The following is a 129320-nucleotide window of genomic DNA, read 5'->3' as shown; positions in this document are numbered from 1 at the left end:
CTTTTTAAGAGGGAGAGAGATGAGGTGTGTTGGTGCTATAAACCCAGCACTCAGGCCAGCCTGGGCTATCTCAAAAAAAAAGAGCAGGGGACACACACACAGGCATGTGAGCTCTCTGCCTGTAGCCACACAATGCCCTGCATCACCTCAAGACTCAGTCAGCAAGAAGGTCATCTGACATGTGGGCTGTGACCTTAGACCAGAACCGTGAAGAAAATAAACTTCTTTTCTTTTCTTTTTTGGCAGTACTGGGGTCTGAACTCTGGGCTTCACACTTGTTAGGCAGGCACTGTCACCTAAGCTACTCTGTGAGCCCTTTCTTATGTTGGATATTTTCGAGATACAGTCTCACAAAGTATTTACCCAGGCTAGCTATGAACTGTGATCCTCCTCATCTCTGCCTCCTGAGTAGCTAGGATTATAGGCAAAACCCTTTTTCCTTTATAATTTACTCAGTCTATGATACTGTATTGTTGGCAACAGAAAATAGATTAAGATATCACCAGGTTTTAAAATAAATGACAAACATTTAGTAGGTAAAACAGCTTATGAATAAACCTAAGAAATCAATCAACCAAAAAAGGAAAAGTGAAAAAAGAGTGGGTTGAATATAAGCAAAGTACATTGTATACAAGCATGAAAATGTCATAATGAAACCTATTATTCTGTAAAATGAAAAAAATCAGTCATAATTTTTAAAAAGCCCAGAAATGCCAGGCGCCGGTGGCTCACACCTGTAATCCTAGCTACTCAGGAGGCAGAGATCAGGAGGATCATGGTTCGAAGCCAGCCCCAGGCAATTAATTCCATGAGATCCTATCTCAAAAATACCTAACACAAATAAGGACTGGTGGAGTGGCTCAAGGGGTAGGCCCTGAGTTCAAACCCCAGTACTGCAAAACATTAAAAAAAAGCCCAGAAATAATGAAAAAATGGTGTAGGTGCTGTCATCTATGCTGAAAGCACTTTTCAAAGCAGTAGGAAAACGTCAAATTGATAACAATTGGTGTTGGGACAAGTAGGTAGCCAGCTTGGAAAAATTAATAGAGTCAGAGCTCTACCCTTTTCTTTACACTAAAATAAATTCCAGTCGGATCAAAGAGTTAAGAATAAAAAGTGAGAGGCCAGGTATGGTAGTACACATTGGTAATGCTAGCTACTTGAGAGGTAGAGACAGAAGCTAAAAAAGATAGTGAGACCCCATCTCATAGAACAAGCCAATGGAGCCAGGAATGTTAGTGCACATCTGCAATTTCAGCACTCAGGAAGCTGAGGCAGGAGAATCAGGAGTTCCAGGTCAGCCTGGGTTACAGAGTGAGACCCTGTCTCAAAATAAATAAATAAATAAATAATCAAGCCAAGTAGGATGATACCCATTTACAATCCCAGCTATGGCTGGGCACTGGTGGCTCATGCCTATAATCCTAGCTACTAAGGAGGCAAAGATCAATCAGGAAGATCACAGTTCAAAGCCAGCCCAGGCAAATAGTTCATGAGGCCCTATCTTGAAAATACCGAACACAAAAAAGGGCTGGCAGAGTGGCTCAAGTGGTAAAACGCCTGCCTAGCAAGCATGAGTTCAAAGACCAGGGCGTATAGATCAGTGTGTGGTAAAAAGCACTTGCCCAGCCTGTGTGAGGGTTGATCTTCAGTACTGGGCAAAAAAAGAATTAAAAATGAAACCATCAGAAGGAAACTAATTGTTTTGTTCAATTAATATATGTTAATAAGGGAAAAAGCAATATTTGATAAAAAGAAATGAAACCACATAAATATCACAAGAAGAACTTGAGAAAATGTTATTTATAATCTTAAAATAGGGACGGCTTTTTTTTTAGGGATGTCATGAAACCAAAAATCCATAAAAGAAAAAAAAGTGATCTGAATACAAATAAATGACAAATGTCTGAGGTAACAGATATACTAGTTACTCTCCTCTGCTCATCACACACTGTATACATGTACTGAAATGTTACACTGTACCCACAGATATGCACAATCAGGATGTCAATGAAAAGTAACAAATTAGACTAGGTGTGGAGGCACACATCTATAATCCCAGCTACTCAGGCAGCAGCAGAGGCAGGAAGGTCAAGAGTTTGAGGCCAGCCTGCGCAAAGCCAGGGAGACCCTATCTCAAAGCAAAAATAAAAGCAAAAGTGCTGGGAACATGGCTCAGGTGGTGGAGTGCTTGCCTCGCATGCACTGAGGCCCTGGGTTTACTCTCCAGTACTGTAAAAAGTAATAAATGAATAAAATGTGAGCCCAGAGTGATGGAGCATGGCTGTAATCCTAGTACTTGGGAGGCTGAAGCAGGAGGATCTCAAATTCGAGGCCAGCCTAAGGCTACCTAACAAGTTACAGGCCAATCTGAAGCTATTTATTTATTTATTTAGACTGGGTTGGAACTCAGGGCCTCATGCTTGCTAAGCAGGTGCTCTACCACTTGAGCCACTCCACCAGCCCTGGTTCCTTTCAGTAGTGCAAGAGAAGTCCTAAATTGTTGGTTAAACAAAACAAATAGTAGCCGGGCGTAGTGGTGCATGCCTGTAAGCCCAGCTGAGGAGGCTAAGAAGGGAGGATCATGAGTTCAAGGCCAGTCTGAGCTAGACAATATAATGAAAACTTGCCTTAATTTTAATAAATAAATAAGTAAATAAATAAAAAGTTAGCTGTTATAACTCTAATAAATGTGCATCTAAGAAAAAGAAAACTGATACATTTAAATATGTAACGGTGAAACACTTTTACTTCAATTTTTAAAAATTCGATGTGGAAAGTTGTCTTAAAAGACCAACAAAAATCTTAGGGGAAAATACTTCGAGGCATAGTGTGATGTAGGACCAGTTTCTTGGATATTTACACACATACGGGACTGGAGGTGAGGCTCAAGTGGTAGAGGGCTTGTTTAGCAAGACCCCGAGCTCAAACCTTGCGGGGGCATTAAATTTGAAATTTTACTGTCAAAGACCAAGATCTGTTAGAAATACTCGCAGGGACATTACTCATTTGTCTGCAGAAAGAGAACATCACATGTCTATGTAAAGTTACTCAACTCACTCATAAATAAGAAATGCTAATTAAAACAACAACGCGATCCCAGAAGGACAAAGTAAGTAACTCCAGGCCCAGAAGGCTTCCCTGTGAATTTCTGTAAGCACCGATGGAGGAAAATAATAGCAGTTTTACACAAAGTCACCCAGGGAACGGAAACACTGCCCAAGTTCTTTAATAAGGCATGCATAACCAGGAGAACAAACCCGACAAATTTCAGAAAGAAAAGTCGAAGGTGATTTCATTCATGAACAGAGTTGCAAGACTCCTAGACAAATCCAGAGATATGGAAAAAAGATCCTCCACCACCACCGCCCAAAAAGGAAGATCCTCACTACCAATTTGGGTTTGTTTCAAGAAAACAAGCTTGGTTGAATGTTAGAAAAATAAGCAATGCAATTCATTATCCTAACAGAGCAAGGACAAACGCCATCTACCATCTCAACAGACTCAGAAAAGCATTTGATGAAATTCACTGACATTCACTTATTTTTTTTAAATTTTTTTAATTTTATTATTCATATGTGCATACAAGGCTTGGGTCATTTCTCCCCCTGCCCCCACCCCCTCCCTTACCACCCACTCCTCCCCCTCCCTCTTTCCCCCACCCCCTCAATACCCAGCAGAAACTATTTTGCCCTTGACATTCACTTATGATAAAAATTGTTGGCAACTAGAAACGGAAGGAAACTTCCTTCATTTGATACATGTGGCTACAAAACCCACAGTATAGAAAAGTTATGTGACAAAGCAATGCTAATTAAACATTTTGTAATAAAAATTAGCTACTCAGGAGGCAGAGATCAGGATCGCAGTTCAAGTCAGCCCTGAGCAAACTTGGGCGGGTGGAGTGGCTCAAGGTGAAGACCCTGAGTTCAAGCCCCTGGTACTGAAAAACAACAAAACAATTATGCATCGATTCACACACACACAGAGTCCCAAACAACCTATGGTTAACTGAGATCATCACGTTGAGTGAGATAAGCTAGAATAATGAAACCCACCAAACACTGTTTGAAAAGAAAAGGGGGAGGGGCCCAAATCTTGAGCCATTTAAAAAAAAATTTAGAATAATTTCCTTTAGTTTCAAATCTAATGTTTCTTTTGAAAAATACATTCAATGGGAAGAAAAAGAAGTTAAACAAAAGCTAGATATAGTTGTATCCTTGCTTTAGAGGGAAAAGTAGAATTGATTAGGAATAAATTAATTTTTATTTATTATTATTTTTTTTTTACATTTACTTACATGTGTATACATTGTTTGTGCCACCTCCCCCCCCACACCCACTGCTTCCAGGCAGAATCTTGGGCCATTTATAAAAAAAAAAAAGAAACCAGACACTGGTGGTTCACACCTGTAATCCTAGCTACTTAAGAGGCAGAAATCAAGAGGATAGCGGTTCAAAGCCAGCCCTGGGCAAATAGTTCTCAAGAACCTATCTTGAAAATGACCAACCCCAAACCAGGCTGATGGAGTGGCTCAAGTGGTAAAGCAACTGCCTAGCAAGTATGAGGCCCTGAGTTCAAACCCTAGTACTGCAAAAAAAAGGAAAAAAAAGAGAGGGATGAGAATGTAATGGAGGAGATGAACTTGTTCAGAGTATACTGTATACATGTGTAGAATTATCACAGCAAGATCCTCTCATTGATGTATATGAATTCAAAAATATAATTCAACTTTTTAAAAATTGTATTTAATGGTAAAATGTAAAAAGCCTTCCTTTGGGATCAGGATGGAGATAAGAATCACTCAGTTTCATCACTTCCTTTTGATAATATAAGGGAAGTCCTAGCCTGTGCAATAAGGTGAGAAAACAAAGATTGGAAAGCAGGACCTATGGGCTGGAGGTGTAACTCAGTGGTAGAGTGCTTACCTGGCACACAAGAGGCCCTGGGTTCGATCCTAACACCACAGAAGAAGAGAAAAAAAAGAAGGAAAAACCATAGACCAGAGGGGATTGCTGTACTAACGTGCCATCATGGGTTTGGGCCTGATCCTGGACTGACTGTTTGACAAAACACAGTCCTTTACTATTTGGCAAAAGGCCAATATAATCCTGTGCTGTTTGGGTAGCCTGGGATATCTGTCCCCACACATGGGGTCAGCAGTGTAGTTCTGACACTGGGTGGCAGCTGTCATCGAGTCACTATATTTTAGGGGCAATTTACCCCTTTGCTATGTTCCATGCTACTTCAGTATTTCTGTGCCCACTCTTTGTGTTTATCCACAGGGCCAAGTCCACCGCCTGGGGCAGTCCCAGATTCTCCCTAACTGTGCCTGCCTCAAAAGGATTGAAACAAGCATTAGCTAAGTCCAGAGCAGCACGCTTGGTCCAAGGGAGGAGGTGATTTTTTTTTTTCCCGTAGCTGGGTGGTATTCAGCACTTGAGCATAGATAAGAGGTATCACCTCCTATAACTCTTTATAATCAACAGTCATTCTTCAAGTTCTAGCTGGCTTTTTTACTAGCCAGATGAGGCTATTGAAGGTGCCAAGAAGAGGATGCAAAATCCCAACCTTTCTGCTTTCCCCAAATTCAGCATGTCTTTGTGGTACTTGGTATTTACTTCTTGCCAAGAAGGCTATCAGGTTCCCATTTTGCTTTCCACCTCAAAATTGTCTTTACTACCCAAACTTTAAGTCCAAATACCCTTCCAGAGATTTGTAAAATGTCTTCAGGGACCAGGAACATTGCACCAAACATGGAGCAAGGGGTACTCTCTGTGTTCCCTCATGTAGCAGCACTTGTTTCACTCTGGTGAAACAAGTCTTACCCTACATCCATCAACAACCACCCAGGGCCCCAGAGAAGATTCTAGGCTGCCATGGATCCATCTTTTCCTTGTTCTTTTTCGTTTGTTTGTTTGTTTGTGGTGGAGTCTCACTTATGTAGCCCAGGCTGGCTTCAGTTTCCCAAGTGCTGGGATCCCAGGTTTGTGCCACCACAACTGTTATTTCTCTTGATCTTAGAACACCAGTAAATAGTGATTTCTACATGATGGGTTATTAACATGCCATTTTAATCTTGTTAGAAGTACTGGATTTCTCCCCTCTCCCCAGGGGTTTTTCTTAGGTGGTGATGGGTAATTGCACACACAGAGTGATTGTTGAGATATGTCATAATTCTGTCACAATTTTCATGTCAATTACTCCCCATAGGCTGGTCCTGGGGAAGAACTTGATGCTCCAAGCCCCTTACAATTCAAGAAAAGCCTGTGAGGGGATGGAAATGACTGTCATTCTTGATCTCTCTTTCTGAAGGACCCACTTTCACCTCTGAAAGTGTCTTTCTATTCTAACAAGCTTTACTTTTGACCACACTGCTTTGTATCTTGCCGGAAATCTCCCACCAGATGCAGGAATCTAGATAACTGTACTGACCTTCCAGTAACAGTTGTGTCAAGCTTTATCTATACAATTGTGGTATTATTTGAAGATGCTGCCATTTTGGTATTTATTTGTTCTATATAACCAGATGTTCTCTTCCTTCTCCTTGTTCTCTTCCTCATCCTTCTTCTTTTTTTTCTAATGGGGTTTTACTGTGTTGCCCAGGTTGTTCTTGAACTTTTAGGCCCAAGTGACCCTCCTGCCTAGCTGGGACTACAGTATGTGCCCCCACATTCTGCTGTTAATCCATTTTCTGTTGCCAGTAACACAATACCACAGACTGAATGAGTTGCAAAGAAAAGCTGTTAATTTGGGTTCATGGTTCTGGAAGTCCAAGGTAATAGCCTTCTTTTGTTGATGAAGTCTCAAAGTGGCACAGAGAACCATAGGTGAAAGGCAGGGACTACGCACATTTATGTGTATCTGTCTGGTCTCTCTCCCTTTTTTTTCAGTGCTGGAGATGTAACCCAGGGCCTCACACATACAAGACAAGAATTCTCCCAATCTCTTTTCTCTTATAAAGGAACCAAGATTCAATCATGAGGACTACCCTAATGGTCTTGTAACTAATTCTAATCACCTTCCAGAGGCCCCAGCTCTAAACACTATAGTGAGATTAAGTTTCTATCCTCCTAAGACCTCACATGGGGATTCATTGTCAGCACAGGAAGCCTTGGGAGGCACAAATCTTACCACTGTCTTGAGTGGGGAATGGACCAAGGTGATGCTGATGGCAAAAAGGTATGAGGAGAAGGAATCAAGTCACACAGATGGAAGGGCCAGGAAGATCTCAGTGACTAGTGTGGTGGGGGGATGACCACAGAACCTCTAGCTGCTCATGTATGACTTTGCATGGGGCCTCTGGGCCCCAGACACTGTGGAGGTGGATGGATGTCTGATTGAGCATATGAATCTGATGCCCCAGGAGCTAGGCCAGAGCTGCAATGAGGATCCATTAGCTCACGAGTGGTGACTGAGCTTCCTCTGCATGGTGACAGCCCCAGAAGTGCGCCCCCTACTCTCGGGTGAGTCAGAAAATGTACCAGCGCGCCAGGGTTGCATCCCTGACAGGAGCAAGAGACTTGGAACAGCAAAGTTATCCTGCTTTCTGGGTGCTATTGGGAAGCACAAAGGAGAGGGACCAGCCAGGCCTTCCCTGGCAGCCTTGGTTCCTGGAGCCAGGTACAGGTCTGGTTTGGGAGCACAGAGCCAGACTCCTACCACAAGACAGGCTGCTATGCCTAGCATCTTCTTTCTCCCTTGGTTTCTTTTGGCCTGCTGGGTTTGGGACAGATGGATGCTCAAGGGAACAACAGCTCTCAAGGGAAGCCTCACAAACCTAAGCCAATCAGCACTCTCCAACCCTCCCCCTCCCTAGCTATGAAGATTGCCCAGCCAGGGACTCTGCTAGGCTGACAAGCGTTGAGCCTGGGATTTTGTTAAACTATATGAAAGAGTTAGAATCAAAATGGAGTTGCTTGTTTCAAGCCATCACAACAAATAAGCAAATAAATAAGTGAAGCGAGAGCTGGGAGGTTATGAAGGAAAGGATCTCATGCGTGCATGCCCGGTAAGAGACACCAAGATAACAAGAGACTCTGCCAGAAACAAGACCTTGCACAATGGCTGCCACCACAACCCTACACAGAAAATACGTCTGCAAGGACATCTGTCCAACAACTGTCTGCCCAACCTTGGACTGATGCCACCTTGCAGCCAAGGATGACTATTGCAAAACAACTTATGCAATCCTCATCATTTTGCCTTTAAAACTCCCCCTCACCTCATCCTCCTTGAATATACCCACGGGTATTCCACTGCATTGCCTGTGGTCAGGCACCAGAGTCCACCACATCCAAAGCATTCCAAGGACCTCCCTCTTTTATCGGAACCCCAGGCTCTTAAGCCAGGCCCACCCTTTCCAAAGGTCAGTTTCCCACTTCCTCCCAAAGCCAACTCTCCCCCGCCCCCAAGAGAAGCTGGTGCCTGAAGTCTGAATACTGGCAGTAGATCCCCCAAGGGTCAGGAGTCATGGCAAGACCGCCCACGCAGTCATCTCAAAATGAACCACTCTTTGCTCCCAGGCCTTTCTCTTAAAGTCTACAACACTGTTCCCCCTCCAGCCAAACAGTCAAGTTAAAAATCATCTAGCCCCATCTCCCCACGTGTGCTCTCCAGATATGTGCACATCTTAATCCTTGGGACCCTTGAATGATACCTTGTAAGGCAAAAGCAACTTTGCAAGTGTGATTAAACTACGGATTTTAAGGTGGGGAGGTTATCCTGGATTATAAGGGTGGACTCTCCATGCCTACAAGAGTCCTTAAAAGCTTGCTGAGGGTGCCCATTCCACCTAGACTCTCAATCACAGGGAGATTTAACACACACACACACACACACACACACACACACACACACATAAAACATAAAAGAGACGTGTGACTACAAGGAATAATGTGACCACAAACCAAGGAATGTGACAATTAGCAAAGGATTTATTTTTCAGAGCCTTCGAAGAGAATGCAGCTCTGACCACACCTTGATTTCAGCTCAGTGATACTGATTTTGAGCTCCTGGGTTAGAAGAAAATAAATTTCTATTGTTTAAAGTCACAGATTTGTGCTATTTTTGTAACAGCAGCCATGGGAAACTACTATACTTGGCTGAAGTCTAGGACAAAGTAAAAAGCCAGAAGTGAGTCAGGCACCGGTGACTCACGCCTGTAATCCTAGCTACTCAGGGGGCAGAGATCAGGAGGATTGTGGTTCAAAGCCAGTCCAGGCAAATAATTCACAAGACCCTATCTTGAAAATACTCATCATAAAAAAGGGCTGGTGGAGTGGCTCAAGGTGTAGGCCCTGAGTTCAAACCCCAATACCATAAAAAGAAAAAAAAAGCATTAACTGTTGATGGAATATGTTCCCAGGTAAAGATATATTGCAATGTCCAAATGTTTGTGCAACCCACCCATTCATGTGTTGAAATCCAATCACCTGGGAATAGGGAGGATAGTTAAGAAAGAGTAATGCAGATGGGGTGAATTTGATCAAAGTACATTATATGCATGTTGTAAATATCACAATGAAACCCTTTGGTACAATTAATTTATGCTAATAAAAAATTAAAAGTAGTAAAAAAGAAACTCGATCACCTATGTGATAGTATTAGAAAGCAGAACCTGTTGGTTTTGCATCCATAAATCAACCAATTGTAGATTCACCCAACCATAAACCATATGCTAGAAGCATGGTTCAAGTGGTAGAGCAACTACCTATCGATCACAAGGCCCTGAGTTCAAATCGTAGTATTGCCTAAATAAATAAATATACAAATAAATAATGAAATGCCTCCTAATTAAAAAAATATTCAGAAAGGGGCAGGGTGGGGGTGTTGCTCAATGGTAGAGCACTTGCTTTATATGTGTGAAGACCTGAGTTCTACACTCAGCACAGCAAAAAGAAAAAAAAGATCAGAAAAAAATGCATATGTTCCAAACACATAGGGACTTTGTTCTTGTCATTATTCCCTTATTTACATAGCATTTGCATTGTACTGGGTATAAGTAATCTAGAGGTGATTTAAAGTATGCAGGAGAATGATATCATTTTATATATAAGTGACTTGAGCAACCATGGATTTTAGCATCCTTACTGGATATGGAATCAATCCTCCACAGATAATTGATAGATGACTTTAGTGTCTTAGCTGGGATTTTTTTTTTTTTTTCAGTGCGGGGGCCTTGCACATGCAAGCACTCTTATCACTGAGCTACAACTCCAGTACTGCCAGAAAAAGTGTAAAACCCCATCTGAAAAATAAATAATAAGCAAAAAGGATTGGGTGGCATAGCTCAAGTGGTAGAGCACTTGCCTAGCAAGCATAAAGCCCTCAGTTCAATCCCCAGTAAAACACACACACACACACACACACGAATAATTTCACACCTTATGTCAATATTGCCAAGGATGAGAAACCCTGCTCTCAAGAACATGGAGCACTGGGACTGGAGTAAGGGATCTCAGGTCTCACTTTGTCCAACCTTTTCTTGGCATGGAGGATAAGATCTAGAGAAGAGCCTCAGTCAAGATCCAACAGGAGTGGGGGCAGGTACTCTAGATCACACTCTTGCCTTCCTACCAATAGGAAGGACTTGCTCAGGCACACTGCTGAGCCCCAAAAAACATTGTGGCTGAAGCAAAGTAGGGGTAGGGGTAGAGGACTTGCCTCTGTCCAGGGGTGGCCTTGGTGATACCCATTCTGTCTCTGAGCCTCAGTTCCCCACCTTCATGGTGGTGTGTCATTGAGAATCATTGGAACGTGATGTGAGCATCCCACTAAGGACTAGTGAAGGGTCCCCTCCCCCACTCAGAACCATCAGCTCAGGCCATAGTCCAGCTCCTCTTTAATCTTGGACTAGTGGCTACACAGATTGACAGGGTAGGTAAGAGTCCAGAGGAAGACTAGAGGAGCAAGGACAGGGCCACATAGGGCTACACAGAGGGATGCTCAAGGATGAGGCTTGGTCCCTATAGTCCATCTGCCAGGCTGGTCCCCTCTTCTTTCAATCCCAGGTTGACTCCACAGCCAGGGGTCCAGATCCCACTGGAGCTCTTTGTTCCACGGTATTATCCAGCCAGGGCACAGGACTGACAGTGGGGCTGGAGTTGACTCTGAGCCATGCTGTCTTCTCAGTAGCCCGCAGCCTCTCCTTCCTTCCTCAGGTCAGATGCTGCATATACACAGGGCCCCTCCTGGGACACAGCCTGGACCACGTTCAGGAAAAAAAGCCGCTGGGTCTGGTTCTGGCCACGGTCTTGGAGCCCTTTCTGTACTTCCTGGAAAGAAAAGAAAGAGCATTCATGTAGGGAAAGTAGCTCAATCCCCCTCCAGAAGAGAGAGACCAGAATAGGAAATGAGAAGACGAACCTAGAAGATGGGACTAGGCAAGGGAAGACCAGGGGAGTACTGTGAATAGGGTGAGCACTGATTGCAGGGCATAGAGTCTATGGTCTCAGCTCAACAACCTAAAAAGATCAAGACTTAAAGAGGGCAACACATACTCCGGAGTCTAAAAAAAAGATCTTGATATGCTTTTTGGTCCTAGATCCAATTCACCAGGACCTCAGTTCAAATGTTAGGAGTTCTAGAGGGCTTTGATGGAGGAAACAGCTTCAGAGAACTTAGTCTGAAAAGTCCCAATTTTGAATCTCTTGAAAGCAAAGCCTTTTAGAAGGCTGATGTTGGACATTTGGAGCCCCACATCCTCCATACATGAGAAACTGCCCTATTCACAATCTCTGTACCTGCCTTGGGGTCTCTCTGCCCATGGAGCCATGGGATTTTGAGGAGGACAAAGTGCTAAGTGCCAGGTATCTAGGTTTGCCAACTGGAGCACTGTAGCATCATATAGGACCTATGATCTCAACAAACAGATGAGAAACTCGAGCTTTTGGACACTCAGGAGGGTAGCGGTCAAAGTCCTTGCGACCTGAAGTTTTATAAGTTTAGGGTCTATAGGTGGGAGATTCGTCTAGAAGGATGCAAAGATCCAGATCCCATTTTCTCAAAATACCCACATGTCCAAGGAAATCAGAACCCCAAGTTAAAGGTAAGTGGTCCCAGAGTGGGAGATGACTTTGAGGCAGTTAGAGGACCAAGGTAGGCTCTTAGATCTGAGGTGCTGGTTTCTAAAATGTTAAATACCTTTTTCCAGGGTATGGCCCACACATTTGTCAGTTTGTAAAGGAGCGAAAGTCCAAGTCCTGTGCTTCAGCTCCATGCTTCCAGGTACCATTTTGGATTAACAGGCCAAGATCTTTGCCCACCAGGGCTCAAAATTCCAAAGATGGCCATGAATGAAGACATCACTGCAGTCCTCAGGACCAGGGCCTCTAATCTGAGGTCATCAAGTGACACCATGTAACCTGAACTGGCAGGTGAGGTCTTTGGAGCCCTATACTCATGGTTCTAAGTTTCTTTGAGCCTAATACATGAATTACCCAATGTCCTTCGACCTGAAGGCTAGAGCCAAAGCTAAACTTTCAGTCCTCAGAGGCTCTGTTTCTTAGAATTTCGTGGCCAAACTCCAAGCTCTTCTTCGCCTCAGTCCACAGGCTTTGGCTATGATGGTCTTTAGAAACTCAAGATCTCCAAGGCAGGGTTTAGGATTTTCTACATGGAAATCCCTAGATCTAAATAGCTAAAACTCTGACTCTCCAAGGGAACTGAGGAGCTTGGCTTTGTAGTTCACTGGATTCCATTCATCACAGGCCCCAGACTTATTTCCTGAAACCAGTCATTTCAGTCAAAGATCCTCAGAGAACTGATGTTTGTAGAGTAAGGACCTTTAGCCAAGGGTCAAAGAAAAAGAGCTTAAGAAGGTATGCTCTGAATCCTGGATCCTTCAGATCTAACTTCCCTGGAACCTGGTAACCTGAGAGAACACTCAAGGTCACTGGGAAGGCTGTACACAGTGGGGGAATGCTCAGACTCCCAAAGTTTGCGTCCAACGGGCTAAGATTCTTAGTCTCTCAGGGTTTTAGTCTCAAGGTTCTTAGGCACTACAGATACTCCTGACTCATGACCGGGCTCTGTGCCAACAACCCCATGGCAAGCTGAAAATATTCTAAGTCAAAAATGCATCTACTACACCCAACCTACCAGGTATCACTGCTTAGCTTAGCTCTGAACACATTAGCATACAGTTGTACTGCATCACCTAACACAAAGTCCATTTGATCATAAAGTGTTGAATATGTCATGTAACGAATACTGTAAGAAAAGTAAAAAATAGAATGGTTGTATTCGTATGTACCATTAATGTATAGTTATTATATGTTAAAGTATGGTTTCTACTGAATACATGTGGCTTTCTTTTTTTCTTTGTCTTTTATGATGTTGAGGATTGAACCCATGGCCTCATGCATGCTGGGCGAGCCCTCTACCACTGAGTGATATCCAGCCTTGCATATGGCTTTTGTACAGTTAGAAAGTTATAACATTCTTAGGTCAAATCATCAGAAGTCCAGGACTATCTATACAATCATTGGATTAAAGACTCCCTAGTCTATGGTCCTCAGAATTCTAAGGGACCAAGAGAGTCAGCTTTGAGAACCTTGAATCCCAGTTGGTTAATGTCTCTGGTCATGAAACTTTCAGCCTCAGAAACTGCTAGTCTTTAAATGAATTCTAGTAAAAGGCATCACCAGTCCTAGGAGTTCTAAGAAGCTGACTAGAGGTCCCTGGACTTACACCATGAGTTTTGGTGAAGGAACAAAAAGTGTTTGTAAGAACTAACACAACCCCTATTGCCCCTGAACAAATAACCTCCTTTACAAATAAACTCCCAAAACAAGTAGAAGACCACACAAAGAAATAAATCACCATGAGAGAGAGTCTGAGAGACCACAGATAGGAAAACTAGCATTCAAAAAAATAGCATAAACAGACCAAGGTGCTGAAGTCCTCAGCTTGGGATCACACGCTACATCTTGCTCTCTGCCTTATAAGCCATGGGACAGGTCTATTGTCTCCCCCACTGAGGTTCTCATGGTCTCTAAAAGGGACACACAGAAACCGAGTTCCTCACACAGAAACTGAGTTCCTCCCGGGGGGCATTGAGCAGCATGGATTTGGATGGGGTGAGGTTCAGATCTTGACCTCACCTGGCTGAAGCTGGGCTCATATTCGACCTGGCCTTTGCTGTTGACATGCAGGATGGGGGCTGCAATGGCTTCTGGTAGGTTAAAGCCAAACCACAAATGGTTCATGATGGTCTGAGGGAGAGAAGAGGATGAAGGATCAAAAGGGATCCGTTACTCCACATCAATGCTCCCACCCCCACCCCAGGGAGAGTCAGATGACAGGGCCTCTCCCGCTCCCTCAAACTCACCTGGACCACAGCAGGGATGATGAGATCCCCCCCTGCCCCACCAATCACCAGCTTCGAACCCTCAGCTTTGTTGATCAAGATGGAGGGTACCATGGATGATGGCGGCCGCTCACCTGGAACTGGGGGTCCCGTAGTATCACCCACACCCTCCAGGAGCACCACTCACCCTGTCACCATTCACCACTGAGCCAACAGTGGTTCAGCATGGGGGCTGACCCACCCAGGGATCAGCACACAGCGCCCACCTTCCCTCCTCTCCCCAGGGTGCCTGTGGAAGCTGGACTGTATGCCTTGCTCTCACCAGGTGCAGGGGTAACACTGGAGCCTGGCAGGTATCTCCAGCATAAGTCCAGTAGTTCGTTGTTGAGAAGAATGCCCGTCTGTGGGGAGTACACCATTGCTCCAAAGCTGTAGACGGAGGAGATGGAGTCTGGGCTCAGGGGCCTTGGCTCCCATCAACACAAGGTGTCAACCTCTCAGGATTGCCTGTGTTACAGCTGCCCACCTGCATGCTGGAGTCTGACACCACCCAGAGCCCCCAAACATCCCCTTGTGCCCCTATCAGGACACCTTCTGAGTAAGGCCCATCTCAGGTAGGACCTGGCTCAGGCCTGTCTTTTCAGCCAGAGATGTCCCAGGTGTAAGACCCCTTTTGACAGACAGGGGAAAGGAAGAGCAAAAACAGGGCACTGCCTCCAAGGTGTAAAGGGGAGGTCAGGGGAGTAGACCAAGCTGGGGATGGAAGGGGCTTAGGTCCCAGGAGCAAAGGAAAGGGTCCTATCTGCTTGCCCCCAGGGCCCCACGCACGGTGTGTTGATAGTGCTGGTGGCGGCCACAGCACTGCCATCCTCTCCCAGCACAGACACATGAGAGGTGCCCATCCTGTGGCCCCACGCTCCAGCCAGGTTGTAGTAGCTGAGCTGGTGGTCACCCCGGCCATCGATCTGCTGACGGATGTGCTGGGCCAGAGCTTCTCCCAGCAGGTCCTGGGAGGCATTCTGGGGCGAGTGGGCAGGTGGCAGGGTCAGTGAGGGGCCACGTGGGAGTCCTCAGAGCAAAGGGTAGGAGGAGCTCATTCCCCTTTAGGAGACTCTCTCCAGTCTATCTCCCTTGAGCCCAAGCTATGTTCAGATCTTGCCCTCCATACCTACAACTTCAGAGTCCCTTCCAGTCCCCAGGGCCACTGCGAGGCTCTCCGCCTCATGCCACATGGAAACCCCTCCAGTCTCCCCTTCCTAAGCCTGACCCACTCCCCTCATGCCAAGTCCTAGGGCAGGAAAGAAGACTCCCCATCAGCCCTAGGGAGCCTCACCTGGACCACTAGGTTGCTGCGAGGGTCGCACAGCCGCCACCTCTGCCCCCCTGCAAACTTGAGTGTCTCTACAAGGTGATGGTACATGTTTACTTTTCCTTCAGGTTGGGCCACCGACTCTGCAGAGAAGTTGAACCCTAGGGGGGGCAGGGGGCAGAGTGGAGGGTCACCCTGTGTAGAGGGATGAATGTCGAAAAGATTCATCTTCCTCCTGATCCCCAGAACCTGTGAATATTATTTTGTACAGCACAATAGTAAATATTATCTTATATGGCAAAATATGTTAAATTAAGGATTTTTGAAAGGAGGCAATTACTCTGGATTATGCAGGTGGGCCCTAAATGTATCACATTTATTCTTATAAATGATCACATGTATTCTTATAAATGATCACATGGATTCTTATAAAGATCACATGTATTCTTATAAGGCAGACGTACAGAGAAGAGAAGCCAAAATAGTGGCCATTTCTTATCTGTGGGTTCACTTTCCAGTTTCAGTTACCTGGCGTTAATCACAGTCTGAAAACACCCAATGGAAAATATCGGAAATAAACAATTCATAAATTTTAAGTTGTGTGTCATTCTGAGTAGCGTGATGAGTTTTGTGCTGTCCTGCTCCATCTCACCAGGGACTTGAATCATCCTTTTTTTAAGTGTATCCACTCTATATAAGCTACCTGCCCGTTAGTCACCTATTAAACACCTTGATGATCAGATCAACTGTCACCATATCAGAGCACTTATGTTTAAGTAACACCTTTAATTAATAATGTCCCTCAAAGTGCAAGAATAGTGCTATGATTTGAATCTGAAATGTGCCCAAAAGTCCACGTGAAGCACTTTGGTATGTTCCTTAGCCTAGTGCCATTGTGAGGTGATGGAGTCTTTAAGAGGCGGGGCCTAGGCTAGGGCACCCCTGTAATCCTAGCTACTCAGGAGGCAGAGATCAGGAGGATCGCAGTTCAAAGCCAGCCCAGGAAAATAATTAGCAAGACCCTATCTAAAAAAAAAAAAAAAAAAAAAAATCACAAGAAAGGGCTGGTGGAATGCCTCAAGTGTAGGCCCTGAGTCCAAACTCCAGTACTATAAAAAAAAAAAAAAGGAGATGGGACCTAGTGGGTAGTTTTCCGTCACTGGGGGTATGCCCTTGAAAGGGATTGTGAGATAACGGGCTCTTTCTCTTTCTCTTTCACTTCTCAGCTTGCTCTACCATGGGCTGCTACCATTATGTACTGCATTACCACAGGCCCCAAAGCAATGGGACCAACCAATCATGAATTGAAGACTTCAAGGTTGTGAGTCAAAATAAAACTTTTCTCTTTATAAGCTTATTTATCTCAAGTATTTGTTATAGTAATTTAAAGCTAACATAAGTAGTGATGCTGGCAATTTGAATATGCCAAAAGTTCTTCCTTTAAGTAAAAAGGTACTTATTTTTCTTAATGCATTACTGTGTCTGATTTTTAAATTAAACTTTATCATAGGTATGTACATATGGGAAAGAATATCGTATACACAAGGCATCAGTACTATCTGCAGTTTCAGGCATCTACCAGAGGTCTTAGAACATGTTCCCTATAGATAAGAACTATTTTTATAACCATGGAGGCAGAAATTGAAGTGATGAAGCCAGAGGCAAGAAATACCAGTTTCTGGTGTCCAGCAGAAATTGGAAGTGGCAAAGAATAGGTTTCCCCACCCCGCGAACTCCCAGAGGAACTGTGACTCTGTGGATAACTTAATGTGAGATTTTGGGCCTCCCGAACTGTGAGGGAACACATTTCTGTTGTATGTTCGTAGTAATTTATTAGAGCATCTACAGGATTCTTAATACAGCCCCAGAAACCGCCTGGAAGGCTGTGCCATAGACTTGAGTGTAGATCTCTTGCAGGTAGCTCACTGCCTGAGAGCCTGCCTGCTCCTGTGACCTGGACCTGGATCACCTACTGGGAAGGGGGAAGTCAGTTCTTTCCGCAAAATCTCAAACATGGGCCAATCCCTTTAGAGAGGGGTCAGTCCTAACACAAACCATCCTGACTGGGGTCCACAGTCCTGTCTCGGATGTTATGCATCTGTTAGCTCAGTTTATGGAGGAGGGGGTCAGGCAGGAAGAAGTCCTTAGGTCACTGGGGGTGGGCTGTTGGAAGGTGTTCACATGTGAGCTCTTAGTGGTCCTCATAAGAGGGTTATTATGAAAGGAATGAGTCTTTCTGCTTCCTGGGTTGAGATGTGACCACTTACCCAGACATACGCTCCCACCATTGCTGTCTTCCACTACCCTTATCAGAACTGAGCCAATGCAAATGTCATGCCCTTGAATCACCAAAACTGTGAACCAACCTTATCTTTCTTTATTTTAATGATTTACTTACTTAACTTAACTAATTAATTAGGGATGTTAAGGATCAAACCCAAAGCCTCGTATAGGCCAGCCCGCACTCTACCCTTGAGCTGCCTTAAACCTCCCAGCCTTAAATCTCCTTTTCTTTATAAGTAGCTATGTCAGGCATTTTGCACTGGAATTTCTTTTTTTCACTGGGATTTGAACTCAAGGCCTCACACTTGCTAGGCAGGCACTTTACCACTTGAGCCACTCTACCAGCCCAGGTATTTTGTTATGAATTAGCTAATTCACCACCCATGGCTGTGGTTGGGCTGGTAGCCCAGGTACTCAGCTGGGGAGGCTTGGGAAGATCTTACCTCGCAGCACATTAAGGATAAAGCTGAGAACTGCGCCTCCTGCTGGTGGAGGTGGTGAGTACAGGGTGTAGTTTCCCAGAGGCATCTCCAGAGCATCCACCACCTCAGGCTGGAAGGCAGACAGGTCCTGCAGGGTCATCTGGCTCCCTGGGGTGAGAAAGACAGGGAAACACATACAGATGGGGAAACTGAGGCAAATAAGGATTTTTTTTTTTTTGCCACTGACCCAGGACACACAATGGGGGTCCACTTGGCCCCTAGCCACATAGACCTGGTGGGGTGATTGTGGTGTGTAGGCACTGCCATGGGGTGATGGTGGACAGAGACCAAGGAAAGCAAGTGGTGAGGAGAGGAAGAGGAAGGTGGTCAATTCAGCTGTCCAGGCCTGCCATAGTTGTCTATAACCCCTCCATTGGCCCTGATTTTCGAGGCCCTGAGGCCAGCAGTGGCTGGGCTGGGTGGGACTGGGCTGGGCTAATGTTCAGACTTTCTGAGCCCTGGGGCCAGCTGAAATGCCCACAGGACCTGGGAATGGGCTTGCCTTCAACTCCCAGCACCCAGAACTCTGGTGGGGATGGACCTTGCAATTTCAGTGCAGCTAACCTTGCTTGGCAATGTCCTCTACTAGCATCCGGCCCAGCCTCCCTGTGTAGAAGGCCTCTGCACCCTCCGTGGCCACAGTCTCCAGGGTGGTGGCCAGAGTAGGCCATGGGAATGGGTCTTGAGGCCTCAGGGTTTCTGTCCCGTTGAAGAAGAGCTGCCTGGAGGGGGTGGGGAGACAATCTCAGAGGACAGTCATACTACTGCCAGGGTTCCAGTGGGATCCTCAGGACTCTTCCTGGAGGAAAGTTCTGGCCCACAGTTCTAAGGCACTAGGGTGGGCAATGAGGTGACAGATTATCAAGGAGCTAGGGAATGGAGGAAAGCTGAGCTGATGCCACCTACCTCATTCATGCCCTGACCCAAAGAGGGCATTTTCCCAGTGGGTCTGTGTCCACCCAGGGCCTGTCCTTCCCACCCCTTGGGAGGACCTGTCATTGAGCTAGCAGGAAAGTCAAAGCCCTCCAATCACTTTAAAGAGAATAAAAAGCAAGCCGTGCAGAGCCCAAGTCCACAGCACTGGATTCTTCTCACCTTGGCATCCAAGTGGCCTAACCTTCTCCAAGCTAGGGTCTGATCTGAGACAGAAAAGCACTGATCATCCTGACCTTAAAGTCCCTGGCACCACATTGGGTTCAACCCTCCAGTTCAAGGCAGGACTGAGGCAGAGCCAGATATGACTGACTCAGATAAGAGGTGGCCTTGAGCACAGAGCCACCATGTGGTGCTCACCTCAGGGTCGATGCATACAAGGAAGGCCGCAGGAATTTGTTTTGCAGGAACCGGCTGAGAACTGAGGGCATGCGGTAGCCCTCTCGGAGAAGAGTGATGGTAGGCTGGAACAGCTGTGCCCAGGGCAAGCGGCCATGGCGGCGATGGGCCTCAGCATAGCCACGGAGCTCCCCAGGAACCCCGATCCACTGAGCCCCTGCTCGGAACACCCTTTCTCAGCCCTATAACCATAGGCTGCCCAGGGTTTCCTTCTTTCCCCATGCCAAGCACCCCCACCCCCAGCCATGACAACCAGAACAAGCTTCTGGAGGCCACACCTGACCATGTCTCCCCTCACACAGACTTCCTGTGGCTCCACTGCTTTCTATACAAAGTTCACATAAAAATTCCATGGCCAGGCACAGGCCTTATACAAATTAACCTCAGAAGCCTGGTTCTGCCAACCCATCTTCACCGAATCCCCCAGAACTTTGTCCATCCTGATCCTCTCCTTGGATCACCCCACCCTACTCAAAGAGATCCTTCATCAGAAAGACCCCATGCCACCCCGGCAGATCTAGGCTCCGCACAGCCTCCCCATGCCTCAGTTTCCATCCTCTGTGCCAGGGTGTCACAGCCTATTCATGAGGAACATTGCCCCTTCAGGGGGGGTCGTTCTTCATGGATTAGTGGGGTGGGGGAGTGGACCCCCTCCTAGGGCCTCACCTGTGCCCAGTGGCAGGGCCTGTTTGCACTGATCCAGCAGGCCCTGGACATGGTCAGCAGGCACTGTCTCCCGGGCATTGATGACCTCCACCTTCCCTGGAGTTGGGACAGGTAAGCAAGTAGTCTTGGCCTCCTCAGATGGCCCTAGCCTGTTCTAGGCCTCAGTTTCTCTCTCTGCTGACACTTGGGCGAGGACCTATCACCAAGGCTTTGCACAACGGAGGCAAAGAGAGCAGGGTGGGGGGGCCAAGAGCAGCCAGGAAGGGGCATGGGAAGGGACTTGGGAAGTGGTTACCCAGTGATTGTGCACAAGTCTTTCCTCCCCAAGGGGGCGTCACATGGGACCCACCTGTTGTTGCATTGTAGATGGTGAAGATGACCCCTCCACCCAGGCCCATGCTCTGAGGGTTGACAACACCGGTGCAGACCAGGGCTGCGATGGCAGCATCCATGGGTGAGCCCTGCTGCTGGAGGATGGCTCTAGGGGACATGGCACAGAATCAGTGGCCTGGTTCTCCTTCCCCAACCTCTCCACCTGGGCTCATTTTGGCTGCCATTCACTGGGATATAGTGACTGATGGCCCATCTGCTATCATTACACCTCAAGTTAGGTCAGAAAACACACTGGACTGCCCCTCCTTTTTTGTGGTACTGGGGTTTGAACTCAGAGTTTTCACCTTGAGCCACTCTCCCAGCCTTATTTTTGTGAAGGGTTTTTCAAGACAGGGTTCCAGGGAACTCTTTGCTTGGGCTGGCTTAAACTGCAATCCTCCTGAGTAGCTAGGATTACAGGCATGAGCCACCAGCACTGACCTTGGACTGCCCCCTTAGTCCACTTGCTCATTAGTCTGTCACACCCTGCAGATTGCAAAGTGTGATGCCATTTACACTGTCCGTGGCCAGATACAAGGCAATTCTCAGTTTGCAAAGTGCCTCTGCCACTATAGTTCCTTAGTTCTCCCAGGAGAACTGGCTCATTTGTTTTTTTTTTTTTTTTTTTTTGGCAGTACTGGAGTTTGAACTCAGGGCTTTGTGCTTACTAGGCAGGCACTCTACCACTTGAGCCACACCTCCAGCAGGACTGGCTCATTTGCAACAGGCCAAATCTGGCCTGAGTTACCCCTTAAAGCCCCCTAATGGGCCCCACAGCTTCTCCTAGGGCTCCAAGTCTATGACAATGCTCTCTGGCTTCAGCCTCCTCATCTGTCCAAGGGACAGGCCCCACAGCTTCAAAGTCCTGTTCATTGTGTTGCAATGACACCTGATCCTGGAGCACAGCCTGCTGAACTCATCACGGGCTGCCTCTTCCTTAACACCCAGAAACCTTTCCCTCAAGAAGCCAGTATTTAAGCCCCAGTTACCAGTGAGGAAATCAACATCCAAAAAGAGCACCTGGGTCACCTGTCCCCATTTTCCTTCAGCTTAGTTACTTGTGACCTAACCAGTTCATCCTAAACTCCAACCCTCTCCAATTCCTGGACCCTTTGTCCCTGCTCCAGGGACACACATGTGCCACATGAAGACATGTAATCTTGGAATGGGAAAGAGGGCAGAAAGCTGGAAGCATGAATAAAACAAAACCCAGGCACAATTACAAATTTTTATCAAGAATAAAACACCATCCACAAAGTCAAATGACAAACTGGGGGAAGGGTACACTAAATTCCCTTCAGAAACAAGGCCTCTTCTCTTTACCAAGTTGAGAGAGACTTTATTTCCCACCTGACCTGCTCGCTTCCTGCTCAGCAACATCCAGTCCTGTCAGTTGCCCCCTCCACCTGGAATCCCTTTCTGGATTCAGCTTCCAGGACCTTCTGTTCCCATTCCCAGCTCAGGTTTTTTCCTACCTCTCTGACCCCTTGATGTTGGAGTTCTAGGCTGAATCCCTGGTCCATGCAAGAGCACATCCAAGCTTTGGCATAAAATTCAAACTCTATACTGATGATTTCCAAATTTTATCTCCAGCCCAGTCTTCTCCCCTACACTCCAGATGCTTATGCTCAGCTATCTACAAGATACCTCCCTTGGTTGTCTAAGAAGCATTGCACACTTACCATGACCTAATTTGCACTTTTTCTTTCCCTCTTACCTCCACCTCCAACACAATTCCTGTCCTAACATTTTGCCCTTTTGCTCAGTCCATAAACCCTGAGTCATCCTCGATGGTCACTTTCTTCCATTCCCATATCCAAGCTATAGCGAATCCTATGGATTCGCCACCACCACCCTGCTCCAAGCCACCAACATGGCACCCCACTGCCTTCTGTTCAAAGTCCATCTAAGTCCGTGTCCAGGTTCCTGTGTGGATTACTGCAAAGGCCTCTTACCTAGGCCCCATGTCTGACTGCTTCTCTTACATTTTAACAAGTGATCTGTTAAATTAAAATCAGATATCCCAGTCCTGGGATACTAAATAATTCAGATCAAACTTCCCACAGAGAACCAAAAAAGCCAGGAAAATAATTTTTAAAAAATCTGCTAAAAAAGGCATCAGAGAGGGTTGGGGATGTACTTCAGTGTTTGAGCACTTGTCTAGCATGCACTTAAGGCCCTGGGTTCCATCCCCAGCCCTGCAAAAAATAATAAATAAAAAGGGATCAGATGCAGGGAAGAAGTGGCAGACAAGTCTGGCATTTGGAGCTACTTTCCCCTCAAGATAATTGCCAATTCTGGAAGAGATGACTGAGACGCAGAGCAGTGCTTTTGCCACCTTCACATGGCTGGGGGAAGGAAAGCTACAAACTCCCCACACACTGCACACTCGGGATGGGTCCTCATTCTAGGCATAACAGTCAAACAGGATTAGACTAGCCCTCCAAGCACTGTGGCCCAGCTTCAAATCATCTCAACCACTCAAGCCGAATGAAGGAGATCCCAGAATTTCAGAATCCTAGGCCTTGAATTATTTTCCAAAATTATTTTTAACAATTTTTGCACATGCCCTCCAGTGATCGATTAAAAATAACCAAGCAAACAAAGATATATGACAGAAGGAATAAACCTCAAAAGAGAGTACAGACAATATATTTTTTTAAAAAACCCATACGATCTTCAATTATGAAATTGTCAGATCATAGACTTCCAAATAACTATATTCCAAGTTGTAAAAGATAAGATTCAGAATTTTACCAGTGTACTGCCGACTACAAAAATGGAATTAGGAACTCTATGCTAGTAACAGAATAACAGCAGGTCAACACAAATGAGAAAAAAAGATTAGTAGCTAGGAGAGAATTCAATAAAAATATCTAAATTAAAATACAGAGAGTCAGGCAGCAGTGATAGACCTCTGCAGTCTCAGTTACTCAGGAAGCCAAGGCAAGAGGATCACTTGATCCTCTTTGAGATCAGTCTTGGCAACATAGTAAGAGCCTCACCTCAAAAGAAAATGCAGTCAGGTACTGGCGGCTCACGCCTGTAATCCTAGCTACTCAGGAGGCAGAGATCCAGAGGATCATGGTTCGAAGCCAGCCCTGGGCAAACAGTTTAAGAGACTATCTTGAAAAAAACCATCACAAAAAAAGGGCTGGCGAAGTGACATAAAGAGTTCATGAGGAAGGTATGAATTATGTGAAATTAGAATTCTATAAGGAGAAGAAAGGGAGAATGGGAACGAAGTAATACTTACAGAGACAAAGCTGAACCAGGCATTGGTAGCTCACACCTATAATCCTAGTTATTTGGGAGGCTGAGATCAGTAGGATTGTGGTTCGAGGACAGCCTAAGCACTGAGTTTGTGAAACGTCATCTCAACCCATAGTTGGACACGGTGATGAACACCTATCATCCCAAGTTACACAGGATGCTGAGATCGGAGGATCCCAGTTCTAGGTCAGCAGCAGGGCAGGGTGAGGGTGCAGTTTGTAAGATCTCATCTTAACAGGGGGAATAATTGGGCATGATAGCATCCTCCTGTCATCTCAACTACAGCAGGAAGCGTAAAATAGGATTGTGATCCAGGCAGGCTGGACAAAAATGAGTTCCTATTATTTGAAGCAAAAAGGGCTGGAGATGTGGTTCCAGAGGTTGAGCACCTGCTTAGCAAGCATGAAGTCCTGAGTTCAAACTCCAGCACTGAGACAGAGAGAGAGAGAGAGAGAGAGAGAGATAGACAGAGAGAGAGAGAAGCAAAGCTGAGAATTTTCTAGCATTAAAAAAAAAAGAAATTCCAGATTGAAGCGCCACCTAAACACAGTGTGACACTGCTCATAGGCAAAGACAAAAACTTTTAAAAGTGCCACAGGAAAAAAAAAAGACAGATTACCTTCAAAGGAACAAAATTAGATTTAAGAGTTGACTTGTCAATTTGTCAATAAAGTTGAGGGAAACCAGAAACAAGGGCATGATGTTTTCAAAGTGAGGAAAGAGACTACCTGCCAACCTAGGATTATCTGCCCATGAACAATAGCCTCCACAAATAAAAGTGGAATAAAGACATTTTTTTTTCAGACAAATGTAAACTGCAGGGGCTGGCAGAATGACTCAAGTGTTAAGAGTGCCTGCCTTGCAAGGGTAAGGCTCTGAGTTCAAACCCCAGTGCTGCAAAAAGAAAAAGAAAAAAAACATGGAGATTTGTCAGCAGCAGATCCACACTGAAGAGAACACTATAGAATGGTCTCCAATCAGAAGGAACGTGATTCCAAATGGAAGCTCAGAGCTGCAAGGAGGGAGAAAGGGCAACAAGAGAAGTGAAAAAATGTGTAAACCTGAAGGCATGTTATTTATATAAAATTATAATAATATAGAAAATGATCATGTCTTGTGAGCTTTAAAATACTGAAATACTTATGGGCAAAATTATATATCTGAGATTTCATTGAAATGATACAGGGTGAGAGTATTTATGAAATTAGCTCAGCCATAAATTGTAGAGTTGGATGAAGGATATATATGTCTTCGTTATCCAATTCTTTTTACTTTAATATAGCTCTCTTCCATCAACATAATGTCTAAAAACACACAGGCACATATATATGCATATATTTAAAGTATACAGAAATAATAGCACATAAGTCAAAAAAAGGGGCGTAAGTTTAGTGTTCCAGGGTTCTAGCACCGGCCAGGAAGAAATTAAAGGTACTAATTGATGTTAGATTTTAATAAGGGACTAAAGCATGTAGTAATCTCTAAAACAATTGCTACAGTTTGGATGGAAAGTGTCCCCAAAAGCCCATGTGCTGGAGGCTCAGTCTGTAGGTGGCACTATTGGAGGATGGGAGAAAGTAAGAGGTGGAGCCTCATAGGAGGCTTTAGGTGGTGGGGTGGGGAGGGTGTGGGGCTCTGCCTGATCTTTTCCCTTCTCTCATTCCCATCCTGCCCACGAGGTCAGCAGCTTTTATGTACTGCCTTGTCACAGGGCTTTAGCAGTGTCCAACCCGTCATGCCCTGAAACCACCAAACTGTGAACCAAAATAAATCTTTTCTCTCTCTTTTGTAAAATTTCCACTTAATGACCAATACTTTAAAAATGAAATTACCATCACCATTATCGTCTACACTTCTCAACTTGAAATAAGAGGCAATAATCCAACATTTATTAAAAGGACCTTCTATTTTCTGCTGACAATACATATTTGAATTTGCTGAATGATATAATAATCATAACGACTGCTATAGTTAATACACATTGAGCACTTAGTATATGACAATATATAAGATATGTATAACATTTTCATTAGCGTATCTTAATTGTACAGGAGAGTTTCTGCAAAGACTTTTTTTTTATTCATTTATTCACATATGCATACATTATTTGGGTCATTTCTCCCCCCAGGAGAGTTTCATTGTGACATTTACATATGTGCTTGCAATGTATCTTGATCAGTTCACTCCCTCCATCATTCTCCCTTATCTCCCTTCCCCCAAATCTTTTCTTTTTATAAGTTGATAATTTCAAGTATTTGTTATGTATTTGAAAGCTGACTGGGACTGGAGAAGTGGCTCAGGTAGTAGTACAGCACCTGCCTAGAAAGCTAACACAATAATTTACTGAAACTTAAAAAATAACTATAAAACTGCACAATTATCAAACTAAAGGATGACAAAAATTGAATAGTAAAAAAAATTTAAATGCAGGCTGGTGGAGTGGCTCAAAGTGGTAGAGCGCCTGCCTAGCAAGGGTAAACTCCTAAGTTCAAACCCTAGTACCACAAAAAAAAATTAAAATGCAATAAAATAATGCTAATGAATGCAAAGCTAGATGTGAAAGGAGATAAGAGGAAAGAGCACGATCATGCAAAATAGAAAACAAATGAAAAGACAGTGGGTAGAAACCCAAATGAATGATAAACTGCATCACATATAAAAGATAAAGGGTAAAAATTTAAATAATGGCTGAATATAGTGGCACACACCTTGAGAGGATGAGGCAGGAAAATCACAAGGCCAAACTAGACCACATATTTTCCTGCCTCAAAATAAAATTAAATAATAGACAAAAAGTAAAACCCTGGTGGCTGTGCACCTGTAATCCCAGCACTTGAGAGGCTGAGGCAGGAAGACCTTGAGTTTGAGGCCAGCCTGGGCTACATTGCAAGTTCCAAGCTAGTGTGGTTAAATTAGTGAGACCCTGTCTCAAAAAAAAAAAAAAAAAAAAAAGGTAAAACCCAATATATGCCTTTCATATATATAAAAAAAGGTATAAAGTAAAATATTGAAAAATATACAAACACTAATCAAAACAACTGTATTACAATGCTGGAAGTGTAGCTCAGTGGCAGAGCGTTTGCCTACCATGTGCAAGGGGCCTGGGTTTGATCCCTAGAACCACAAAAAAAAAAAAAAAAGAAAGAAAAAAATATATATTTCAAGTGGACTTTAAGAAGAATTATTAGAAAAAAATAAAATAAGCAAAATTATTAGAGACTATGAGAGACATATCACAGGAGGAAGAAGAGGTTACTTGCTAATTTTGGTATTACTCGAATAGGAAACTGGATCAGTCAGAATTCTTTAGAAAAACTAAAACAGCAGGACATATGTAGACAGAGAAAGGTTAATTTCAAGGAATTGGCTCATGCAGCTGTGGGGCCTCGCAGGCAGAGGGGGACAGGTCAGCAGACCAGCAGGCCAGAAACGCAGGGAGGATTTCTATGTTACAGTCTTGAGGCAGAATTCGTTCCTTCCCAAGAAATCTTGGATTTTGGTCTTTAAGGTCTTTAGCTAGATGAGGCCCACCTGCAATGTGGAGGGGAATCTGTTCTACTTAATGTCAACTGACTGTAAAAATGCCAACCACATCATAATAACAGCTATACTACTATAGACCACCGTCCCTGACTTAGGATGGCTCAACTTACCGGGGTTGTTTGTTTGTTTGTTTTTGACTTTACCATGCTGTGAGAGGGATGCACATTCAATAGAAACCGTACATAGAATTTTGAGTTTGCATCTCTTCCACGGCTAGTAATATTGGGTAGGATGCTCTCTCATGACACTGGGCAGTAACTGCAAACCACGGTTCCCAATGAGCTACACAATTATGATAGGAAAACAACCAATTCTCTATAGAATCTGTGCTGCTAAACCAGGATGTTTGGTAGGTAGAGTAAATATGTTTGGGGCATTAAATTTTCTACTAATGATAGGTTTATCGGGACAAACTTTCATCATGAGTCAAGGATCATTTCTGTTTTACCCAACAACTGGCATCACAGCCCAGCTAAATTGACACATAAAATTAACCATCAGAGGCTTGGGATGACAATGCACACCTGAAATTCCAGCTACTTGGTTGGCATAGGTGGGAGGATCGTGGTCTGAGGCTGGCCCTGGCAAAAAGACCAAGATCCTGTCTCAAAAATACTAAAAGCAAAAAGCAATAGGAAGGGCTGGCGGAGTGGCTCAGGTAGTAGAGTGCTTGCCTAGCAAGCATGAGGCCCTGAGTTCAAATCCCTGCACCACACACACACACAAAAAACAATAGGAATGCAACTCAAGAGGTACAGAGCTTGCCTAGAAAATGCAAGACCCGGAGTTCAAACTATAGTACTGCCAAAAACCAAAACAAGACTAAAAATAATTAACCATCAGAGGAGCCGACAGAGGATATCCAAAAAAGAAAGAACCTTAGGCACTCTACCTTACATATCTAATATTATAGTTACATATAATATATAATAAAGATATTAACATATAAATAACCTTTAGAACAGAATACAAACCTGTCTACATACTAAAAGCTAAAAGAAGAAGTATTATATTTACCAAAAGAAACATAGAAATAACAACCAAAAAAGAAAAAATAAATAAAAGAAATAGAATTTTTTTTTTTTTTTTTTTTGGCAGTATAGGGTTTGAACTCAGCCTGTTTTCAAGGCGGGCTCTCTACCAATTGAGACACACCTCAGCCTAGAAATAGAAAATTTAAAAAGAGCCAGACATGGTGGCATATGTCTGTAATACCAGTATTCGGGAGGCTGAGCTAACAGAGAGGTGAAGGCTAGTCTGGGATACATAGAGAGACCTTATCACCAAAAAAAAGAGAGGTGGAGTGGGACTGAGATTTGAACTCAAGGTCGAGCACTTGCAAAGTAGGCGTTTTACCATTTGAGTCACTCCTCTAGTCCACTTTGTTCTGGTTATTTTGGAGATGGGGTCGCTCTAACTATTTGCCTGGACTGGCCTTGAGATCCTCCTGATCTCAGTCTCCCAAGTAGCTAGTATTACAGGCACTGGTGCCTGGCCAAAAAAGCTTTTAATAACAAAAAGAAATGCATGAATTATTTCTTTTAAAATAGTGACTAGGGATAGGGTAAAGATCATATGAATAAGACTTTTATCTTTTATATATCTTTATATATCTTTTATATATCTTAACTTTTTATAAAACAAATTTAAAGGACAAAAAATAAGACCCTAAAAATGAAGGCATATTGAAAAAATTAAGTTTAATAGTATATTAAACTAATAACATTAATAATAGTATATTAAACTAATAATACATTAGTTTAATGTATTAGTTTATGTTAAACTAACACCAGAAAAAGTAGTTTAATTAATTAATCCTACATATTTGTCTTTATGCTAAAGACAAAATACCATGCCAGGCCTGGTCACCAATGTCTCACACCTGTAATTCTAGCTATTCAAGAAGCAGAGATCAGGAGAATGGAAGTTCAAAGCCAACCCAGGCAAATAGTTCACAAGACCCTATCTTGAAAGTACCCAACACAAAAAGAAGGCCTGGCAGAGTGGCTCAAGTAGTAGAATGCCTGTTTAGCCAGCATGAGGCCATGAGTTCAAATCCCAGTACTGCAAGAAAAAAAAATACCCTGCCAGGAATAGCAAGTCTTGTATGTTACTTCATAGATTTGTTTGCTTGCAATGATATTGTTGCTAAAGTAATTCCAAAACCATTTTATGAGTGTTTGGTGATAGAGTAAGAAAGTAAATGTATCGACATTGTTGACTTCTGACATCATGGCAAAATTATAAATATGGCTTGGAGAGGAGGCTGGCAGAGTGGCCCAAGTGGTAGAGCGCCTGCCTCCTAAGATGAGGCCTTGAATACTGTTTGGGGAAGAACCTGTTGTAGTGGATATGAACTGGAGCCATTTGTATGGAGCACAATATTTCCTACATGTTTTTTCTGCGTCTGTACATAGAATCAACCTGGCACCCATGGCATCCTAGTGTAACAAAATGCCTAGCTCCAGATCTTAGTTTCTAAAACACCACTCTCTGCCGGGCACCAATGGCTCATGCCTGTAATCCTAGTTACTCAGAAGGTAGAGTTCAGGAAGATTATGGTTCCAAGCCAGCCCAGGGAAGTAGGTCATGAGACTCTACCTTAAAAAACCCATCACAAAAAAAAGAGCTGGTGGAGTGGCTCAAGGTATAGGCCTGAGTTCAAACTCAAAAATATTTTTTAAAGTTAAAAAATATTTAGGGTTGGAGACAGAACTAAGTGGTAGAGCACTCGCCTGACATGAGGCCCTGGGTTTGATCCCCAGCATTGCAATAAGTAAATAAACAAATAAACATACATTTAGGGGGAAACAACAACAATAAAATCTTATGAAATACAGAAATATAGACCAGCATTAAGGAAGGTTATAGCTTTAAATGCATACACTGGAAAAGAGAGTTTAAAAATCAATAATCTGTGTATCCGCCTTATAATTTGTTTCCTAAGATATATTTCAACATGGATACCTTTTTACAAAGGAAGTTTAAATCAAAGGAAATAGAAAAAAACATCAAGATAGAAGCAGAAACTAAGGAAAGAAGAAATATATCTGCAATAAATAAAATCAACAGCTGGGGATACAGCTTAGTGATAGAAGTTGGCGGTATTGCCTAGCATGCACAAAGCCCTGGGTTCAATCTCCAGAAACATACAGACACACATACATGATGAAAACAACAACAAAGCCAAAAAATGATTCTTCAAAACAGATAATAAAATACCCAGTTGCCACTCTTGTAATCCTAGCTACGTGAGATGCTGAGATTGTAAAAAAAAAAAGTGTGCAAGTCTCCATCTCAATGAAGTGAAAAAAATCTTCATGTAGTGCCAGGCATGTGGTACACACCTGTAATCCAGCACTCAGGAGGCTGAGGATCACGACTTTGAGGCCAGTCTGGTTTACATATGGAGACCCTGTTTCAAAAAAGAAAAGAAAATTCACAGAAGAGGACCTCCAGATGACCAGCGATCACATCCAACCCTGTGACATTCATTATGGATTTGTTTATTTTCTGTGTCCCTCCCATGAAGGCAGGGCTTTGTCCATCTTGGTCGCCACTGTGTCCCTTGGCAGATGATAGGTGTTCCTCACATTTTTTTAGGCAGTACTGGAGTTTAAACTCAGGGCCTTGTGTGTTTGCTAGGCAGGAGTACTACAATTTGAGTCACATTCCCAGCCCTGTTCCTCACATTAAAAACCCCAAAATTATGCTGCTGGGGATGGGACCCATAACCTCCTGCATGCTAGGCAAGAGCTTTACCACTGAGCTGTGCCTCTAGCCCTTGCACGTTTGATATAAGACAGAAAAAGTTACTATGTGCTGAAAGCAGAGAAGAATCAAGTGCATCCACAACCCCACAAACACACTCCTGAGCTCAGGGCTGAGAGGCTGGCTCCCACTTCCCAGCTGCATGACACTGCACAGGCAACTCAGCTCCCCGAGCCCAGGGTTTCCTCAGCTGTGAAATGTGGGAGAACTACAGGTTTCCAATGTGCTCGTCACCAAGGAGCCAGAAGGCTGTTGTCACCACATACCTACTCAGACATGCGATCTCACACACACACACACACACACACACACACACACACATAATTTGCACACACAAGCACAGTCCTCAGGCACAAAAGGCATTTCTTCCTGATCCCCAGGAAGGAGGAAGTCCAGTCATTTCCTAGTTAGCTGGGCTAGAGTACAAAGAGCCACAAGGATCACACCCCAGGAGGGTCATAGGCTAGGAGGGGAAAAGGAGTGAGATGAAAAGCCATGGCCCTAAGAGGAGGGGCAAAGGGGAACACCCTAGTACACCCTTCAGGTTTTGAGATGCAGGCCTACGTCCAGACAAAGCCATGGAGAAGGTCATTAGACAGAGTGGTGGCCATTGAGAGAGCACTTCCAGTGAGTGGTTTGAGCCCCGTGCTTCATCACCTCATGAGGAAGGTGCTGACCTGAGCTGCACTTCACGGATGAGGAAACTGAGACTCGTGAGTGTTTCTGCTCTCCCCTGCACCACAGATACCAGATCAGTATGGAGCAGCCGGAAAAACCCAGCACCTGAGGACACAACCACCCCCACCCAATGCCCAATGCCAGCCCAGACTTGAATCCCTGGAATTTTGCTCATCAGAGCCCTGGTAGGATACCACCATTTGCCTATGGCTTATTTGCCTATGGTAAAGCTTTGGTCAAACCCAGGGACTGGGCCGGGGTTGAGATCCAAGAGGAGGGATGGGAGCTGTAGGAAGACCTGATCAGTCTCACAGACCTGGCGAGTTTTCACCCCTGCAGAAGGAGCAGAAGCAGTGACAGCAGAGGAGTGATGCTAGTCTCGGCTAAGCCTGCTCACAGGGACACCAGGCAGGCCTAATTTCCTCCTCAGCTGAAGAGGAAAGCAAGCCCTTCTACTAGGAGGGCAGGAATTTCTGAGAAGCCACAGCAGACAAACACCAAAAAAGCTAAAAGACATCTCTAACCATGAAGCTCAGGAAGTCTCCTTGGAAACTGAACACTTACTCAGAGCCTCAGGACACTCAGTTTGCACTCAGGTCTAACACACTGGGATTTCACACTTGGACATGACAATCTGGAGAAAGAGGTGTCTTACAGTTACCATGCTCCTTTTCTGTGGCTGCCAGGCACGGTGCTGGCTAAAGAATCCCGTGGACTGGGAGTGTGGCTCAAGTGGTAGATCACTTGCCTAGTAAGCATAGGCCCTGAGTTCAAACTCCAGTACCACAAAAAAAAAAAAAAGATAGAACGCTTGTCCAGGGGTTCAGGCTGTAGTAGATAGCCAAGAAGGTGAGCACGGTAGGGAGAGATGGAGGCAGGAAGGAGGAGGAGGGAGCATGGGCCAACCCTGTAGCATGGCCAAGGCCTCTGCAAGGAAAGATCTTGGCTAGGAGGCTACTGCTGCGAGCACTCTCCTGAGAGAGACCTCCAGCCTGGCCAGGGTCAACCAATCCCGTTTCACAGCTGCAACTGAGGCGGGCCCCAGGGTCCCTCCCACTTCTAGCTTCTTAAAACAAGAACAGGAAGCAGAGAGAGTTGTCTGACAAAACATTGGTGGAAAACCACATCCGCTCCTTTCACCAACAGAAAGCCTGCCCGAGAGTTGGAACAGCAAGGGAGCAGAGACCCCCCAACTCAACCCTTATACACAAAGCAGGGCACACTGCAGAGACCCCCCAAACAGAGGCTCAAGGAGATAAAATGTGCTTAGAATACTCAGAGACTATGCAGCAGTAGTTCCCCACTCCTAGGGACTGCTTGCCCATCTGGTCATCTCTGGGGCCTGGGGTCCTCCAGCATCATTTGCATCTTTGCAGTTTCGGGTTTCAGTGGGCATGGCATCTCTACACATGACCAGGGTAGCAGTTGACCTCACTCCTTTACATCCCCTCAGAGCACCTTTAAGAGACAAAGCAGCTATCTGCCCCTACTTGTCCCTGAACTGCCATTCTCAGCAACTGCTATCCCAAAAGTAGACATGAGGGGAAGGACAGAGAAAGCCTAACGAGCGCTCAGAGGATGAGGTCAGCAGGGGTAAGGGCTGTAACTAGAAAGTGGAGCCAGAAAAGATGGATTGACAGATGGGGAAAGGAAGAAATGAAAAGGTGGATGAATGAATGAACAGAAAATGAAAGCATGCCCAAGTGGTGAAACCAGGAAGGAAGCAGGAACCTCCTTTGCTGAGCCATGCCTTCGGCCAGGAACTGTCACACTCTCCCTTGCTGCAGGACCCACTCCTGGCTTTACAAAGCACTTCAAATCCTCTTAATAGCCTGCCAGGCAGATATTCCGAGAAGCAGACCCTGTTGGCTGGTGGAAAAGGGATGCTTGCCCAGCTTCTAGGGGCGCAGTGGGAAGCCAGGGACCAAGAAGGGCTTCCTGCCATGTCCCGCCCAGGTGGCAGAGCTTCCCATGGGCTGGGTTTCCTAGAAGAAGGTCAGGAAATGCCAGCTGAAGACCCTCTGCAAACCCTCCCCGCCTTATCTGGCCTGTCAAATATCAGTCACCAGGCCCCAACATGAGGAGGGAAGCCAGGAAGGATGTGGCACTGGCAGGAGGGTTCTTAGGTCTGAGACACTTGGCAATACAGCCTGGGCCAGAGAGAGACTAGACCTGGGCAGCACTGTGTGCACCCAGCAGACCAGTACCTATATAGATAGCTCCTGAACCCCCTTCCTGTGCCCCTGGGAAAAATCCCCAGCCTTGGACAACTGACCATCAGTGTCAGGCTGGGTTTGATCACAAACAAGGCGTCAGGATCCTATAGTCTCCCGAGCCCTCAAGCCAGGAATGAACTCACACATTACCTCTGCAGCACTGCCATTGCCCTGCCTTATAGGCACACCTGCCACCTGTCCTGTGCAAGAACCTTGGGGCTGCCTCTTTGTACCCAGGACTGACTGCTGCTATAGCCCAAACCCACACACGTCTTCTGCACGGCCTCATCATAGCCACAAAGTCTCCAGGAGGGGCCAGCTACCCAGGGCCACCAGCTCCCACCCGTCTGTTTACTCACCGTCCAATGTCCGAGCAGACCTTAGAGTCGGCAGCTACAGCAGCATGGGCAAAGGCCTGGGGGCCACAGGGGGCGTGGTGGCGAGAGAGGACCACAGCCAGCACAATGATGGCCAACCCCAGCCCCAGCCCCAGCAGGACCAGGCTGACTATGTGGCCCTGGGCCATGGTTTGGTGGTCCAGAGGGACAGGGGAGGCACTTGGGGAGACACGCCAGCAGATGGACAGAGAGACAAACAGACAAGCAGGTAAATAGACAAGATGCACACAGGTGGACTTGGATGATTGGACAGATAGAAAAAATCAGTGGGGCCAGAGACAGACAAATAGATGGACTGACATACAGGCTAGAGCAGCTAGACAGAGAAGATGGTCAGATATACATTTGGATAGCAAAGGGCTTTACAGACAGATGAGTAGACAGATTGGTTTACAGTCAGACAGACAGATGGGTTTAGAGACAGACGGACGAACAGCAGCAGCCACTGCCTTCCTCAAGTGCCGCTACACAGGCAGATCTGCTCACATGCTTGAACTTCTAGTTTCCAGTCCCTGCCTGTCCCGGGCAGCTGGCCAGGCATCTAGGGGGAGTTTTTCCTTGCAGAGAGCAACCAGCTGCTGCACTTAACTCTCTCATTGCTGACTGGTCCAATGGCCCCTTCTGTTCAACCAGTGGCAGCCAGGGTCACCTCATCCCAAATTGCTTGTGGACTTGGTGCCTTCTGCAAGTGGAGGGCGGGGCTGGGTGCAGGGCTCCCAGGAACCCTTATACCATATCCTTGGTTCCCAGCAATGCAGGGAAGGAAGATCTGGGGTGGCCTTGCTCTCGCCTGGCTCAGGCTCAGAGAGCTTCACTCCATCCCCCAGGGTGGAGCCCCACTATCCAATTCCACCCTCCTCAGTGGCCTTGCCTAGGCAAGAGCTCAGCCACATGGCACTGGAGTAAAGCTGAAGAAAGCGGATCCAAGGCAAAGTCACTCAGAAGAGTTCAGCCACAGCCTGGCCCAGGTGTCACCCATATGGCGGGGGACACAGTTTGCAAACAGGCCATGGGTACAATCCTTGGTACTCAGTGCCACTGGGTCACCTACCCAATCGCCACTATCCCAGTGCCACTGGGACCTACTGACTTGGAGATGCAACCCTGGGCCTCTTGGGGGGCAAGGCTGCCCTGCCAGGTCCCCCACTTCCTCCCCATGCTCAGCCCCTCCCTTGTTACATGTCTGCTTCCCTGTGACTATCAGTGCTTAGGGCTATTCCTGTACTGACTGTGCCTCCTGGCTCCTGTCCTTTTGTCCTTTGGGACACTGGCCTGAATTCATCCTGTCCTTCCCAAGTCTCAGGGTATCTAACTGGGAGGCAGCTGTGGAAGTGGGGACCCACCGAGTTTCTCTCTTGACCAGGATTAACAGTGGTGCAGTGCACAAGGGCCATGGACTGGACTCCCACCAACAGTCACTATAACCACACATCTTCCCCACTCCCTTTCCACTGGAATACCGCCCTCCCCAGGACTCCCCAGGGCATGAAGTCAGCCCACCTCCTGAAATAGCTGAGAAATGAGACCCAGAGAAGGAAGTGTCTGCACAGGCCATACAGTCTGCTCCCATGTCCAAAGCTCCTGGTCAGCCTGAGACAGAAAAGCTGCTTCCCGTAATCCTGTTCCCAGGGCTGCCTCGCAGGGGTGGGGGAGGCTGTGGGTCCCTCCTCCTGCCTCCAGCTGCCCCCCAGGCTTCAGTGACATTGCTCAACCAGGAACCAAAGTGCATTCCTGGATAAGGTCCAGCACACCCACCCACCACAGTCCTCAGAGGCCAAGACAGTAAGAACAAGGACAACAGGGTCAGGGGTGGGACATCTCCCCTTCTCTCCCCAGCATCCTGGTCAGGCAGAGGCCAGGGTTCAGAGAGAGCTTGATCAAAGACCCAGGGAAAGGATTCATGTCATGCTGGGCCCTGGCCAGAGGCTGGGCTGGGAGATCCAACTGGGAAGGCCCTGTCCTTACCTAGAGGTGACGGGAGAGGGGAAGATGGGAAGGAAAGAGAGGGGAATTCAGATCCCCAACCCCCCCCCCCCCCCTCCGCCCTGAGTTAGCCTGGGGCTAATCCTCATGAGGTCTGGAAAACTGTAATACACCCACCAGCTGGTTGGGGCCAGTGAGCCCCATAGCCAGCTCCCCCATCACTGCTATGCAACCTAGAGCACCCTCCTTCTGGCCTCACTCTTCTCCCTGCAAATGGGGCCATGCCCTTTCCTCTCAGGCTAAAGTAAAGATTGAAGAGTGACTGCCACTTCTTTCTGCCTAGCCTCTCTTTCCCAGGGAATCCCAGAGATAGAGCCTTCCAGGTGTTAGCCTCAGCCCTAAAGGGTGTACCCTGCAGGCACAAAGGCCCCATTTCCCTGTGGGTGCTTTGGAAGCACCAGTTTTCATAGCTAGGAGAGCTTCCTGGCCCCTTCTCCAGCATGTGTCCCAGCCATCAGGGACTCCCACAGTCAAAGGTGATATCTGTCAGGTTGTGATCCCACATATACCTCAAAGAGCTATCACCAGTTTCTCCTCTCAGGCCCAAAAGAAGGCTGGAGGGTTTGGCCCCTTATAAGGGATGCTGTGCTTAGCAGTGCTTTCCAGACCACCCACCCCACACCCTGCCTGCCTTATTTCCCTCAGGGATCTATGGACTTCCTCTGGCTTGCTAGCTTGCTGTTTTATGAGAACTGGACTTGTATAGCTTGGATTTCACTCTGGGTTTACCTTTAGAAAGTAACTCTGGGTGTAGATCTGAACAAGACACTTTGTGTCAGTCTCTTCCCCAATCTCTACTCCTCAGACCTCAAGTCTCCATATGTCTTGGCAAGGGGGATGGGGTGGAGCCCAGAAAACCCTTGAGTGTGAGGAAGTACCCCAGTTCCCAGTAGTGCTGGCTGCCCTCTGCTCAAGTCAACAGCAGGGCTGGGGCTCTCCCTGGTGGCCAATACTAGGAAGTGTTGCTGGCCAGCTCTGGGAAAAGACAACCAGCCAGGGCTCCTGGTCCCTAAGGGCTATTTCTACCACCTGTAGTGTGAAGACCTCTAGATGGCCTTTGCTCCACCTTGCCATTGCTACCCTAGCCAGATGGCTCCATTTCATACACAGGACACTGAGGTCCAGGGAGTGGGGAGACTGTCCAGAGCCTGGCACAGCGGCCCCCATTTATTATGCTGCTCTGCCACTCTCAGAGAGAGTGTGCTCCAAAGTCCCACTCCTGGTGCTGGTGAGAATCTTGTCCCTGGGTTGCTAGTCGATCTTGCTCATCCCGAGCACTCAGTAGCCGGCAGGCTCCCCGCCTTTCCTGGAATCTGAGGCAGCTGCCCAGCCACTGGCCGTTCGGACAATGGCCTGCACCACAGCAATGAAGGTAGAAGTCACTTCAGTATAGTGGTGCCGATTCTTCAAAGCTGCAGCCACTGCCTGGGGGTAAGAAGGCAGAGGAAGGTCTCAACAGAGCTATAGATGTGATCCTGGGTGGTCACGGGCCTCATAAAGCCATATGGTGCCGTTTCCAGCCCAGGTGACAAGGAAGAGCAAGCTGGGGGCAACTGGACCTAGGAGCTCTAACAGAGGTAGGTTTCTTGGCCTTCATTGCAAAGGGGTTCAGGATGACCAAAATGTAAGCCTCTAGTCCAGGGCACCCTACAACCCCTGTGACTCAGTTTCCCCAACCTCCAGCCTACCTGATCAATATGTTTCTCCACTGTTGTGGTGTTGGGCAGAAGCTGGTTGTGCAGCCGGGGTTCCTCCACCGTCCGCTTCACATCATAGCCAAACCACAGGTTGTGGATGATGGCCTGGGGGAGGAGAGATTGGTGAGGAGTCACCGTGGTCCAGAGACAGGGGCAGGGAGGACAGGTAGGTAGCACATACCAGTGCAGTGGCCGTGGTGATCTGTGTGCCCCCAGAGGCTCCCACCACCATCCGGACTTTGCCATCCTGATCCACAACGATGGATGGACACATGGACGAGAGTGGCTGCTTCCCTGTGGCCCATGAGGGGTGGGGATTACTTATCAGCTGCCTGTCCAGAACAGCAGCCTTTTCCCAAACCCAAGTCCCTTACCCCAGGACCCCAACCCTGCACCTGGCTTGATGAAATTGGCTGGTGAGGGGAGCACTCCGAACTGATTGATGAAGTTGGGAGAGCTGAAGTCATCCATCTCATCATTAAACAGGATGCCACTGACCTGGGAAAGGACCTTGGAGCCAAAGCTGCAGATGGGTGAGTTAAAGTACTATGAACAACACAGCCCAGCCCTGCCTGGTCCCTGCCCTACCCATCCAAGCTCACTCCTGTGAGGCCCATCCAAAGCATTGTTTTCCACCATGCAAGTGGAAGACCCCCTTATGGGATGAGGACAGCCCCTTGCCACCACCTCTGACCCTGCCCCATCCAGCAGCCCCACGGCCCCTACTAGAGGTTGATGGTGCTGGTGGCTGACACAGCGCTGCCATCCTCCGCAACCACTGACAAGTGACCGGTGCCCCCATCATCGGGAGTGTAGAATTCAGGCTCATAGTAGGAGGCCATGTGCGTGGTGTCGTCGGAGATCCGGGCTTGGAGCTGGGCAGCGAAGAACTCAGAGCTCATGTTGTAGATCACCTGCCGAGACCCCAGAGCTGGCCTGAGGAAGTGGGGAGGGAGGGCGGGGAAGGGGGCACAGGGTTGTCCTAAGCAGGTCTAGGGACCCTCCTCCCACCAGCCATGGGTCTGACCACAACCTGCCTGTACCCTAAACCTCTGGGGCACTCCAGGGCCCAGGGGAGAGATTCAGCCTCTCACATGGCCCGTCTGATCCGCTCTTTAGCCTCTATCATCGTTGCATTGCAGCAACTCTGAATATCTGTCCACCCCACCATGAATTTTCATTCATGAAATTATCTATGGAGTTTTTGCTTACATGCCCACAGCTGAGGAATCAGCAAGAAACGAACACATAGATGGGGAAGGTGCTAGAAATAAGAAACCAGAAAAAGGGAATGGAGAGGGGTAAGGTGTGGGCAGAGTGGTCAGGGAGGGATTCTTAGATGAGATCATGTCTGAAAGAGACTAGCAGGAGGCCTAAAAGATACAGGCCTTGGCAGAGGTTGGGCAGAGCTGTGGTTGACAGTCAACAATGAATGGAATGAGGGAAGAAGAGACTGAAGATGCTGGCTGGGACCCATTCTATAGGAAGTAGAGTAAGTATCAGGAAACATTTTCTCAGGGTCCCTCTGGTGGCTATGTGGGGGATACAGAGGAGGCTTTGGCTAAGCAGGCTATAGATGAAGGTGGCTCACCCCCGATGGGAGAAAGAGAATAAAAAATGACCTTGAAATCTTCAGTTCAAGCCAGGCGCTGGTGGCTCATGCCTGTATTCTGGATACTCAGGAGGCAGAGATCAAGACGATCACAGTTCGAAACTAGCCCAGGCAAATAGTTCATAAGACCCTATCTCAAAAATACTCAACACACACACAAAAAAGACTGGTGGAGTGGCTCAAGTGGTAAAGGGCCTGCCTAGCAACTGAGAGACCTTGAGTTCAAACCCCAGTACTGTCAAAAAAAAAAAGGAAAAAAAGAAAAGAAAATCTTCAGCTCAGAGTGGCTATTAACTGGAGACATAAACACTGCAGAAGGGAAGGTGTTGAGACAGTCAGAGGATTAATTTTAGACCCATACCCATCAGACACTGAAGAACATGACTCAGGTAGATGGACCCATGATGGCTGAGGTTCCCAAAGTGATGGCAAAGGAAGATAAGAAAAGAGGAGATGAAAGGGAGACAAACGAAGAAGGGACCCAAGGAGGCATAGCAAAGAAAATGACTCAAGAAGGTTTCAACAAAACCCCATGCAGGAACTGACCAACTGGAGAGAAAGCTCTTCAGCCTGAATCTGCTTATGAGAAAACAGAAAGAACCAAGATGTGAGAGATGCTGCAAGACAATTGCCTGGGGTTTAGAAATCAACAGACTAGCCCAGATTAAGAGACCAGAGAGGTGTAGTGGTTAATCTTGATTGTCAACTTGATTGGATTAAGAGATGCCTAGGAGATTAGCAAAGCCCACCTCTGGGTATCTCTGGAGGGCACTTCCAGAGACTATTGGATCACGAGGGCTCTGATCTAATCAATGTTTTAATCCATTGATAGATTCCAAATCTGAACGGACTATGGAGGATGAGGCATAGTTGGAGAAAGCAGGCTGCTGCAGCCTGCTTTTGAAGGGTATATCTTGGCTTTGGCCATTTCCTGTTCTCTTTTGGTTTTCTGGCAGCCATGAAGAGATCACCTCTACTCCACTACGTCCACCATGAAGGTACAGGCTCAGAAACAGTCAGCAGCCATGGACTGAAACTTCTGCAACAATGAGCCAAAATAAATCCTTCCTCCCTTTAAATTGCTTCTCTCAGGTATTTGTCATAGCAACAATAAAGCCTAACACAAGAGGCATCATGGCCAAATTGCAAGGTGTGACTGGACCTAAAGAGCACTAGGTCCCTCAGAAAATGTTCTGCTAAAGGATCATGAGGTCTTGCTGTCAGATTTCTGACTGAAACCATTGCTCCTAGGAGATACATCCTGAAGTGTGACATGAATGTGGAAGGTGGAGATAGAAGAAAGACTGGGGTTCCAGGGAAAGAAAACAGGTATCCACTGATGTTTTTGGGGGGGGATTTTTTTTTTTTCGGCTTTGGAGTTTACACTCAGGGCTTTGCACTTGCTGGGCAGGTGCTCTGCAATTGAGCCATGCCCCCACTTCTCCTCCCTTTGTTTTCAATTTTATAGGTGTGGTGATCAGTGTGAGATGCTGCAAGAGGGGTCCAAAGTGGGAAAATGAAGCTGTATGTAGAGATCTGGAGGCATGGGGGTCAAGCAAGGAAAAAGTTTGAAGTATGAAAGGATGAACTGGGGGTGTAGCTCAATGGTAGAGCACTTGCCTAGCATGGGCAAGGCCTTGGGTTCAATCCCTATCACTGGAAATAAAAATGAAGAGAGGGTGATTTCGGCTGAGGACAGAGGCAGCAGCAGGAAGGTCAGCCAAGGACTCTCTGGGAGGAAAAAGGGGAACATGGAAAGAGGCAGAGAGGATCATTGTAGGAATGGTGTGCACAACCAGAGAGTGGACAGAACGGGCAGCCTTAGGCAGGAGGGAAGGCAGAGGTAGGCAGAATGGAGTCGGTGGCTTCTGATCCCTCCAAGAAATAAGATGCCAGGAGGCTTGCTGCAGTGGTGGGTGGTGGGCTGCTGAATGCTCACTGGAAAAGAGAGCTGAGGCCCCTCTTGGCTGGTCACAGGTCAGTATAATGGGGTCTACAAGTCTACACCAAAAGGCTGTAGATTCAAGGAGATAAGGAGGGACATGAGGGACCCTGGCAGGAAGGGATGTGACAGAGATCCCAGGACAGTACTAGCATGGAGTTGAGGCACCTACCACGTGAGTAGGCAAGGTTATGCTGGGCCAGGGATGGGGATCCGGGAAGTATCAATTCCTCTGCTCACCCGGTCCTTAATCCCTCGCAGATCCTTCATATCATTCCTGAAGTCTACAACCCTCCATGCATCCTTCACTTCAGGACTGAGTACTCCAGAATCTTTTAGGCCAAGAGCACTGTATGTGCAAAGGCCTTGAGGTAGGAGTTTAGCCAGAAAGGGGGCACTAATTACCTGTTGTCAAGTCTATTTCCCCAGCTCTTCCCATACCATGAGCTCCGTGAATCAGAGGCAGGGTTTTGGGGTAGCCAGTCTATTCCAGCACACAGTAGATCCACAATCAAAGTTTGTGGCAGAGATGGATTCAGAAAGCAAACATGAGGCTGAGGTGGCCTCAGAACCTCACCCAGCACTTCTATGGCAAGTCCCTTATCCACTGTGGGCTGGCCCCTTACCTGAGACACATCAACAAACTTGGGGTCACCCAGCAAGGTCCTTTTGGCATAGGCAAACCGAAAAGCCTCCACAATGCGGTGGTATGTCAGGCCTTTCTGCTCAGGTGTTTCCACACTTGCCGGTGAAAAGTTGTACCCTGGTTGGTCAGAACCAAGTGTGAATTGATCGGCCCCAGAGGATGGGGGGCTCAAAGGGTTAATGCCTCCCCTGAATCATCCTCTCACCCCCACAAGAAGGTAAACACTTAATAACCAACAGCAGTGTCCACTTCAGAAAGCTGTCAGGACAGGGCCTCCAGACCTGGGCCTCACATACCCACGCAGAGGAATCCAAGTTGTACAAAGTCAAGGGTAAACCACTTAGACTTATCAGAAGCACCCTCTGGACCAAGCCCCTGCCCTAAAAATCCCACCTCTCTCTCCCTTCCACCACTCCTCCTCCAGCTTCACCACCATGGATAGCACCAGGCACTCCACACTGCGCCCTGCAGGAGTAGCGATGCATGACAGGGCTCCTTCCACTCTCAGTAATGAAAAGACACAGGGAGGGGAGGGCTAGGCCCCAGATGCAGGAAGATAGAGTGTGGGGAAGGAGAGGCAGTGTCACAGCCTTCTCAGCAGGGCCGTGATGGGACCACTCACCTTTGAGGATGTTCAGAATGAGAACCAAAACAGGTCCACTGAGCGGGGCATTGGGCACATATAGCACCAAGTCCCCAAGGCTGATATTCAGGGGGTGCTCGATCAGCTCAGCACGGTAGTCATTCAGGTCCTCAACAGTCATAATGCCCCCTGCAAGGGAATGGCAGGTTGGTGACACAGGGATAGGGCTGTTCCGTGGATATAGGGCTGCATTGTGGGATGACTGGTTACAGCACTGGGGTTGACCCATGAAGAAAGTCAAGGGTACACTGTTGGCGGGGGAGGCCAGAGAGAGTTTTTTCTAAGTAGAGAACATCTGCTCCTATCCTCTCCTCACAAACTCCGCCCTCTCTTCCCTTGAATGGATGGATGGAGAGCCTCTTAATTCAACAAGGACTCTCTACAAGCTAATTTCTGAAAGGTCGGTAATGTTTTAATCACCATCCTCCATAAAAAGCAGACAAAAGCAACAGGCAAAAGGTCACAGGCAAGCCTTCTGAGCCTGCCCCGTCCTGTTCCTCTCTCACAAGCCCATCCTCAGCCCTGTGACCCTCCCAGAGAACCAAACCCTCCCTGGCAACCTTAGCCCAAACTACTCCTCTGTTAGGAAGCTTGCTCCCTGCCTGACTAAGCTGCCATCTGTAGCTCAGTCACCTCTTATAGGATGTCCTCCCAGATCTGAGTTGGTACTCTAGCACTTCCCTAACCTGGGCTTTTACCTAACCTGCATTCACCTACGAGGGACTTTCTCTCCAGCTCTTCCCTGCCTCTCTGACTGAACAACGAGCTGTGGAAGTGGCCCATGACTGACTCTCCCCTGCCAAGAACTCCCTGAGGGTCCAGTGTCTAGCCCAGGCAAACCCTCAGGGTCTGAGCCCTGGCTCAGGGTTTCCACCGTGAGGTTCCTCACTCACCCCTGAGGTGGTCCACTCACCAGCTGCCTGAATGTCCTTCACAATCTGGGCTGTGAGGCTCCCATTGTAGAAGGCCTGAGCACCCTCTCGGGCCAGTGTCTGGAGGGTGTCAGCCAGCCGGGGCATGGTCAATGTCTCTCCCTCCTGGAGCACCTTCCCGTCCCGGCAGAAAACCTCGCTGGAGCAGAGAGGCTCACATGAGGCAGCAGGTTGGGCAGAGTTGACCAGCTCATTGCCCTCCATTCCCACCCATACCCACCCCTCCACCTGTTTGGTTCCCCTTGGTTCTTAGGAAGGAAGGCAAAGAATGGACAGAGCCTAACAGATAGTTGGTTCTGTCATTTGTGACTCCTGATGTCCCATGCCATTCTGGCCACTTGGCCAACCAATGCCTACTAGGGCCCCCAATGCAGGCTCAGAACATGCCTTCCCAGGCTGCAGGCCCCTGCCTGCAGACATACCACAGGGTGGGCGTCTGCTCAATGACCTCCCGTTTTCTTTCCAGGGCCCCTGCCAACCCCTTGCCCACAGGGAAGCCTTGGCGGGCCAGCTGGATGCTGGGCTCGAAGAGGCGATGCCAGGGCAGACGCCCATGCCGCTGGTGTGCCAGCTCATAGCCACTGATCTCCCCAGGAACTGCCACCGATAGTCCACCTGCGGGGGGGCGGGGGAGAAGGGGAACATTAGTGTCTCTTAAAGGCAGCATCCCAGACACCTTCCCTAACCCATTTTCCAGATAGGGCAAATAAGGCTTAGGAAGGAAAGGTGTGGCAGCTGCAGTTCAAGAACTGCCTATCCCACATCAAAGTCGGGCACGAGCTTCTGAGAGCCAGGTTCTTAGGATTCTTACAAGTATATATCTTGCAAAATCTGACACCCAGCATATAATTCCTCCTACCTTAAAAGAAATCCTCTCTTGACTTCAGGCCATATTCTCATGCTACCCTGCTTGCCAAACTCACAGGTGACACCCATGCTGCCAGATGCAGCATTCTGCTCAGTCTTTCTTGTTGTTTTGGTGGTACTGGGGTTTGAACTCAGGGCCTTGAGTTTGCTACCCCTTGAACCACACCCACAACTCTTTTTTTTATAACTTTAGTTATTTTTCCGATAGGATCTCATGCTTTTTTGGGCCTGGGCTGCATAACTGGGATTACAGATATGAACTACCACGCCCAGCTTGCTTGCTGAAACAGTACCTTGCTAACTTTTTTTTTATTTGTCCAATCCAATTTGCCTCAAACCATCATTCTTCCAATCTCTGTTTCTCCACTAGCTGGGATTATAGCCCTGCTCCATCAAGCCCAGATTTTTAAAATTTTTTTATGAGACAAGCTCAAGCTGACTTTGAACTCTCAATCCTCCTGGCCTAGCCTCCTGAGTGCTGGTATTATAGGCATATGCCACCACATTCACCCTGCTCAACCTTCTAGAGTTCATCACTGTTTCTTCCTGAGCCACCCCTGTGTCATGCCTGTCTAGCTCCTTCCCCTCATCTCCTCTGCCTTCTTCTGTGTCTCTTGCCATTTCCACTCTCTCTTGGTTATGACACCAGCTCTGGACTTCAGGTTCCACTTATGCACTGACAACTCTCAGATTTATCCTCTGGCCTATCCTGCTTCCCTATCTGCCAGACCCAAGTATCCACCTGCCCACTTAAAACAAGCATCTCAAACTTAACCCAGCCCCAACCACATTCCTGAGTCTCTGCTCAAACTCACTCCCTGCCAGCCATGTCTGTCAGGGTCATCCTGTCTATCCAGATGAAGACAAAAGACCCTAGGGTCACCCAGCACTCTCGGTACATGTATGCACCAAAACTGTCAGCAGATAGCAGGCTCTGTCACTCACATGTTTTCAGCACCAGCCACTTCCACTCTCCCTGAATTATTGGAGTGAACTCCTGCTGGGTCCCACTGGCTCTTTGACCCTTTACACAGCAGCATGAGCGATCCTATTAGCTACAAACCAGATCCATCCATCTCCACTCAGACACTCCAGGGGACCCTACCATATTCAGACAAGGGGTAGGGGCTTTACTGTGGCCCATAAGGTCAAGCAATGTAGACCATTCCATTGGACCCCTCCTCCTGGGTGGGTCACTTGTTGGCAGCTTCTCTGGCTCCCTGTAAGAAATTATCTCTACCCCTTCCACCTGACTATTCAGTCTTCCCTGAGATACCCACACGCTACTCTTACCCTATCCCTATCTCTGTTCCTTTGCTCAGCTGTCCCCTACCCTGACCACACCACCCTTTATAAAATCATGTCCCTTAGTCCTCAGGCTCTGCTCTCCCCACAGCCCATGACACTCTGGCATCTGCTCAGCCTTCTCCTCTCTACCACCTGGAGTGCCACTTCATCCAGGCTGCAAGTTGCATTCTTTGTCTTTGTTTTGTATCCAGCTTTGGGAACAGAGCATGACACTATAAGGGCTCAACAAGTCCTAGTTGAACAAGTAAATTCTAAGTGTCCACAAGCTGCTAAATTTGTAAGATTCCAACATTCCCATATTCTGAGCAATTTCATTTCTACACATTTTTTTTGAGGTACCAGGGGTTTGAACTCAGGGCCTATCTTGACCCACTCCACCAGCCCTTTTTGTGTTAGGTATTTTCGAGATAGGGTCTCGCGGATTATTTGCCTGGGCTGGCTTCAAACCACAATCCTCCTGATCTCCACCTCCTGAGTAGCTTGGATTACAGAGTGAGCCACTGACACCCACCCAGCCATTTCTACACATTCCGAGTTTCTCAAGGAATATGAAAAATCAAAGATTATGTATGTTGGGCAAGAATCCAGAGGCCGCTCAAAGGATACCACCCAGGACTCTGTCTCTGGATATCAGCCCCGCCCTTCCTCCTTCTTATCCTGAAATCCATTCCACCTCCTCTGCATATTGCTCCCGGGGTACTGGCTTCCCCTCATCTACCAGGGGAATTCAGGAATCTCCCCTCCACTTAAGGCCTTGTCAGAAAAGACAGATTCTGCCCCCTACTCTAGAGGTCTCTCTCCACAAATGAATGAATGAATGACTTCACAATCTCAGCTTTACCATCTCCTGGATGGGTGACCTCAATCAGTTTGCATAATCTCTCTGGGCCTCAGCAATTCTACCTGTAGAATGGGAATCAACATAGCATCCCCTTCCTACCTCCAAGGACATAGGAAGGATACAAGGGGCTAATCGGTGAAAAGCACTGAGTAAGGTGCCAGTCCCATTGACCCCTGGGATATGTGAGGTGTCCCTCGGGACCTGTGAAAGATTGGCTCCACTCCTCAGGAACATCAAAATCCATGAATGGTCAATCCCTTATATAAAATGGGATAGCAGTGTTATATAAACTGCACACACCCTCCCATATACTTTAAGTTATTCCTCGATGACTTACAGTACATAACCAATGCAAATGCTATATAAAATAGTTGTTATAACTGTGTTCTTTAGGAAGTGATGACAAGGTGAAAAGGTCTACACATTCAGTACAGACGCAATTCTTTTTCTCAAATATTTTCCATCCATGGTTGGTTGAATTCACAGATACAGAACTGGTGAATACAGAGGGCCAGGCATGATTATTCTCACCATGTTCAATCACAGGTGGTCCTGGAGGGCTCTGAGTAGAAATAACAGAACCTGTTCCTCCCCTCTACAATGACGGTTTTACCATTCATTACTGGAGGGTGTTATGGTGACAGGAAGGAATAGGAGCTGTCCTTGGGCCTTGGACAAGGCCATGCTTCTGCGGGTGAGGCAACTTCTCCATGATTTGCTCTGATCCTATACCCACACCTCGAGCCAATAAAACAGCTTACCTTCCTCAGACTGCTTAGAATTATTGAACATGCTGGCATGAGCTAGCCTAGGAGCCACCTCTCGGGCATTGATGATCTCAGCTTTTCCTAGAAGAAGAAGCAGGTAGGCAGGTTGGACCAACCCCAACCCTTCCTGCCAAGGGAGCCCAGGGGCCACCCAGCTATGCTATCTCCCAGCCCAAGTCCACTCCCTGGGTCACTCACCCGCCCAGACCCCAGGCACTCACGCGTGGTGCTGTTGTAGATGGTAAGAAACAGGCCGCCCCCGATGCCCATGCTGTGTGCGTTCATCAGCCCCATGCACAGCAAGCCAGCAATAGCTGCATCCACCGCTGAGCCACCCTCCAGCAGCATATCCCTGCCATTGGCATGTGGGAGAGGAAGATCCTGAGGTTCCCCAGGCCCCATACCTATCTTGCCACCTACCTGTCCACCTCCCCTACCCAAAGGAAAACAGAAGAGTCTGTGATTTTTTTTTTTCTTTTTGGAGACAGGGTCTTGCTATGTAGGCTAAGCCAGCCTCGATGGTCTTTTTTTTTTTTTTTCATTTTTCTTTTATTATTCATATGTGCATACAAGGCTTGGTTCATTTCTCCCCCCTGCCCCTACCCCCTCCCTTACCACCCACTCCGCCCCCTCCCTCTCCCCCACCTCAATACCCAGCAGAAACTATTTTGCCCTTATTTCTAATTTTGTTGTAGAGAGAGTATGAGCAATAATAGGAAGGAACAAGGGTTTTTGCTGGTTGAGATAAGGATAGCCTCGATGGTCTTGAACTCTCTCGATCCTCCTGCCTCAGCTTCCCAAGGGCTGGGATTAAAGATGTGTACCACCATATCCAGCAAGGTTTTTTCTTTCTTTTAAATATTTCTATATTCATTCCTGTCCAGTGAGCACATCAACCACATTTAAGTTTTTGGTTTCCTTCCCTTTCCCTATCCCTCCCATGCGTGGCCTCCCCTGAGTGTGACCTGTGTTCCAAAAGCTGCATTTGTTTTAGGTCTATAATCCGCATATGAGGGAGAACATAGGAATTTTGGCCTTCTGAGCCTGACTAACTTCACTTAAGAAGATGTTCTCCAGTTCCATCCATTTGCCTGTGCATGACAAAATTTCATTCTTCATGGCTGAGTAAAATTCCATTGTGTATAAATACCACATTTTCTTAATCCACTCATCAGTAGTGGGGCATCACGGCTGTTTCCATAGTTTAGCTATGATGAATGGCGCTGCAATAAACATGGGTGTGCAGATGTCTTTGTTGTAAACTGACCCGCATTCCTTTGGGTATACCCCTAGGAGTGGTATTGCTGGGTCATATGGCAGATCTATTTTTAGTTTTTTAAGAAGACACCATATTGTTTTTCCATAGTGATGGAACTAGTTTAAATTCCCACCAGCAGTGTATGAGGGTTCCTTTTTGCCCCCCACATCCTTGTCAACATTTGTTGGTTTTGTTGTTCTTGATGGTAGCTATTCCCACAGGAATCTTAGAGTGGTTTTTTCCATTATGGCCAGGGACGGTGAGCATTTTTTCATGTTTTTAGCCACTTGAACTTCTTTCTTTGAAAAAAGTCCTGTTCGGTTCAGTTAACCATTTCTTCACTGGGTCATTGATTTTGGGGGAGTTTAGTTTTTGAGCTCCCTGTATATTCTGGTTATCAGTTCCTGTCTGATGTATAGCTAGCAAAGATTTGTAGTCCCATTTGTCCATCCTTTCTCTTAAGTTGCTGAGTCACTTGAGTTCTACTGAGGAAGTCATTGCCTATACCTATTGGTGGGACTAAGGTTTGAACTCAGAGTCTCATGCTTGCTAGGCAAACATTCTTAACACTTGAGTCACTCTGCCAGCCAAGTTTTGGGTTTTTTATGTTTTTTTTTAATACTTATAGTTTTTTCTTTTCCAATCAAACAAATATATATGACTTATTTGCAAAATGGAAAATATTTTTTTAGTGACATTTTTCTCCTTAAGTTCCTAAGTGGGAACTGATCACTGAGAGAGGACTCTAAAGTAAAACAGCAGCATTTATCTAGAGAGATAAATAGATACTCTTAGAACTGAGAAAAGGGGCCCACACTGGCTACTGGAAGACCAACACTCTGTTCTCAGGGTCCCTGTCTCTTCTCCCCTGCCAGAAGCTACTGAAAATCCAAGAAAAGGACAGGCAGTTCCATGTACATTGGACTTTCTTTGTTCAGGAGGCCTATTTACAGGTGAGGAAATTGAGTCTTGAAGGGGCAAAAGCTTTGCCCAGGTCTACTTGCATAGCTGCCCCACACCACCCCACACTCTGCCCCAAATCAGGTGGTCCCACTCACCTCCCAATCTCTGAGCAGTGTTTGGCATCTGCAGCCACGGCTGCCCTGGGGTATACATGGTCAGGCTTCCTGGAGGTAGAGGGCAGCCAGAGGCAAAGGACGATGATGACCACCACCAGAACCACGGTCAGCAGGCCCAGCACCACAAACCGATTCTTCATGACTCTATACCCTGGCTGCACAGGATAGGGGGAAGAGAGGAGTCAGGTCCAACCTTGGGTACTCCTAGACCCCTCCCTCAGAGGGCACAGTCTAAAGTCAAGCCTCAGAAACACAGCCTTTGTCTCTTTCCAGCCTCCTCAAAGATGTGCGGGCTGTCCAGCCCCCAGACCTTTGGCCAGGCCACTCACTCTGCCAGTGACTCTAGACGCCATCTCTGCCCTCCCATATCCTCCTTGCTTATCCCAGTGAGGTCCTCAACTCCAACAGAGACTCTTCCTAGAAGCCCCTTCAAGACTCCACATGCCCTGTCTACCTTTTCATAGCAACCAAGCCTCCTCTGCCTAGTGTGGTACTCCAGAAGTACACAGCTAGCCTCATTCCTTATGTGCCTCCCACCCCAGCCCAGAGCCAGGCATGGTCTGTGGGTCCCACAGAGTGGTGGCACAGAGCATGGGGATTAGCATCCATCATGTTCTCCAGGGGAGCACACCCCAGTCTCCCAAAATCAGCAGACCAGTGCATGGAGCCAGCACTTACCGTCCAGCAACAGGTAGGAGCCCCAAGCTTGCCTAGGGAGGTAGCGCCAAAATAGGAGGGGGTTTGGCTGAAAGCAACTGTAGAAATAAACGGGGTCTCCCTCACACCTTTCAGGAGTTCGTGGCCACAGAATCTTCTCTAGAGACTCCCTGACTAGGCAGCCTCCTTTCCTCTGAAAAATCACAAGGGAGGACCTGCAGCAGGCCCAGCCCCTTCCAAGGGGCTCAGTGTGACCTCCCTCTGCCTCTGGCTTGTTCTCTACTTCCAGTTGAACTCTGGAGTCAAAGAGGCTGTCAGCCGTGCACATGTCTGCATGACTTCTCCCAGCATTTCTCCCAGGCACAGCCCAGGGAGAGTCTGCAAAACAGGGCATCCCTGTACAAGCCCAGGATTTGGTGGTAAGTGTGTCATGTGACAAAGGGGGCCAAGGGACCAGAGCCAGCCTGTCCCTGTCTGAGTCTGGACTTGCCACTTGCCTGCTGCAGGGCTTGGGCAAGTCACTTCTCTGTCCAAAGCTGGCCTCGCTTGCTGGGGGTGTTATCAATTGAGTAGGTTAGAATGTGTGCAGTGCTAAGTAATTGGTGGCTATAATTAATTATTTTCATGGACATACTGAGGGATGCTCCTTGGAGGTGTGTGTGGCACAGGGGGACACTGGTAGACCTTTTATGGTGTATTTCCCCTGTGTACTTCTTTCCAGGCTATGCAGGGAACGATTGATACAGCCTCAGGGTCCCTATGGCTGTGGCAGAAGGTGAGGGGTGTGACCCCAACAGAGAAGGAAGAATGTGGTGACAGAGTCAGCAGGGGATCCCTTCTCCCAGACTCCATTCCCTCCAAAGGGTTGCATCCACCAGTGAGTCACTCCAATGAGTCCCAGGCTTGCTTCCCCTCTGCTTTCTCTGTCCCTGTTCAGAAGGTCTGAACCTGGAAGCTAAACATGATATCCCAGAGATGGTCTAGGAATAGAGTCCTTATCTGCTTCTCACACCTGCAGGGGGCATTCCAGACACGAGCATGGAAGGGTGGCTTGATAGGCATGGAATGACAGATGACATAATAGGATTTGGATCTTCAACTAAAGTGGAAAAATATAGAGACTCATACCTCTTGGTGCAGAGGGGGAAACTGAGCCCTACAGCAGAGGGCCTGGTGGGTGGTCACACAGTTGACCATTATCCCCACATCTCCATCAAGCTCCAAAGCAGCCCTCCCTCACCTTGAGCACCACTGCCTAAATCCAGGCATGACTCTTTCTGACCCAAACACACAGCCTTCTTCTTATCCTTCCTCCCACCAGCTCAGTCCTGCAAAAAGCAGCCAGAGGGCTCTGTTGTTCCAAAGTGCCAACCAGGCCCTGCCTTCTTCACTGTCTGAGGGACAGTCCATACCCTTCACCAGGCCTGCTGGCCCTCTGAGCAGGCAATACTCTGGCCATAGTGGGAAGCCTGGGTCTGGGTCAAGGGTCCTGATAAGAAAGTCATACTGGGAGGTCTGACAGGCTTCAGGAGCCGGGCCAGCGACCGTAGCATCGTCCCTCTCATATGTAGTAGTGTTGGGTCTGATCATTCATTGAGTATTCCACACAGCCCTGGTCCACTTTGGGCACCCTGAGCCTTACTTCTCCCAGGCTTGGGGTTGTGAGCTGAGACTCATCTCATAACCCTAGGGTGAGCCAGCCATCACCCCCAAGACACACATTCCAGCTTCCCTTGCCCACCCATTTCTCCATCTGTACACTTAAAGGTCCAAGTAAGGTAACTCAGCAAGACCCGGCCTGCCAGAAAACATGGAGCAGGGAGTGGGCAGCACTAACTGACCCCTCAACCCCGCCCCCACCAACCCTGCAGGGACAGGGAGAGCTGGCCCAGCCTCCTGCAGGCAGATGTTCCCAGCCCAGCGGAAGATGCCCTGCTGGGGACTAACCTTCTTTCTCAAAGACTCACTAACAGAATATCCAAGTCCAAGTAGGTGTCAGAAGGAGAAACCAAGGACAAGGAGTGGGTCATTCATAGCTCCAAGCCTCACACCCAGACCCCTCCCTCTTTGTAACCCTGGTGTGGTTTACCTGAGGCCCAGGGCAGCAGCAGGGCCCAGGGGACAGTCCTCCTTCCTCAGTAGACAGTTCTGGACTGGGGCACCCGCCAGGGAGGAAGAGGCAGATTTGTCCCCTGGGAAAGTTCTAACCACAGAACTGGCTTAGTCTCCGCTCCCAGAAGTATCAAGAGCCATACCCACAGGCCCTGCAGAGCTCCTCAGGGGACTTCCAGATTGGGATCAGGATCTGGAGATGGACACCTCCAAGCTGCAAAAGCAGGAAAGGTGCAGAAGTGGCCAAAGACCCCTGTGCTTACCTACTCCCAGAGAGGACAAGAGGTCAGCCAGGGAGTGACCAGCATCCCCAGGGGGGGCAGTTGGAGGCAGCCGATTAGAGTGTAGAACCAGCAGTGATCTGCCAGAGGTCCAGCCAGGCTAGGAGGATGGTTGGAGCTGGGAGGATGGTTGGAGACTGATGTCACAGCAGCAAGGAGGCACGGTGACTAGGCTTGTCACCAGGTGACTAAAGTTCATGCAGCCCTGGGAGGGCCCTGGGCAGGGAGGTGGGAGGTACCATGAGCCTGCGAGAGGGTTTCCCCTTTCTCAGACTCAGTTCCCTCCAAAGGGCAGCATCCACTGGTGAGTACCTCTGGGGAGACCCAAGCTGGATTCCCTTCTGGCCCACCCTATAACTGTTCATAGCATTTCAATTCAGACCCTAGAAATGGCTCCTAAAACAGTGGAGTAGGGGTGCCCTGGGCACCAGACCACAACCTGAACCTTAGAGGCCTCACCGCACCCTGCTGCAGGGAGCCCCTGGAACATGGCCTGGGGCCCCAGCGTCCAGACCAGTTCAACCACTAATCCAGGAAGTTAAAGCACTGCAGGCCCAACAAACTCCCTAAGCAGCCTAGAAAGGCAGAGCTCAGAGAGCGCCATGGCTAGCCCAAGGCAACACAGCCCAGCAGTACAGTCAGTGCTACCCCATACCTTCACCAAGTTGCTGTGAGTCCCTGAGCAGCTCACCAAGGAAGTCCCAACTAGGAATAGCTGTGGGCCTGGCCCAAGGGGCCTCAGACACTTTTCCCCTTACCCTCTTGACACTCATCTGCCAGCTGTCAATGTGCAAGCCTCATTCACCCAGAATGACTTTGAGTACAGCCCCTCTCCAACACATACACATACACACACACACTGAGCTGACTCTACACTAAGCACTGCACACAACCAAGTAGGGAGCATGAGGAAGACGCAGACAGAGCCAGCCTGGAGTTTCCCTGCTAATCCTCCAATCCAGCCTTCGCAAAGCCACAGGAGTAAATCCAGAGCACAACCCAAACCTACTCACAAACAGGAAACCAAAGCTTAAGCAAAAGCAATTTACCCAAGGTCAGCTGATCCTGGGAGGCACGTGAACCCCCAGGTGGGCCCAGGACCCACCCCACCATCACCCCGGCCCCCAGGGAGGAGTCACCTCCTGTGGGCCCAGCCTGGCCTCCATGCCCTTCAGGATTCTCACTGCTGCCTAGATCTGAAGTTGAAATCTGCCTCCCTTGCTGCCCAACCTGGTAGCATAGGGTTGAGTATTAGGAGAAAAAAACACCCCTTCCCCAAGACTTGAAAATCACAACTTGTTGGAAATCTACTGAAAGAGGTGCCGAGAGTAACCTTGAGGTGCCGAGAAGACCCCTGGAGTTGGGTAATGAGCTATTCATTGCACAATGGGCCTGCCCCAGCTCCACCTCCCCCACAACCAGAGCCCAGAGAAGACCGGCATGGCTGGAGGACACAACGCCTCCCAGTCCCCGTCACAGCTGCAGCTCCTCTCCAGAACAGATCACTATCCCTGTCGGGGCTGTGAGATTCTCGTGGACCTCAGTTTCTCCATGCAGCACCCCTCCGTCTTCATTCCAAGTCTACTTTCTGAGAAGTGGGTTTCTTCTCAGGGGACAGTGACTGCACTCTTAACTCTACAACACCTGCCCCACAGCTGAGCAGAGCAAGTCAAAAAGCCTGGGGCCGGCCAGCTCAAACCCACTTACCAGATAAGAAACCAAAGCCCCCAGCCCAGACCCCATGACTGCCTACCTGAGAGATCCCAGAAGGATCTGTTCATAGCCAGCCTCCTGTCTTCTCCCAGAAATGCCGCTCACTTGCGCCACACAGATACACAAACCGAGGTTCAGAGACAATCTCAGCTACGGCATGGCCAACACATGGCAGAGCTTAGGGAGCTCCAAGGCTGAATTTCCCCACCTACGATGCCTAGCTGCTCAGAGAGGGTGAGCAGCACTTTGGGTCACACAGCTGCTGGAGCACAGCCAGACACCTGCTGGCTCACCTGATTCCCAGTCCTACACAAGCACAGAGCTAAGTCCCCATACCCAGCTCCTCCCCTCCCTCCCCCTGCCAGCCTAGTGTGGGAGGAGACTTTAAAGGTACAGGAACTATTCCAGGTGTGAAGAGGGTTGGCTCCTGGTCCTATCCCTCCAGTTGTATGACTGAAACAACTGTGGGTTTCTCAAGCCTTCAATGAGAACTCTGGGCCGAGAGGGACTCAGTAGAGCTAAATGAGCTAGGTTTCAGCCAGAAGCAGGCAGGCTGAAGTTTCCCTAGATGGAAGTGACCTACACTGCCACCTCCAATAAATAGCTGTCACACAGAGCTATAGTGCAGCCAGTGTCTATACCTGCAGGAGTTGGGGTGGAAGCATGAGGCCTCATGAGCTTTAAAGAGCCTAAGATTCCTTCCGCAGTTCTGGGGTAGGAGGCACCCCTCAAAACATGCCCTCCTCCAACCCTCCAAACTACATGTTGGAGAGTGTAGGGAAATGGTGGTCACCTAGATTGAAGGGAGTCACATAAACCAAGGGAGTCTTTCCTAATGCCCTAGCTTCCTGGGGCACTGGCAGTCAGGCTGATGGAGGACACTGGGCAGTGGAAGCTGGGGTATGGAGCCCATTTGCTCACACTCTGACCTACTGTGACCTACTGCATGGGACGGGGGATGGGTGCCACTGCAGGGCTGATAAATCCAAGCCTCTAGGCCACATAGGACCTGTTGCCTTCTAGAATTATGATCATTAATACATTATTCATTCCTTCCCCTAGATAATCCTGGTTCCTCTGAATTCTTCTCCCAAGTTTTTCTAGCCTAGTTGGAGATAAGATAGTGTTGTCGGCCCAGGGCAGGAGGAAGAGGCAGACATTAGAATGAGGCCTTGGGAATCCGGGTTAGAGCTGAGATTGGATTGGGGAGGATATGCCAGCAGAAGGAACCAGTTGTGCCTGGAGGCCAGGATTTGGAAGTTTCTGCAGGAGCAGTAAGTGCTCAGAAGGACCTCTTGTCTTCCCTGGGTCCTCCTCCCTGGGCCCTTCCTGAGCCCTGAGACATCAAGTCTGGAAAAAGGAGGCAGCCAAGCCTAGACCTTGAAGGCCAGGCTATTCTGGACTTTGAGAGACCTGGGAGGCTGGTGAATATGTCACCATGCTGGGTAACCCATTAACCCTGGCTCACTCATTAAGACTATGGTGGGTGCCCATTAGTTCCTTGACAGTTTCAGGAACCAGGCAAATGGCAGAGGAAATGGGAAGAAGGGAGTGTGGATAGGGACTGGCTGAGCTCTCTATGTCCTTGTTTCTGAAGGAAATTTCCCATGCTAGGCTGGATGGAGGATGCCCCTGCCATTGTCCCAGTGCCTTTCATCAACTAATTACCCCTTTTGTGCTGGCACCAACCAACCATGGTGCCTCAGGGGCCTTGGCTAGACAAGAGGCTCAAGGGACCAGTCCAAGGGGAGGCTCAGGACCCAATCTCCAGCTCCCTTACTGAGAAATGAGTTCAGAGTGACCGCTGAGGCACTTCCTGTTACCAAAGCCCCCAGGATGTGCCCCACCCCCAATCTGGGAAAACGAAGCCCTGGTAAGGCAAAGTGTGTGTTATCGGCAGAGTAAACCAAATTCTAAGAGGACAAGGGACCTGCCCAAAGTCCCTCAGCAGGACAGGGACTCACAATAAAGGGAAGGCTGTGCAAACCACTTCCTGAAAGTGGTATCTCATTGCAACCTGGACCACGCTCCACCTCACTGTCAGGCCCAGGAAACTGACAACACCTGAGTGCCAGGAAATGCAGAGCAAGACTTGAACCCCAAGTGAGCCACCACAAGGGCCATGGCTGATAAAGCCAGTGACATCCTAAGTCTCAGCATGAGTAAGCAAAGTAGGCGGGTCCTGATACAAGTAGCAGCAGTTGCATACTGCAGACAGAATCTCGGGACCTCCCAGGAAACCTGATATCATCCAGGACATTTTGTATTCTTAATAAGCTGATGGAATGAAAGTGACTTCAAATCTTAAAAGCATAGAATCTTAACAGCATAGCATCTTAATCAACTTTAGGATAACAGAATCTCAAATGTTTGGTCCACTCCAGAAAAGATCATCTTACACACCTGCTCTAATGGTAACCTCCTCACCTCTAAAGACAGCAAGACTGTGGGTGGTTGGTTAGTTCTTCCCAGTGTCAAGCCCTAATCTGCCTCTTTGTAATGCCTTCTGTGGGCTGCATGAGCCAGCCTGTTTCCAGTGGGCCTGGCCTCAGACCCTGCCCACTGTCTGAAGCCATATAGCAGAAAAGCAGACACAGACCCTGTGGTTACCAGGCCCACGGCCTCTCAGAACCACACAGACCACATATTAAAAATGGAAGGAAGAGTCTATCTCAGTGAAGAGGCTGACATCACCCCGTGGTGGTCAAGAAGTAAACATTGACTGACTATAGTATGAGCAGAGCTCCTGTGCCCCCAGAGCCTGGTCAACACCTCCTGGCACCATTTGCAGCATTCCCTATTTCTGCATCCATCTTTGACGTGAAGATGGAGTCTGGAGCTTGGCCAAGAGCGTGGGCCTCTAGAATTACCCACTCATTAATGCCTGGGAGCACTGAGCAGCAGGCCTGGTCTGGCACCTGATGGATGACATCCAGCTTGCAAACTCAGTGGCAGGAGTACAAGCCCTAGAGTCCCTAGATTCAAACCTTTCCCCTGTCACTAATGGGTAAGGATCTAGACAGCTCCCCTTTCCTGGTCTCAGTTTCCTATGTGGAGAGCAGAAGTAACTAGAAGTTTGACTGGGATGGCTGTGCACAGACTGCAAGAGACATTCAACCCCTCTCCAAAGCCTCACAGGGGTTGCCCCAGCTCCAAACCCTGGGTCTGCAGCTACCTCTGTGGCCTGATGAACAACTCAGAGCAGAGGTCCAAAGTGCCCACTTCCTGGCCATCCTGTCTGCTCTGCCCATGTCACCCTCTCCAGCTGGCATTTATTATATTACCTGGTAATTATCTGCAGTGTCTGGGAGCTCCAGAGGGTTGGAAGAGAAAGGCTGAGTCTTATCCGTGTCCCAGTTCTCACCCTGTCACATGTCCCGGTCTCTAGGAGAACCAACCCACTCCTGTCTCAGCTTCCCAGTCACACACCAAGCCTATCTATCTACCCATTACTCTGCATGACTTCACCAGTGCTCAAACTGCCCCACACTTTCCATGCACACTTTGCTCAGCTCACCCAGGCTTCCAGAGCTCCCCTCTTTTGCAGAGCCTTCTCTGCCTCTCTCACCTCTTGGATGCTGGGCTCAGTTACTCTCTTAATGATGAGTCCAAGACTGAACCACTGGCTGATGTTTCAGACACCCCAGGTCAACATGCCCAAACCTGAGCTAAGCAACTGCCCTCCCCAGACCTCCACCAGCCCTAAGTAGGCACCCCTACATCCTCACTGTTCCCTTCCAGTTATTTCTATCTATGACTCCCACCCAGTCACACCTGACCCCCCCCAGCTCCCAACGACCACTCCTAATACCTCGTGACTCCCAGTTATAGGTTGCAACCCTGATGCTGTCCCCCTAATGTAGCCCCAGTTCTCAGCATGCAAATCTGAGCACGTCCCTCCCCCATTGGAACACCTTTCAGAGGCCCCCTTTGCCCTCGGAGAAATTCTTGCCTTGCTGGTGCCTGCCCATCTCCTCTGCACTTAATGCTCCAGCCAGGACTTTTTACAGGCTACTGCCTTGGCCTGAAGCACTCTTCTTTCAGGCCCCCGACCTCAATACAACTTTCTGAAGTGTTCCTTTGCCCTCATCCAGCTCAACTCTGTGAACAAGCTGTTGCTGCCACCTCCTCTGTGTGTCTTAGCCTGTGGAGTATCCCCAGGAATCATCCCTGAATGGACAGAAGTTGGCTGTGGGGGGCTGAGTGCATTCCATATAAAGTCATAGAAGAGTGAATAGAGATGCGACTTAGTGGTAGGTGCTTGCCTACCATGTATAAGGTCCTGGGTTCAAACCCTAGCACATAAAAAAAGAAAGAAGCCACAGAAGATTATGGCTTCTACGGCCTTTTAAACACCTTTGCCAGATGGGCATTTTATTCCCCCCATTTCACAGATGAAGAAACTAAGATTCGAAGAGACCACTATGTGGATTGAACAGTACCCTTCCCGCCACCAAGTTCATGTTCACTTAGAAGCTCAGAATATGACCTTACTTAGAAATAGAGAGTCTTTGCATAAGTATTTAGTTAAGATGAGATCATACTGGACTAGGGTGGGCCCCAAATTCATTAGCGAGTGTTCTTACAGGAAGGCCATGTGAAGATAGTCACCCAGGGAAGACAGCTGTGTGATGATGGAGGCTGAGATTGGAGCGATGCAGCTGCAAGCCAAGGAGCACCAAAGATAGCTGGAAAAGACAGTAAGACTCCTACCCCGGAGCATTCAGGGAGTGTGGCTCTGGTGATACCCTGATGTCAAGCTTCTAGTCTCTAGAACTATGAGAAGATACATCTCTTGTTTTAAGCCACCGAGCTTGAGGCAATTTGCTATGGCAGCCACAGGAAACTAATATCGCTGTGAGCCTTGTCTATGGTTATATCCTCAACAAAGGGCAGCCCAGAGGATTTGAATCCAGTCCTGAGCCTATATATGTGCTGTCCCTATCCCATATGAAGGAACTTTGCTGTTCCTTCATGACGATCCCTGCCAGAGGCTGACAACCCCATCCTTGCAGAGCAAGCTTGGAGAAACTTTGTCTCCATAGACTATCTATCTGTCTCTTTCCTTCTAGTGAAGGTTCTGAAATCATTCTGCATCTTTCTTTGCCATGGCTACCAAGAAGCTCTATGTTACCTGGCTACCTGCTGAGATAACATCAGCCCTGAGTTGACTTATTCCTCCTGGACTTGGATGTCCCTTTGGGTGAGTAGAGAAAGGGCCCAAAGGTAGAGGCTGGTCCAGTTCCAGCCCCAGCTGCAACCCTCCACTCTAGACCTTGGATCCCTATCACTCCAACTGGATCACCACATGGACAGCTAAGGGCAAGCCACCCAAGGTGTGGTTGTCACCAATATCTATCTGGTGGCAGGTCCCACTTGGGTCTTGTATGCTTTCATCAATGCCTGGTGTCTGACTATATCCTACCTATCTGACTCTCTGTTCCTCCAACCAACCTCAGTGGCTCCCTAGGAATGGCAGGGCAGTCATGAAGGACTCAGGTCAACCCCCCATACTGTACATCATCCCTAGGGGCTGAGAGGGCAACACTGAAGTCCCTCTACCCCACTGGATCTTCACAAGCTCTGCTGCCCAGGTCAATTTGAGGAAGAGATGCCAGAAGCCTTTAGTGAAGTATACATGGAGGCTGCGTGAGGTGGAATGATAGCCCTACTCCTGACAGTACAGCTGTGTCTCTGGGGACTCCAGTGTAAAACAGGCTAAGCCAGAAATAGTTCACAAGAGCCAACTCACCCTAGGTACCCCCACAGCAGGCTAAGGGAGGCCCATCTAGGGGCCTGGGCCAGATACCACACTCCCTCCTTTCCTGGAAAAATAGCCTCTCAGCCAGGAACGCGGAAGTTGGGGCTTGGGGCAGTTCTCTGCTTGTCGCAGGACTCTAGCTGTGGGTACCACCCCTATGCCCCTGCCTAGGTTGCTCCCTTCCTGACAGCCATGCTCAATCCTCCTTCCCCACTTCAGTCTTTTCATACTCAAGGGATTGCTGTCCAGGCCTGGCTCAGCCTCTGGAGCCATCTGGTCAGGATCTGGGATCCATCCAGTTTTGGCTCCAGCCCTGAACATACAGGGGAGGAGAAGGAGGGCTTACCTGGCTGCCAACTCTGGGTAGGGGGGTCTGAGAGGTCTCTGAGGCACTGGGGCTGCTGCTTAAAGCTCTGGCACCAACACAGTGTCAACTCAGCACAGCGCCTTGGCCCTGGGGGAGGGAAGACTGGACAGTCATGCAGGAAACCTGCTGTGCCAAGGTGGCCCTAGGAAAATACTAAGTGGAGGAGGACGGGAGGCTGCTGGGGAGAAGGGAACCCAGGAATTGGCCTAATACGGATTAGAGGAATCAGTGGGTGTCTTCTGCCTTGTCTAAGGGACTCAGCCCCAGAAGATCACAAAACCTGCTACCGTGTTCCCTACCCCCACCCCCAATTTCTGGGCAAGAATGTCTCACCCAAAAGAAGGATCCTGGCAGTCATCTCTCACTATATACCCGAAGATAAGTCTCTGGTCACACACCTCAGCCCTTCTGCACACTCATCCAATCTCACAGGCTGGTCACATGCTCTTTGCCTGTGGGAGTGAAGACTGACAACCACAGCCACAAATGACCCCACCAGAGTAATGACAGGAGCCCAGAGGTGAGGGCTGCACAGACAGCAAGCCTCCAAGAGGAAATGCTGAGAAAGCCCTGGGAGGTGAGGATTCCCTTCTAGCTAGGCAGGTCCCTAGAGGAGCCAGGGCCCCTCCCCTTGTCAGGCAGGAAGACTGGAACCAGGGACAGAAGCAAGGCCTGCTGCCAGGCTGCCCAGAGCTGGGCTTAACGGTTAACCAGCATGCCTCAACCCGTTCATCTCCCAGGCAGGGGGTCAGAGAGGGGGGTGGGCTCCACCCAGCCTGCCCAGGCCAAACAGGGAGTGCCACTGAGGATTTGCCAAGGCAGTAGTATCATGCAGGGTGGACAGGTCAGACAAATACGCGCCGCAGGGGCGATTCCTGAAAACAGGTGCTGACATCGCCTAAAGCACCCCCACCCCTCCCAGAGTGCTCTATGCACAGTCAGGGTGACTATTCCCCAGTCAGCACTGGGGCCAGAGGGCTGAGAGGTGCCAAACGCCTCCTCATCCTGGCGGGGCTCAGCATTTCTCCTGGTGTCCCTTCGGAAGCGCTCCAGCGCCAGGTCTGATGTGGGTGGGGCTTTCCCCAACGACACCCCGGCCGGCCAAACCGACGATCCATCCCCACCTTGTCCCAAAGCCCTGTGGCTGACGCGTGGGCGCGCAGCCTTGGACCTGGCGATCCTGACTCTGCGCATCCCTGTCTGGGGCGGGGCGCAGACAGCCCGGCCTCCCGCCCGCCCGGCGCCTGCTGCCCTGCGACCATGTAGGCGCGGCTCGCCAGTCCAAAGCCGAGACGGGCTGCGGGCCAGCGTCCTACGAGCGCCGGGCCGCTGCATCGGTGAAATCCGGTCGATGCTCCGCCAGCTGCAGCCCGTGCGCGCCCGGCAGCTGCTGCGCCTACTGCGCCAGGCGAGAGAAGGAGCGGGCCCCCAGGCGCCGGCAGCCCGGGAGGGATCGGGGCTCAAGGCTGTGGGGCGTGTGGGTTCCGAGAGCACGACATAGGCTTTTTAGGGACTGAGGTTCTTGCTTGGGCGGGAGGGCGCCGGTTAGAGTGAAGAGCAGAGAGGCTGAAGGACTGTGTATGGAGGAGGATGGACCAGTGTTTCGGCGGCGCTGGGATTTGAGGTCTGGGGGGTGTGTGTGTGTGTATGTGTGTGTTGAGGATGCCCCAAACATGGCGCTAAGAGCCCAAATTCAGGCCTTAGCAAGAAAGGAGGGACTTGAATGAGAGATATTTCTTATTGAAGGGCAGTGGGGAAAGGACAGCTCCCCCCTCCTTCAGAATGAGGAGAAGCTCTGGACCAGGACAGAGGACCCTGGGAGGCACAGCCCAGCTGGTTGGCTGGATGCAGCAGGAGATCCCATAGCAGGCCAAACAAAGCCACAAGGCACTCATCACCCATCCTAACAGGCAGCCCATAGCCACCTAGTACACACCTCTGGCATCTGTACATCACAAGCACACATCTGGACCTGTGGACACTCTGATCCCACACACTCCTGCTACACTAGCCAGAGAGCCTGAGCCCTGGGTTGCCCTAGGAGACAGGGGTATGGGTCCCAGCACCACCCCTGGCCAAGTTACTTCTGCCTTGTCCCCACCCCCTGCAGCAGCTGTCCCATCTTGTGAGCTGAAACCAGTCATGCAGGTGTTTGATCTGCAGAAGGCAAATGATTAGAGATAGAGAAATTGAGGCATGGAGGGAAGTGGTGAGCTATCGCTCACTGAGAAAACTGAGAGAGGATGCTAGGAATGTAGCTTAGCAACTGAGGCCAATAGGAAAAGGGGACCAGGAACTAGAGAAAAGGTTAGATCAAAAAGAATTAACCTAGAAGGTAACACCCATGCACAGGAAATCAATGTGAGTCAATGCCCTGTATAGCTATCCTTATCTCAACCAGCAAAACCCCTTGTTCCTTCCTATTAATGCTTATACTCTCTCTACAACAAAATTAGAGATAAGGGCAAAATAGTTTCTGCTGGGTATTGAGGGGGGGGGAGCGGGAGGGGGTGGAGTGGGTGGTAAGGGAGGGGGTGGGGGCAGGGGGGAGAAATGAACCAAGCCTTGTATGCACATATGAATAATAAAAGAAAAAAAAAAAAGGAATGTAGCTTAGTAGTAGAGTGCTTGCTTAGTGTGTAAGAAGCCTTGGGTTCAATCCCCAGCATGATGAAGGAAAGAAGGAAGGAAGGAAGGAAGGAAGGAAGGAAGGAAGGAAGGAAGGAAGGAAGGAAGGAAGGAAGGAAGGAAGGAAGGAAGGAAGGAAGGAAGGAAAGAAGGAAGGAAGGAAGGAAGGAAAGAAGAAAGGAAGGGAGGGAGGGAAAAAGGAAGGAAGGAAGGAAAAGGAAAGGAAAGAGACAGAGACCAACATAGCTTGTTAGTAATAGGGAGAGAGGAAAGGAGGGAGGGAAGGAAGAAGGGAAGGAGAAGGAAGGAAGGGAGGGAGGGCAAGAACCCACCCTCCCAGCCCCACACCCTTTCCACATTTCTTTTCTCTGGGCAACGCAAATTGGAAGCATGGAGCTGGACCTTTAAGGGGAGCTGTTCAGAGCAGTGGAAGGCAGACTGTGGTCTAGGGCCCTGTCTGGGTCTGCCTGGACTCACTAGCCACCCTTTCTTCCTTCTGGATCCTTCCTAACTGGCAACTGTGGCTTAAACCATGTTGAAAATACAAACAGCAAAAGCAGAGCAACATCCAATCAACTCAAGGCACAGATCCGTGTCTGGGATGGTGTCTGGAGCCCAAGGACCAGCTGGGCATTTTCCCTGGCAACATCTAGGGGGAAGGGCCCTCAGAGACTAGCTAGGTCACTTGTGTTCCAGAGGTTGGGATTTGAGTCCTATTTAGCCAGTAACTTGCTGGGTTCCTGCAGCTACAGCCCATGATGCTCCTATCTGGCCCATCTTCCTTGCTCAGGACTTACATTATGTACAAAACACATTGCTCTCTAGCTTAGAGAAGATACACACAGAGGCTGGAGGCACCTCCTGACTGTGCTGCTCCATCACATGTCAGTGTGTCCTCTAAATGGGCCCTCTGGAAGGATGCTCGGCCCCACACTAAGCCTGTGGGACTAGACATGAGAAGGTCAAAGGCTAAAAGCAGGAGGGCCAGGTCAGGACCCTGACCAAAAGCTTGGTCACAGGGAAGGAGAGAGAAGGCTGGTGAGCAAGGAGAGTGTGATGGCCAAGTCAGGGAGCCCTGACTCTGCAAACTGTGTGTAAGTCTCTGATGTCACACAACTTCTAGAGTATTTGGTCTCCACCAACCAGGTTAAGGGTCAAACTCAAGTGTGTGTTTCATAGAGAAGGTCTGACAGCCTGAAGGATGTGGGAGGTTGGGAGTCCTGGGAGGAGGCTGCTGGGCAGTCAGGCCTGAACCTTGGCAGGAATGGTAGAGAGGAAGAAGGGAAACTGCTAGAGAAGAGGATGAGGAAGAATAGTGGGTGATTCCTAGGAAGATGGGCATGGTAACCCCAGGACTAGACTGCAGCACAGGAAAAGAAGGCCGCTTCAGGGCTGTTGATGAATAGGCTGAGTCTGTGCTGCCTTTGAGACACTGAGCTGGGAGAGAGAAATCCACCCCCACAAGCAAACAGGTAGTTGCTGCAGTTCAAGAGGCCTCAGGGATAGGAGAGAAGGTAAAAGGCCTGCAGGGAATGCTGGGGACATCGGAATTTGGTGGTGATCAGAGAAGCAGAATCCCCTGGCAAACCCTAACCCATGAAGGCACCAAATCACATCACAGCAAGATACATCCGAGTGATCTGCTTATTGCTTTCTTAAGGCCATGATATGCTCCTCACGCATTTAAAGGGCGCACCTGCTTCTGGACAATTGGCTTTTGTGCCTGTGGAGAGACTCCAGCAAGCCTCAGGAAGGAAGATGGAAACCAACATGAGGGGCATCCAGTTGATTGGCCTAAAGAAGGGAGGCCCTGACTCATAGCTCACTCAACTACTTCTTCCCCACCCACAGGACCTGGGCTTTGAGGGGACCCTCCTCACCAACATCCTTTATAGGAATGTGGTCTTCCTTTCAGTCTGGTAGACCCCATCTCCCATGACCTACTGGGAGACCAGGGACCTCCAATGCCCAAGAAGAAGAGGCCAACAGGCATGGGCCCCAGGCTGAGCAGTATGTGACAAGGGCTAGGAGTCTAGGTCCTTGTGTGATTTGCTTTGTGGACTTAGGCTATCCCTCTCTGAGATCTGATGCCAGCTTCAAGAACAAGTATGACTGCTAAGGGGAGAGCATATATAGGAGGAATCGGGAAAGGTAGGAAACCCAAAATTTGAAAGTGTTTGATGTCCTCACTGCAGAGGAGCTAATACAGTAACCTTAAAGTGACAGAGGTCAATATGGGAAGGTGACTGGGAAGTAGTGAAGAGGTCAGGTAGAGATGAATCAGTTCAGGTTGTAATACACTTGTGCATGGAAGCAATGCTAGGAATCTCTCTGTATAACTATCTTTATCTCAAACTAGCAAAAATGCTTTGTCTTTCTTATTATTGCTTATATCTACTCTTCAACAAAATTGGAGAAAAGGGCAGAACAGGTTCTGCCTGGAATCAAGGGGGATGGGGGGAGAGGGAGGGTGCGGGAGGCAGAGGGGAGAAATGGCCCAACCAATGTATGCACATATGAATAAATGAATAAAGATTAAAAAAAATGTGACTGTGTAAGTCACCTGTTTCTCAAGTGGCTGCACTGTATGCCAGGCCTGGAGTCCCTAGTTGAACAGAAGTCAGACAGGGACCCTGTAGATCACAGACTGTTCTGACAAATTCACTCACAAAACAGAATTCCTAGACTCTCATTCCTGGGCCAGAAGAGAGCTACCCTAAGCTAGAGCCCCTGTCCACTGGTCTCCATCCTGCTTGGACATCCTTGGGCATGGTTGTCCACTGCATTCCTCCCACAACTTGGACCACAATAAAGTCCCTTCTTTTGCTAAGTTGGAGTCTGCTACCTGCAACCCCCACCTCCCTGGGCTCTGTTCTGACACCTGCAGAAGTCTGTCTGTGAGCACAGACATAGTTCTGGACTCTGTGTCTGTGGCCAGTCACCAGCCCCTGACACCTAGTCAGCTGAAATAAGGACATCCACTATCAGCTCTGCCAGCTCTGAACTCCCGCATCTATTTGCAGTTGGCTAGTCCACAGTAACCACAGTTTGTTGTCTCTGGGGCTGCAAACAGGAACAGTACAAAAGAACGTTCCGGGTAGTGAAGCATGCTCAGTGCCAGCTGTGTGGAAAGCACACCCTGTATTCTGTCCCAAGCTGGGCCTCTGTGGGGGCCTGGTCAGGACCAAGAGAGAACCAGGGTGTTGTGCTGTAAAACATTAAACCCCCAGCCCTGTCATCCCAGACCCAGGGCCCCATGGTGGTTATATAGCTTGGGGGGATGAGAGGAAGAAGAACATGCTGACCTGGCTTGTTCCTATTCCCTAGGGTTGGCGTCTGTGGAGCAGGGCTCCCTCGAGGGGCCTGGTCCGGCCTCTCCCTTGTGGCAAGTCCCCCGGGGATGCCGAGGGTGGGCAGGCTGCCGGCTGGTAGCCCGAGCTGCTGGACTCAGGCCTGAGGACAGGGAACAAGGGCCCATTGTCTGGGCTTCCTCCCGCTGGTCACTGCGGGCCTCAGACCAGCCTGTCCAGCTCCCAGCAGGCAGCCTCTCCTGGCTTTATGCCAAGTTACAGCTGAGGTAGGTACAAGAGGGGCCCAGTCTCACCCTGACAAAGCTACCCACCTCAAAGGATATGAGTTCTGGAAGTCTTCAGACATGATCTGCCAGCAGCTCATCTACCACCTTACTCCTCACTCCAAGCAGCAGTAAGGGCTCAGCATTACCCAGAGCCCAGCCTCTTCTAACTGTCCCTTCAGGGTCCCTTCTCAGGTTGACACCTAGACTTTTCTCACTTCACCCTCATCTGCATTGAGGCTCCAACCCTGGAAGCCAGTCTGGTCGATAGCAGCAGATACCTCCCAAGCCAAGCTACACACTCTGTTGTGAACTGCTTCCCCCATTTCTTCCGGGATGGTACCACCTCCTGTCATCTACTTGTCCCTCTATCTCTGGCCTTTCACAGGACCTGGACCTCTTCAGCCCCAGGTACAACAGGTAAATCTTCACAACAGGTAGTGAGGGAGGCAGGCCTTGGGTCCCAATTCCCATTTTACAGGGAAGGAAGCTGAGGCCAGAAAGGGAAAGTGGCTGTCCCAAGTTCACACCTTCCCTGATTACCCTACAGTCTCTGGGAGTTCTTCACCAACACCAAACTGCCTTAAACTGAGACCTCCACAGCTTCCTGGTAGCGCATTCTGCTGTGAGGTATCCCCTTGGTCACTCCATCACAGCTTCATGGCACAGACTCAGCCAAGAACTGGCTATAGGCACCAAGGCCCAGAGATCCAGAACCAGAGGTGGGAGCTAACTCTGGCACATGTTTCCTACTTAACCCTCCACTCCTCTCCCACATGGGGCCTGGTGGCCCAAGTTGAACTCAGAGCCCATAGAATTGTTCCCTGCCATGGTAAACATGCTGGTAGTATGTTCACTGTTCCTAGACTCCCCATCAGGCCTATCTGCCTAGTGGGCTTTCTTTAGATGACAGGAGGGGCTATGCAGAGGGCCCTGGGGGACCCTCCCCAGACTATAAATGTACGTTTCAGCTTAAAACAGGGAGTCCTTGCCCATGGTAGGCTGCCCACTCCCAATGCCTCCCTTGTCACTACCCTGAGCCTCTTCCCTCTCTAGCCCCCAAAGTCTGAGAGAACCAGCCTGATACCCTATCCCCTCACAGGAAAGTGTCTCCTTATCTTAAAGGATACACAGGAAATAAATGTGCATTCAGGAGTCAGAGTACCTCAATTTGGAGACTTGATCCTCCCTTACTGGAGAGTTTCTTCACTTCTCTGAGCTTCAGAGAATGTGTCATCATTCTTTACCCCCGGGGCTGGTGTAAAAATAAGTGAGATAACAGATATAGCAGGTGTGGCAATGCTGGGCAGACAGTAAGGTTTTACAATAATAATAGTTTATGCACTGAGCCTTGGCATGTGTGTATTTAATCCTCACAACAACTCTGTCTGCTTTTCACCAAAGGGGAAACTAAAGTTCAGAGAGGTTCCCAGAATTGCTCATGGTTACTCCCTTAAACAGTAACATTTGGAACCTAACTTTGCCAGACTGAAGAGCCTGGACTGCCCATGGCAGGTGGTGGCTAGTGTCCTGGCTGGCCCTGGGCCCCGGGTGCTTGCTCAATCCATCTCACCTGCGTCCCTCTACGGCCTCAAGAGCTGCCTCCAGAAGACTCTGCTGGTGGGGCAGACTGTGGCCCTTTCAGGGATCCCACTATCATCATGAGATGTTCAGCACACAACCCACTGAGCAGCCACAGCACTGGTCTGGCGGTGCTAGACCTGAGCGTCACAGAGCTGAGAGATGAGCTGCTGCACCTGCTGCTGCCCAGTCTGTGGGCGCTGCCCTGCCTCGCCCAGTTGCTGCTCCACAGTACTAGGCTGACACAGACTACCACCTGCAAACTCACCAAGGCTGTTAAAGATACCATCAAGTTCCCTCTGTTGACCTGGGTGGAACTGGGCAACAACACAGATGTGACCTGGCTGCCCCAGTCCCTTCTAGTTGGCTGTGTTGGCTGAGCCAGTGTACTTCACTACCCACCATCTATGAGGGCCTGGACCTTGAGCCTAGGACCAATGCTTCTGCCTCTACCTGGGGCTCTGCAGCTGCCAGGCCTGCTGCACTAGGTGACCAATCACCCCCATGGCTCATTGGTACTGACTCAAGGATGCTGTCACAAATATGGGGTGGCATGTGGTAGAGGCCCAGGAAGTTCCCCAGGCACCCAGAGAACCAGTGAAAATCCTTAGCCTGAGACAAAGTAGATGGAAAGAGAAAGGACTCATAGGAGATAGGAAGGTCATGCCAGGTTGGAGGCTCCACCTTCCCTCAGTAAGGAAGACCTCAGAACCCATAGCCCAGTACCCCCAACGAAGGGTACTGCCCACCTTACCTCACCCTTTGTGCATCAAGTCCTCAGGGTCACTAGTACCAGCCCTGCTGCTGTGGTAGAGTAGAGCTTTTCTATCCAAAAGGGAGGAATCAAAGTCATGCCAATCTTCCCCCAGACCTTCCTGTCAGGGCCCCATGGAGACCAAGGTGTGTGTGGGGGTCATGGGTCCAATGGTGTGAACTGGAGAGTTAGACAAGGCCCCAAATCTGGGCAGGGTTTGGACTTCATAAGTCAGTGAGCTGCAGGGGACCAGGGTGGAAGCCCAGGAGAGGCAGAGCTCTGCATGGAGCCCCACAGCAAGCTCATGTCTGAGCCCAGGCTGTCATCAGGGCTGGGGACAAGGTTGCACTGACCAGAGGCAAGGCTACAACAGTCTTGAGCGGGACCACTCCATGCTGATCTCCTACAGGGCACAGCATTTCCTGCCACCCCCAACCCCCAGCTCCTAGGCCTCCTGTACTTGGTGAGTGGCTAACTCAGCAGGGTTAGGAGACTCATTTGGTCAAAGACAAAGAGCTATGTGTTCCCTCCAGGCCTTGGGGATCCTCCACAGATAATATCTAGGAGGAGGAGGTGGGTACAGCTAGCAGCAGGAAAACTCAAGCAGAATAATCCTAAAATGCCCCTATATCAGGGACTGTCTCTCTCCCCAGGGTGGGTTCTCAACCAAACCTCAACACCTTGATCTCCCTCACTTCCCTATGTAGGGAATTGGAGTCCAGCCCAACCAGTAGACAGGCAGAACAGGTAAGAAAGGGATTTAGGGAAGCCCAAGGAGAAACTGAGGCCAAGAGTGGGGAAGCCAGTGGCCTAAAGGTTCCTCTGCAGAGCCAAGACATAAAGTCTGCAAGAAATGAGATCCTGCTAGAACATGGGGAAGCTCCAGGGCCAGGAGAAGGCAGGGGCCCTCTAGGCCTGTGTACCCTGGTCCACTAGCTAAGACTTCCCCCCACATCTCTGGAACCCCTACTCCAGGAGACTACAAGTGATACATCCATTCCCCATGGAACACAGATTCCGGCATATCCCCAGACCAGCTGGATGCACAGCAGCCTCTCAGATCATAGTGGGGCTGGCCAAGAAGGGAGAGGACAAGGTCATATAAGGTCCCATGACTGGGAGAGAGAAAAAGAATTTCCCCCAAGCCCCTACTGATCTCACTACATTAGGCAACTCCTCATGGGAGGCCATGGGGAGAACACAGGGTCCAGCTTGGCTCTGTTCTCTTCTTGCTGGGGGACCAGCTAGACTGTTCACTTGCCTGGGCCTTGGATCTCAACTTTTTCCTGTTAAATAGATCTTGCTGTCCAGTCCCTCCCAACTTTCAACACTCCATCCTGAAGTCTTGACATCTTCCTTGTTTTAAAAATATGGGCCTGCCCAGTGGCTCCAAACCATGAAAGTGTTTCCCTGTCCCCCACCCAGCAACAAGGGGGGATTAGGTTTCCTGAAGCCAGGGACAGTAAGATAGAAGGTGGACCGGCAGAGAGAAGGAAAGGAAGGTCAGCCTTCAGCTCCGAAGGCTGATAACCTTCTCCCTTCAACTCCTTCTTGGAGAAAAGCCAAGCTCTCTGTGTCCCTCCTGCCCTCCTCGTTCCCTGCCCATGGCTGGCCCAAAGCCAACCCACAAACCTGGGCTGTTCAGAGATTCCTACCAGAATGGTGCTAGAGGACCCGAGCCCAGTGTCCCAGGAGGGCTCCAGGAGAATCCAGGTGGCAGTAGATGGTCTCAATCTCTCTGCCTTTTGACAGAGGTGTGTGACCCAATAGCTGGTCCAGCTACTGTCTCCAGCTGAGACAGTTCAAGAGGCATGGAGGTGTCCAGTGCCCTTCACGGGGTTCTCATGACCACCAGCAAGGCCACTCTGTAAGTAGGGACACAGAGTTCCAGGAAGTGAGGCTTGTGCCTTGTCTTAGTCCATCTTGTGCTGCTGTAGCGATACCAGAGCCTGCGTAATTTATAAACAACAGAAGTTTATTTGGCTTGCAGTTCTGAAAGGCTGGGAAGTCAGATGGAAAGGCCACATCTGGTAAAGGGGCCTTCTTGCTGTGTCATAACCTGACAGAAGCATCACATGGTGAGAGAGTACAAGAAAGGACCAAATTTGCCTTTATCAAACATCCACCATGGCAATAATAATGTTAATCCATTCACAAGAGCAGAGCTCTTGGGTCCTAATTGCTTCTTAAAGGTCTCACTTCTCTACGCAATAGCACTGGGAGTTAAGTTTCCAACCTGTGCACTTTGGGGAACATATTCAAACCAGCGTATGTCTCACACAGCCTGGTGGCACCATCTGGCCTGAACTCCAGACTGAGAAAGAAGAGATGGACCTTTCCCAGGCCCAGTCTTGGATAAGGCCCCTCTAGTCCCATCACTCCCTAGCAGTGCAGGCTTCTTAGGACCTGTTCCTTCATCTTGGGAAATAGCTACGAAAAGCTTCCCTTGTCCTGCTGAAGTGAGGATGACATGTGGTTTGGACAATGGCTACCACTTACAGGATGCAGGCAGGTGCACTTCAACACCAGTGGGGCCTCTGCCCAGGCTCTCTGGGTGGCAATGGCAGGAGCTCAAACCTTTAGCACTAGGCAGAGCCAGAGGCATTTATTATTTAGTTAGTTAGTTAGTTATTTCCAGAGTAGGGAATCAAACCCCTGCCTCAAACCTTAGGTCTTAGGCATTCTAGGCAAACGCTTTACCACAAAGCTACATTTGCAGTCCTCCATTGCTTATTTATTTATTCATTTATTTGTTTATTTTTGAGACAGGTTCTATGTAGCCCAGGCTGGCCTCCAACTCACGATCCTCATGCCTGTACCTTCCAAGTGCTGGGATTATAGGTAAGTGCCACCACACCCAGCTCCTTTATTTGTTTATTTATTTATTGCAGTACTCGGGGTTTGAGCTCAGGGCATTACACTTGCTAGGCAAGTACTGTACCACTTGAGCTGTGCCCCCCAGCCATTTTTGATCTATTTTCTTTTTCAGGTAGGGTCTCATGCTTTTTGCCTGGACCAGCCATGGACCATGATCCTCCTAATCTATACTCCCTGAGTAGCTGGAATTACAAATGTGCACCACCACACCCTGTTTGTTCTTTGAGATAAAGTCTTGCTAACTTTTTTTGCTGGCTGGACTTGAACTTTGATCTTCCTATCTCTGCAACCCAAGTAGCTGGATTACAGGTATGAGCCACTGAGCCTGGCTCTCATTTATTTATTTAACAAGCACTTCCATAGCCCTTCTCTGAGCCAGGTACTGTCTGATGGTTTTGCAGTTCTATAATTTTCCTTACACCTAAAGGAAGTATAATGCTATTTTTCTGGGAAAGGCAGGAAGAAGTTAAGGACTTATCTGAGGTCACAGAGCTAGAAGAACCACCATGTGAGCCCATGTGGCCTGATTTCAGTCTGTGCTATTAACCCCTGCTGCTTCTGCAGCCATCCATTCTTGCTGATCATCTCAGGACTTACTTAAACTGCATAAGCCCTTTCCAAAGAGACCACTGGAGTCAAGAGGGCCACTGAGTCCTGGTGCAGGGACCAGACCTCCAGCCATGCTCCCCTAGAGCAAGACCATCCCAGACTTCCCTGGGTCTCAGATCCTTCATCTACAGATAGGTGGGGAGGTGAGAGGTGGTGACTAGGTTCTGACCTTTTCCAGGATCGTAAGGGGTGCCACTCAGAGAGATTCCCACCAGGATGTCATGGGAGGTCTCAGGCCAGGTGTCCCAGGAGTGGGACTGGAAATACTTCCCAGACTAAATGCTCAGGGATCTGTACCCACAACTAGTAAAGTCTGGCTGGGACAATTTCAGATGCCTTCAGTTTGCTGGGTCTCAGCCTTCTCACACCTAAGCCTGCCTGGGAAATACATATAAAAGATGTGCTCCTCGCAACAAATGGAACCAACACATGGGAACTTCTTTTCTGTCCTAGAAAAGGATATTTGAGCCCAAATAGTATGCCATAGGACATAAATCTACACAAAATAAAACCACTGGCTGACAATCAGTTGTTTTCCTCCTCTTCTTTCTTTTTACTTCTCCTTCCTCTTCTTCCTCCTCCTTCCTTGGTCTTACATCACTAAAGATGCTATTAGCTACAGATTTTTTCATAATGCCCTTTATCAGGTTGAGGATGTTCCCATCCATTCTTAGTTTGTTAAAAGGTTATTTATTTATTCTTGCAGTGTTGGGGATCAAAGCCAGGGCCTTGTACATGTTAGGCAAGTGCTCTACCACTAAGTACACCCCTTGCCCTATTTGTTTTGTTAAATCACAGTGGATGTTGGATTTTGTCAGATGCTTTTTCTGCATTTATTGAGATGATCATAATATGGTTTATTTTATTTGTTAATATAATTTTGATCAATTAGTAAACATTGAATAGTAAAACAACCTTGCACTCTAAGATAAACCCTACTTGGTCATTTTTGTTTAGATTTTTGTATATATGTTCATGAAAGGTACTGGTCTCTGGTTTTCTTTTCTTGTACTATCTTTGCCTAGCTTTGGTATCAGGATAATTAATGCTAGTCTAATAAAGTAAGTAGAGAAATATTTCCTTACCTTCAATTTTTTGGAAGACTATGTGTAGAACTGATATTATTTCTTTCTTACAGATTTGGAAGTATTACCCAGTGAAGGCACGTGGACCTGAAGTTTGTTTTGTGTGTGTGTGTGTACGTGTGGGAAAATTTTCACCTACAATTTATTTAATAGATATATGACTCCATGTTATCTATTTCCTCTTCAGTGACCTTTGGTATTTTGAGTCATTTAGGATCCATTTCATCTCAGTTGTTTGAATTTGTTGTCATTAAATTGTTCATAATATTCTCTTATTATCCTTTTCATAGTCATAGAATCTTTAGTGATGTCACCTCTCTCATTCCTGAGACTGGTAATTATCTCTGTCGCTCTGTCTCCCTCTCTCTCAAAGGCTGACCAGTTTTCTTATTCAAGATTCATCTTTTGGTTTCACTGATTTTTCTCTACTGTTTTTCTGGTTTGTTTTTTCTTTTTTGGCGGTACTGGGGTTTGAACTTGGCTTCATGCTTGCTTAGGCGAGTGCTCTACTTGAACCATGCTTCCAGCTCTACTTCTTTTTTATTTCATTGGCATTCACTGCGATCCTTATTTCAGCTCTCTGCTTCCTTTACATTTCATTGGTTCTTCTTTTTCTATATCCTTAAGTGACATCTACTTACCTGATATTAATATATCTGAGATCATTGATTTGAGACGGTTTTTCCTAATATTATTGTTTAGTGCTACAAATTACCTACCTACATACTGCTTCAGTGAAATCCCACACATTCTGATATTTTGTTTTCATATTATCACTTCATTTAAAATATTTTCTAATTTCTTTTTTTTTTTAAGTTTCTTGTTTGAGCCATGGGTTGTTTCCAAACGTAGATTTCCCAACAATTCTCCTATTTATGATTTCTAATTGAATTTTGCTATGGTCTAAGAATACAATATGGTTTGATGCTGTCTGAATTTATGGGGACTAGTTCTATGGCTTACAATATGATCTATCTCAGTAAATATTCTGTATTTCTTGAGAAGAATGTATAGTCTCTTGTTGGCTGGTCCTATAAATATTAATCAAAGTCAAGGTGACTGATCGTGTTGCTCAAAGCTGGTTTATCCATGCCAATTTTCTGCTCACTTATGCTATCAATTATTGAGAGAGGGTACTAAAATATTTGTCTATAATTGGGGACTTGTCTATTTCTTATTTTGCTGTATGTAGTCTGGTTTATTTATTTACTTACTTACTTAATTTTTGGTAGTACTGGGGTCTGAACTTGCTTGCTACCCTTGAGCCACATCTCTAGCCCTAGATGATTTATTATTAGGTGCATAAATGTTTAAGATTGTTAAAGCTTCTTGATTAACTGCACTGTTATTGTTATGAAATGACCTCCATTCCCTGGCAATATTCTTTGTTCTTAAATGTACTTGTCTGATACCAGTGCAACTCCAGCTTTGTTTTGTTAGCATGGTTATATATCTTTTCACACCCTTTTCTTTTTTTTGGTGAGACTGGGTTTGAACTCAGGCTGAGTGCTTGAAAAGCAGGTGCTCTATTGTTTGAGTCATACCACCAGTTCATTTTGCTCAGTTATTTTTGGAGATGGGGTCTCACAAGCTATTTGCCCAGGCTGGCCTCGAACTGTGATCTTCCCAATCTCAGCCTCCCAAGTAACTAGGATTATAGGTAGGCACCATCGGTGTCTAGCTCTACTTTATTTTTTATATTTAAAGTGTGTTTCTTAAAGGTAGCATGTAGTTGACTCTTGGATTTTTGTTTTTTGGGTTTTTTTTACCTCAATCTGAAAAATTCAGGGTGCATGTATGTGTGTGTGTTTTCCTGGTGATTGAACCTAGGCAAACGTTCTACCGCTAAGCTATATCCCAAGCCCTTAGTTTTGTGAGACAGGTTGGACATAAATTTGCTATGTAGCCCAGGCTGGCCTTGAACTCACAACTGTCCTGCTTCTGCTTCTTAAGTGCTGGGATTACAAAATTCTTGCTTTTCAATCAAGAGTATATATACCATTTACACTTAATATGATTACTAACATAGTTGCTATTTGTTTCTTATTTGTCCTATCTGTTCTTTGCTCCACTTTCCTCCTTTTCTGCCTATCTTGGGATAATTTATCTATGAACCCACTTTCTCTCTTTTGTTACCATAACTTTTTTTTTTTTTTTGGCAGTACTGGGGCTTGAACTCAGGGCCTTATGCTTTCTAGACTGCGCTCTATCACTCGAGCCATGCCTACAACTCTTAACCTTTTTTTTTTTTTTTGAGATAAAAACCACATAGAGTTGGGGCTGTAGATCAGTGGTAGAGCACTTGCCTAGCATGCCTAAAGCTCTGGTTTCAATACCTAGCACTGTCAAAAAAAAAATTCACTTAAAGCATCTTAAAGTGTACAATTCAGTGGATTTTCATGTATTCACAATGTTGGGTAATCATTATCACTATCTAATTACAGAACATTTTCATTATCTCAAAAAGAAACCCCATATCCATCACGCAAGCACCCCGTTCTCCCCTCCCCTCATTTCTGTGCCTTTTGTCTTTATTGAATTTGCCTATTCTGGGTATTTCATATGAATGGAATCATGCAATATTTGGCTTTTTGTGTTTGGTTTCTTTCACTTAACATAGCATTTTTAAAGTTTTTCCATGTTGTATCAGTGATTCATTTCTTTTATAGCTAAATAATATTGTATCATATGGAAAAATCACAAAATGTTTATCAATTCATCAGTTGGTAGACATTTGAGCACTGGCTTCTTTGTTATTTCAGTGGTTGCTTTGGGGTCTATATTATGAATCCTTAATTTACCACACTCTACCTGAAAGTGATATTACTTAAGTAATGAATATACATTCATTTCTTCTCCTGGTCTCTATAATATTGTCACACATTTTACTCTTACATACCTATAAGCTATATAATGCATGGCATAACTTTTCTTCTGCCTGAAAGATATCCTTTAATATTTCTTGGAAAGCAGATCCCTTGGTGACAATTTTTTCAGCTTTTTGTATGTCTAAAAATGTTGTTATTTTACCATGATTTTAAAAGATATTTTGGGGGGGGGAATTCAATGATTGTATATTGTAAGAACTTATGTAAATGTTACAATGTACCCCTAATACAATAATACATGTATATATATCACATATTTTTCCAGCTATTGAATTCAAGATTGACCATTTGTTTTTTTTAATGGTTTACATGTTTTCCCATTATCTTCTGGCTTGCATTGTGTTCCCAATGAGAAATCTGCTATCTTTACCTTGTTCCTTAGATTTCACCATTTTTCCCCTCTGGCTGCTTTCTAAGTCTTTTCCCTTAATCACTCATTTTGATTTATGCCTTTTCTTCATGTTTCTTGTTCTTGGAGTTCACTTCGCTTCTTGGATCTGAGTTTATAGTTTTCAAGGCTGGAAACATTTTGGCCATTATTTCTTCAAATAATTCTTTTGCCTATACTCTTTTGGGCACTCTAATTACCCATATGTTGAGCTACTTAAATGTGTCTCACAGGCCACTCTTTATAGATTTTTTTTTCTGTATGTTTGATTTTAGATAGTTTCTTTCAATATGCCCTCAAATTCATCAAGCTTTCCTATGCAATGAGTAATCTGTTAATCCCAACCAGCATTGAAATTCAATTTTCATTTCTTCTCTTTACTTTCTCCCTTCTCCCATTTCTGTTACTTTTATAACTTTCTACTTAACTTTTTGAATATATGGTATACAGTCAGAACTCTTTCAATATCCTCTGCTAATCTAACATCTGTATCACCTTTGGATTTGGATTTCATTTGATTACTCTCATTATGGATTATGCTTTCTAGCCTCTTTGTATGCCTTTGATTGGATGCCAGACATAATTATTTAACTTGGATGCTGGATATTTTTACTTTCATATATATATATATATATATATATTTTTTTTTTTTTTGGTGGCACTGGGGTTTGAACTCAGGGACACACGCTTGATAGGCAGGTGCTCGAGCCACTCTGCCAGCCCTTTTATTGTGATGGTTTCTTTGAGAATAAGTTCTCTAGAACTATTTGACCAGATCTGGCTTCAAACTAAGATCTTCCTGATCTCTGCCTCCTCAGTAATCACACGTGGGATTACACATGTGAGTCACTGGTGTCCAGCATTCCTATAAAATCTTTTTGAATCTTGTTCTGGGATACACTTAATTGACCTGAAACAGTTCAATCCTTTCAAGTCTTGTTTTTATGACTTAATTAAGCAGTTTCAGGACAGTGTCCAATCTAGGGCTAAATATTCCATATTTATTGGACATGACCTTCCTCATTACTTGTATTAATGTTTTTTACTTTAATGTACTTTATGATGATTTGATATTTTGGGGCCTTACTAATTCTGGAGAGACTGCCCCACCTAGGATTACCTAACTCCTAGAGATTACGAACAATTTGTCTGCCATGCCTTTCATATACAAACCAATTCAATATGTGTACCCCCAACTCATCCGCTAAGACAATATTTCTGGATACCAGTGGCTCATGCCTGTAATCCTAGCTACTCAGGAGGCAGAGATCAGGATTATGGTTTAAAGCTAGCCCACGGAAATAGTTCTTCAGACCCTATTTCAAAAATGTCAAACATAAAACAGGAGTGGTAGAGTGGCTCCAATGGTAGAGTGCCTGCCTACCAAGTCAGGCCCTGAGTTCAAACTCCAGTACCCAGTGTGTAATATATATAATTTCCCCTGCTCCAAACCACCCCAGGGCCAGGAATTTGACAATTTAAGACCACCCATTATCCAGAACCCTCTGAAATTATTCAAACTCGACAACCCCGTCTTCTCTCATTCCTTCACACAGAAACTATAGCCAAGGCTCTGGGACTTGAGATTTTTGGGAGACTGCACAACTGAAAATCTTTCACACTTGACTAGCTGTATTCTAAATTGGGATTAGCTTTCCTTCATAATTTTGAAAGCACTGCTACTTTGTCATCTAGCACCTAGTACTACAGAGTCTGAAGCCATTTTGAGTTGAGACTCTTTTCTTTCCTTCTGTTGCAAGGTTCTGGAATTTTACCATGTACATACCTTGAGAGAGTCTGTTCTCATGCACTGTGCCAGGCTCTTGATGAACTCTTGCAAGATGAACTCCTGTCCTTCATTTTTGGGAAACTTTCTCAATTTGTTTATGATTTCCTTCCTTTGGTTATGATTTTCCTTCTTGGAATTCCTATTTTCAGGCTTACCTCTTATCTTTACCACCCTGCCCCATCACCACCAACAACCATCCAATCCCCATTCCCATCTCCCCTGTCATTTTCTGTCTTTAGATCTTTTTACTCCAAGTTGGTACTTTGAATTTTTTGTTATGTGGTTATATCTTATCTCTGAGAACATTAATATGCTTAAAGCTTTCATCTCCCTACTTAGGTTTTTTTCTGCTTTTTTATCATTCAGACTTTCATGCTAGACTTTGGCTGCCGGGTAGTCATCAGTAGTCTGTTTATATTTCAGAGTGGAGTATCAAGAGGAATATGCATTTGTAAGGTGATCTGATTGAACTTCTTTGGAGAAGTCTCCAATACCCACCCTTCTAAGACTCTTCTTGGGCTGGACAGATTCTCAGTATTTCAGGAGGCTTTATCTTTAGCTGATGGCCTTCTGGAGAACTCGATGGGGGGAGTGGTAGGAAATTTTAGTGTTCTTTTATGTCCGCATTCACTTTCTCTTGCAGGTCTCAGGGAAGATCTCCTCGTCCAGAAACCTGTTCCCCTCTAGAGAATAGGGTTCCAACTTTTTGCCATGATTTCCAAAAGGCAGTCAAGATCATGTGTGTATGTGGCGGTGGGGGGGGAGGGGTGGAAAAAATTTTTAAAAAGGAAAAGATCACGTGTAGATCTGAATATTTAACAAGTTCTCTGTGAAGAAAACATGTATTTTCTTTGAAAATGTTAGTGGAAAATGAAGATACATATTATCTATATATAGACATAGATGACTGATAGATATAGATACTAAAGGGTAGTATCATAGAAAGATGACGTCAAGATTTAACGTGGATTCTGGTCTGACTACCACCACTACCATTTCTCTCCAAACCTCTGGCTTCATATTAGGGAGGATTTAGATTCGCTTGATTCCCTGGTACTATCTTAGCTTCTAAATTTTCTTGCTTGGGGGGAGGGGGATAAATGAGAATGATGGTAGGGGTGAATTTAACTATTGCAAGTGCTTTTGTAAATGCCACAATGTACCCCTGGCACAATAAAATTATAACTTAAAAAAAGCTTAAAAAGTAAGTTTTCTTGCTGGGTATTGAATACTTAAATCAAAATAAGGCATGCAGGATATTTTTCCACCACTGGTCAACTGACAGGTAATTACCTGGATTTACTATGGCGCCTGAAAAAAAAAAAAAGACAAAAAGTATGAAACTGGTTTTCAAGTTTTATATATATACGGTATCAGATAGTGAAAGAGCTGAGTGTTGTTAGCTCATGCCTGTAATCTTAGCTACTCAGGAAGCAGAGATCAGCATTGACGTTCAAGGCTAGTCCGTGTAAATAATTCCTAAGACCCTATCTCAAAAAAAACAAAGATATTGAAGGAGATTAAAAAATGGAAGTAAGGGGAGCTGTAAAATTACCCCAGTTACTGCCTTATGAGTTTCCAGTCATTGGCACAGGGCAGGGGGACTGAAGTGGACCTTCCCATCTGCCTGGGTTGAGAAATCAGAGATAAGAGTTCAGAACAAATATCAGAGAAGAAAGCTGGAGAACCCACAAGACCTACAAAAGGTCCCTTTTGAATATTTAGCAGAATATTTAGCATATAATGAAGAAACTAACTGAAGCTAGGGAAAGAACCATAAAAGAGGATTTGAAGAGCACACGGCATCACAGGGCTGGGAATAGTGCTTGCTATTACCAGTAGATAAAAATTAAATTGACAGGATGGAGTGTTGAATTTATTACAGTTTCCAAGTAAAGGGGGCATATTATATGCAGGGTTATTACAGGAAAGCACCTGGATGAGTCAGAAGGCAGAAGAAGCAAGAATAAGGTAATGAACCAAGGGAGGAAGAGGCTACACAAAGAGGCACTCAACAGATGAAGAGTGTGGGGATGACAGCAACACAATAGGCATGGAGGTGGCTGGGTAGAGAAAGGAGGCATACCAGTTCAGATCAGGTTAGTGAAGAACAAATGATAAATACATGATATGTCAAGGTCTTTAGATAAGACTGGAATTCAACTAGTGACACATAGAAAATTAAGCCAATAGAAATGTGAGAGGATTATTACTTCTAGGAAAAAGTTCTGCAATAGTCTACTACAAAGGTCAACAGTCATAATTTAACCAGTCATAATTTAACAATGACTATGACAGAAAACAGAATTACAATCAGGATATGGGTGATAGGGAATACACATCAAAAGATAATGCCTAAAACTGACACAGCAAGGAGTAGCCATGTGAACATGTTTTTTGTTGGGACAGGCTCTCCCTATGCAGCTTGGAATGGCTTCGAACTCTCATTCCTCTTGCTTCCACCTCCTTAGTCCTGGGATTAAAGGTGTGCATCACCATGTGTGAACACATTTAAATTGAGACAAGTGAGCCATGAGTTGAAAAGGGACTATGTTGAAGCCAGAAAAATGAAGGAGATAGGCAGGCAGAGCAGGAGAGTGGCTATTTTTTCTAATAAACATCATAGAACTATTTGTTTTCAATACACAGTAACAATATAACATACACAGGATAAAACATACAGAGCTGGGAATAGTGGTGCACATGTAGTCTCAGTTACTCAAGAGGCTGAGGCAGAAAGATTGCTTGAGCCCAAAAGTTTGACACTAGCCTGGGCAACAGTGAGACTCCCACCTCAAAAATAAACAATTTTTAAAAATAACAAAAACACGCTTTACTTCAGGGTCAGAAATGGTTTCAGATCTACCGAATCAAAATCACTTAGCTGGGGTATAAGCACGTTGTTTAAAATGCAGATTCAGCCAGGTGGTACTTGGGAAGTTGATATTGAGAGGATGGTGGTTGGAAGCCAGCCTGGACAAATAGCTCCAGAGACCCCCATCTCCAAAATAACCAGAGCAAAACAGACTCGGGGTGTGGCTCAAGTGGTAGTGCCTGATTTGCAAGTGTTCAACCCTGAGTTCACATGTCCCCCCCCACCAAAAAAAAGAAAAAAGCAGATTCCTGGAGTAGGCCTTAGAATCTTCGCTTCTAACAGGATCCCTAGCTGGTGTTGAAAACCACTGGTTTTGCTCAGTATATTAATAACCTAGTTGGCTTCATCAGTAAGTAAACCAATGTCACTAGCAGGAAAGATGGAAAGTAATCCCAGCAGGGTTCCAGTGGGTAGCAGTTTCTACCTGAAAGAACTCCACTTACAAAGACTTTAAAAGAATCCATTGAATATGTAACCTAATGTGTAAGTTTCTTTCTTTTTGTGATCCTGGAGATCAAACACATGGTCTTATCATGTTAGGCTAGTGTTCTATCACTACGGTGCATCCTGGCCCTACATCTTTCTTTTCTTTACAGAAATTTTAACTATAAATTAATTCCTGGTCAAACCTAAAATTAATTCTGTAAAGCCATTCACAGTGAATGTGAATTCCATGGAGCAGCCTGCCTATAGGAGCCACCAGTCACATCATCAAAATACGTCAAGAGCTAGGGGCACTGGAATAAGAGACACAGGGTAGCTCTGGTGAAAAAATCCTTAAAGACTTCTTTTTAAAGTGCCTGTTTTATCTGACCAACTGATGTTTGTTCCTTGAAAGCTTTTTTTTTTTCTTTTTTTGTGAGACTGAGGTTTGAACTCAGGGCTTTGTACTTGTAAAGCAGGCACTACCACTTAAGTAGCACCCCCAATCCATTTTGCTCTGGTTATTCTGGAGATGGGAATCTGGTGAACTATTTACTCAGGTCCATGATCCTTCTGATCTCAGCCTCCCAAGTAACTAGGATTATAGGTCACTGGTGCCTTCATTGTTTATTTTTGAGATGGGGGTCTCACTGTTGCCCAAGCTAGTGTCGAACTTTAAGGCTCAAGCAATCCCCCTGCCTCAGCTTCTTGAGCTTTGGAAGTTCTTTATTACACAAGAATACTCCAAGTTCTGTTACTTCTTAATAGTGCCATGATTGTAAGGCAAAGCTTTTAGAAAATCACTACTTGATGCTAACTAAACTGACATGTTGAATTTTCTTCTTCCATTATTTGATCTGTTCAATAAACCCAGCTTGTGGTTTTCAACTCAAACTAGGAATCCTGTTAGAAATTAATATCCTAAGGGCCAATAACTGATCCCTTTTTCTCATCCTGTAGCTCATTCTGTACTAAATCCCTAACACTTCAGTATTTGACTTCTTCAGACTGCTTTCCCAATTTCTATCTTTTTGTCCTAATTACTTGCTTTTTGCACTGTATACTCTCTAGTTATCTTTTCTACATTAATGATTAATGTGTCAATCAATGCTGAGTGTGCTGGTAAACCCACAAGAATTTGTTCTCCCAAATCACCACAGAATTGTTTATATAGCCAGGATAGGAATCACAGATATAGACCACTAGGATCCCCTGAATTACTTCTTAGCATTAGATTACTTTCCCTACATTCTGAACTAGTAGGATACTGGACTATGGCAGTCAGAGTGCCGAACCTTTTCACGCACCATCATGGCCTGTCTTGTTGAAGTGAATGCATGGTATTTCCACAAAGGCTAACTGAACAAAGTGCCATATTAAGTGCCTGTGTTTGAAAGCGAACAAGACAGTCTGTGTTCTCAGAAGTTCTCCAACATAAGCGTCTATGGGCTTAACCACCAACTGACCTGGAACAGCAAGCATGAACTCTTATCAATAACTGCTATTTCAAAGTTCTGGCACTCTCCCAGGACATCTCCCGGGGTGTCAAAATTTAACCTGCTGCCAAAGCAAACTCCAAAATGAACACACAGTCCTTATTTTCTCAAAAACCAAAACCAACCAGATTTATTTAGTTCACTAGTTCCTCTAATCTAAAGAGAAAGCTGTAAAAAAAAACCCTAGGACATACACACAGGTACCCCACCCCCACAAATTCAGATAACCTAAAGGAAAAAAGGGCAAAGTTCTGTTCAACAGAGAAAATTATCTTCGCTTCTGGAAGATGTTTCCACGCCCCATTCCACGTCCTCTTCCTCTTGCAGCCACTGAAAGGGAGAACAGATGACAGACCAGGTCATTGTGATCAATGAATGAATGATCATGGCACAGAGCAGCTGGAGCCCTGGGACATCAGCTCTGGAAGGCATCTGAAAGGCCACATAGTCCCAACATCACCTTGGCCCATCATACTTTGCAAGGGGGGATGAAGACCCAGAGAGAGGTAGGGGCTGTTGGGGGCTTACACTGGTACCTGGCACCACAGTGGCAGCCAACACACAGGACTCCTGCCTTTTGGTCCAGCAATGCTTTCTACAGGAGGCTGGGAGGAAGTACTACGAGTAAAGGTGGTCTGAGAACCACAGAAAACATGAATTCCCAGGGCTGGCCTAGTAAGAATTAATTAGCCATTACAGATGCATTTAATTCACAAGCATATAAAATTAAGTGCTATTATCTGTCAATTCTGGGCAAGGATTTTTTTTTTTTTTAAGTTTCTCTACATGAAAGAAATGTTATATAGCAAAACCAAAATAATACTCTTCATACAAAGGACACAAGACTGTTGTTCTCTGTGACCCAAGAGATCTAGGAGGGAATCACAGAAGCTTTGAAGACAGATGAAAATATTCCATGGCTACTAACTAGAACCTCACCCCTCTCTGCTGTTCTAGAGCAGAAGCCACCCTGAATAGGTGTGTTTTTTGGGAAGGCATTTTAAAGGATTATACTACTGCATCTTTAAACTCAAAAGCTACCTCACATATAAAATATATAAAACATGCAGCTAAAGATACTAATGGAGGATCCAGGACCTTCCCTGCCTGCAAATTTTTTCCCTAATGCTAAGGCAGTTTCTAAGGACTACACTTGCTTTCTTATTTAATAACACATGAGAACTTTTCAGGGACCCAAATATAAACCCACACTGTACTAACTCCAAGAGTGGCCAGGCTAAGTCAATGGGGTTTGCAGGTCCCACTTCTAGCATGTGCAAAAGGAGGGATTTATTTTCAGCCCTACCCCCAACCCTCCCCCCCTTTTTTCATTATTGGGATTTGAAATCAGGGCCTCACACCTGAACCACTCCACCAGTGGATTTATTATTTTCAAATATAAGATGCTTTGAAACAAGAAGTTTAGCCCTATATAGTGGGTAAAGATAGCTCAAACCTGTTTATTTCTCATCTGGAATTATGCTGGCTATCAACACATTACCCAGTCTCTCCAGCAATGCTGCCTTTCTGAGAGCAGCTTGTTCAACAAACTAATTAAGAGCAAGCTTCCCCAGGCTGCTTAGACAGAATTTCTAGAAAGGAAAGAATGTTCTTAGGACACTCATTACCCCATTCATTTAAGACAGGGAGTCCACTTTTTTCCTTAGAAGCTACTCTGGATTTTGCATTAAGCCCTGTGATTGAGATCAGGTGAGGCAAGACAGAGCTTGCAGGGCAAGGCTACCATCACCTGGCAGTATCTCCCAAAGCTGGGGGACAAGAGGGTGAGGAGTGCTGGTGGCAATGGGTGTGGAGACAGCTGAAGTCAGGTCCACCTCTGTCTCCAGGCAACAATGCCCTTTTCCTAAAAAATACAAGTCCCAAATTTTTAAAACCAGTGAAGGAGGAACACCTACCTTGAGCCTTCAGGATAGCAGCTTTTCCCCGGCCAGCCCCTGAGCCTTGGTTTTTATTTTTCATGCTCTTTAACATTGGTGCATTTTTTAGCATGTCAGGCAAAATCAAAAAGCGAATCTTGCTGCCACGGATGTACACTTGCTCCAGCTGTGCCACTCGGCCATCTCTGTATGTGACTGTGATATTGGACATCTGAAAAAAAATCACCAGCTTATCAGTAAGGGTTAATGGCACCAGGGCACACAAAGAAGGGAAGCTTTGTTTGGAGGAGTCTAGAAAGAAAAAAACTGACATTATGATATAAAAGAATCAAGAAAAGTTGCTAACATACTGCAGTAAAGGTCGGCACTTCTCTGTGCACCAGGGACTGTGTTAAGAGCTTCACATAAATGGTTCTCACCACACTTCCAGGGTAGGCATGAACTCTCCCACTTTTACAAATTAAAAACAAAAAACTCCAAAGTGCTTGTTCAAACTCAAACAGCTGGAATGAAGGGGACTGCAGACTGGAACCAATTGGTCCAACTTCAGAGTCCTATATGCTGATAAAACCCTTAATTGGGGGTCCCAAACTGCTTGTGCAAATCACATCCTCGATGCAACTGCCTGACACTCATATTGCAAAGATCATTAGCACATACCAGATACAGTTCTGACTCTCCCCAAGTGTACATTCTAGAAGGTGAGTGACTAGGGACTGAAAAGTGGAGGTGGCAGTGCTTGCTCCCAGGGCCTGCAATAGTGGAGAGGTCCCAAGGCAAGGGTTTGCACAAGAGAGCGAGAACTCATCAGGAACATTTAGGATGCAGGGACTGGAGTGGTGGAATTGTGACCAAGGGTCATCACTTCAGAGACTTAAGGGGGTCACTCAAGATTGTGGGTAGAGTAAAGGCTGACAGAGTTAAGGAAGCACTTTTGGAAGACAAATGCGCCAACACGGGTAGATGTGGAGTGAAGGGAGGGAGCTTCTAGGTGAGATCAACAAGGAGACTTACTGAACATGAACAAGTAACAAAAATCTGCCAGTGCCAAATTCAACAAGTGCCACGCTTACCAGAAGTAGTTTATTTGATGAGTCTTCTGGATGAAAGAGGATTATATTTTATCCAGAATGAATCAAGCTCACATTGTAGAGATTTGCTTTCTCCCCAGATTTCTGTCCTGCTTGTTACCATCTTTTCTCTAAGCACTAACTAGCCAGGTAGCTTCTGCTTGAATAACCAGACTGAAAAAAGACCAGTAATACTCTGAGGCTGTCCCTGCTCTATCTGCCCTTTGGTTCCAAGGCTTCAACCTACTATCCTTGTTCTACCTTCGGAAGCAACAGGCTCCAGTTTCCCATTAACCTGCAGCAGACTCCTGCTTCCTTCCACTTTTATATAGTTCCTTAGTTCCTGCCATATAATCTTCCCTTTTAGAGTATCATAACCTTTAGTGCCACAAATGAATATAGCTATGGTAAGACCATCCAAGAAAGAAATTTGGATCCCACCCAGACTCCCTGATATCAGACATACTTGTGACTTTATAGAAGACACAGAAATGGCCTGAGTACCTAAAATGAGACCTGGTTCTGTCATCTGTTAAGGGTATGACCCTGAGTATTTCTCCAGAATTTTCTGAGCCCTGGTTCTCTCCCCTACAGGTGAGGAAAATACAACGTAACAAAGTCAGTATTTCCCGAGCACTGACTAGACACCAGGCATTATCCCCATGTGACTGATTTCCCAAAGAATTCATTTTGCACTACGAAACCCCACGGCAGAGACAGACACTATCGCCATCCCTGCTGGAGACACGAAACAACACAACCTGTCAATAGCAAATCTGTCCCTGGAGGCCCATACCCTTACCCTTACTCACTATATACTCCTGCCAAAGTCTCACTGCCCTACACGCCTTGGTTGGGGTTTGAACCCAAGTCTATCTGATTCTAAATCCACCAAGAACCCTCAATTCTCCTTTACTATACTTCTCAAAAATTTACATATACAAGGCATTATATTTAACAGACTTAAACCACTACAACAGATCACTTACTTCCTAGAATTGTTAAAGAGCAAACTAAATAAGACAAAGTATGTCTAATTCTGTCTCATTGTCTACCGCCTAACAGATGCTCAGGAAATGTCAAATCTGACTGATAGTTAAAATGTCTACTTTGGGGGTATGTTATTGCTAAGCCAAAATTCTAGCACATGCTGGAACATCTCACTCCTTTCCTGTCAGAGCGCACCCCAGCCTGCTTTGAGAATTTCTGAAAGAGGCCGTCACGAGATCCAACAAGACTTAATCTAGGCATTTCCACAAATGGCCTGTGTCCTTGCTAAGAAAGAGATCACAGTGTCATCTGACTCCTATTCCAACACTAAGACCTTGGCTCACTGCTGCCCTCATGCTTTCCCAGCAACACCATAGGAGAAATGGCTACACAGTACTGTGTACACAGTGCTGTGTTTGCACCATAAAGGCAAAGGCAGCAACTTTTGAGTAGACTAGGTTTTAAAGAAAGTCAGGCAGGAACACCAAGTTTACTCAACTTTCCCAAACAGCCACAATGAAACACAGACGGCATAAACTAGCTATCCAACTGAAATGACATCGTGGGCAAAGATGGAAAAAAGCTTGCTCCAGGATTGTGAAGTAACATAGGTGTGTACTATATTGTATATACACACATATACATAAAATCTCAGTGAGGGTCAATGACATGAGGTACAGAGAGGGGGAGCTTTGACTGTAGGAAGTCTAGAAATGGAAAAGCTAACACCATGACATAAGAGCCAGGCGAAGTTGGTTAATACTATAATAATAGTGTTCATCATTTTATGTAGTTTTTGGTTTCCATCCCTGGTTTCTAGCTCATAATTCCCTCTCAAGGCAAACCACAGAAATTCTGATCTGCAGCCAGGCACCAGTAGCTCAAGCCTGTAATTCTAGCTACTCAGGAGGCAGAGATCAGGATTACAGTTTGAAGCCAGCTGGGCAAATAGTTCGTGGGACTCTATCTCAAAAAAAAACCCAGAACAAAAAAAAAAAAAAAAAAAAAAAAAAGGGGCTGTTGGAGTGGCTCAAGGTGCAGGCCCTGAGTTCAAACCCCAGTACTGCAAAAAAAAAAAAAAGGAAACTCTTTCTGTCTTGGAGTTGTTCATAAAATTGTCAGATCTACCTTGTCTGATAGATCACAATAAATCCATTTCAGAAAAGGTACTGCCTGAGGATGTAGCTCAGTGATAGAGCACTTGTCTAGTATGTACTGAGTCTCATTACTAAAAAAAAAAAAGTGGGGGAGGAGTCCTGTCTCCTCATTCAAGTTTGTTAGCATTAGATAATATCCCTTTAATTACCTTTCCACATGGATGTCCATGCTTCAGCCATACCTATGAAGTTAAGTTTCCATAAAACCCAAAAAATCAGGATTTGGAGAGCTTCCAGACAGCTGAACATGTGGAGGTTCCTGGAGGTGGTATACCCAGAAGGTATGGAAGTTCCACAACCCTTCCCTATACCTTGTCCTACACCTCTCTTTCATCTGTATCTTTTGTATATCATTTATTGTAAACTGGTAAACACTGTTTCTCAGAGTTGTGAGCTGCTTAAGCAAATTAATCTTTGGGTAGGTGGGGGGAAGGGTTGGGAACCCTAAAATTTATAGCCAGTTGACCAGAAATGCAGGTAAAACAACCTGGGGCTTGCTTGCAATTGGCATATAAAGGAGTGGGAGCAGTCTTGGGGACTGAGTCCTCAACTTTTGAGATTTGATGCTATCTCCACAGTGTCAGAACTGAGTTAAATTGGGGTACATCTTAATGTTGGAACACTACAGAACTGACTGTTTGCTTGGTGTGTGGGGAAAACCCAAACACACGTGGTGTCAGAAGCAATCCATGCTGTCAGAGTACAGTGGGAAAGTCTGAGCTTGAATTGGTTTTTCCTTCAGAACTGTCAACTGGAATATCAAGTGATACCATCTACCCATCTTTGGTCTTAGAAAATACACACACAAGTGTTATGTGAGTAAAGGAGTACAACAAATACAATCCACTTCAAAATAGTTTAGAAAAAAAAATGTATAGTTAGAAAATTGGTTTTTCTTCAAACTAGAGGGCTAAAGAAATTCAACCACATTGTAGTCAAAAGTCTGCTAATACCTGTAATCCCTGCTACTTGGGAGGCAGAGACTGGTTCACAGCTAGCCCAGGCAAAAAGTTAAGTGAGACTTCATCTCAATCGATAAGACAGGTGTAGTAGTGCTGTCTGTCATTCTAGCTACACAGGACCACAGACAGAAGGATCATGGTCTGAGGCCAATCCCAGGCAAAAACACAGGACCCTATCTGAAAAATAACTAAAGCAAAGTTCAAAGCCCTAAGTACCAAAAAAATAAAATAAAGTAAAATAAATAAATAAATAAATAAAATCAAGCTTTCCTCTATAAGTTACAGGCAGGTTTTTACTGGCCCTTTCATGGTTGAGCTTCTTTTGTGTTATCCCTTTTGTAAGAAAACAATACTAAATAAATTCCACATACAGATCATTTTTCCAGATGGCTATGCCACTGAGAATTTTGTCACTTTGTGTGTAGTGAAATAGATTTAGCCATTACTCACTCACTCTTTTTTTTTTTTTTGTGGTACTGGGGTTTGAACTCAGGGCCTCATGCTTGCTAGGCAGGTGCTCTACCACTTAAGCCACTCCAATAGCCCTTTTTTTGGTCAGATATTTTCACGAACAGTTGCCCAGGATGGCTCTGAACCGCAATCCTCCTGATCTCTGCCTCCTGGTGTGAGCCACCAACGCCTGGCCATTACTCTCTTTTTAAATTATACTTACTGTGTATTGTGATCATAAACTTAACACATACTCTTCTTTTAAAAAACATTATTCTCAGCTTTTTTTTTAGTGATGTCACTATGCAGTCCATACTGTCCTCAAACTTGCAATCCTCCTGCCTCAGCCTCCTAAGTGCTAGGATTACAGGAAGGGGACACCATATTCATCCCTATTCTTATCATTTTTAAAATGAGAAAAAAATTATTTTCTTTGAGACAGGGTCTCACTCTGTTGTCCAGGATAGCCTTGAACTCCAGGGCTCAAATGATCCTCCCACCTCACCATCACAAGTAGCTAGGACTACTGTGCCCAGCTGAGAAAAATAACTTATAAAAATTTAACTACATAAAATTTCCACTCAAAGATAACTTTTAGTTTTTCTTAAAACTTTTTCTTTTTTCTTTGTTGTTTACACATTTATTCATGTGTATACATTGTTTGGGCCACCTCCTCCCCTCCCCCCAACACCCCCCCCACTTCCTTTCTTAAAACTTTTAGCACTTTTAAGTATCACTTATAATTTAGTTTTATTTTTATAAATTGGAAGCATAGTTTGGAGTTTTGTACTTTTTTCCGTGATATCAATAGCATTTTGAAATAGACTTTAAATAGTTATCTTTTTACTGAATGAATCATATTCTTTGTAATGTACCCAAGTTAGTTAACCATAATTTACTTAGCTGTTTTAACAGGGTATGTTGATTTTTCAGGCTTTCCTTATTAAAAATAGCACTGCAATGGATACATGTGCCACCTCCAAAATTCTGAACTGGTTCCTAGAAGCAGAACTATTGTATTAACAAAGGGCACAAACTCTTCCACACTGACATGTTAAGTGCAGTTTCAGAAATGATATTCTAATTCACACTTCTACTAGCATTGTAGAAAGGAATCCTTCAATAGCATCATTGATTTTATTTTTACCTTTGGATGATTTTTTTTTTTTGGTGGCACTGGAGTTTGAATTCAGGGTCTTGTGCTTGCTAGGTAAGTGGTCTACCATTTGAATCACGCCTCTAAGCCCTTTTTGCTTTAGATTTTTTTTTTCAAATAGAGTCGTACACTTTTTGCCTGGGCCAGCCTCAGACCATGATTTCTCCCACATGGCTAGGATTACAACAGTACACCAGGAGTCCCAGCTTATTTTTTGTTGAGATGAAGTTATTAATTCTATTTTTGTCCTGTCCGCCCTCAAATCTCGATCCTCCCAGTCTCTGACTTCTCAGTAGCTGGGATTATAGGTGTAAGCCATTGGCAGGCTATATATTCTTACTATTTACTAATTTGACTGTTAATAATGCCATTATTTTTGCGTATTAGGTGTCCATTTATATACTTTTCCCTTTATGAATCACTCACTTTATGATTTGTGTCCACTTTCAGTTGGGATAGTAACATTCTTGGCTTTAATTAGAGGATATCCTAAGTATTCAAATATTACCCACAGTTGGACCAGAAGATCCCTAACATTCACTAAGACTCTATGAAGGAGCCTCTTGTATCTTCACACTGGAATCTTAATAAAAACCCATACACACCCAAAAAAGGCTGGCGGAGTGGCTCAAGTGGCAAAAGTGCCTGCCTAACAAGCATGCAAACATAACATGAGGCCCAGAATTCAAACTTCAGTAGTGAAAAAAACTACAGCCACAAAAGAAGGCAACATAAGTACAATTTAGACTACAAAAAAAAAAATTATATGCTTTTTCCTGCCTTGCTGGTAGAGTGGCAGAGCACCTGCCTAGCAAGTGCAAGGCAGAGTCTAAACCGTAGTATTGTCAAAAAAAAAAAAAAAATTGTATGCTCATTCCAACTTATTATTCCTCATCTTATAGCTTTTTTATGGTTTTTAATTGTGTGTGTGTGTGTGTGTAGGGCTGGGTATCAAACTGCAGGGACTCATGAGGCTTGTTAGGTGGACACTCTACTGCCTGAGCCACTCCACCAGTCTAGAAGTATTTTTTCTTAAGAAATATTTTCTTCCCCTTTTGAAGAAAAATCTCTTAGTACCCTTCTTGACATTTATTAAGGACAGGATGTTTCAGGTCCACAATAAGTAAAAAAGCCAAGAGCAAAAACTTCCCCATTTGGTGGTTTCTAATTATAAGTCATCCATCTCCAAGCCAGGTAAAAGACTGCAGAAGTCCTATCTCTGCTACAAACAAAAATTAACTGAAATGTACAGCACCTTCATCCTCATGGAACAGCACACTGCCACTCATAGCTGATACCACAACGTGCGGCACTGGCCAGCATACAGTGCTTGCCTTGCAGCTGTCAGATATGGGGAGTAGGAGAGCAAAGCTGTCTTCCTAGCCAAACCACAGATGCCCAGAAGTGCCTACATCCCTGACCCACTAAGTACCAATAAAAGACCTCATCAGAGGTTTCATGCGTGAATACATTACATTTTCAAATGTTAAAAACACTTTTAACAGGTTACCTTAAAAATAATTAAGGAGGCTGGGCTTGGTACCACACATCTTTAATTCCTACACAGTGAGGCAGGAGAACTTGAGTTCAAGGCCAGCCTGGGCTACATATCAAATTCAAGTCCAGTTCTAGCCACACAGCAAAATCCTGTCTCAGAAAAAGAAAAACAAACAAGCCCCTCTCTCCACTCCAATCAAGGAACAAAACAAACAAGCAGGTATGGTTCACTGTGTAACACATGCAAGGCCAGAAAACACCCTCCCCCGCAAAAAAAAAAAAAAATATCATTTTTGTAAACCATATCTAACTCTTTGAAAAGCATATACTTCTCAAAATTTTAGTTTCCTTTCTTTTTCACAAAGGGAAAGAAGTGATTATCAAATTCTGTCATGTTTCCCAAATCTTTGTAATATGCTAATTCACCCCAAATTTCTAATAGAAAATGTTATTAAAACCCAATCTCAATCAAGGTATGGTGCATTCCCAGTGTTTGGGAAGTGGAAGACCGGAATGCAAGTCCCAGGCCAGCCTGGGCTACATAGTGAGACCCTGTCTCAAAACAAACAAAAACCCTTCCCACAAAACACAAAAACCATGAGGTGTGCTGTCTCACACCTGAAATCCTAGCTTCTTGGGAAGCGGAGATTGGGATCACAGTTACAGGCCAATCTAGACTAAAAGTTAGTGAGACCCCCATCTCAACCAATAAAAGCTGGGAGTGGTGGTACACACCTGCCATCCCAGCTTTTAGGGAAGAATACAAAGATCCCATCCAGGCTGGCCAGGGCACAAACATGAGACCCTATCTAAAAAATAACTAAAGCAGCCAGGCACTGGTGGCTCATGCCTATAATCCTAGCTATTCAGGAGAGAGAGATTAGGAGGATCATGTCCGATGCCACCCAGGCAAACAGCTTCACAAGACCCTATCTTGAAAAAAAAAAAAAAAAAAAAATCCATCTCAAAAAAGGGCTGGTTCAAGGTGTACACCCTGAGTTTAAGTCCCGGTACCAGAAAAAAAAAAAAACTAAAGCAAAAGGGCTAGGAGGGTGTGTGTATTTGGGGGGCAGGGGGGTGTGGTTTTATTGGTAGAGTGCCTACCTAGCAAGTGCAAGGCCCTGAGTTCAAACCCCAGTATCGAAAATACCAAACCAAAACAAAAACATCCAACCCAAACCAAACAAAAACCCAACATCGAATGTCAAATTCCAGCTATCTCTTAGCAAAGAAGAAGCAGGAAAAGTGTTAGGAGGATGCCCTCATTTCCAAAGGGCAGACTGACTGGGGCTAGGAAGGAAAGGCAGCAGGGAACACTGCAGGAGTCACAGTCTCTGACATGTGAGAGTGAAGTGTTCAGTGGTTACCAGGTTTAGCTCTATTCAGTCTACTGGGTTTTACTGAATGTTCTTGCATCTATAGCTCAGAGGACCCAAAATAACACCATCCCCATGCTACACAAGAGGAAACTGAGATTAACATGCCTAAGGCCATATAATTAGGATTCAAGCTGGCATCTCTGATTCCAAAGCCCAAGCTCTTAACCAACAGTTTAAAGAACAAAGAACATCTGCTAATATACTTTGTAGTAGTAACGTTATAAAAATTTACATGACTACTCAAAAGGCAAAGCAGTGCTACAAGAAGGGTGCCAGGTCAGGCAGTTGTTCCATCATTTATTCAGTGATGTTCCTTTAGTTCTCCCTACTTTATGAATGACAAGATTATCATTAAACTAGCTTACCTCACAAGGTGGTTAAAATAATCAAATGAGACTTCTCTAAGAAAAAAGGCAAGGACACATATGTAAGTTGAAGGTTCTGCTAACTGCAAAACATGTGGGGGGAAATGGATAATGGCCTCAAATCTGAAGGAGTCTACTGAAAGGAGTAGTACCACTTCTCTCAAATGGGCCCCTCAAATATGGAAAAAATTATTAAGGGGACAGAGAAAACAAAGGACCAAATTAAATATTTGAAATGACTTTCTTTTGAGACAGAGTCTTGCCTACACAGCCCAGGCTGTCCTTGAATTCTCCATCTTCTATCTCAGACTCCCAAGTGCTGGAATTACAGGTAGGTACCATCACGCCCAGCTTTCAAATGTTTCTGCCTCAAGAGTTTCTTATTCACACAAACACAGACTCAAAGCCTTTTAAGAGTGCCTGGAATGCAGTCAGTAAATAACTGTTAAATGAGAACAACTTCATGAAGACCTTCATTTACTACCCTTTTGTCTTCCAACATACAGGCCCAGACTTCCCCTAAAGCCTACGATTTAAAGCAAGATACCTGGCAGTTCATGTTGTCTTCTGCTTCAATCAGCTTCCCTCGATATACCTCACCGGTGTTTGTCTCACAAGTCACAATGTGGCCCTCAGCTTCATGGAGGACTTTTATTGGCACACCAATAGACATCTTGACAGGACGAGAGTTCTACAGTGAGAGAGACAAAGGCATCTTTCAAAACCTGAGACGGTTCAACACTCCACAAAACTCAGCAAAGATGCCAAAGCTGCATTTTCTATAGGAGAAAAGGAGCTCAGCTCCTAGCTTAGAAAAACCTACCTGGTAAACACATGGAAGACGTGAGGTGAGAAGGAATAGTAAGGAGAACAGAGGGAAAGCTATAATGGGAATGAAGTGTGTCTCCCTTTCTCCTCCCTATCATTTGTTTCTTTATCTTCATCAAAATAACCATTAACCTATTCTGTGTGCGTACTGGTGGAGAGGGGATTGAAACGTATGTGCAGAGCAATGTACTTGTCAACCCACAGTTGTGGGTAACTCCATTTTCAACCATGATACAGACCTAAGGTGTCCAGTACAGTAGTCACTATTTACATGTACCTATTTAAACTTATTAAAATTTTAAAAATTGCTGGGCGCCGGTGGCTCATGGTTCAAAGCCAGTCGGGGCAAATACTTCTCGACACTCTATCTCGAAAACCCTTTCACAAAAACAAGACTGGTGGAGTGGCTCAAGGTGAAGGCCCTGAGTTCAAGCCCCAGTACCACAAAAAATAATAATCAATAATAAAATAAAAAATTAACTCCCAGCTATGCCAGTGGCTCACATCTGTAATTTAGCTGCTTGAGAGGCTGAGATCAAGGTTTGAGGCAGCCCAGGCAAATGTTTTGCCAGACCCCTATCTTCCAAACTAACCAGAGCAAAATGGACTGGAGGTATGGCTCAAGCGCTAGAGTGCCTGCTTTGCAAGTGTGAAACCCTGAGCTCAAACCCAAAACAAACAAATTCCATCCCTCAGTCACACTAACCATATTTCAAAGGCTAAAAAACCACATGTGTGGCTATTACTGGGTGGTGTAGACCAAAGGACCCAGACAAATCTGGAAGAGACTATGCTTTCAATTCAAAACTTTTGACTCTCCACCTTACCACCAAGGCTAAAGAAAAAATATCAAAATGTTCACAAAGTGATATGCTATAAGCAGGAAATGTTCATCGCGGAGGAAAAACAATCAACATGACTTACTCTGGTTTCTTGGCGATACTGGAGTTTTAACTCTGGGCTTTGCGCTTCCTAGGCTCTTGAGCCACACTTCCAGATACTCAAAAACTGATTTTAGTGTTTTGGGGCTTTTTCCCTCCCTCCAGTGCTGAGGATTAAATCTACAGCTCTGTGCACGTTAGGCAAACGCTCTACCACTTAGCTGTATCCCCAGCCTAGCCTGGCTTGCGCTTTTTAAAAGAGGAAAGCAGACTTTTAAATGGAGAAGATTGAAATATATCGCGTGTGTTCAAGAGCCCAAAGAGAGTATGAGGTTAAAGACAGGCTCCCTTGGTATGGATCCAAGGCTTTCGGCTTCAGCGTTTGGATTTTATGCTGGAAATACTGCAGAATTACAAGTAAAGAAGATAGGCTAACAAAGTAGCAGCATTTACAAAACGGAACATACAGTTTAAAAAAGCAGAGCAACTTGGGGACCAGTCCCGGCGAGGACAAGGGAAGCCAAGATGCAAAGGACGTTGAAAAGGATGACCCAGATAGGACTTCGGAGAAAGAGGTCACAATTTCAAAGGCTGTTGCCAGGATGCCTCGAAAAACGCTGACCTGAAAATTAACAGAAAGTGAGAACTATTTACTTTTGGGGCAAACTTATAACTAACAATTTTAAGAACTAGTGAGGTGACGCTGATGTTTGGATGGCCCGGGCTTCCAGCTCTCCTTCTCCAAGCCCTGATGAACTCCTCGGCAGCGCATCCTTCTCCCTCCCCTATCCCCTCGCAGGCGCCACGGTCTTTCCCGCCCATCCTCCGCCTCTCCTCACCTACTTCTTCTCTTCGATTCTGGGCCAAACGCTGCGACCGCGAAGGCGTGAGGGAAGCGAATGGCGGGCCCTGCACTCCCAGAATGCCACGCGTTCCCACAATGCCGTGCGAAGAGTCCGCCCCTTTCCTTTCGCCTGAGGTGAGCGTAGCCTTGCCTACGCTTTCTCCTCACTCCGCCGGCTGAGAAACACGGGCTCTGGTACTACGGTTCCGGCCCCGGAAAGGGCAGGGCTAATGGAGACGGTCCGGGGACTGCCGGAAATACCGACCCCGGCAAGCAGACAAGGCTCGTACTTACAAGCACCCCACATCAAGGACAGGCGGGAATCCGGGGCTTGGTGTGTGGGTAGGAGGGCGACAGGAAGTGGGGCCGAGGGCCAGGACCTCCCCTCACAACTTAACCTTTGGATCCTGCCCCTGCTTGGTAAGGGCGTCCTGAACAAGGAACGGTATCTTAGTATAAGACAGGGAAAACCCCTAAAGGAAGACAGAGAAGGATATGCCTCGGTGAGGCATAGGACAGGACCGGGGAACTAACACGAGGCGACCAAAGAGTGTGGGGTAGGAGGGGGTTATTATAGGAGTTTGCTACAAGACTGAAGAGCCAAACTACGGGCTGCGCCGAAGCTTAGGGGCGGTGCTTCCGGGGAAACGTCAGGGAAGTGCCTGCGCTAGCACGAGGATTGGGCAGAGGGGCGGAACCGAAGCCTGGGGGGAGGGATAGGGCGGGGTTTAAGGGAGGGGCGGGGCCTCCAGATCCCAGGCCTGGAAGGCCCGGGGCGGGGCTTGAGGCGGCCGAGCTGCCACCTCCGGGTTTACGGAGCACGGCGGCGGAGGAGCTCAACACGCATTGGCCGAGTTCTCCGACCCGCCGAAGCCGAAGCTGTAGCCCGCGCCGGGCCGGGGCCATGGGCGCCCCGTGCCGCCCGGGTCATGAGGACGGAGGCGGAGGCAGCGGGGTCACCGCTCGAGCCGGGTCAGTGCCTCTTTGAGGGCCTAGCCCTTTCCCTGGGGACCCCGCCCAAGCGCTTGGCTGGGTCCAGCCGTGCGACCTTGGGCCGACTGAAGCCTCAGCCCGGGCTGTGGAGCTTCGATCTAACCCTAGTCAGGTGGACACTCCCGCCTCGGCTCCCCCCACCCCACTTCAGTTCATTTGGGGTTTCCTGAGTCTCCCAGGGCTGGAATCGCAGTCAGTTCGTACAGCGGTCTTGTGGGAAGGTCCGATGCCCGGGGCGCCACCTTCCCCAGAAATGAAAAGTCCTGCGGGAGCCCCCTTGGGAGGTCTTTCCCTTTTGGGATCTGTGGAGAGCCCGAGGTCGAAAGGGGAGGGAACTGCCCTAGAGCACTCAGCCATTGGAGGGTCTTTTCCCTGCCTTCCCACCCAGCGTCTTGTCTGGTTACATTTCTTCACCCTTTGGTTCCTTCTGCTCCAAGGAAGCCAGAGCCCTTTGCTTGTCCAAGAAGTGAGAAAAGGGGAAAGTGAGGCTGGAGTCCCTTTGGGTAAGAGACTTAAGACTGGTGCAGTGATCTGCAGTTTACTTGTCCAAAAAGTGAGGAAAGAAGGAAGTCATTATTCTTGCTCTACTTAAGGTACAGGGTTGATGTTAGTAAACTGTAAAGTGAGATGTCACCTGGTGGAAGAAGTCTAGAGGCTGTGGAACCCAGACACTCAGGTGTCAGGTAGGACAGTGGCACCCACAACCAGGGAATAGTCTCTTGTGATTACAGCTTGGAGTAGGGCCTGAAGCTACACTGGGATTTATATCCCTACTTCCCCAATTACCTAACTCAGTTATCTTTGACAAGATACTTCCTTTCCCCAAGCCTCAGCAGATTAATGGTTTACATTTGTAGGGAGCTAAGAGGCCCTGTACTAAATTGCTTGTATGGAGTGCCTCCTTAATCCTTATAACAACACAGTGAAGTAGATTATTGCTATTATTTACTTTTTCAGGTGAGCAGACTGAGGCTAAGAGGAGTTAAATGTCTAGGATTTGTAAACTGTTCTTTCCCTAGTATAACTGAAGCCAGGCCAGGGCCTTCCAGGGAGACCTTAGTTCTCAAGTGGAGTAGTCCCTTGGCTGCAGGCATCAACATTGCTGGCAATGGCTTTGGGCTCTGAAGGCGAAAGCTGTTATCAGAACAAATGCCAAGGCCTTGTCCTACTCTTATCACTCCACACAGTAATATCTCAGTCTCCACATGGGCTGACCTACCTCTGCCAAGACACGGATGGCCACGTGAGAATATTTCCACAGAATCTCAGGAACAAGTGGTTCTAGGGCTCAGGGAAAAGAGGATGGATAGCTGAGTCACCCAGGTCCTAGAAGCAACTGTCCTATACCACATATAATAGCTGTATGGGTAGGGCAATAGCCTGGCAAAAGATGGCCCAGCTAGTCAGTGCCATAGCCCAGGTCAGAGTAATGAGGGAGCCTCCAACAGAGGGATATAGTCTGAAAACCTGGGGCACAGGACACTGCAGTGACAAGTAGGCCAGGGCATCTCAAGGTATAAGGCCTTTTTGGGAAACTGTTTGCCAGCATGTCTGAATGTCTGCTGTGGGCTCTGGGCTTGGGGGAGACAAATACAACCTTGTCCCCACCTGCCAGCATGGAATTCTGTCTTTCCAGTGGGAAAAACAGATGTCACCTTAAGGATTCCATGTTGAGGTGTCTTGAAAGGGAGAGGAACCAGAGCATTTGGATGTTCAGAGATGGGAGACAGAATTCCAGACTAAGGGCTAGGCAAGGGCAAAGGGTGGGGAGTAATCCCTGAGTAGAGAAAAACAAAAAGGCCATTTACAGCCCCAGTGAAGATTCTAAAAAGGGAAGACACCCACCATGATAGCACCACATTCTGCCGAGAGCTCTGCCTCCAGCCAGCACGTGTGGGGAACTAGTTTAGAATATAAGTCCCTGGAGGTAAGGGTTTGGGTCTTCAGTCACCTTTGTGTCCCCAGATCTAACATACAGTGAATGCTTACTAAGTTTGAGAAGCCCAAGATCAAGGTGCTGGCAGGTTCAGTGTCTGGAGAAGGCTTGTTCCTCATAGATAATGTCTCATTTATATGTCTTCACATGGCAGGAAGGGACAGAAAGGTGTGGAATGTTGTGTCCTCATATAGCAGATCAGAAGAGGAAAACAAAGCCTCAGCTAGTTTTTTCTGACCCTCTTATGAGACACTAATTCATTCTTGAGGGCAGAGGCCTCTTGACTGAATTGGGTCCCCAAAGGCCCCGCCTCTTAAGACCAACACAATGGGAATTATGTTTCAACATGAATTTTGGCTGAGGGTTGGGGAAAGCACACCCAGACCATAGCCCCAGCGCTCAGGAAGCTTACAATCTGATGGGGAGACAGTAACTTCTTTTGTTGTTACATTTACTAATCACTGAAGGAAATAAACAGGATGTCATGAAGGAGGGCCTCCTTCACCCTTCAAGAGCATAGTCAGAAGAAAAAAAAAAAGATTTGGAGCTGGGACCCCAATGACAAGAAGAGCAGGGGGAAGAGTTAAGAATTCCAGACAGCCAGGTGTGGTGGCTCATGCCTGTAATCCTAGCAACTCAGGAGGCAGAGATCCGGAGAATTGTGGTTCGAAATCAGTCCGGGCAAATAGTTCAGCAAGACCCTAAGTCGAAAAATCCTTCACAAAAATAGGGCTGGTAGAGTGGCTCAAGGTGAAGGCCCTGAGTTCAAGCCTCAGTACTGCCAAAAAAAAAAAAAAGTTCCAGAAGAGGGTGCCACATTGGAACACAGATGAGGGCTAAGGCAAGACTGGTGGGCCCAGGTTGGGCAGGGACCTGCAGGCCATGGTAAGCGGTGAAAACTTTGTTCTAAGAACAATAGGAAATTGTGGATGGGATTCCTCTGGCTGATGTGTACAGAGACAGATGAGGAGGAAGAATTTGGGGAAGAAGACAGTCAAGAGTTAGGACTAAATCCATGTCAGTTGTAAGAAGCAAAGTGCAAGGGCCTTGAATGAAAGACCTAGGTTCCTTTTAGAAGTTTCTGGGGTAAGTGGAAGGATGGGCTCAGCACACCACGAGCCAGCTGGGAAGCAAAGTTCATGTCAGCACCTGTAAAAGGCTTTATGCACATCATTACCCCACGTGCTGTGTTATGGTACCCTGCACAGTGACATCTACAGTAGTCCACTTGACAGAGGAAGAAGCAGATAGAAGCTGGGTGACCCAGCAGTTGGCCTGTTTGCCCATGCCATCCTGCCTTCTATGGGCCCTACTGCACACCTTAGAGATGCAGAGTGGTCAGGAGCAATAACAAGGCCCCTATCTTCTAGGAACATGCACACAGCCCAGTAGGACATAGAAAAGCTGCTTGCAAGCGTTACATCCTGTGAGCATAATTGTAAACTCAGGCCTGAAGGAGTATGCATGAGAGATAGGGAATGGCCAGCCTGAGATCAGGGCAGGCCTTGGAAACAGTGACTTCTGAGCCAGGCTCTGAAAGCTGGGGAGGGTTAGACATTGGAGAGTAGAAGCTTGGGACTCAGATGATGGTGGCAGTTTGTAACGACCGGACAAACTCCACAGCTAGTATGGCCCTTCTGGTTGATACACACCAGTGGGAGCAGGGGCTGACATGGCAAGTGGGCTGTTGGGATAACTCTGTACTGAGCTAGTCAAATGGTCTAGAAGAAGCCCCAGAAACCCTCAAGATGGGAAAATGTGGGTAGGCTGGTTTTTTACATGCTGAATAGTGCCATGAGTGAGTAATGACTGGTGACCAGCATAGAGAAGTCCTTTCTGGTTCTTTAGACTCTGAATTTTTTTTTTTCTATTTTTTTTGAGACCAGATCCATTATTTAGCCCAAGCTGGCCTCAAACTCATGATCCTCCTGCTTCAGCTTCTTGAGTACTGGGATTGCAGGTGTGCCCCACCATGCCCAAGTAGACTGTACTTTGTCCAGATTTATGGGAGAGTAGAGTTGGAAGGTTCTATAGCCATATACAGGCTAGTCCTCCCCTCAGGCTCCTCTCAGGGCCTCAGGACATGCTGTTCCTTCTCTGCATTGTGCTTCCTGACTCTGACCTTTCTGGGGCACATCCCCACTATTTTCTTAGAGCCTAGAGGCTGCTGGTTATCTCTTGTATTTGTTTTTGCTATCTTACCAGGACAGGGACCTTGCCTGTATTACTCACCACAGTACTGCAGTACACATGCCAAGCACTTAATAGGCTCTTGGAAAACATTTGTCAACTGAATAACCAAATCAGACCAAAGTTCCCCACTTTAGGGCTAGCTGAACTCAGTCCAGTGAGTAGAAGTCAATTGCAGCCCACAGCCAGCCAGTGGTACCTAAGTTCAGCCCTTTCTGCTCCACCAGAAAGTCTGGCAAGGACAGACTGAGAAGTCACCCAGGGACAGTGGTGGGTGGAGCTTACAGGAGCATTCTACTTATATAGCTTGTGTGACAGTCCCCTCCTCCTTGCTGTGGCCTTCATGCATTGATGATCCTGGGGGGGGTGGCCAGGGGATTGGGCCCTGTGAACTCATCTGCTGAATGCCTCCCTTGTGCCAGTCCTTGTCTGAAAGCAAGAAGCAAAATAGCCTTTGTCCATACCTCGGAATTCCTCCCAAAAGAAGGGCTCTGAAGGAGCGGTATGGGTACTATGAGTATACACAGTAGGGGATCAGGTCTGAGATGGGCAGCACCTCAGAGGAGTGAGATCCAAGGGCAGACATTAGCTCCTGGAGAGCCAGAAATACCCAGGCAGTGTACAAAGGTGTCTAGTTGTGAGTGATCGTGACAGGTGCAAGTTCTCCCTGTAGGGTAGCTTAGTGGTGGGAAAGAGAGGTGCTAGAGCAACAGCCATGAAGGTGTTGTCCTGAGAGATATGGGAACCAACCCACTGGAAGACTCTGCGTAGGGCTCACCTGCTATGACTTATTTGGGGTAATCACTGGTATTGTAAGAAGAATGAGCAGCTGTGGAGAGGCTCCTGAACCCCCATACAGTCTCTAGCAGGGGTGGCAATGGCAGACACTGTGCTGAGCTCTGAAATCTCTCTCTGTTTCTATGCAGGGGATTTTGTGCAGCTGCCTGTACCTATCATTCAGCAGCTCTACCACTGGGACTGTGGCCTGGCCTGCTCCAGGATGGTACTGAGGTGAGTGTCTACCCACCTCTTATGGTTCAGGGACACAAGGAAACAACTTAGGCAGGATTCATCATCTGTGTGACTCATCTTTGGCTGAGGCTTGCAAGAGGCCCATCTCACGTCTGGGCCCTGTTGTACCTGCAAATGTGAACAAATGGTGGCTCAGGCTGCCCAGGTGCCATGCTCGGGATGGCCAGGGAAGTCTTAGGGGCCAGGCCTGGCATATGGGGAATCCTCTACTCTCTCAGCCTCAGGCTCTGGGGAGGCTTCTGAGTTGATGCTGCCTGAATATTATAAAAATCTTGACAGTCAGAGCCAGAAGGGACAGTAGCCATCACCTGTACAGGAGTCAGTCAGTGCTCTGGAGCTCCACATCAACTTCTTCCTCATCTGTTGTACACCTGGAATTCTAGGAAAGTTGGGATTTAATGAAATTCAGTCCCTAAAACTTTGAAAATCATATGTGTGTTCCAAGGGCTTCGTCTTAGACATGAAATCAGTGAGGCCAGAGAGGGCAGCAACTTGCTCAGGGTCACATACCCATCAGATCAAGAGCCAGTATCCTGGTTCTTGACTCTGGGGCCATACATTGCCCCTGGCAGCCTGGGCTCTGACAGTCCTCAGGCTGTGCTCAGGCAGTATGTGGGCATGATGAAGGGAGCTCTAACTGTGGCTCTCTGGCCTGCAGGTAAAGGGTGACCTGATCCATCTTCCATTCAAGAGCAAGCTGACCTTGACCTATCTGCCTGCAGGTACCTGGGCCAGCTGGACGATGGAGAGTTTGAGAGTGCCCTACAAGAGCTACAGCTGACCAGGAGCATCTGGACCATTGACCTAGCCTACCTGATGCGCCACTTTGGTGTGAGGCACCGCTTTTGTACCCAGACTCTGGGTGTTGACAAGGGCTACAAGAACCAGGTGAGCAGCTGGCCACTGGGCCTTCTCACATGGGGCCACCTGGAGGTACAAGTCAGCCAGTTGTAGTAGTTAGAAGAGAGACTGGTCAAAGCTTGGACATCCGAGCGAGCAAACAGGTGTGCAGAGACTGGGGGCAGCAGCACACCGGCTACAGGCAAGTAACCTTGAGATCCAGCTTGCCTTGTACAGCACTTTGAGGATATGCAGAGGAATATCTGCCTTCCTGCATCCTTCCGTACTGTCCCCCAGCACAAGTCAGGCCCAGGGCCCCAGAGCTCATCACTCAAACCTCATGTGGCTACCATTTGCTTTTTTCTCTCTCTTGAAAAATAATTCCAGTGTGGCAACACACCAGTGTGTTCTGCCTTCTTACATATCTAGAGCCAGTTTTACCTACCCTTGTGGCAGATCTTGGCCCAGGGTCAAAACTTGGCACAGTACAGTCACTGCTGGTCTGGTTGACAAAAAACCTGTCACACAGCAGTTAGTGCTAGTCATCCTAACTCTCCTTTGAACCTTCCAGGCCAGGGGAAGAAGGCCAATGAGTCTGGACTAGTTGAGGCAGAGAAAGGAGCTGGCCCCCATTTACTTTAGGCTACTGAGAATGTCTACCAGAGAGTGACCAATCTTCCCCAGGAACTGGCCTCAACCTGGCTGCCTACCTATCTCTTGAGTATCCTCCTTATACCTCTGTGATCTTGTCCACTCCCTGTCCTGGGATAGATACAACTTTCTGACTGAACATATTGTATGAACCACCTGCCCTGCAGCAGGGTTCCTCTGCCCTCCCACCTCTCCATCTGTTATATCCTCTTTACTTCTTCCAAATATGATGAGGGCAACCAGGGTGGGTGACCACTCCAGCCTGCCCTTCTCTATTCAGTCCTTCTACAGGAAGCACTTTGACACTGAGGAGACCAGGGTGAACCAGCTGTTTGCACAAGCCAAGGCCTGCAAGGTGCTAGTGGAAAAATGGTGAGCTCTTCCTATCTCAACCTTCTACACATGGCTGCTCACCACTGGTGACACTGCAGGAGGGGAGGCCTGGGGATGGCATTTGGGAAAACCTGGGACTCTGGAGTTAGACAGAACTGGGGCTTTCTGCCCAGGTGGCAGTGGGCACTGACTTGCCCCTCTGAGCTTCGATGGGTTCTCCATCTATACAATAGGGATCAGTGAGGCTACATAACTCAGGTTTTGGCCTAGGGTAGATCCTGAGCAGGTGCTGGAGGGACAAGTGAGCAACACAGACTGCGGCCAGTCCTCGGACTGTTCATGGGATGATGACATAGGACAGAATACAGCGGCCCTAATGTAGGAGTAACAGCCTGAGGAATGTGCTGGTTGGGTACTTAACAGAAAAGGAGCAGGCAAGAACAGTGTGTAGGCTGTATGGGAAAGCCTGGTCTTAGGGGCTATGATCTTACAAGGGCTTCCCCTTTCTCTTCCATATGTTGGGAGCTGGGTTCAAGCAGACACTGTGGGGGATGTTTTTCTCCAGGCTTGCTGTGGAGGCTGTGCTCATGCCTACTGCCTCTAGTGTCTAGCCAGGCTTTCCAGGACCATTCTTTTCAGGTTTCCCCTTTGTTTACAGATTTATGATTTCATATTAGCATAATTAACCACACAATAGATGAATTAGCAAATGGGGAAACAAATCTGTACTCATCCTTTGGCAACTTGAGTACATGTTGGAAGAAAAGGCACTGAATGTTTGTTTAGGGACCCTCATAGGCTGTCTTACCGAGTGGGGAAGTTGTTGCTATATCATTTCTTGGGCAGAAACAGGCTGAAGGAGACATGCTCACAATTACCCCAGCATTGTATCTATACTGTGATCTGAACACAGCATTTCCAGACTTAGGATTGCACAAAGCTGCAACCTTCTCTTCTAGCCCACTCCTGCCTTTTTTCCATAGCTAAAAATCCCCACTTACACATACCATTAGGAATTCTGCCAGCTGTTTTGTTTCAGAGACTAAACTGAAAAATGGCACATTTCCTTATCCAAGGCAGCAAACCAAACTGCCACGTGACTTAGCCGAGGCTGGAGTTGGGCCAGGCCTCATGGTTCTTACACTGCCACTCCTAAGAAGACAGTTAATGAAGGCCCTATGTGGTGAGCAGCCCCCTACAGTAAAAATGGGGAAGTCCTTGGTTTAGGCGCCCCCAAACCCTTTCTGTAGCTTCTAGCTTTTACTTGAATATTTTGCCTACTAAAAGGTACAAAAAAGGCCAGTCTCTAGGACTGATCCATGCAGCTGCCTTCAGTTCAGGATCTTATCAGCCCTGTCTGAGTAACACCTTCTGCCACAAGAAGTCTTAGGAAAAAAAGAAAAGAAAAATAGCCCTTTCAGAAAAAGGCTAAGCCACATTTGGTCCAGATTTGGGGAATTAAGTTGAGCTGTCCATTTCCAGAGTAAACCACATAGGAGTTAGAGTAAAAGAGAAATGGCTTATCAAAAAATTCACCACCCAGGCTGTGAGTGGTGTTCTGTGTGATGCCTTAGAGGCCCTCAGATGGGTCCATCTGGAACTGGCCTCCTGCTTGCCCTTCCTACAGGGTCACCCTCCATGCATACACTGGTCTGCTCCTGTGCTTGGCTCTGGGCTGAGCCTGGGCCACAGTGACAAGCAAGGGCATTCCAAGCTGCAAGGAGCTTAGAGCACAGAGAAGACAAGATAGAGCCCCAGTATTGTAACATGAAGGAACTGGGGTACAAACTGGGATCCATGTAGTTGCAAGATTGGGAATGAGGCTCTTTGTCACCAGCTGATCCCCGTTCTGCCCACAGCACAGTAAGCGTGCAGGACATCCAAGCGCATCTGGCGCAGGGCCATGTGGCCATTGTGCTGGTGAACTCAGGGGTACTGCATTGTGACCTGTGCTCCAGTCCCGTCAAGTACTGCTGCTTCGCTCCCAGTGGCCATCGCTGCTTCTGCCGCACCCCTGACTACCAGGGCCACTTCATCGTTCTGCGTGGCTACAACAGGGCCACTGGCTGCATTTTCTACAACAACCCAGCCTATGCTGATCGTGAGTGCTGGGGTCAGGGTAGGCCAGGGTGGTCCTGTCCTGATGGCCCGTCTACACTGCTTCCTCCCATTTGAGCTGTTGTTGCGAAGATCTCCCTCTCTGCCTTTTTTTTTTTTTCAAAGTCCTTGCTTCTCCTGGGCTCTTGTCATTGGGGTTGCCCTTCTGGCCATGCAAGCAAACTAGCCACAAACTCGCAGCTTTGATGGTCTCTGACCACCCCTTCCTCCAAAACCACCAGCCCCAAGGTCATACCTGGGTCCTCACCTCAATGAATTCAGGCTACATAGACTGCAGTCTCTACTCCCAGTCCTTCCAAGACAGTTGGCACACTTGTTAGAAAGTCTGGACAGGACTGAGAGTGGTTCAAGTGGTAGAGTGCCTACCTAGCAAGTGTGAGGCCCTGAGTACAAACCCCAGTAACACTAAAAAAAGAAAAGAAAATCTGGACAGACTGATCAGACTGCCCACTGCCCTCAGGACATGGGGAAGGACTTGCCATGTGACCTAGAACATGTTTCTTCCTCTCTCTGGGCCTTACTTTCTCTGTCTGCTAAACCGAGGAAGAATAAAAGAAAGGGCCCATGAAGATCAGAGTAACTAGGAAACCTTCTGGGGGGTGGAGGTCTTGGGCCAAGAGGGGTGGCTAGGCAGGTAGTACTTACTCAGACCTCATCTAATTCCCCTGGGTGCTGGTGGGAACCCTCCCCTCACCCACTGATCCCACTGTGTTCTCTCTACCCCCAGCAGGAATGTGCAGTACCAGCATCAGTAACTTTGAGGAGGCCAGAACCAGCTATGGCACAGACGAGGACATCCTCTTTGTCTACCTGGACAGCTGACAGCAGGAGACTGGTGTACCCAGGCACTTGGATCCACAACCAACCCTAGCCAGGCCCAGACAGGATGCCCAGGCTGGGGCTGCTGGGACTGGGATGCAGACTGTAGCTTTAGTTGTCTGACAAAGCCTTGGGAACTCTGGGAAACTGTGGCACAGCTGGTTTATCCACCAGTGTTGAGTGTTTTCGTGCTGCTTATCCCAAGCACCTAGAACATCTGAAGGGAGCTTCCCCAAGGACTCTAGGCCCAACTCTAACCATGCTCAGAGGAAAATTCCAGCCCCACGGGTGCCTCTGTTGGCTTCCAGCCAGAGCCAAGGCAAGGGAAAAGGCAATCTCACAGACCTTGGTACTGAGCCCTGCGGAGAGAAGTTGGTTGACATTATGCCACTTGTCAAGACAGTATCTGTGTGTTTGAAGAGAGCACAGCCAAACCTAGGCCCCTAGAGCTGGACCAATCAAAGCCCTGATTTCCTGAAAGTGCTGCAGAGCACACACACACACACACACACACACACACACGCACACACACCTGTCCCATGGTGGATGCTACCACTGCTGCCTCCTGTCTCCAGTGGGCTCAAGTTTCTGTGACTGGTTACAATGCTTGTTTACCACACAGCATAGGCATACCTCACAGCCACTGTGCTCTGTTGCACCTAGGATGTTGGGGTACTCTCAGCCTTCCAGGTACTCCAGGTTTGTAGGGTGGAGGGCCTTTGGTAATAGGCTGGGCCCTGGCTCCACTATTGGCTTGATGGCAGCAGCAAAGAAAATGTTCCAGGAATAAATAGCTGCCCAGGCACCAGAGAGCCCTCAGCACTCATGAGACTTCCTGATGCTAGCCTAACTCCTGACAGTAGGGGCTGTCTTCTGAGTGTGGGGAACCCCAGGTCTCTGGAGGTAGGCGCTAGGGTTTGTATTCCTGAAGCAATGAGCAGAGGCAGCCTGTACCCTCCACTCACCCTGATTTTCACGTCAGGACCTTTTGCACATAATGCTGGGTCTCCTGTCTTGGTGGAGAAGAGTGATGCCAGGGTCATCCCACAGCATAGCAAGTAGCATTGGCAGGAGTTGTGTTTGGGTTTTTTTTTTTTTTTTTTTTTTTTTTTTGGTTGAGAGCAGGAGTGTCTTTTATTGCAAGTTAAGTTTTTTACTTTTGATGTGAGTGTCACCTTCAAGTAAGACAATAATAGATTGTAGGTACTTTGGAACCACTAACACCTCTTTTCAAGGGCAGGTAAGCTATCCCAAGTTCTTTTTCAAAGAGGAGGAGACTTGGCCAGTGGTCTGAGTGCAGGTCCTCACGTTAGAAAGGTGAGGGGTACCCTGGGAGACTCCAGGGCAGTGGTGGAGTTGGGTCTTGAACCCAGGTCTGTGCCTAAGAAACAGGAGAAATGGGTCATTTCCAAAGAGGCAGGGTACCCTGCCTCTGACAGCCCTCCACCCATCCCTACACTCCTCAGACTTAGTAGTCCAGTGCTCAAGGAGTGATGTGGCAGCTGCTTCCCTTACTCGCCAGCTGGCTCCTCCCTCATCTTGGTAGCTCTGAGGAGCAAAGGTAGGCTTTGAAAGGGCTGTGTGAGACCATTCACCCATATTGCTTTTCAATACCATTTGCAGCCTTGGACCAAGAGGAGGTGCTGTTTAGCTGTGCAGCCACTCTGAGTTTCAGAGACTAGTGTTGGTCTCAGTCTGGTCTCATTTCCATTGCCTTAATGCTGGATGATCTGAGGTCCCAGGGAGCTCTAGCTTGGAGCCTCGTAACACCAGACCTAGCAGCTGTGGGGTGTGGGCATCCCCAGGAGAGATTCAGGTGAACTCAAGGCGAGAATAGCCATGTGAAGGAAACCAGTGGAAGGAATTGAAGCCTTCAGAGTAACAATATGAATGCAGAATGGCACACATGCTGATGGAGTGGTCATGAGGAATGGCATCCACAGAAAATACAGCACCTCATCCATCTAGGACATTTAGAATGCTCAGTCCCTGGGCCCAGATGACAGCTTCTCAGAGCAAGTCACAAGTTAGAGATCATCTCTCTGTAAAATTAAAAAAGAAGTTTGTCCCCAAGACCCATCTGCCAGAGGAGAGTCATGGAGGCAGGACGCAAGCAAGCCACACTTTGTGTTCTTGCACAAGTCTTAAAAATGGGGCTGGAGAAAGAGCCTGGACATCAGGGACTTCACCTGCAGCATATGGCACTTACAATTGCCCAGTCTGTCATGCTGTGGTCCAGTACAGTCTCTGAAGCCACACTGGACGGTAAATGGTTTTGTTCATTCTAGCCACAGGGATGAAAGGGATCTTTTGCATTGCAGAGATTTTATACATAAATATATTTTGTTGGTAATGAGCCATTCTCAATAAACATTGTTCTCACTGCACAATGGTGGCTGGCCTTCTTGAAGCTGCATTAATCTGTAGAATTTCTGTCTCCTTCCCAAATTCTCAGCATGAGTATATGGGAACCCAGGTCCTTGATTGCTGTACCAGTTTTAACTGGGACTGGAATCTAGTTTTCTTCCTTCCAGGTCCAAGTCCCTCTGGGACTTGATGCTTGTACAAGACCTGGACAGGCAGTACCTGTAGAAGAGCTTCTTGAAGAGCATGGGGAAGAGCAGCTGGCTGGGGTATGGGAATGAGGGAGGTGGGTCTACAGGAAGGAATAGAGAGGAGAGCCCAGTGGATAGCACTCCAACCCTTGCTACACCTTCTGCCCCAACCTGCAGCTCCACTTATCTGCCAGATAGTGGGTTCCATGATTTCATTTGACAATTTCATTTCAAAATTCCACTTCTGAAAAAGCAGGTATTTCAAGATTTTGTCCGTGGGTGCCCAGCATACTGGGTGTTCTGTGTATGTTGCCAGCTGCATATGGATGTTGGTAGTGAACTTGTCCTTCTCTGCATTTCATCTTGAACCCTCAACCCACCTTAGAAGAAGGGACTTCATCCTAATGAGCATGTCTTGGGCCATGGGCTCTGAGTAGCTACCATATGCAATTGTGGGAGACAAATGCGAAGATGAGAGTGGTGTTGAAGCAGGAAGGACAAAAGAGGGTGGGGTGATGAGAGCACAGTACGTTTGGTTTCCCAGAGCATGCAGGGTGGGGATGATAGGAGCACAGACCAAGGACTCCAGTTCCATTGGGAGCCAAGGGGCCAGGCCAAGGACAGAGGTCTAAGCCCAAGATACTAAGCCAAGGCCAGTACTCGGGGGTCAGAGGGCACACATGCCATATCTTGCTAATCTTATTTTCCAGACTGGTATTTGTTAGAATATCAAACCCCCTTGCTCAGTTACCTTCTGAATCTGCTGTCTGCAGCCCCCCTCATGAGGCCACCTCCCTCTTATACCCCAGGACCTCTAATGGGCCACCAGAGAACACTGGATACCCAGTGCCGGGGAGAAAAAGTAACATGTCACAAAATAGGCAGTTTCCACCATTTCACATATAGCCAATAATTATATGAACCAGACACCCATAGATTATAGAAGCTTTGTACAGTTTTACTGGTTGTCTATTGCTACATGAGAAATTATGCCAAAACTTTCCAGTTTAAAACAACAAATATTATCTCATAGTTTCTGAAGGTTGGGAATTGGCGCAGTGGCGCTAGTGCTTCTGGCTCGAGGATTCTCATGACAATTTCAGTCAAGCTGTAGGCTGGGGCTCCAGTGCCCTCAAAGCTAGACTGTGATGGGAATAAAAGCCTCTGAGCTCACTTGCAGGGATGCTGGCCATAGGCTTTCTAGGTGTCTTCATGACATGGCAGCTAGTGACCTGAGACAGAAAGTGAGCCCAATAGTGCCCAGGATGGAAGTCACAGTCTTATAACTTAATCTCAAAAGTGACACCCCATTACTTCTGCAATATTCTATTTGTTACAAGTTAATTAGTGGCCAGGAACCTGTAACCAATATCAGAGGTCAGTTGCATTAGCTCTAAGCACCAGCTTGTCCTTGTCCTTGAGTGAAATGAAACAAGCACATGGCCGGAGGCAACCAGGCACATGTTGGGTACAGAGGCCAGAATCCAGCTCTTCCTTAACAGAAGGGAAATACATATTCATGGGCTCACCCAGCAGAGCAGCTTTTTCTAGTGGTTTTTTGGACTTTAAACTGTTGAAAAGAAAAAATAAACAAGAACAAAAACCATACTGCCGAGATCCCCAAAGTATTAATCACAAAATACTAGAAAAAAAAAGAAAAAGAAAAAGTGGATCCATAAATCCAACACACACAACATGAATACCAGGAGGCAAGGATCGATCCCTGGAGGTCATGGCCAGTGAGTGGTTCTGTAGATTAAATCTCAGAACAAAGCTACGAACACTTCTGTAGACCATCTTGGCTAGCACATCCTGAGGTGAGAACTTCAGAGTGCCAATGACGAGAAATTATATATACTGGCATGGCCTGGTGAGGCCAGCTTGGTAAACACTGCATATTATATTCACCTCCGGGTGTGCAGAAAAGCCTGTGTACAGTACTGCAGCAAGGGGACCCATTTATCATTACTTGGTGGCTTTAGAGTTTGTCTTTATATAACACTGGAATTCCTTAAAAAAATGTTGAAACTCAAGTAACCACAGGTATAGTCCAAGAAGAAGACTAGGACCCAGAGAGGGGCAGTGACCACTCAAGATCATCAGGTAACTTGGATCTTTCACTGTTGTTTTCCCAACCCTCAGAGCAGGCTATGGTCAGAAACAACCTCACTGACCCCATAGAGGTCAGCCAATGCCAGAATAGCCAGGAAATGAACTCTGAATTCTAGAGCCAGACACTGGTCTGCTGCTGGCCCCCTGGGGTCCTACCCCCATGTAGAAAAGGATAGCACATGGCCTAACAGCTGGAAGAGGACAGCTGACTGCCTGTCTTGCCTCCATTTGACCTGCTCTGGTCACAGCATCCAAGGACTCACATCATGAACTTGCCTCCAATTTCAGAACAGTATTAAAGAAAGCAGGAAAATTCTGAATGATGTCATCCTGTCGACTAGTCACTGGTCCCCAAGGATTGATGGGACCCCACTGGATTTGAATGCTTATAGAAAAACCTTAATGCCTGCAAAAGGACACTGGGACTCCCACAGGCCCAGACCAATGGCCTCTTGGGTGACTTCTCCTCCCCCTCCTTCCTGTCCCTTCACCTTTCTCTTCTCTGGCTCTCCCTAGCTGCCTAAATACTGCTTCTTGAGGCTCTTGAGACCACTTTCACTTTTGGGTGGCACTGGGGTTTGAACTCGAGGCTTCAGACTTACTAGGCAGGTGCTCTTACCACTTGAGTGACTGTAGGCTTTTTTTTTGCAATTTTTTTTTCAAGATAGGATCTTTAGAATTAATTGCCTGGGGCTGGCTTTGAACCAACATCCTCCTGATCTTTGCCTCCTGAGTAGCTAGGATTACCAGAGTAAACCACCGGCATCCAGCCATGTCACCACTTTCTAAAGGAGCATCTCCACCCCTTCCTATCCTCCCTCAGCCACCCTATCTCCACTGCTAGAATACAAGAACCTGACACCTAGTGAGTGCTCAATAAACATGAGTGAATGAACAAAAGGCATCAGATCTTAACAACACCTGTTTCACAGCTTTCCTGTATTTTTCAGGTCACATTAATGGGGAGGCTGCATTTGAACCTCTGATGTCATGTAGACCCACAGACATTCTCTCCTACAAGGAATGGTAGAAGAGTAAACTGATAATGCATCACAAGGAAATTTGGCAGGATAGTTACCCTTCTATATCTGTGGGTTCTGCATCTGCAGATTTATGAGTGGATCAAAAACATTTTTTAGACTGAGGATGTAGCTCAGTAATAGAGAGTGATATGCAAGGTTCTGGGTTCCATCTCCAGCACTGCAAAAAATAAAAAAATTAAATAGTATATGTACTGAACATGTTCAGACTTTTCTTTCATTATTCCCTAAACAATACAGTATAACCACTCTTCACTTAGCAGTCATACTGTAAGGAGATATCATAAGTAATCTAGAGATGATTTAATACATATGGAAAAGTATGCAAAGGTTCTATGCAAATATGCTGTTTTCTGTAAAGGACTTGAGCATCCTCGAATTTTGGTATGGGGTGGGGTATCCTAAACCAAATCTCCCACAGATTCTGAGGGATGGCTGTATACTGTTAGAAGACAATTCTTCATGGATCTCTGCATTTTTGCATCTCTTGTGAGCAAAAATACTACTTTTTTCTGAATAATCTTTTTAAGTGATATTTGTACATCAAATAGCCATGGAAGACAGTGGTAGTGTCTCTCTTCACAGCAAAAGACAGGCAGGCATACTGCCCAATTTAAAAAGCTCAGATTTTTTTGAGGGGGGTGGTGTCTCATTATGTTACCTAGACTGGCCTCAACCTATCCTTTTGCCTCAGCCTTCTGAGTTCCTGGAACTGTAGGTATGTGCCACTGGGCCCACATTTACTTTTTACTTCTTAGAGTGGCTTTCTGTTGCATTCTGTGGGTTCTGGTATGTTGTGGGAGTTTTGTTTATGTGTGTGTGTGTGTGTGTGTGTGTGGTGGAGGGAGGGTTTTCAGGACTGGGCTTTGAACTCAGGGCTTCCTGCTCACAAAGCAGGCGCTCTACCACTTGAACCATACCTCCAGTCCTGTGTTGGGTATTTTCAGGATAGGGTCTCATAAACCATTTGCCCAGGGTTGGCTTCAAACTATGATCCTCCTGATCTCTGCCTTCTGAATAGCTAGGATTACAAGCGAGAGCCACTAGTGCCCAGCTGGTATGTTATGGTTTTGTTTTCACGTGTCTCAAAATATTTTCTAACTTCCCTTGAGATTTTTTTTCTGACTAATTGGTTGTTTGGCTGTTTAAGAGTGCGTTGTTAGGCTGGATATGCAGCTTATTGGTAGAAGGCTTGTGTAGCATGAGCAAGGCCCAGGGTTCAATCCCTGACACTATAAAAAAAAAAAAAGTTTGTTGTTTGCTTCCCACGTATTTTTCAACTTCCCACATTTCCTTTTGCTATGGATTTCTTTGTTAAATTTATTAAGACATGCTTAATGATTTAGCATCTGATCTATTCTTGAGGATGCCATTGCCCCTTTTTTCCTCTGTCTACACTGTAATTTGGCTATGATAACCCTGCTCCAGTTGTCAGCAATCAAACTGCTGGGTAAGGAGTATAACTAACTCAGTAATAGAGCATGGGTTTAGCACGCATGAAACCTGAGGTTCAATTCCCAGCACCAAAATAAAATGATGCTGTGGTATGGCAGGAAGTCTGTTTGCCTGAGCTAAAGGAGCTCTCAAGAATTTTGAGCCTCAGCCATTGATGACAAAGCTGAGGTTTCCAAAGACTTGTAAGTTATTGCCTGATAGTCTGCCCTGTGACATCAGCAATGGTCACAGGGCAAGTTCATTGAACAGATGTTTACTGAGTATCTACATGTTCCAGGAATGAGGCCAACCTGAAATGACCCCATCTGTGCAGGGCCTGCCTACTCAAAGATGAGCCTAACCATTCTGTTGCCAGGCAATCAGAAGTGTGGATAATCAAATAATGTCTGGTGTGTTAGTGATTATTTCATAATGGCACTAACTTGTCACCTAAACCTCTGTATTAGGTTGACCACATGCTTCTCCTAGAAATCAGAGGCACAAAGGTTTTGGATGCTGTACAGAAAAGTTTACTAACTTTGCAGGGCTGAATTCTAAGTAAAAGTAAGGCCCAAGGAGGACCGTGTACTTTCAACACAAAGAGGTTAAGGAGATTAATACAGTTGTGTCAGGCAGCTCCATCAAGGAACTGTCCAGGAGCACCCTAGCCTGGGGTTGTTCAAGCAGATTAGCTGCTGGCCAGTGAAGTTCATGAGGCCTTTGCTGACTGGGAACAGTAAGGGTGGAATTATAGGACACTGCCTGCCATACCTGACCACTCAACTGTTATTGGAGGCTTATCAGGTTGCATTTTTGCCATGTGGTTTGTGCAAGGGACAGAGCCCACATAAGCATTGCATTGACAGTTGCCAAAGGGCTCTCTTGTCCATATAGTCTGTCCCTCACCACCATCATGGAACAAAGCAGAACAAGGTACATGGCCCCATGTGGAAACCAAGATACAGAGAGGTGAGTAACCTGATGTGTACAGAACCACTAGGGGATGGGTAGAAATAAAATGTATCAAAAGATTTATGACAAGGAATTAATTACATTATGATGGGGGCTGGTTAGGCAAGTCTGAGATCCATAGGACAGGTCATCAGGAAGAGCAGGCTAGAATTCTCAGACAGAGGGTGGTGGCTTGCCCATGTAAATTTCTATGGTAGCATCATTGTGCCGTGAACTACCATTTCCCTCTTTTCTACTGAAAATAGTCAGGGGCTGGAAGCATGGCTTGTGTGGTAGGACATTTGCTTAGCAATCATGAGACACTGAATTCAAACCCCAGTAGTCACCCATAAAAAAGAAAAAAAAAACACTAGTCATGAATGCTTCATGACTATCAATCAAAATCTCCAATCAAATGAGAGAAAAAAAACCCAGAACCAATGCAGAAAACTCATCCTTAAGATTCTATTCCTCTGGAACCACTTCGTGCAACAAAATCTTTATCAGTAAGATCCAACCAGAGACAGAATTAAGAAATTTATTGGGAGGAACTGATGTCAGTGATCATGGGGCTGACTAGACAAGTCCAGTGGATATAGGGCAGACTGTCAGGGTGGAATGTCAAAACTAACCAAGGGAAACCTGAGCTGTGCTCTTTAGGCCTTTCAACAGATTGAGGCTCACTCAGGTTTTATGGGCTAATCTCACTTATTTAGTCAACTGGTTGTGGACTTTACATTTATGATATCGTCACAAAGCTGGGCAATGGTGGCACATGCTTGTGGTTTCAGCTACTCAGGAGGCTGAGACAAGAGGGTGACTTGAATCACCTGGGCAATGTGTGAGACCCTGTTTGAAAAAATAAAAACCCTTTGCATACACCTGGGTTAGTGTCTGACAGAATTACTGGGAATGGTAGCTAACTCAAGCTGACACATCCAAAGACCATCTCATCCATTCTATAGGCTCTGTGCCTTTGTACCTGCCTCCATTCACCTCTTTCCAACTAGCATATAGAATCCCACCCTGACCTTTAAGGGGCTGACAGCACTTAGTTGTCTGCAGTATTCTGTGATGTGTGTAACTTCAACTCCACCAACATGGGCAGTACTTGGGTATTTTTTAAATTGAGGTTTTTTTTTTTTTTCGTAAAACTCACATAAAATGAAACATTTTAAAATATGTTAACCAGCATAGGTGCAATGTTATTCAACTATAATTTCTATATGATTCCAAAACATTTTTAACACCTCAGAAGGAGCCCTGTTCCTATTTAGTAGTCACTCCTCATTCTGCCCTAGCCCTGCCTGGGCATTAAAAAACCCATCTTGATGGCAGAGAGACTCAAGTGTAGAGTGCATGCCTAGCAAGTGTGATGTCCTGAGTTCAAATACCAGTACCACCAAAAAACATTTTTAAACCCATCTGGGCCCTGCTTCCTGTTCACCATGACAGGCTCACAGCAAAAGTTTGCCATGAGTTCCAGAAAACGTTGGATCTGGACTTTTGAACAATATTAGAACTGTTAATGGAGTGAATACATCTTGGATTATTACATGGACAGGAGCCTTTAGAGATGAGGGGCAGGATGTTATGGTTTCAATACGAAATGTCCGCAGGCTCATGTGTGGAATGCTTGGTCCCTACTTGGTAGCAGTATTTTGGGAGGTGACAGATATTTTAGGAAGTAGGGTCTAGCGGAAGAAGTAGACCACTGGGGGCGGAAGTGCTTATCTCTCCCTGCCTAGGTAGGCAGGGACTAGAGCCAGATGCTTGTTCAGGACACTGGGTCTATCGTTGGATTTGACAGCTTCAGCAAGCTCCCTTTCATACATCTAATACCTGCCTGTCATCTGAAAACAGCACACAGACATACTTTGGAAGTTCATGTTTACAAAAGCCTATCATGTACTTGCCACCACCTCTTGCCACTAGGGGGCAGTCATGGGACAAGAATGTGTCAAACAGGCTGGTGGACGGGATGATTTCTGACTGTCATAAAGAGAAGCAGCTCCAGTGTGACCCCTCTGCACTGATTCTAGTGAAGGTCATGGATGCTGCCAATATGATTCAGATGGCCCAGGTTAGCCTATTGTGACCTGTCCTATCAGGACTTGTGGTCTCCTTGCACCATGTAGCATTTCATTATGGATAGAGAGGGAGACTGGGGGTAAAAGGCTGAAAAGCCCACCCAAGTTTCTCACTCCCAGGCATGCCCTCCCTCCTCCTGTCCCAAGTCTGTTCCTTCCAAAAGTTTGGGCATGAGTTCACAGTCATCACCACTACTGGGAAGGATTCTGCTTTGACAAAATGTCTAATGAGAAACAATTCTGCTTATTGCTCCTGGTGATGCTTGTTAAAAGAAGTGTACAGCATTCTGGGTTGTGACTTCTGAGTTAGGTTGAATCCTGCATTAATCTGAGCTGCCCAAGAAGATGAGAGACAGGTCAGACTTTCTCATGGGCAACACCTTGTTTATCTGACAAGGATCTGAGACTAGGGGATGTGGCCAAGGCCCAAGGTCAGGTAGTAGGGGAGCAAGACCCTAAATCTTATATCTGGGTGGACTGGAATGCTAGGTTCCTTCTAGTCACACCAAGCAAAGCCATTCAGTCCTAACAGTGGGACATTCATTGGTCATATAATTTGCTTTTAAATGAGGGCTGAGTTGGTAGAAAAACTACTGGATATCAATATAATGAACCCCACAGCTGTGAGTCTTCCTAGCAGTCTTGATCATGGCTGCCACTGTCCCATCTCAGGATGACAGACACTTATACTCCTTTCAGAATGCTGCCACCACAGGGCATTGAGTCTCAAAGACAAAATAGAGCCTTTAAGTTAGGTCTGTCATTTTACAACTAGGAGTTCTAAGGCCTGGGAGCAGAAGGCTCTTGCTCACTGTGACCAAACAGGACAAAGACAGAGCCAAGGGTAGGTATGGTTTCTCTGAGTGAACCACTTCCCACTATTGTCCAGGCCTAGACTGTGGAGCCTGGCCGCAGACAGAACCAGACACAAATTTATCTTGTGACAAGTGCAAATGCCTGGAAAGGGAAAAGGATCACAGAAGCCAACCCACTTTATTCTCTGGACAAATGAAATTGAGATTAATTTTTATGAAAGTGCCTAGAATCTAAATCAGATGAAAAGAGAATTTATTGAGGGACTACTGCTAATGTATAGTTTACTCAATGGGGCACTAGGACAGAAGTTAAGTATTTTTTGAGTACTGTTAAATACTCTTAAAGCACTGTTATTGATAAGCTTTTGTTGTAAGTATCCCTCCCTGCCCCCCATCCTTTAGTTATTCTGGGGTTGAATTTAGGGCTTGCTAGGCAGGCACTCTATTACTTGAGCCATTTCCCCAGGTTTTTTTGCTTTAGTTATTTTTGGGATAGGGTCTCATTGTTTTACTATGAGACCTAGATTTTGAGCCAGCCTAGATTTTGATCCTCCTATTTATGCTTCCTCCATAGCTGCAATGACAGGTGTGCACCCTCACACTCAGCTATTGGGTTCTTGTTAACTTTTTTCCCTGGGCTGGCCTTGAACCATGATCCTCTCTCCACTTCCTGAGTAGCTGGCATTACAGACATGAGTCATTGCTCCCAGCCTGTAAGTACCCTTTTGAACATTTATTTTCTCTTAAATGTGCTGAGATGTTCAGGGTTGCAGAGGGTTGACTTTTTTAGAGTGTGTGTGTGAGACTGAGGTTTGAACTTGGGGCTTTGTGCTCACAAAGCAGGTGCTCTACTGCTTGAGCCACACCTCCAGTCCATTTTATTTTGGAAATGGAGTCTTACAAACTATTTGCCTCAAACCATGATCCTCCAGATCTCAGCCTCCCAAGTAGCCCATATAACAGGCATGAGCCACTAGTGCCCAGCCAGAGGGCTGACTTCTTAATTCATAGCTGTTAGACCCTTCACTCAGACCCTGGCTACCTTGAGTAAAAGACTGCCAGACAGGCAGCTGGACTGCCCTTATGCCAGCATTGGCCACTTTGAACCCAAAGCAGAACTGTTTCCTAAAGGCTCTCCTCAGCAAGCAGCTTGTCCCTGACTTGTACCACTACTGCAGTCACATCCATTCAGGCCATAGGGGGAACACTTTCTTCACCTTGTAGTTCAGCAGAAGACATGTGATTGGCTACAGGAACTGTGCTATGATTGGTGCAAACACAATCCTTTATTTGCATGAAGGGATTGCAATGATCAGTTGTGACCCTTGTCACAACCTCCTTCTGACTATATTTAGCAAATTATAAGTTCATTTTGTGAGCAGCCAGGAGACACCCTTCTGTGTGGCCTCCCTGGTTTTGCAGCAACAGTCTTGCCTAATTTTCTCATCATTAATAGAGAGGCTAAACTGGTAACACAAAGAAAAGAAGCAATAGTGGAGGTGGCAGCAGTAGCAGGAAAGGTGGCTGGGGTTCCTCCCATCAGAGGAGCAGCATTGGGCCCTGCAAAGATGAAAGGGACAGCAGCTAACCAGGAACTCCAAGCTGCTGCCCCAGTGGGGCCTTAGGCACCACCTCTAAGGCATGGCTTCCATCTTAGCTGTCCAAATGCTGCTGCTCACTTTCATCCATGGCTGCTGCTTGCAAACACCCTTCAGGGCCTGGAATAACTGAAGAAGATTCTTTTTGCATACCCACAATTTTTAATTGGGCTGAACAGGACCCTAATCAGCTTTGTGACTGTTCCTTCCTGCAGCCATCAGGGAGGAAGAGATTCAGTCCTGCTCAATATGGAGCTCTCAGGTGGGTAGCAGGCTTCTGAGCACAAACTGAGTAACTGCAGCTCCCTTTCCAACAGACAAGAAGAAGCCAAACTAGAGGAGGACTCTAGGTGCAGGAGAGGACTCAGGCACCTACCTTGATGTTCCGGACGCCATTCACCTGCTGGCTGCCATCATCAGAGACTGCTACATATCTAAAGCCATAAAAGTAGCAAAAGTTATGGTGAGCTTTAAGAAGCAAATAAAAGCAGCTATAAACTTGTACAGATACAGTATGGGTTCTGCAGAGGGGCAGGCACATTGAGGCACACCAGGACAAGGTATCCATAGTACCCTCCCCAGAATCTGACAAATGCTGAAGCCTAAAGAACCTGTCTTCCTCTTCCTGCCTAAATTCCAAACAGGGAGCTGCAAAGGTCACCCTTGCAGCACTCCCCTCTGCTCCTGAGAAAATTTCTAAATGTCGCCCTTTAGACTGTTGGCCCTTCATTCCCAACAACAGACACACACAGCCCAAGGGTGTCACAGGGCTCTGAGGGCTTCCTGTGTGACCCACTTCCTGTGGTGGCCACATTCAGTAAACTAGAGGATCTGCCCCTAAGGTCTTGCCACCTGGGTAGCTCTACCCTTTCTCTATGCCTCAGTCCCCTCACCAGTCACAGGTGCTAAGTGACACCCCACAGAAGTGTGAGAAGTAGGTGGGTGCAGTACTGGGCAAGACACCCATTCCCCTGCCTCTTTCATACATCCACCTCTAGTAGCCTAACTGAGATTAGGAACTGTAAGTCTGGGGTGCGATCTGGGGCTTCACAGGGGGGGATCTGGGACTATTTGAGGAAGTCTTTTCTTGGGAGACATATCTGATCAGTTCCCCTCTAGCTTTCTGAGGGGTGACCCCCAAAATCCAGTTGATACCTCCTTATTGAGGGGCAGCTCTTTCTTCCCACATCTTCAGCCAGAGAGATAGGACCTGGTGTTGTAGGATTCCTATCTGCAGCGTGGGGGTATCTGCCTTCAGATAAAAACAAGCCTTGGACTCCAGAAACCCAAGGTGATCTGTGCTGACTCAAGGGCAACTTGTGCAGCTTGGGGGATAAGGAAAGGAGGGACAGAGATCTGTAGACTGCATAAGAGCCCCCTCTTCCAAGGAGCTCTCAAATGGCACCCTAACATTATCACAGTCCATTTTCACACCAGTCTTGGAGAAGGCATGGGGTCCAATCCAATTTTGCATTTGGTCTACTTTTAGGGAATGAAGTGGTCACAAGGCCAGGACTGCTATCTGCACCCTGGCCGGAGTCAGACTCCCACACTGCAGGCAATAAAATAGATAGGTTTGGGTACCTCCTCCTAGGTGCCAGGCTGTGGGCAGTCCCTACCCAAAGAAAGCAGAGAAGGAGAGGATGAGGCCCACCAACATGAAAGTTCATGGAACCTACCTTTCTTTCCATCTCCAGAGGTAAACTCATTAAGGAAGTGTTCCTGTGAAGAGCAAGATAAGAGGAACCTATAGGTGGCACCACTGTGACATTCATTCCAGATTACTTGGTCAGACCAAGAACAGCAAGAAGGCTGAAGGGGAGTTAGCTAAGAATCCTTGAAGTGAGATGAAAGTGTCTGTAATCACTGGGCAATCAACAAGTACTTGTTAAATGTCCCCATGGGCAGCCAGCAATGAGCAGCCAGCAAGAATTTGACAAGGGAGGTAAAGACCTGGATTTTGCCTTTGAGAAATTTGTAATCTGGGAGGAAGAAAGACACTGGACACCCATAGTTATAGGGGCTGTGGAAGGCATATGAGGCTGGCCTACCTGAAGTACTAATACTGGTTAACTAAAACATTAGGTTTCTTTATGTTGCCAAAAGTCAGATAGACTTAGTGTAGAAATCTTGGTTATCTCAGACTGATCAGATGCTCTGATGGACTTTGACATCTGATTAATAAAAATGAGGAAGAGGATTAGTATGTAACAAATACATTGCTTGGTAGTCAAAAATGTTCAGGGCATGGGGTCCATCTGTGGGGGGTGGCTAAGAAACTAGACACTTGGAAGTGAGAGTAAGAAGTGCCAAATCAAAGATCCTTTCAGAATCGGTTCAAATAAAACAAAATCAGAAAAAAAAAAAAAAAAAAAGAAACCCACCACATCAAGAACTGCTCCCCCTCTAGGATTTATGGCATGGACTTACAGAGAGTGGAAAAAAACATGTAATGTGTTCCCCACCAAGGCCACCAGACAGTGGCTAGTAGCTTCTTTTCTCAGCCAGATCTCACACCTAGTCCATGCAGGTAATGGCACAAGTGAAAGCATGATTGGAAATTTCTGCATTTCTGGCTTCAGTTGGCCACAGGGACTCATGGTAAGAGAGAAATAGAAGGAACCGGGTTATAGACTTTCCATCCACATTCAGTAGACACTCAGTCCCAAACTGCAGGCTGGCTGCTGGCCTACTCAGGCATGTGGTAGAGATGTCCAGGGAGACTCAGTGTTCTTGTGGGTCACCTCAAACCCACAAGCAGAGCCAAATAGCATGGTACGAGCCCATAATTCCAGCACTTGGGAAACTCAGGCAGGAGAATCTTGAGTGTGAGGCTAGTTCAGGCTACATACTAAATTCCTGGCCAGCCTGGGCGACATAGTGAGACCCTGTCTTAAAATAAACAAACAGACAAACAAAAAAACCCAAAGGAACCAAAAACAAACAACCCAAAAACCTGTAAGCAGACCAGGGTGTCCTGAGCACCTTGCTTCAGCCCAAGCAGCCCTGAGGAAGGCTGGCTACAGCAGAAGCTAGTTGTAGTCTACTGGGAGAGTCAGACAGCCATAGATCTGATCCTCATCCTAAGCCTCAGTTTCCTTCTCCAAAACTTCCTTAAAAGGAGGCTGAGAAGACCAAGTGACCATGCAGATGAACTCCACTGGTGAGGGTTCCATAACTGCCATATTCCACCCCTAACACCTTTACTTCCAAGAGGGGAGCTGGGAACCTGGGGAGCTTCTGCCTGGCCTGTGAGGGTTGAGCACAGGCCCTCTCTGCCCTACCTAACTCTCCTACCCTGCTGGGCTACCCTGAAAAGCAGCCTCCAAAGAGCTGAAAGAAAGTTAGGTAACACTGTTGGCAGGGGTTACATTCTGCACCCGAGTTATCACCTCTGAGCTGATCCCTGATTCCCAGCAACCTGCCATTTTCCTCCTCTGGACACTGGACACTGGATTCTCTAAAGAAACTAAGGAAATCTAGTTTCTTTACTGGTTACTCCAGAGGCACAGCTGCGCTATGGACCTTCCTCAATCTAGCATCCACCAAAGAGAGTGCAACGGGAGCCCTTGCCCCAGTCAGGCCTGTCCTTCAGCCCACCAACTAAGATATGTCATACAGTTCGGTAGGTCTTCTGGTCACTGATCATTTCTTGTCTGAGGAACAACATCATCAAGATTCTAGATGAGCAGGTGCAGTGCCCATTTAGGACACTGAGTGACTGGAAGCAAAATGCCCTGGAAATTCCTTCCTGTCAGTGTATACCTGGCTTCAATTAGGCAGTAGGTGGAGGGGTAGGTGGTTGTCACAAGCGCAGGGGGATTCTCACGTTTTGAAAAAGGGAAAAGAAAAAAAAATCATGGACTTGACTGAGGAGACCCATTTAGCTGTTTTTCTCCACCCTCCCCCCATCCCAGCTACTAAGTCAAGCCGACAAAACTTTTTAAAGAAAGGAGTTTTACAGAAATACTCACGGATGACATTTTCAGGAATTAAATAGGCACTTGTGTGGCAATTTCCACAAAACATCTTTCTTACAATTCTCCAGGGAGGTGTTCTGCGTAGGACTTAAACCAATAGCTGACAACGGAATGGATGCTCTCAAAACCACTAAGTATAAGAGTCAGAGGTCTGTGAGAGTCCACTGTGTGAAGGAACCATCAAGAGTCTGATGGGACGAGGACATATGCCATATTCCCAGTGCAGCACACATAAACCCCTAAAAATAACCAGAGTGGGAAGGCAAGACGCAGCATGGGGATGAGATGGTGACTTTTGGACAAAGCAGAAATCATCAGCCACTTGGGTTATGCCTGATATATCCTGGGATTGTCAGGATGACTCAATGAATGAAAAGCACTTACAGTATATTGTGGGTTTAGAACTGCAGGATACAAAAATGAGCAAGAACACCTTGCTGCCTCACAGTACAGGTATGGTGTGTTTGTCTGTCTTTGACAGAGGGAAGAGAAGATGCCAGAGGAGATGGATGGTTCTGGAATCTGTGACTCCACATGCGGGTTTGCCTGACACTGTGTTAAAAACACTAACAATTCCACAAATAACCATTTATTTTTTCAAAAAAACTACCCAGAATCCCACCATTCTAATAAGCTGTTTGTCATTTTTCCATACTCTGTGACCATCCTTGTCCATAGGCCAAAAAATTTTTAGAATTCTGACCACAGACTGGATACATCTTTTTATTGCTCATTGGCTTTTCTCATAGTCCTGCATTAATAACACTTTTTAGTGACAAGAACCCATGGAAGAAACAGGCTAAAATTTACTTAACCCTGACATTTCTCTCCCTGCCAGCTCTTCTCCTAGTATAAATAACACTGCCATAATCATCTTCACATACACAACCTCTTCCTCCTCTTTTGCATAACTTCGTCAAGCTTACAGTTCTAGAAATATCATTATCTGGGCATGAACATTTTAGGAACTCAGGAAACATTGCTTTCCCAAAGACCTGCTATTGTTTTTACTGCCAGTCTTCCCACACTCTTGAAAGCTAAATGCTGGATAATTCTTGGCCCAGGAAGGAAAATCAATCATTTTTAATAAGCCTAATAGGCTGCTGAGGACATAAGCAGTTATGTGAATATTACATTGGGTCAATTCTATTTGCTTAATTGGGGCTAATAAAAGCCCAAGATAGCAGGTCAGGAAGGGCCTCTGCACGCACACAACGATGAGATGGTCTGTGTCAGTCTTTGCCCTGGCCCAGAAGCCAGTTCAAGCCTAGGTCCCCAGGAGCTAGGCTTCGGGTTCCTCTAGGGACCCCAGTGGGGACGATGGAGCTCTGTGAATGTTTACAGAACTAGTAGAAGAGGGAGGTTTTAGGGGGTGGCTTCAAGTGTCCACTTAGCCCTGACGACCGGATGATCAATAATCACCTTGCCTTGCAACTGCCAATAAATGTTGTTACTTGTGTTCAAGCCTCTAGGAGTCCCTGGAATATTCTCTGAAGGGAAACTCTGAGGGAAAATCCAAGGCCTCATTTTTCTCCTTTTACTCAACAGCACCTCTCCTGGACCTGAACCAGACCTCTGAGTACACAGACAGGACGGTGGACCTGAAGTAAGAGAATGGGGGCTGCATTGTGGTTAGATTACAGAACTTATGTGCAAACTGTTAATGTAGAGGGGATGTTACTATTGAAAATGGGACATTGAAATGGGGTATCCTGCTTAAATAAAAAAGGTAAAATGAACATTAAACTTTGAAATTTAGTGGATATTCATTGACAGGACAAGATAAGTGTGGGCCAACAGAGAACTCAAAGCTGCCCACCAGACAGCATTAAGGTGGGGTGGCTGTCCCCATCACAGTGTTGGTACCCTCCCTGGTGGAACCCAGGCACCAGGACCACGGAGTAGAAGCCAGCACCTGCAGCTATAGGCATTGTGCTTTAGAGGAAGTGAGTTGGAAAGAAAAATATTTACACATAAATTCCTAGAGTTCTGTTACTTGTAATGATGTAAACCTAGAAACCAGCCAAATGCTTAGCTATAAGAGAAGAGGGAAGTAGAACAAGCATGGCTATGTGGTGCTGTCTCAGCTCACTGCCCTTATTTTACTGTAACTGTTTTTTTTTAATTGGCATCTATTAAATTGTACATAGTGAAAGGTTTCATTATGACATTTCCATACGTAAATATAATGTACTTTGACACGTTGCCCTTATTAAAGAGGGGTCCTAGGGTTGCTCAGGGGCTCAGGCTACCCCAACCTTAATGGCTTTGTCTGAGTAGTGGTAACAGTGACACTCAAACACTTGTGTTAATAAAGGAAAATACTTGACTGGTTAAAAGCAAGTTTCCTGACTTATCTCTTAAATATCCTGTGTTCCAGCTCCTTCCCCTGATCCTTCTCTCCTCTGGGCTGCTACCATGACCTGCGAGGCACTGCAGACTGGAGGATCAGGAATCTGTAGACCCTTGTCCTGGAGCTAATGCTGACCAGGCACCTACTGTGATCCAGGACTTAGAAGCAGGACTTTGTGCATCCAGACACTCATGCAGTTGGGTGGGGGGTATTGTTTTCATCTCAGTGTTCGGAATCCTAGCAAAGGCCAGTCTCAACTATAGACCAAGTGGCTCTTTGTGTCTGTGTATGAGTGAAGCGGGGGAGGGTTGTAATAGTCATCCAGATAATTCTTTGCACTGAAAAGCTGGTTAAATATGCAACATACAGTCTCAGGACTCAGACTGTGAGACGTCCTGGTAGCCAATACCTGCCTCCTACAGTTTACCAAACCCACCTCTGAACCCTGCATCCTGGCTTTGGGCCTGAGCAGTGGCTGATCCCAGGAAGCCCTCCAGGTTTTGCATCCCTAGTGACCCGAGTTCTCCAATGCTGGCTGAGGGGTTGAAGATGATCTCAGCTCCAGTGATGCTGTACATGAGCCAGTTGAGAGGGTGGTGTTGCCCATAGCAGATGTTCACTGCAATCCTGTCAAATTGGGTCTGGAACACAGGATGGCCTGGGTTTCTTCCATGTAGTAAGTTGACTGAAAATAAAACAATAAGAAGACAAAAGGCCATATATCAATGTCTCCTAGTTGTAAGACTCAGAGAAACAAAATGAAATATCACTAGTAATCCAAAAGTAATACTCTTGGGTGTCATTCTAAGTTTCAGAATTTCAAGGGTAAAACACTAGCACACAATTTATGCTAATAAAAAATCCACTATCGTGTGCACACACACACACAATCAAGACAATAAAAACTACCTCCAAAAGGAAATCACCATGGCTGAAGCATTTATCAACACTCTCCTTTGGGACATGTCAAAAATCCATGAAACAACTTTCCATGACATTTCAAGGATAAAAGTATCTTGACATTGCAATCATGGTACAAGTAAGGCTGAGGTTTGGTGAATGTTAACATGAGTTGATTGACATCCTTACTGACCACATGGCATTATACAGAATGTTAGAGCTGGAGGGACTCAGACTCCACCCAAAGCAACCCTCCACTTATTAGGAAGAGTCTTACCTGAGTGGGCATAGGACTAGCCCAGCTGATTAAGGTCATATCTGAGAGTAGACTCTGTACCCTTCACAGAGCACCTTGCATATGCTGCCTGAGGTTAAGGATACACAAGAGAAGGCAGAATGGAACCTTATTCTCCTTCTCTGCCCTCTGCCTGCCCTCTCAGGGTGCCAGTTCTGGGACATTATCAGGAATAGCACCGAGGGAGGCTAGAGGGAAAATTGGGTCTCAAACAGATCTGCTCCTGGAGCCTTTTGTCTCCTCTCATTAATTTCAAATTTACCAGGATCATGCAGGAACCAGGATGTGTGCATGTGGTGAACAATGAGCAGATCCTGTTGTGCTGAGACCAGCCCTGTGCTATCTGCAGGGAGCTAAAGATTAATCCCAGGGTAAACAGGTGAGGGGCATGTCTTCCCGACCACACCTCCACCTGTCACTGAGAAACACTGGGTTCTTCTCTCTCCTGGGGACCCCATCTAGCTCTGTAGATGGATTCCTGCCTGCCTGACCAGCCTAAATCCTCATAATCAGGAAGGGAGGTTGAAGGACCGGGGACAATACATCCTAAACTATTCTAACTATTGAAAAATTAGGTTTAGATTTAGGATCTTAGGCATTAAGGAGAGTTCATTTCCCTCCTTCAGATGCCCATCCATCAATCTCACACTTCTATGAATTAACATTAACTGTTCAAAACAGTCCCCCCACCTTATGACTTAATTACAGGCATAAGAAGTCCCTTCTAATACCTATGTATAC

The 129320-nt window shown here is 46.7% G+C and overlaps 5 protein-coding genes and 2 long non-coding RNA genes across 17 annotated transcripts; 3 read left to right on the top strand and 4 right to left on the bottom strand.

Annotated features, from left to right (window-relative positions):
• Nucleotides 1-10826: 10826 nt before the first annotated feature.
• Nucleotides 10827-35486, bottom strand: Ggt5 (gamma-glutamyltransferase 5). 7 transcript variants are annotated; one of them, XM_074060531.1, is made up of 12 exons: nt 34596-35482; nt 20733-20863; nt 20384-20479; nt 19679-19874; nt 18950-19107; nt 18347-18493; nt 15645-15781; nt 15140-15330; nt 14634-14740; nt 14333-14445; nt 14106-14216; nt 10827-11276 (listed from the first exon to the last, which is right to left on the bottom strand). In XM_074060531.1, exons 1-12 carry the CDS (start codon nt 34760-34762, stop codon nt 11130-11132), a joined length of 1701 nt encoding a protein of 566 aa, XP_073916632.1. In that variant the 5' UTR covers nt 34763-35482; the 3' UTR covers nt 10827-11129. The 7 variants fall into 7 exon arrangements, 6 of the variants coding, with proteins under 6 accessions (XP_073916632.1, XP_073916631.1, XP_073916633.1 ...); XM_074060530.1 differs by having other exon boundaries at nt 14333-14451; nt 34596-35467; XM_074060532.1 differs by lacking the exon at nt 34596-35482 and adding an exon at nt 30919-30937 and having other exon boundaries at nt 14333-14451.
• A 2251-nt stretch (nt 35487-37737) lies between these two features.
• On the bottom strand, nt 37738-55292 carry Ggt1 (gamma-glutamyltransferase 1). Its single transcript, XM_020169908.2, has 14 exons — nt 55013-55292; nt 52956-53192; nt 50189-50364; nt 48094-48224; nt 47867-47953; nt 44512-44704; nt 44071-44228; nt 43137-43286; nt 42495-42631; nt 39041-39228; nt 38710-38837; nt 38496-38608; nt 38306-38419; nt 37738-38042 (listed from the first exon to the last, which is right to left on the bottom strand). The coding sequence occupies exons 3-14, from the start codon at nt 50347-50349 to the stop codon at nt 37896-37898; spliced, it is 1707 nt and encodes a 568-aa protein (XP_020025497.1). The 5' UTR covers nt 50350-50364; nt 52956-53192; nt 55013-55292; the 3' UTR covers nt 37738-37895.
• Nucleotides 51155-51853, top strand: LOC141418915 (uncharacterized). The gene is made up of 2 exons (XR_012443573.1): nt 51155-51285; nt 51588-51853. It is a non-coding gene; the product is annotated as an uncharacterized lncRNA (long non-coding RNA).
• A 3499-nt stretch (nt 55293-58791) lies between the features above and the next one.
• Nucleotides 58792-62096, bottom strand: LOC141418914 (uncharacterized). The gene is made up of 3 exons (XR_012443572.1): nt 61434-62096; nt 61080-61187; nt 58792-59660 (listed from the first exon to the last, which is right to left on the bottom strand). It is a non-coding gene; the product is annotated as an uncharacterized lncRNA (long non-coding RNA).
• Nucleotides 62097-62164: 68 nt separating this feature from the next.
• Nucleotides 62165-69445, top strand: Lrrc75b (leucine rich repeat containing 75B). The gene is given in 10 exon segments (XM_074060816.1): nt 62165-62196; nt 62317-62423; nt 62426-62508; nt 65580-65645; nt 65648-65679; nt 65681-65709; nt 67358-67485; nt 68899-68983; nt 68986-69252; nt 69255-69445. Coding segments are annotated over 10 exon segments (1020 nt in total).
• A 14721-nt stretch (nt 69446-84166) lies between these two features.
• Nucleotides 84167-98107, bottom strand: Snrpd3 (small nuclear ribonucleoprotein D3 polypeptide). Of its 4 annotated transcripts, none has more exons than XM_020169884.2 (5): nt 97540-98106; nt 97168-97322; nt 95539-95682; nt 85984-86176; nt 84167-84397 (listed from the first exon to the last, which is right to left on the bottom strand). In XM_020169884.2, exons 3-5 carry the CDS (start codon nt 95662-95664, stop codon nt 84336-84338), a joined length of 381 nt encoding a protein of 126 aa, XP_020025473.1. In that variant the 5' UTR covers nt 95665-95682; nt 97168-97322; nt 97540-98106; the 3' UTR covers nt 84167-84335. The 4 variants fall into 4 exon arrangements, with proteins under 4 accessions (XP_020025473.1, XP_020025474.1, XP_020025475.1 ...); XM_020169885.2 differs by having other exon boundaries at nt 97544-98106; XM_020169886.2 differs by lacking the exon at nt 97168-97322 and having other exon boundaries at nt 97544-98107.
• Nucleotides 98108-98298: 191 nt separating this feature from the next.
• Nucleotides 98299-110846, top strand: Gucd1 (guanylyl cyclase domain containing 1). Of its 2 annotated transcripts, none has more exons than XM_020169881.2 (6): nt 98299-98516; nt 103590-103674; nt 104418-104583; nt 105467-105558; nt 107379-107620; nt 108365-110846. In XM_020169881.2, the coding sequence occupies exons 1-6, from the start codon at nt 98474-98476 to the stop codon at nt 108457-108459; spliced, it is 723 nt and encodes a 240-aa protein (XP_020025470.1). In that variant the 5' UTR covers nt 98299-98473; the 3' UTR covers nt 108460-110846. The 2 variants fall into 2 exon arrangements, with proteins under 2 accessions (XP_020025470.1, XP_020025471.1); XM_020169882.2 differs by having other exon boundaries at nt 98302-98516; nt 108368-110846.
• The last annotated feature ends 18474 nt before the right edge of the window (nt 110847-129320 follow it).

Source organism: Castor canadensis, chromosome 18 (genome assembly GCF_047511655.1).
Source record: "Castor canadensis chromosome 18, mCasCan1.hap1v2, whole genome shotgun sequence".
NCBI lineage: Eukaryota > Metazoa > Chordata > Mammalia > Rodentia > Castoridae > Castor > Castor canadensis.
This window is presented reverse-complemented; position numbering and strand designations above follow the sequence as displayed.

Coding starts and splice junctions, on each gene's coding strand:
- Snrpd3 (XM_020169886.2), bottom strand. CDS start 95,664: ATGTCTATTGGTGTGCCAATAAAAGTCCTCCATGAAGCTGAGGGCCAC. Junction 86,177..95,538: donor AAGACAACATGAACTGCCAG/GTATCTTGCTTT, acceptor ATTTTTTTTCAG/ATGTCCAATATCACAGTCAC. Junction 84,398..85,983: donor TGCTATCCTGAAGGCTCAAG/GTAGGTGTTCCT, acceptor TCTCCCTTTCAG/TGGCTGCAAGAGGAAGAGGA.
- Gucd1 (XM_020169881.2), top strand. CDS start 98,474: ATGAGGACGGAGGCGGAGGCAGCGGGGTCACCGCTCGAGCCGG. Junction 98,517..103,589: donor GGGGTCACCGCTCGAGCCGG/GTCAGTGCCTCT, acceptor GTTTCTATGCAG/GGGATTTTGTGCAGCTGCCT. Junction 103,675..104,417: donor TGCTCCAGGATGGTACTGAG/GTGAGTGTCTAC, acceptor ATCTGCCTGCAG/GTACCTGGGCCAGCTGGACG.
- Ggt5 (XM_074060530.1), bottom strand. CDS start 34,762: ATGGCCCAGGGCCACATAGTCAGCCTGGTCCTGCTGGGGCTGGGGCTG. Junction 14,452..14,633: donor CAGTGTTACCCCTGCACCTG/GTGAGAGCAAGG, acceptor CGGGACCCCCAG/TTCCAGGTGAGCGGCCGCCA. Junction 14,217..14,332: donor TCATCCCTGCTGTGGTCCAG/GTGAGTTTGAGG, acceptor TCTCTCCCTCAG/ACCATCATGAACCATTTGTG.
- Ggt1 (XM_020169908.2), bottom strand. CDS start 50,349: ATGAAGAATCGGTTTGTGGTGCTGGGCCTGCTGACCGTGGTTCTGGTG. Junction 44,229..44,511: donor GAGCAGACGCCCACCCTGTG/GTATGTCTGCAG, acceptor TCTCTGCTCCAG/CGAGGTTTTCTGCCGGGACG. Junction 42,632..43,136: donor CATTCTGAACATCCTCAAAG/GTGAGTGGTCCC, acceptor CTGACCAACCAG/GGTACAACTTTTCACCGGCA.